The sequence below is a fragment of the Cibotium barometz genome, chromosome 56 (genome assembly GCF_041138505.1).
Source record: "Cibotium barometz isolate CiBa-2024 chromosome 56, ASM4113850v1, whole genome shotgun sequence".
Lineage (NCBI taxonomy): Eukaryota > Viridiplantae > Streptophyta > Polypodiopsida > Cyatheales > Cibotiaceae > Cibotium > Cibotium barometz.
Window position 1 is genome coordinate 14,335,191 of NC_141101.1, and position 144,179 is coordinate 14,479,369.

At 43.8% G+C, this 144,179-nt stretch overlaps 1 protein-coding gene across 1 annotated transcript; it reads left to right on the forward strand.

Annotated features, from left to right (window-relative positions):
- Positions 1-48,172: 48,172 nt before the first annotated feature.
- On the forward strand, positions 48,173-115,078 carry LOC147606934 (uncharacterized). The gene is made up of 9 exons (XM_086790958.1): positions 48,173-50,481; positions 50,580-50,702; positions 86,728-86,776; positions 86,865-87,079; positions 87,169-87,237; positions 92,982-93,088; positions 94,222-94,315; positions 94,417-94,486; positions 113,525-115,078. Exons 1-9 carry the CDS (start codon positions 49,390-49,392, stop codon positions 114,547-114,549), a joined length of 2,844 nt encoding a protein of 947 aa, XP_086647084.1. The 5' UTR covers positions 48,173-49,389; the 3' UTR covers positions 114,550-115,078.
- Positions 115,079-144,179: the final 29,101 nt, after the last annotated feature.

Below are 144,179 nucleotides of genomic sequence, written 5' to 3' on the forward strand. Positions count from 1 at the left end.
TCTTTTATTATTCTGAAAAGGGGATTGATTACACGGGAAGAAACTGGACATCTAGAGGGGCTGGGGAGGAATCTTACATAATGGGTCAAGTGGGATAGAGAGCACCATCAACCCATGAGTCTACATGTTTCTTTCTCTGAGCCCTAAGTAAAGAAGTGGATGCATTATCTAATGGTTGTCTGACGTAAGAATGGTTGTCTTACGTAAGACAACCATTATCTAATGGTTGTCTTACGTAAGAATGTTTCATTAATGCATATTCCTCTTCTACACGAATATGAAGATCTATCTTACGTTTTCTTGTGTTAGTAATATCTTCTAAAGGAGACATAGTTTAGACTAAGGTCAGTAAGGAAAGAAGGATTAGAGTAAGATCAAAGGATGATTAAAGGAATATGAGGTAGTTATGGTGGTTGAAAATGAGCTTCAAAAAGTACTTTTGGGGGTTACATATGATTGAGAGACCCTTTTTTAATTAAAAATGTTAAATTTTGAAAATAAAAAAAACCTAATTTAGAGTCCCGTATACCCATGTTTTTTAAATTTGAGGAAGAGAGAGGTGTGGGACCACATATATATGCATGAGATATGATGGAAAAGATATGGGGCTTGAAAGAGGTAGTTATTGACTGAAAATGATCTTGAAAAGGTACTTTTGGAGGTTACTATTAAGGCTTTCTTATGTAATTCTTAGACCTTAGTCAAAGGGCTTGGGGGTTAGTTACGTGTGGATGTACCCTTTGGGATCTGAACCGTAGTTATTCCCTGATAGTTGCATCTAGGGAATGTGTTGATTCTGATCACGCTAATGAATGAAGGAGAAGTTCTTCTATGTCTTTGCTCAGTGTCTATTATGTCTTTCTTGACGTTTGTGCAATCATTATGATGTCGTGATAAATCAGAGTCTGTGCTCTGATGTGCTCTGAATGGTGTTGAGAGAGTATTGTTTATTAATGCCTTGTACAGAACCTTTTAGAGGGCCATGTACACACTCGCGATCCTGCGAGTTCGAATGCCCTGAGTTCTAGGAGGATATGACATATTCAGAGGACTGCTAGCCTTAGATGTTTGAAGATAATTTGGGGAATTCAAGACGATATTATGCAAGGTTAAGGGCCAGAGATGCTGATGCTGCTTTAACAGGCAGGAATGATGATGAAGAAGGTGATGATTATGATTCAGATTATGAAGTTCCTCCAGGAACAAGTGGACCATTGGAAACTGTTTTGGAAGAAGATGTAGAGGAGGAAACATTGGATCAAGAAGCAGAGGATATTGATGATGAGGAAGAAGTACATGATCAGTTTGTGGATGCTATTCAAGGAGAAGGGATTCCGACAAGTTTGGTACAATCTGAATCGGATTCGAGCATTCCAATTTTAAATAGTGATTCAAATGTTAATGCTGAAGCAGGGAGTGTTGGGGATGCTCAAAATCCACCAGTATTCTCAAGCACTTTCAGGAAATTTCTTGGAGGAACCTTGTTGAATAGAGTTATTAGGGGAAGTAGTAGGAGAAGGTTGCAGTTTCAACCATTACCAGTCTTAGCAAGGAGGCCAGTTAGAGGGGCAGTAATGAATCCTCAAAATCCACTAGCACATAACCCAAAGGTGAGATCAGCAAAGTTCAGGGGAAAACCCAAGGAGGACCCTGACTGCCATGTAGCAAGGTGGGAGGCTAGTGGCTATGACACACTTTATGGGGGAGAGGTGAAGAAAAGGTAGTTTGCTGCTGCCCTAGAAGGCTCAGCAATGGATTGGTTTAGCCAGTATGGTTTGGGACATTTTGGAAACTTTGATACTTTGAGAGATAGTTTTCTTGCCAGGTTCAGAAGGGAGAAAATAGCCAATGACATCATAAATAAAATTAAAGATCTTCAACAAAAAGAAATGCTAGTAGAGGACTATGCTTAGAAGTTTAGGGTTCTCTCTAGAAGATTGGAAGGAGCAGATAGGCTTTCCAATGAAATGTTAGCTTCCTATTTCCTGAATGGATTAAGGAAGACAATCAGATCAGCAGTGGCTAATGTAGACATTGTTGCAGGTTTTGATGCTTTGGTGCAAGCAACAGTAAGAGTAGAAAAGAGGTTGGGTGTTACCAAGAAGAAGAAAAAGAAAAAGAGGTCTGATTCAGACCTGGAATCTGACTGTGATGGAGACACAGAGCTCTGATGATAATTCAGAATATAATAGTGACTCAGATTTAGATGATGAATCAACTAGCCAGAAAAGGAAAAAGAAGAAGAAATCTTCTAAGTCCAAAGATAAGGGCAAAAAGAAGAAGAAAGGATTGGATGATGAACAACTGTTAAAGAGGCTTAAAGCATTGAAGTATGCCTCAGTATTAACAAATGACAGACCAGTGTGTCAGATATGTTCAAAGGAAGGACATTTAGCAACCAATTGCTGGTATAACCCAAATTTCAGAGGAAGAGTTCCCCTCGGTGTACAAAGGTCAAAGCAGCAGCAAAACGAGACTTCATCTAATCAAGTCTTCCCTGCTCAAGCTAGAGGACCAAATAGACAGCTCAGATCACAGCCTAGACAAACATGGCAATCAGATTTTAGAGGAGAATTGAAGTGCACTTATTGTGACAAAGAGGGCCATAGACAGGGCCCAACTTGTGAGTTATGGTGCAAGCATAGGACAAAGAGGGGTATCCCAATTGTAAGGTACCCTATAGCAGATTAAAATCCCTATAGCAGATCAAAATCAGAGAGGAAAGATGCAACAAAACCAACAAATAACACAGTTAAATGCAGTGACAGTGATAGAGGACCAGTTTCAAAGTAACTCTAATATGGTTGAGAATGTTGCTTATGATTGTTCTGGATGTGTAGTCCATGCAAATGGTAAGGATGGGAAACAACAGGTTCCTGCCTTGGCAGTGACAAGAGCTGCAAAGTTGAATAAAGGTCCAATTCAATGGGTGGATCAGGAGAAAGTTAGAAGCAAGGTTCAGAGGAAGTTGGACAAGAAGAAGCCAGCTTTGGAAGAACTATTGTTAGAACAAATAGAAGAGGTTTGTGAAGAACAAGGACAGGACAAAGGAGAAGAGGAAATTTCTATGGTTGACTCACTCTATGAAGCTCTGTTACATTCAGAAATTCAGATTTCTCTTGACCAATTGCTGACATTAGTACCAGGGTTCAGAGATTTGCTATTTCAAAGAATTCTTCAGAGAAAAGGTGTTGATTCACCTCAAAGTAATTTTTCAATGAGTAATATTGTTCAGGTGGAAGATGTTGATTTCAAAGTTCCTGCCATATCAGTCAAATTTCAGGGCCAGTCCATACATGGAGTTCTTTTGGATGGTGGATCAGGAGTTAATATACTTTCTGAGTCAGTTTATATTCAATTTGGGAGCCAAAAGTTGCATCCAGCACCATTTCAGGTTAAAATGGTTGATCAGAGGAGATTACAACCTTTAGGTTTGCTAAAAAACCAGGAGATCTTCATTGCATGATTGAAGTTTATGGTCAACTTTGTAGTACTCAGGATGCAATCAAGGAACTTGGCCTACCCAATGCTCCTTGGAAGACCCTGGTTCAGGCACGCTAAGTTAAAGCAAGATTGGGGAGCTAATATGGTGACCTTGAAACAGGGGAACCAGAAACAGACTTTACCCATGACATCTACTATAATTATGCCAAAGGAGCAAAGAGCTTTGTGGGCACAAGGCATACACCTGGTAGATGAAGTAGAAGATGATGAAGAAGAGGAATATTTGAAGGCCAATCCAGCAGTTGTCCCAGTGTTTGATATAAATGTGATGACTATTTTGGGAGATTATAAGGATTGTTTTGTTGTAGCTGCAGAAGGGGAGAGAGCCCAGCAATTACAGGATATTCAAACAGGGACTGAGATGACTAAGGAACAGTTCAGAGTTCTATAGGAATCAGAGCTATCTCACAAGTCAGAGGAGATGCAGAATGATCTATCAACTGATCAGGCTATTGCAATAGCAGAGCAAAGATATGAAAACAATATGAAGAAATCAGCTAGAGTTATGGAGGATGATCTGAATGAATGGAATTTGGGAACAGAGAATGATCCTAAAGTTGTCAAAGTCAGTGTTCATGTGGAAGGAGAATTCAAAGATAATCTTTTGAAATTATTAATGGAATACAAGGATATTTTTGCATGGGAATATTCAGATATGAAGGGGATTGATCCTACATTTTATTCCCATAGGATTAATTTGAAGTAAGATGCTAAGCCTATTATCCAACAGAGGTACAGAATGAATCCTAATTATGCAAAGCAAGTTAAAGATGAAATTGACAAGCTGCTCAAGGTGGGATTCATTAAGCCTGTACACGAAGCAACATGGCTATCTCCAATTGTAGTAGTCCCCAAGAAAAATGGAAGAATCAGAGTTTGTGTGGATTATAGAAAGCTCAATGCAGCCACCATCACAGATCCTTTTCCATTACCTTTTGCAGATACTCTGCTAGATTCAGTTGTTGCAGGGCATCAAATGTATAGTTTTTTGGATGGGTTCTCAGGATATAATCAAATCAGGATGCACCATGATGATGAACACAAATCAGCCTTCATTACAGAGTGGGGAGCATTTGTGTTCACAGTAATGAGCTTTGGATTAAAAAATGGACCACCAGCTTTCTCAGAGGTGGGAAGTAGAGTGTTTGAGCCCTATTTGTCTTCTTTTATGAGGGTATTTATGGATGATTTCTGTGTGTTTGGATCCAAAGAGATGCATTTGGAGCACTTGAGGAAAGGTTTTGAGAGATGCAGGAAGTATGGTATGTCATTGAATCCATACAAATGTGCAATTGCAGTTAAAAGAGGAGTCTTGTTGGGCCACGTAATTTCAGAGGAAGGTATACAGGTGGATCCAAGAAAAATTCAGAGCATCATAAAGTCCAAGAGCCCAGTGAATCTGAAGGAAACATCTAGGTTTGTGGGTCAAATCAAGTGGCACAGTAGACATTTAAGATATTTGTCAGATGTATGTGCACCCTTGTCACATTTAACCAAGAAAGGAGTAGAATTCAGGTGGTCAGAGGCCCAGGAAAAGGCATTTCAGACTTTAAAGAAGATGATGGTGGTAGCTCCAATTTTGCAGCCTCTTGATTGGTCTTTACTATTCCATGTATTTGTTGATGCTTCAGACATTGCAGTAGGAGCTGTTCTTATGCAGGCAAAAATCAAGAATTGGTTCAGACCTGTCTACTATGCAAGTAGAATGCTAACTTCAGCTGAGAGGAATTACTCGTTACAGAGAGAGAAGCTTTGGGCATGGTGTTCTCTTTACAGAAATTTTGACATTATATCTTGGCCAACAAAGTCTTCTTCCATGTTGACCATCAAGCTCTGTTATTTCTTGTGAAGAAACCACAGTTGACAGGAAGGTTAGCAAGATGGATGTTGTTGTTGCAAGAATTTGACTTTATGATAGTACATACTCCAGGGAATCAGCATGTTGTGTGGCTGATTATTTAAGCAGACTTGAAAGTAAAGAAGATACTTCAGGAGTTAATGATTATTTCCCTAACTTTGATCTGTTTGCTGCTCAAAGTTGGAGCTCTGACTCCTTTTATGATCAAATGTTGCTGTTTCTCATCGATTGCTACCAGAAGAGATGAGTGTGGATCAGAAAAGGCAGTTTGTGCTGAAAAGCGAGCCATTTTTAGTCATTGCTGGAGCATTGTATAGAAAGGGGATAGATCAGATAATAAGAAGATTTGTTCTTGATTTTGAACAAGCAGTAGTGGTACAAGAGGCACATGCAGGGTTGTCTGGAGGTCACTTCTCAGGGGAAATAACAAGAAAGAAGATTTTACAATCAGGTCTGTGGTGGCCAACAGTTTTGAAGGATGCTCACACATATGCCAAGGAATGTTTGGTTTGTCAGCAACAACAAGTGGGCCAACCCAATTCTAAAGATAGGTGTCAGACCACCCTGTGCTACCTCTAGATCCATTTTAGAAATGGGGATTAGATTTTGTGGGTCCTATTAAGCCAAAGAGCAAGACAGGTAAGAGTTATGTTCTGGTGGCTACAGATTACTGTACTAAATGGGTGGAAGCAGTGGCTCTCAGAGACAATAAAGCAGCTAGTGTGGCCAAATTCTTGTATAGTAACATCATGACAAGGTTTGGATGTCCCATTGAGCTTGTCAGTCATCAGGGAACACACTTCTTGAATGATGTTATCAGAGAGCTGACTCAAACCCATATGATTTTGCATAAGAAGTCCACTCCCTATCATCCTCATGCAAATGGATAGGCTGAGGGTTCAAACAAAATCCTGCTTAAAATCATTAAGAAGATTGTTCAGGACAACAAGTCTGATTGGGATATGAAATTGGACTCAGCTTTATGGTCATTTCGAACAGCTTTTAAAGTAACCACTGGAATGACTCCTTTTAGGCTTGTTTATGGGTTAGAAGCAGTAGTACCCATGGAGTTTGTGGTGCCTAGCTTGAGAGTTGCTGCAGAAAGCAGACTCCCACTCAGAGAATCTCTGATCTATAGACAGCACAATCTGAATCAGTTGGAGGAAGACAGAGCAAGGAGTGCTTATGTTTCAGAGATTATTCAAAAAAGGAGACAAGCTTGGGTAAATAGGAATGTCAAGTTCAAAGTCTTCAAAGTGGGAGATTGAGTCATGCTTTACAATTCCAAGTTACCAGGGAAGTTGAGGCTCAGGTACATTGGGCCCTACAGAATTGAAAAAGACTTGGGGCAAGGAACCTTCATGCTTTCAGATGCCTTTGGAACATTGGTACCAAAGGGGGTGAATGGGTTTAGACTTAAGCCATTTGTGGGCACTCCCCTGTAGTTCAGAGTACATGTTCAGATTAGGGCGGAGTAAAAGATCAGAGAACAGAGGAAATTCAGAGCTTGTGTGTGGATCAGAGTCCACTTGGATTTTTTAATTTGAACGGTGGGGAATATATTTCGCACGAGTCGGCTGTCAATTGGCTTGATTTAACTTTTTATCCGGAGAAGTTCTATTATATCTTTGCTCAGTGTCTATTATGTCTTTCTTGATGTTTGTGCAATCATTATGCTGTCGTGATAAATCAGAGTCTGTGCTCTGATGTGCTCTGAATGGTGTTGAGAGAGTATTGTTTATTAATGCCTTGTACAGAACCTTTTAGAGGGCCATGTACATAGTTACATACAATTGAGGGACCCTTTTTTTATTAAAAAGGGTTTAAATTTGAAAGTTTCAAAAAAAACCCTAATTTTAGGGTCCCTTATACCCGTGTTTTTCAAATTTAGGGAAGAGAGGTGTGGGGACCATATAAAAAAGGGAACTGGTCCAAGGAATCTCACACATGAAAATTTCAAAAATGAGAATGAACTCTAGAAATAGTGGTAGCTTTAACTTTTTCAAAAAGTGAGTGGACCCTAGAGTAAAAATAGGAGAGGATCTAGGAGTAACTAGTCAAAAAAGGGACCTAAAAAAGTAGGATATTCATTAGCTTGTCCCCTACTATGAAGCTAAGTTTAGCATTCTAAACCCAAAAAAAATAGCAACTTAAGCTAATCCTTATAGGGCCCTTTTTGTAGTCCATATTTTCCCTAATGCTTTATCCTATTGCACCACTCCACCTAGGGCCTTGTTTAGAGAATCCATAGATAAAAGCAATCTTCAAAGTTTTGAAATTTGCTAATGGCAAGCATCAACGGGATGAACCATCTACTAGCCTTGCCCACTAAGCATAAATTCAATACACGTACCCTAGTAGGGCAATCCAGATTTCTAAATGCTTCACAATGTTGCTCAAAACATTTGTATGAATTAAACATGATTAGTGGATCCATCCTATTTTCCCATGAGCCTAGAAAATTCAATGGTAATGATTCTAGATGACTCCTTTGGGTCATGTGCAGGTCTTTCTTTGGTCACAGCACCATGAAATCCTTGTGTAAACCCCCTTCCTAGATTATTCATTATTACTTCAGTTTGGGCATCTAGGGATGACAAGGTTGGTGGGATACCAACTCTAAGCATTTACAATAAACTAGGACTAGTTGTCATATTTGGTATAGGACTAGTCACTCACCATGTGTGGGGAATTGATGTCACCATGGGTTTAAAACCTAGTGGCACAATTGGAGGCATAATATTGGTCCAATGCATGGCATATGTGATTGGGGACTATTCTTGAAACATGAGCTACAAGGGTGGTAAGTTTCAATTGGATTCAATTCTGATATTGGCTCGCCCTCATAGGTTAGCCTTTATATGGCCAATGTTCTCCTTTTGTGTGTGTGTTTTTTTTACGGTTTCCTGGTAGCCCAAAACAACCTTCGTATCCCTCGTCTAACCCCGTAGGCCTCAAGCAAGGGTTCATTTTCATGGGTTTCCTATTAGGCATTAGGGCATGTGAACACCCCCTACAAAATATTTTTTTTGAAAAGTGTGCACGCCAATAGTTTCCTAGTTTGTAGAGGTGGTCTCAAAACCTATTTTCCATCAATATTGAATCATGAGTGTTTTTTTGAAAAAAGTCAAAATGACTTTTTTAATGTGTTACAAACAAAATTTAGAAACAAGTTCTATGAGAGAGTTCTAGTATTTTTGGAATACTACAACTTTTCTCCGCTGATGGTGTCACATATCTTACATCTGGTAGCTCAAACAATAGTCTGAAAGGAGTCCACAAGCTTGTTTTTGTTCGTTTTAGCGCAATTGGTCAAAGGCCACAACGATGGAAATCGGCTTGCTCCACTCAAGGAAAGATTTAAAAAGCCCAAAAAGATCTTTGAGATGAGTAATAAAACACGATAACTAGCCTCACGATTTGGCCCACAAATAAGGCTACTTTTTATGCTCTCTCTTTTTTTCCTACCCTTGGTATAAGAATCACGGTAGTGAAAAAATCTGGCTTTTTGCCTTTTTTTTATTTTAAAGCTCAATTTCACTTCCGAGGGACTTAGATGATTAGTCTAGATCATGTAGACACCTCAACAACAACCTCAAAAATATTTTTTTAGATGTGAAACTCGAAATAATCATGAACATGAAAAACTCTAGTTTCTCACGCTATTTTTTCAATTTTTGGGTTCAAAGTTACTTTCAATAAAGTAAAACAATTGGTCCAAAATAGGTTATCATCTTACCAACCTCAAAATTTGATTTTTTTTATGTGAAAAGCTCAAGATAGTCATGCATGATTATCTCGGAGATAATCACAGATGAAAAACTCTGGTTTTGTAGGTCAAAAATCAAAATTTAGGTTCAAAATAACTTCGAGAGGACTTTAACAATTAGTCTCTATCATTTGATCACCTTCCTAACGTCAGATTTTTTAAAAAAAAAATTTGATGTGAAAAACTCGAGATACACACGTGTGAATATCTAGGAGATAGTTGTGTGGTAGTGAAAACATCTAGTTTTTCACACCCCAAAAAAAATTTTTTTGAGGACAAGAATTTCTAGTCTTGGCAGGCAATCCCTCCAATCACTAAGTAATTTTCACAACTTTTTTTCTTCGTGAATTTCTGTAGTTTTCTTTCATGCCAGTATCAGCATGAATACCATAAAAAAAATAGAGTTTTTCACATTTGAGTATCTGGTTTTTCACACCATCGTCAGCGTGAATATCTCTCTTTTATTAAAAAAGTTTTTATAATGGTTTTTGAAATCCGATTTGTGTAAAGAGGGCCCTGGTTTTGAATTTCAAATTAGGGGATGTAAGAGGTTTCCCCCAAAAAGGTAAGTGAGAGGCAAAAGTCAACACTTTATGACACCCAATTATATATAAGTGACTCCCAAAAGTGGATTCTAGCTAATCACAAGGCATCTTCACATTGTATGCACATTAGCTTATTAAATGAGTTGTGGAAAAAAGTGATTATGAAATAATCTTAGATTCATCCTTTCACTAAAAAAATTTCTTTTTTTTAATTAAGCGATTTAATTAACGACTAATAACTAACTAATTCACATAATTAAGCACATCATTAGATTGAACAATGAATTGCTAAGACATGTGCATTACACATAATGGGTGAAATTAATAAATAATTAAGGATTAAATAAGTTCCTAAATATGGGCCCTTCTCTTATGTAAAAGAGACATAGAATCCTTAATTTTGTGAATTTTTTGTGTTATTTTAATGCAATACTTCATTGGGAAGCCCTTCCACCATAAAAAGAGTGCAAGAACTAACCAAGGTCATGGGGCTTTGCCCAACCGTACTCGGGAGCATAAAATAGCTCAACGGAGAAGCTAATCTTCCATAACCTAGCTCACAGTTGCATGGGCAAGGTGTGTCACTCACCTCATGAATACTTATGCTAGGATTCTCATAGGAGACGATGTTACCGCGTAGCCACACTCCAACGTCTCCGTCACACTCCTCCAAAGGAAGCTCGGCCCTCCTCTCTCTCACACACACATACACTCATACATACACAATGAGCATATAATAGCTCTAATTGAATTAGGCAAGACACACAAGAGAGCAAGAGCATAAAGATGAAGAGCACTCTATTAGTTGCATAAGAGAATGAATGGTGAGAATATAAATTGACCCTTATCCGTGCCCCCCGACCTTCACACCTTGGATGGCCATACTTAAAATATAGGTCCATAGCTTTCCAAGGCCTCTTAGGCTTATGCAAACACTTAATCTAAGCATGCAATCTCCATAAGTAAACACGTGGTGTGCCTTTCATATATAAGTGGCGATCGCACACGTAAAATATACAATACTAGCATTTTTAATGTCAACGGCCAAATGAAGTGATGGTTGGCCAATGGATGGCATCGACACTAGAGAGGTGAGAGGGTTAACATGTCCAATGAGGGTTAACATGCCCCCCTTCCTGATGTAGATTTCGTCCTCGGAACATGTTGGTGAAGATGAGTCGATTGTTGATAGGAAGGTGATGATTGTTGAAGGCCAAGTGTTGTACCTACCTGAAAAACAAATTAACCAATGAAGAGTTCTTTGCAACAACAAGATGAAACATGGTTATGCATGCATGTTTTTTTTTTATGACTAGGTAAACTTTAAGATATGCTACGAAGAGGATGGACCAACCCACATCTTCTCATCCACAAGACCGTGCAGCAGGGACTCAAGAGCATACTAGCATGAGCTTCACCTTCTTAGATCCTAGAGCTTCCCCCACCCAAGAAAATACTAGTACACTGCCTTATGCAATGGCTAGCACCACACCGCCAACTATGGCACCTATGAGACCAACGCAGAATTAACTTTGAGCCACATGCCCACGGTTACCACAGTGGCCAACACCACTTCACACATGGAGCCCCCCGCGCGCTTGGCATATCTAGTACTACCATTCCTAGAGGGGTCACATCTCATTCTAGTGTACCCATGAAACATCCCTTTCCTAGAGTGAATGTGCTACCAACTCTTGCTATACGAGACTAGCTTCACCTACTGCCCACATGAATAAAGCACCTATTGGGGAACTAGTAGGACACATATCTTATGTAGCACATCTACCCCTGCCAGGGTTTAGACCAATGCATCCTCATGCAATGCCATGTGTTGCAGCTCCACCTACTCCTATCATTGCTCCACCATCTCTACCCACCACAGACCCAGTTGCTTTTGCACAGGTCCTAGAAAGAGCGATAGAGGAAAGCATAGCTCTTGTGAGAGATGGTAGTCGACATAGCCATGGAAAGGCTGCCCAGATAGCCAAGCTAACTCATAAATTCACTAGAGATGATGATCCTAGGAGACATTTGGAAGTATTTTATCAAATGTGTGAGACCTTAGGAGAATGAAATTAGGTTTCCAAGACCAATGCCTTTAGTTTAACATTAGACGATAAGGTTAGGGATTAGTATAGAACTCTCAGGGTCAAGGAACTCTTGAACTTCACCGCTCTTAGGAGATTGTTCTTGAAGCAATTTGTGTATGAGGGAGTATTATAGGGTGTAGCTTCACAGCTACACAAAGCCGAGAGAGAAGAAGAGGAGTCGGTTAGAGATTTCATTAGTCGTCTCAAGCATTTGAACTCTAAATGATATTCAAATAATCAATTGGTTGAATAGGTTCATCCATGGGCTTAACTATAAAGCGATCTATAATGGCTTAGTCATTAAAGGGATCACTACATGGGATGAAGTCACAACAAATGCCATCCAACTACAAGATAATCTAATGGTCAAATGAGCTAAAGCATCGAATTCTAAATCTATTGCTTCTGGAGTGAGGAGACATAGCACTTCTATAGTTAAGCCCCTTGCTAAAGGCAACACTTTAGCAAAGATAAATTTCACATATTTTAAGAAAGCACTCAAGAAGGAATGAAGGCCAATAGAGCCCCCAAAAATGTACATGTGTACCTAAGGAGAGAGCTTAAATGGTGCTCAATTTGCCAACAAGGAAATTCGACTAGTGAGTGTTTTGTCCTAAGGGCATGTCATAATGGAAATGGTACTTTTTGTGGACGTTATGGTCATGAGGCTTCATAGTGTGTTATGTGCACATTATATGTGCATATACTAGGAGGCTAACCCACATTAGGCTTGTGAGCATGGAAACAAGCTCTAGTGGAGCATGGGCTAGGGCTAACCTCAAGGGTTGAGATTAGGGTCAGGCATCAAGGGTCACACATGGGAAATGGAGAGTTAAGAGTCACTTGAGGGCCCTCCTATATAACAGGGGTACGGGGAACACTCATCAAGGGAGATTATGAGGTTATGTTAGGTTCTCTTGTGTAGAGGATTGTGTCTACTCTCATGCCATTTCACACTACAGCTACATGCTGCTAGATTGGAGTCATACCTCTTGGTGGTATGGGACATCAAGGTTAAGGTATGAGGTACTTCATAGTAATTCATGTGTGCATCCCTTGGTGGACTCGGGGGTGGTTGGGTGGATGAGTTTATGTCTGGTTTATGCATGTTTATGCATGACAATTATCTAGAGAAATCTTAGGGTTTTAACAATGGTATCAGAGCAATCTCTAGTTAATTGTTGTTATTTTTTCTTTCTTATTCTAATTTTTAGCATATTTTAAAGTAAATTTTAATATTTACTAAATAAAATGTTATTTTATTAGTTTGTTTTGGTGATTACACACGTGGATTATCGATATGGCAATTGGAATGCATGTTTCTTCTATTCAATGGATGAACCGACAGTGTGGGGGAATTCCGTGAGTTCAACGCTATTTTTCTCAAAAAAAAACATTGGTTTAAAATAAGCATTTATGGAAATTTTACCAAAATACCACACACTTTATCGCGTATATTTGTGGTAGAGTGAATTCCCTAAATTTTTAAAATTTTAGGAATTTTTTCTAATTATTTGGAAATTTTGAGAGCATTTTTATAAAAAAAAATACATATTTTTATGCATTTTGGCGGGTTTTCTTGCGAAGATGCAATTAGTTTTTCTGCCAAATTTATGCTGAAATACATTATGGGGCAACCAATTGATGCATTCTGTGCGCGTGGGATTATTTTCTCCTCTCTCAAAACTAAAAATTTCTTTTATTTTTCTCTCCCGTGTGTGTGAACACCTCTTAAAAGGCATAATTTAATTAATGTTAATTATAATTAAATTTTAATTATGATTAAAAAGTTATTTAAAGCTTAATCCTCCTCTATGTTAACAGAGAAGGAGGGGGTGGAGTGAGAGAGAAATATGGAAAGGAGAAGAAGGGGAGGAGAGAGGAGAGGGCTCCTCTCTCTCACGTTTTTCGCAACAGCGCGGGGGGGCCGGGGGGGTCGCCGGGCAAAAAAGAAGCCCCCCCATAAATCGTTTTTTCTAAAGTTTTTAATTAAAGAATACAAAAGCTTTTATATATATATATATATATATATATATATATATATATATATATATATATATATATATATATATATATATATATATATTAAAGAGAGTTCTTTTTTATTCAAAGCTTTTCAAAAAAAGCTTGCCGAAAATTGTTTAAAAATAAAGGATTTGAAAAAAACATCTTCTCTGAAAATTTATTAATTTTTTTTCTCTTGGAGCCTTTTGGCTTTTTGATTTTTGGGAAACCTATTAACTTTCTGAATTCCGGGGATCTTTTGACCTTTTGGATTCCGAAAATTTATGACCTTTCACATTTCGATTTTTTTTGTCTTTTCATTTTCCCAAAACTGTTGGCTTTCCGTATTTCGCGAAGACCATTGGGATTCCGAAATTTTTGGACCATTCGTATTCTAATGCGTTCGGGGTAAATTTTTGGACCATTCGTATTCTAATGCGTTCGGGGTAAATTAAAAATTTTGAAAAATTCTTGAAAATTAGTGAAAAATTAGACGAAGGTTATTTTAAATTTTTGAAAAATGTGGGCGGTATTTTGGCAAATCTAATTGCTAAAATATTTCTAGAAAAATATAGGTTGAAATGCCATAAGATAGGTTTGATGGAATTCAAAATTAGCGTATTTTGAGGTCCTAGAAAATTAGGAAAAAAATAAAAAATCATGATAATTCTTTTTTCTCAAGAATTTAATATTTTCGAGAGTTATTTAGTGTTGAAGTACATTTTCACATGCTGACATTAGATACATGCGGGTTATTCACATATTATTAATGCGATTGTATCTCGTATTAGTAGTTATTTCTGTTTGGATTAATTCTAAATAATGTTTTAATGATTTTTTACCATTATTCAGCCATTCTTATTGGACATGTTCCTTACTTTCTTCAATGATGGCTAGAATCTGCGTTCCAAGAGTGTCTCGCTCCTTTGACACTTGTCCATGATAATTTATTTTACACTTGTGTAAGTGTGATCTATGCTTAATTTCCTAAGCCTAAGAAAATTTCTATCATGGGTTTGTTGATCTAGTTATTTTGGTGGATTTTATTGGATGGTTTCCAAGTTTTATATGGACTCATCAGGTTCGGCCTAGATCACTTGTGTCTAGGGTTTTTTAATGAGTGCTACACACTTGTGTTTCACTTTATTACTTTGGAATTTTGATTGAACAACACCATGTTCATATACTCCGGATTGATAAGTTGGCCACAAATTTTAATGCTTCTTTTGGCATGATTAATGACCATTAGATGGCATGCATTGATTTTTATGATCAACTACGATTTTCATGGTTTGCCTTCGTTTTTGCAAGTAATTTTGGAGTATGTTCCTTGTACTCTTGTACATATTCCAACTTAGATACCTAGTTGCTTATGTATCTAGGTGAATTGTTATTTTTCAATCCCAACTTTATTATGTTTATTGGGTAGTTATCATTAGAAAGGCACCAATAATTCAAATTGTTTTCTAATGAAATACTCAGAAAGAGTTATTCCTTGATGTGGTCTCAAGTATATAGAGACAAGTTTTTAGTATATGAAAGTATGGGACAAGGCCATCTCATTCCTTTTATGTAGGATTTTATTCATATTTCCTAGACGGTAGGGAGTTCTAAATTGGTAAGGAATGTATGGGTGGTATCATGGTGGTATGGGACGCTAGCGATTCCTTGCATATATTATCTTATCGGACAATTTGGGCTCAAGATTGTTGCCTTGCTAACATTACTTGGCATGTTGACCCCAACATTCAAAGACAATCTCATTTTCTGAATTCACTTGAAGTTGTAGTGTAGGCATTCTCTAGATAAACTTCTTTTATCTATAGCCTGCATGTTTTGATGAGTGTAATCTCGTCGGCATTTTCACTTGTTAAAATCTCTTTCTTTAGAGTTCAACGAGTTTATCTTGTTATGTTTGGATTAAGAAATTTTGGATTCTTTCTTTGTTAGCATTTCTTTCTCTAGTTCCGTCCTTTAGGTGATTTATACAGTCAAAATGATGGTTTACAGATGTACATATGTGACTCATCGAGACATTGATGACTCCCTATGTTAATATGGGTAACTCGGGACGCCGATAATTCTCTCTGCAGATGTGGGTACCTCGGGCCACCGATGGATCCTTAGTTCCTACAGTTATAATGCCATGTCTTCCTACTTTATTCTAAATGGTTTACAACAACGAGGAAACTACTTTGAGTATGAGTTTCTCTAATCATCCGCAGTCTGATGGAAAAACAAAGCATGTGAATCAGATTGTAGAGGATATGCTTTGTGCATATAACTCTGGAAAACCATCAAATTGGGAAAAGTATCTTCCAATGATGGAATTTGCCTCTAACAGTTCTAAACATACAGCTACAGGTTTTAGTCCGTTCATGTTTATGTATGGGTATCAACCTAGGGCACCTATTGATGTCAGTCTTAAGGATATTGAGCTTGATGCATCGAGGGATTTCTTGCGTGATATGTAGGAAATACTGACCAAAGCTCGGGATTCTATCAAGAGTGCGCAAGGGGGATAGGGTACGGTTTTATGCTAATAGAGGACACTCACCTTGGTCTTTTGAACCAGGAGCATTGGTTTATTTGAAATTTCCTAAAGATTCTCAGACTTTGTCAACAGGAAAGTGCTTGACATTATCTCCTAGATATTGTGGTCCATTTCGAGTTATACGTCGGAATGGCATGGTTGTGTATGAACTAAAACTGCCTCCACATGTTAGAGTTCATCCAATCTTTCATGTTAGTAGATTGAAAGAGAAACTTGGAGGTGAGGATAACATAGTTACTCCTCAAGAACTCATTGAAGTCAAAGATTTATCCTATGTTCCACATGAACTTGAAAAGGTACTTGAATTCAGGGAAAAGAAACTTCATAGTCGACTAATCCCTGAGGTTAAAATTATGTGGAAAGATAGGAAAATAGAGAATTCAACTTGGGAGTCGGTTGAGAATGTTCAACGTAAATTTCCTTCTTTTAATTGCAAGAGTGAAATGTTTTGAGAGAGGGGAATTATGTTATGTGCATATACTAGGAGGCTAACCCTAATTAGGCTTGTGAGCATGGGAACAAGATCTAGTGGAGCATGGGCTAGGGCTAACCTTAAGGGTGTAGGTTAGGGTCAGGCATCCAAGGGTGACACATGGGAAATGGAGAGTCAAGAGTCACTTGAGGGCCCTCCTATATAATAGGGGCATGGGACACACTCAAGGAAGATTATGAGGTTATGTTAGGTTCTCTTGTGTAGAGGATTGTATCTACTCTCGTGCCATTTCACAGTGTAGCTACATGCTGCTAGATTGGAGTCATATCTCTTAGTGGTATGGGACATCAAGGTTAAGGTATGAGGTACTTCATTGTAATTCATGTGTGCATCCCTTGGGCTTGGGGGTGGTTGGGTGGATGAGTTTATGCCTCGTTTATGCATGTTTATGCATGGCAATTATCTAGAAAGATCTTAGGGTTTTAACAGTGGTATCATAGCAATCTCTAGTTAATTGTTGTTATTTTAATGCTTCTTTTATATTTCCTAGACGACATACTAGGGAGTTCTAAATTGGTAAGGAATGTATGGGTGGTATTATGGTGGTATGGGATGCTAGTGATTCCTCTCATATATTATCTTATCAAACAATTTGGGCTCAAGATTGTTGCCTTGCTAAAATTACTTGGCATGTTGACCCAACATTCAAAGATAATCTCATTTTCTAAATTCACTTGAAGTTGTAGTGTAGATATTCTCTAGATAAACTTCTTTTATCTATAGCATGCATGTTTTGATGAGTGTAATCTCGTCGGCATTTTCATTTGTTTAAATCTCTTTCTTTAGAGTTCAACGAGTTTATCTTGTTGTGTGCGGATTAAGGAATTTTAGATTCTTTCTTTGTAGGCATTTCTTTCTCTAGTTCCATCCTTTAGGTGATTTATATAGTCCACCTGATGGTTTATGGATGTACATATGTGACTTGTTGAGACATTGATGACTCCTTATGTTAATATGGGTAACTCGGGATGCTGATAATTCCCTATGCAAATGTGGGTACATCAGGCCGCCAATGGATCCCTGGTTCCTGTTGTTGTATAATGCCATGTCCTCCTACTTTATTCCGAATGGTTTACAACGAGGAAACTACTTTGAGTATGAGTTTCTCTAATCATCCGTAGTCTGATGGAAAAATAGAGCATGTGAATCAGATTATTGTAGAGGATATGCTTCGTGGATATGTCTCTGATTATGGCTCACCCAAAACCTAATGAACCACAACTATCATGAGGATATTTCCAATGGTGGCTGAGCTCGTAACCCTTGAGGTCTCCAAGCTGTACAACTCCTTGAGAAGCAATTCCACCCTGCCTCCCGCAACCATTGTCACACCACCGCATTGCACTACGTGTACTCGCCCCTCCTCTCACCTCACTTCACTCACACACACTCACTAGCATGGATTAGAGAGAGATTAGCAAGAGCAAGACTCTATTGCACAATGGGAGAGTCCTTTGTATTATGAGAGATATTCACTTATATACATGGCCATAAGTGTTCACACCAACTTAAATTGTGGGCCGGTCAGGCACTTTAGGCTCATAAGAGTCCTGATGCTATTACAATGACTACTCTCATAATATATCCATGAAGGACATCACGTGGGACTTCATCCTAACTTACTACCACATGCTCTTGAAGTGGAAATCGCCATAAGTATTCTATCGGACCATTACAGGAGCCCATCCAAGTTGTAGATTTGGACACCATTGCTTTATATCTTGAATGTAGGACCTTTTGGTGTATCTACCTTGACTCCTTATGATATAAGATAATGGTAGTAGCTTTTGTTAACCCTAGGAATGGGTTAACATTCCCCCCTTCCTGATGTTGATCGTGTCTTTGTCATCGCTTTGAAGACCTTTGTGTGGGGAGAATCAACAAACTGTGTTGATTTCTTTTGATGTTGAGTGACATTCAAAGGTCTTTGTTCCTCCAAAAGGAATAAGAAAAGCTAGTTAGTAAATGAAAAGGTTAGTGATAAGCTAGAATTCCTAACGGACGGGTGGGGGTGGTGGGGGTTTTTTGCGAGTGATTTCATTTTTTTATATTTGTGAGCATGTTTTATGTGGGTCATATTTTTTGCTCACTTTGTTTTTGGCAATCATAAGCAAAGTTACATGTGATTTGTGTTAGTTGGGAAACTAAGAAATGTGAATGATGGGAGAGAAAAGAAAGAAGGATCCGGAGGAACGTACACAAAATCATCAAAACGAGAATGTGATTCTCAGTTCCTCATCTGATTCATTGAAGAAACATTCATCATGGCCTTTAATGATGTCCCTTTTTGTGGCAAGTGTCTTATCAAATTTTGTTGAGTAGGACCTGTTCATACATGCTTCTTCCCATGTGTTTTTATGCTTTCATGTATATTTAAGTGCTCTATGAACCAAATATACATGAAGTACAAGAGTTGAGTCAAATAGACTCTTATTAAGCTACTACTTGTTGAAGTAGCCACTTTTGGTGAGGCTGGAAATAATTATGTCGACTTGCAAGGTTCATATAGTAATCTTTATGAAGGATTAGAGTTTAATGTGTTGTGGAAGACTTAGCTTCATTTAGAGAGGTTTGCAATTTGAAGGAAGAATCCAGGCAATGGGTTGTACCATTGATCAAGCTTACGCCCACCATGGCTCCCCCATCCAAAGATGTACCTAGAAAGTTGTCAATGATAAGGCTTTGGTGTGCAAATGTCTTCTAATGCATGAGTATGAATATGTACTCGTGGAGCATCTGTTGCATTAACTTAGCCAAAGGAATAGTAAGCTATGAGCTTTAAAAATGTATTGGCTATTGAAGATTATTGGGAGTTTCTCGTGATATTCTACCCTATTTAGGTAGGCCATATGTGTGAATTCCTTGTGTTTTTCTCTATCTTTTTTTCCTTTTTCTCTTTTTTTTTTGGTTACCACCTTGCGAGAAACATGTTCTTGTGGCTATTCTCCTTTTTTAGAGAATAGGTTCTTATATCTACCGCGTAGCTTCTGCACTCATGCTTTTCATGGGTGAAAAGAGCATTGTGAGTTTTTCCTTGATGCGCTCATAAGTCTCCGTTAAATAGATGTGGGTATTGATTCTTGAATTTGTGGCTCAAATGTTATCGAGGCGGTAGGTATAGCTAATGGTTGGTTTCCATTGGGGTTGACTAAACACACAACTCTTGTGTAGGTGCTGAATGCACAAGAGAGGTTGAGTGGTTTGCTTTGTGTTGCTTGGGCCTCCATTCTTGTTGAACTTTAGGTGAAGCTATTGGGGTTGAAGGTGTTGGTGAAGCTTTCTTCACTTTTTTTTATTGGCAACCATATGATGGGATTTCCATCATAATATCCTTGTTTTGTTGAAGCAAGTTCACAAGCACCTATTGTTTTGATAAACATTAGGAGTTAATGGTTGATGCCCTTGAGACTTTTTTGTTTGGCCAAGCTTGGCTAACTTCTTGATGCACTTGGGAATCCAAGCTTTGATATTACCTTGGTAGTACCCTTGTGCTTGCAGTAACCTTTCTGGTACCTAGACTTGTTGAGTTGCCGGATTTCTTCAAAGAAATCGCTTAGTCTTTTGTGAACGACATTGTGGAGTACTTTTATTCTTCCTTGGTCTTTGAGTTTTGCATTGAGAAAGAGGCTTTGATTTTATCGAGGTACCCAAATTGGATTGGTGCCTTCATAGTTGCCTTGTGCTACAAGTAGCTGCTTTTCCACCCACATTTGATACCATTAAGATATCGTGATCTTGGTTGTCATGATGGGGTATTTTTTTTTGATGCAGTGGAAGGGTTGGGGCCCTCCTTCACATTGACTGGTGCTGAGGTTACGGGTTTGAGACTCATGGGTATTGTTGAGACGATGAGGCTTGAGTCTCTTCTGGATTGACTATTGATGATGAGGCTTTTGAGCATGCAGCCATCTCCTTTGGTGAGATTGGTCGATGAAGAGGCATTGGCTCTAGAGCTTTTCCCTTGAGTTCTTTTTTAAAGATAAATGGTTGTGCTTGGGGAACTTTTTCATCAGGAAGAGTTGTTGATTGCAAGATTTTGGCATTGAACTTCATTGGTAAGGATGGAGTTGAAGGGTTAGATGCTTTGTCTAAGTTTGTCTCATTGACACAGATGGTAGGTCATGGTAGGTCATGTATAGAGGGGATTCCGAGGAAGAGGCTTGTAGCTTTTTGCATTCAGCATCATAGAAATCCATTAGGGTTGGAAACTCTTCTGTGTAGTATGGTATTGTCAGCTTTGTGTCATTGACCATCATAATGGCCCTATCGCTAGCAAAGCACAGTTGCGCTTGGGTAGCAGCAATAGTCCATTTATGCCCCAAGATCAAATCTACTTCTAACACATACTCAACCACAAAAAAGTTAAAAGTAAGGGGGTTATTTTCAATATACATTGTATGTTCAAAGTACCCCAAACTTGGCATGTTCAAGTCTTGTGTGAATGGAATTATATCAGGATGAGAGTATTGGTTGACCTAACAAATCCCATAACTCGAGGGTCATAAGATTGTGCTCTCGTTGTGGAGAAAGCTATGCTTGGATTGTGGTGATTTTATTGGAAAGTTCTAATCCAACCATAATTCTTGGGATATTCTGAGTAAGATATGTTGGAACTTCTAGCTCCTCTAAGGTCTCTTCCTCTTGTAATAGCAATTACACAATGCCTGCAAGAGTGTTCAAGGTGACTGTTTGCATGGACTCATCAATTGAATACAATGAGTCCATGTACCCAAGTTTCACCAAATATGACATCATACTCAAGGGAATCTAGGGTAACATGGAATTGAAGTTCCACATTTTTATTAATTATTTGAATAGCATAGTTAAAGAAACCTGGAACTTTGATGTTTTGTCCTTTGGCACCTATTGCAAGACCATTGTCTTTAGGGATGATTTTAGGCTATCCCAATGACATCCAAATGTCTATAGTCATGGTGTTATAACTAGCTTGAGGGCTAATCAATACACGTTTATGCTTTACATCATTGCTCGTAAGAAAATCTAACCATACCATGATAGAATCTTCAAGTGAACTAAGGATGTTTTAGTTTTTGTTTCAGCTTCAAATCCCGCATTGGTTTCATATTCCCATTTACTTTCATCCTCTTTTGGGCTCTCAGCTTTTTCAATAGTATCCAATGTGTATAATGGCACACTTGGTCCCTTGACAACTTTAATTGAGGTTTGTTTGGAAACTTGTGAATCCTTACAATCCTAATATATGTAGCTCTTAATGTCTTGGTATAACTCATGTTTAGCCTTTGAAGGTGCAAGTGCTGACACTATGTAGGCTTCACCACCATCAGAGAATAGAACTCCTCCAAATGAGGATTTAAGAGATTACTTAAATTTCTTAAGGGATTCATCGAATTCCTCATGTGCTTTTTCAACCGCATAATTCGTGCAATGTGCCTCTAATGACTCTTCTCTATAGAGAGTATGTCTTCCTCTGGAAAGGGGAAGCAATACTCCTCTGGTTTTTATATTTTGGTTGCTCTTTTAGGTTTGACATTATGAGGTTCAATCACAACCAGTGATCTTGTATGACACTCAACAATGCTCAGCATGCTCTCCTGAGCTTGCTTTTTACATTGTGCATATGTCATGAGATCACGATTTTCAGTTTGGGGTGGTTGGGTGGGTTCTAGTTTCTTGATTGGTCTGTGAGGTGCACTAAGTGACGAATCAGAATTTATTTCATCCTCACTTAGTGATGTACTAGAACTTGTTTTTGACTTTCCTTAGATCCTCAGGTTTTCTTTATGTTTTCCCAATGCAACGAGAACAAACTTTCTTTTTTGCTTTTTTGTACTCTGTCTTACTCGTGGGTTTTATGGTTTGAGTGGTAGCCTTTGAGGTGGATGCTTCTGCATCATGTGTAGCTTTTAGCTCTTTTGGGGTTAGATCCTCCACAGGCTCCTTTCCCTTGTCCTTTATTTCAACCTTGGTGTCGACAATTTGTTGGCCCTTGTTTTTCTTAGGTTTAGAGGGTTTTGCTTCTGTTTTTGGCTTATGTTTTAAAACATGCTCCTCTACCCATTTTGAAGTGTTTTCTTTGGCATTCTTTTTTACTGTTTCTTGTGCCTTGTCTTGTAAGCAAGGAAGCACATTAAGGGTTGTTAGATTACCGTAACACCACTACGTACATTACCACAGGAGGGGACGGCAGCCTCTGGCTCACCACCCAACCATAGAGGAAGAATGAGGATTGCCCCTCATCCCCGAGGCTATATAGTGTGTGGCATGCCGTCCACACTAGCCTGGCCGCCCATGACTCCGCATGGGCATCCTTTCCCACTGAACCCCGGATGGCCACGTCCTCGGGGCTCCGGCCGAGGCGTTGACACTAAAGCCCTGTCTGGCCATCTAGTCTACCGTCAGTCTCACAGGCGTTACAGCCTACGTGACATTACCTCCCCCTTAAGAAGAGTTTTCGTCCTTGAAAACAAACTAGGGAAACCTCTTGGAAATTGCACTACGGTGTTCCCAAGTAGCTGCCTCCTCATCCCTGTCTGTCCATTTAACAAGTACCTCCTTGTACACTTTATGTCGGGTTTGTCTACCACGATACTCTAGAATCTTTTCAGGTTCATGTGGTATCTTTGGTGGCTCTATCAAGTCCACCAAAATCTCTGGAGAAACTGCGTTCTCAAACCCATGAACTGATTTCTTTAGTTTACTGACATGGAAGATAGGATGGACTTGAGAACTCTCTGGTAACTCAAGTTTATATGCTACATCCCCAATCTTCTTAAGGATTTCAAAAGAACCACAATATCTCAGAGAAAGTTTATCACACTTTCCTGTTTTCATGGTTTCTGACTGCGCAGGAACCTTAAGGAATACAAAGTCACCTTCTGCAAAGGTTACCTTTCTACGTCCTTTATCCGCATAAGTTTTAGCGCGATCCTGAGCGCTACGAATGCTCTCACATGCTGCTCTGAGTATATCATTCATATCTTCAAGGAAATCCTTGACAGATTGAATCTTCTCCCTTTCTAGGCCTACAACCATTGGAGATCTCGACTGGAATCCATACATTGACATGAATGGTGTAAATCCAGTCTCGCTGAGTGTTTGGAGCTGTTATACGCAAACTCCAATAAGGGCAAGTATTCTTCCCAATTAGACTGCTTCTTACTAACATAAGAACGCAACATATCCTCTAGAATTTGGTTAACTCTTTCAGTTTGACCATCAGACTCCGGATGATCTGCCGTACTCAAAGTAGTATCCAACTTTTTGAAGACTTCCCTCCAAAAATGACTGTTGAACTTTCTATCTCTATCCGACACTATCTGCGGGCGGGCAGGCCATATAGCTTGTAGAGATGTTCAATAAAGAGTTTTGCCAACTCTGGCATTTTAACAGTTTTCTTCCTAGTGATAAACTTTGCCATTTTAGTTAACCTATCCACTACCACCCACACCAAGTCATTCACGCGACTTGTCTTGGGTAAACTGGTAATGAAATCCATGGAAATGCTTTCCCCTGAGTAATCTCCAGCAGGTGGAGTAGTCCTCCAACCTTAAGACGTTCGTGTTTACTGACCTGGCACTTATTGCATTTCAGCACATAAGTCTAGACATCCTTAAACAAACTAGGCTAATAAAACTGTCTTTTTACTAGTGCATTGGTCTTCTAAATCCCAGGATGACCCGCACTTAGACTATCATGACTTTCTTTAAGAATGTGGGCCCGAAAGTCACCAATAGTTGGCACACATACTCTACCCTTGTAGAGTAATTACCCGTCGCTCGCGTCAATGGAGTAATTAGCATATTTCTCCCCCCAGACTAACTCTCGCTTCCCTTCCTGTTGCACCTTCAGCCAATCTCTCTGGACTAGCAATCCGTGCCAACGAGGAAGGTGGTCATGTCTGTGAAGAAGTGCGTGCTCATATAGTGTGCCAGACCTCTGTAAAAGATGGATCGTGCTCACATAAACCACGTAGTGACTCCAAGAAATCATTCTTGAAGACTGTGAAACTAAGTTCATTAATCTGTGGCATGCGACTAAGTGCATCTGCCACCATGTTATACTTACCTTTCTGGTAACGTATTTGAAGGTCAAACTCCTGTAGAATCTCCGCCCATCGAGCTTTTCTACCCTTCAGTTCATTTTGACTTGAAAGCCATTTCATACTTTCATGGTCCGTCCGGACCTCAAAAGAAGCACCATATAAATAGTGTCTCCACTTTTTCAATGCATGAACTATCTAGTAACTCTCGCTCGTAAGCTGAGTAGTTACGCTACGCACGATCTAACTTTTTACTCTCAAATGCAATTGGGCGTCCCCTTTGCATAAGTACGGCCCCAATGGCCTCATTACTAGCATCTGTTTCTAAGACAAACGGCTCATTTGGATCAACAATAGTCAAAATAGGTGCAGCTACTACTATAATGACCTTGAGCTTATCAAAGCTCTTCTATTGGGCTTCCCCCCAACTAATGTTTTTAGTTTTTGACCGTAATTGGTTAGTCAAACGGGACTGCGATCTTCGCGTAGTCCTTCACATACTGTCTGTAGAACCCCGACATGCCAAGAAAAATCTGCAGTTCCTCAAGATTCTTCGGCGCTGGCCATTTAAGAATAGCCTCTACTTTTTCTGGCTCCATCCGCGTACCATCGGCGGATATAATATGGCTAAGGTAGTGAATTTCTATTTCAAAAAATTCACATTTGCTCTTCTTTGCAAATAGTTTGTGCTCTCACAACAACAACTCGAACACTAGACGCAGATGCTCTATGTGTTCTTTTTGTGTCTTACTGTACACAAGAATATCATCTAGGAAAACTACTACAAATTTTCCCAGGTATGGATGTAAAGTACTGTCCGTCAGCGTCATAAACATTGCTGGAGCATTGGTTAGCCCAAAAGGCATAACCAAAAACTCAAAATGCCCAAAACAGGTCCTAAATGCTGTCTTCGCAACATCTTCTGCTTTAATTCTAACCTGATGATACCCTGATCTCACGTCTACTTTTGTAAAGTATCTCGATCCATAGAGTTGATCAAACAACTCATCCATGCGTGGCATCGGATACTTATTCTTAATTGTTATCTGATTAAGAGCCTTATAGTCTATGCACATCCGCATAGATCTATCTTTCTTCTTTACCTGAAGAATAGGCGATGCCCCCACGAACTTGAACTAGGCCGAATAAAGCCTTTGTTAAAATATTCCATCAATTGTTTTTCCACCTCATGTGCCTCAGAGTGGCTTAATCTATAAGCAGGTTTGCTATAGGTTTTGATCCTGGCGCATAACGTCGATGCCATGGTCTACTTCTCTAGATGGTGGTAAGCCATCTGGCAAATCATCAGGAAAAACATCCTGAAATTCCTCTAATAAATTCATTAAAGTATCTACGTACTTTTTCTTTAATGTCTCTTTCGCCTTGGATTTTTTCTTGTTTGAATCGCATGCATGCCAAACAGGGTTTTCAAACAGTGGGTCTCGTCCAAGGCTATTTTGTTTTCCTTGTTTGTCTACGCAAACATCATTTACAGTTTCATCTACGAAAACAGAATTTAAAAGAGGGTAACAAGCATATACCTCTGCTATCTGGTCTCTGCGGACTGCTGTGCACAGCTCCATGGAGGAAATAAGTGGTGGCGGGGACAGTACAGTCGCCCTGCAGGGTAATGACTCTACCTCCATGCTCAAAACGTAGCATATTATGTAGGTAATTCCGAGCTAGACTAGGGCCCAAGCCATACAGTCACTCCCTGCCTAGATAAACGTCTACTCTGGCTAAGTGCATGACCTAAAAGTCAAGCGAAGCCTCGTAGTCTTGCATAGATAATGGGACCCCCAATACTACGGTATTCCATATCGTTTTGTCATACCTGTTGGCTAGGCCAACAGTATACTCATGATCGCTCCGGGTCTCAGTCAACCCCAACTTCTTAACTAACGAGTAGTTCAAGAAGTTGTGGCTAGCTCCATCATCAATAAAAACTGTGACTCTACGGCCACCTATGGTGCCATACATGCACCATGTCATGCAGACCTACAGTAGGCTGCCACATCGCTGGGGTCACTGAACAAGCATGATGCTCATCTCGCAATGACACACTATCACCTCTCTGAACTCTGCGGAACTGAGAGGGAGTCTCTGCACTGTATGCAACTGCCTAGAGGATTTACCATCTCTTTTGGGCTCGTTGCCACTTGTGCTGGCTTTAGGCTTTGGACACAGCCTTCGTGTGCCCTACCTCGTTGTAATTAAAGCAGCGATTTTCCTTTCGCGCTTTAATATACTGCTCTTTCTTTTGGACTTTGCTATCTCTTTTCTTCTTGGATGGTCGCGATTTTTTAGACCAATGACCACCCTGTCCTTCCTGGTCCATCCTATCCCCTTGCTTATCACTGCGGAACCCTTTTCTTTTAAGGCCTGACCTCCTCTTCTCACTACCCTCGGCCCTACTCGAACCACCAAGGCACGTAAGATACAGTTGAAGAATGAACTTCATACTGTGGAGAAAAAGAGCATGTCTGTGAATGACTATGCGTTGAAGATAAAGGGTATTGTGGAATCCCTTGCATCTATTGGTGTGTCAGTAGATGATGATGATAAGGTGGAGGTCTGTCTACGTGGTCTCGGGCCACAATACAAGGCGTTCAAGACGTCTATTCAAACTCGGGAAAACATTCCCAACTTTACAGATTTGGTGTCTATGCTAATTATCGAAGAGAAGAGTTTGGGTGAAGACCAACAGTCTTCACAAAGCAAAAACGGTTCAGAGCAACAAGCCTTCTACACGAGTTCAGGAAGAGGACGAGGTAGAGGAGGCCGTGGACGCGGTCAAGGAGGTGGCCGAACAGGTAATCAGAATTATGGCCAACAGCAACAACAACAACAACAGTCCCAGAATCAACAACAACAACAACACGCAGGTGGAAGAGGCAAATTCAGAGGCAGGGGGAGTCAAAGAGGCCGTGGAAATTGGCAATGGCAATATAATGATGCACGTGAATGCTATTATTGTGGTAAGCCTGGACATGTGCAGACAGAATGCTATAAGAAGCAGGCTGACATGCAAAATGGGAAAGTGCAGCAAAACAACTATGCATCCTCAAGCAGAAATAATGAGGATAATGAAAGGTTGTTTGTTATGCAGCATGTCGTGAATGCCATGTCTGAAAATGTTCATGCAGCACAAAAAGATAATGTATGGTATGTGGATTCAGGCGCTTCAAACCACATGACGAGTCATGGGAAGTGGTTCAAGGAGATGAAAAACCCGGAAAGACCAGGTTTTGTGGAAACAGGGGATGACACTGCTCATCCAATTGCCCATGTTGGAGATGTGCCATTGTCTATGCAGGATGGCAAAGTGAAGTACCTTGCAGATGTACTTCACGTTCCGAACATAACAAAGAATCTGGTTTCAGTTGGCCAGATGATTGAGCAGGGTTTGCAGGTTCAGTTTAACCCAGATGGATGTTATGTTGAAGATTTTAAAGACAAGTGCAGGTTGGTTGCAAAAGGCAACAGAGTGGGCAGAATGTTTACATTGAATGTAGACATGCCTGAAATGAGTGCTGCGATGTTTGCAAATGGTTCAGAAATTGTTGCAGACACAGACATTTGGCATAAAAGGATTGGACATGTAAATGTGCAGAGATTGAAGTCTATGCAGACAAAAGGAATTGTGACAGGGCTGCCAAAATTTAAAGTGGAAGGTATGCAAAAAATATGTGAAGCATGCCAATTTGGGAAGCAAACAAAGCATGTGTTTCCACGTAACAGATATGTGAGCAGAAATGCACTAGATATTGTGCATTCAGATGTATGGGGTCCTACGAAGACCATATCTATAGGAGGCTGCAGGTATTATGTGACTTTCATTAATGACCACACGAGGAAAGTGTGGGTATATTTCATAAAGGAGAAGAGTGAGGTGTTCACTCACTTTCAGAATTTCAGAGTTTTGGTTTAAAAGCAAACACGGAAATATGTAAAGTGCCTAAGGTCAGATGGAGGGGGAGAGTACTTCTCCAATGAGTTCTCTGAATTCTTGAAGAAGAATGGTATTCGGAGATGGTTTAGATGCAGATACACTCCGCAGCAAAATGGAGTTGCTGAGCGGAAAAACAGGCACATTGCTGAGATTGCGCGAGCATTGATGGAAGAGAAAAATATGCCGCATAGCTATTGGGCTGAGGCTGTTTCTACAGCAGTATACATCATGAACAGGACTCCAACTGCAGCCATACATAATGTAACTCCAGAGCAGAGGTTTACTGGCAGAAAACTAGATTTGTCTCATCTGAAAGTCTTTGGATGCATATGTGCATGTGCCAGATGAGCTGAGAACTAAGCTGGATCCAAAAGCTGAAAAATGTGTGTTTATTGGATATTCCCTTGAGCAAAAGGGATACAGATGTTATAACCCTGCTACACGTGAGTTGAGGGTAAGCAGGGATGTTGTCTTTGATGAGATGAGCAGCTGGTATACTGCTGAAAAAGAAGCTATTGGGACTGATGTGAGTGGAAGTGTGGTTGCACAGAATGCAGGTCAGCAATCACAGTCTTTGAGTGGACTAGGAGAGTCCTCATCTAGTGGGTCTATTGATAGACCATGGAGTGGCACGCTGCGTCATAATACCAGTCCTGCAAATGTGATTAGTACATCATGTAAAGGAAAAGAGAAAGTGGTTGAGCCCCTTGGTATGCCTGACATTTCTGCAGGGCATTCTCATGTTGATGGAGAGTCTACTAGTGGCTCAGATATGAGCCTTGATGAGGAGCTTGGGATCCCAACTATGAGAACACCTGGTGTAAAGAAGGCTATGGAAGCCATGAATGAAAAGCTACGAAGATCAGGGAGAGTGAAGAACCCTGTGCAGAGATTTACATATGATGGTTATGTGGCACATCACTATGCATATATGGCAAAGGTTGTGCAGGTTGTAGAGCCCACATGCATTGATGAGGCTGTTGGAAATGTGTGTTGGGAGAAAGCTATGGATGAGGAGATGGATGCACTATATGGAAATGAAACCTGGGATTTAGTGCAATTGCGTGAAGGCAAGAAAGCCATTGGATGCAAGTGGGTGTACAAAGTTAAACATAACAGTGATGGAAGCATAAACAGGTACAAGGCTAGATTGGTAGCCAAAGGATATGCACAGATATATGGGATTGATTATGAGGAAACTTTCAGCCCAGTTGCCAAGATGGCAACGGTGAGAGTTGTGATAGCAGTGGCTGCGTCAAAGCAATGGTCTTTACATCAGATGGATGTAAAGAATGCATTCTTACATGGGGATTTGCAAGAAGAGGTGTATATGTTGCAGCCACCTGGTTATGAGGATGTGGGTCACCCCGAGCATGTTTGCAGGTTGAAGAAAGCCTTGTATGGCTTAAAGCAAGCACCAAGAGCATGGTCTAACAAGATTTCTGAATATCTTGTCACTATTGGCTTTCATGTAGCCAATGCAGATTTCTCGCTGTATGTGAGACATGGTGATAGAGGAGTTGTGCTTGTTGTCATCTATATAGATGACTTGATCATTACGGGGGACCATGATGCAGAGATCTTTGATGTAAAGATCTTGCTTAGACAGAAGTTCGAGATGAAGGATCTGGGGGAGCTCAGATATTTCTTGGGCATTGAGGTGATTAGGTCACCACATGGTATTGGATTACTGCAGAGACAGTATGGCTTGGACATATTGTCCAAGTATGGTATCACAGGCTATAAACCTATTTCTGTGCCATTGGATCAGAATGGCAAGTTGAGTGCAGATTCAGGGGAGATCTTGGAGGATCCTACTATGTATAGGCGCATAGTAGGAAGTTTGATCTACATGACGATCACCAGACCAGATTTGAGCTATGCTGTTGGGTTGGTGAGTCAGTTTATGCAGGTTCCACAGAAACCGCATTTGGATGCAGTGAGACGCATACTGAGGTATGTGGTCTACTTTGCATTGTGGACTATTCTATGAGACTAGGACAGAGATATGTGTACATGGGTACACAGATGCTGATTGAGCTAGTAGTATCTCAGATAGAAAATCTACCAGTGGATTCATGTTTTCTTTGGGGAGTGCTGCTGTGACTTGGAGCAGCAAGAAGCAACCTACGGTTGCTCTATCCAGTACAGAGGCCGAGTACAGAGGAGCTGCTATGGCAGCATGTGAGGTAGCTTGGTTGAGAAAGCTACTTACAGATTTGGATCTATTAGTGGATAGACAAGTTGTCCTTTTCTGTGACAACATTAGCAGTATACAGTTGGCCAGGAACCCAGTCTTTCATGCTCGTACAAAGCACATAGAGGTCCACTACCACTTCGTCAGAGAGAAGGTCTTGGCAGAAGATCTTGACCTTGTTTATGTGAGCACAGAGGATCAGGTAGCTAACATCTTCACCAAAGCATTGGGTACAGAGAAGCTCCGCAGATTCAGGGCTTCGCTTGGTGTACATGAGATGGAGTTGAGCTCGAGGGGGAGTGTTGAGATATCGAGCTCATCTAGTGAGGCAGTGGACACTGACTGGGGGATAGGCCCCACACCTACACCACTGGCATGGTTGGTGAGATCTTGGGTGATATGCGGCCAGTGGGATGACAGGCTGTGTGACAGCCATTCTAGAGACTGGCATAGTTATAGCGCCAGCTCATTTAGTCGGGTTCACACTATAGAGAACCCGTGTATGTATTTGGTTGAGTACCTTTCATATGGTGTGTACTTTTATTCTTGTATATGGTGTGTTGAGTGTTGAGTGAAGAAGAAGAAGATTTTCAACCTCTCACCTTGTGTGTTCTCTATTAGGGTTTTGTGAGTGTGTGTGTGTGCTTGCAAGAGCTCAAGCTCTCTTCCCCCCTGCATCTTTTCAGCTTGGGCCCTAGTCTAGCTCGGAATTACTTACATAATACGCTATGTTTTGAGCACGGAGGTAGAGTCATTACCCTGCAGGGCGACCGTACTGTCCCTGCCACACCACTTATTTCCTCCATGGAGCTGTGTACAGCGGTTCGCAGAGACCAAATAGCAGAGGTATATGCTTGTTACCCTCTTTTGAATTCTGTTTCCGTAGATGAAACTGTAAATGATGTTTGTGTAGACAAACAAGAAAAACAAAATAGCCTTGGACGAGACCCACTGTTTGAAAACCCTGTTTGGCATGCATGTAATTCAAACAAGAAAAAATCCAAGGTGAATGAGACATTAAAGAAAAAGTACGTATATACTTTAATGAATTTATTAGAGGAATTTCAGGATGTTTTTCCTGATGATTTACCAGATGGTTTACCATCATCTAGAGAAGTAAACCATGGCATCGAAGTTATGCAAGGATCAAAACCTATAAGCAAACCTGCTTATAGATTAAGCCACTCCGAGGCACAGGAGGTGGAAAAACAATTGACGGAATATTTGAACAAAGGCTTTATTCGGCCTAGTTCAAGTCTGAGGGCATCGCCTATTCTTCTGGTAAAGAAGAAAGACGGATCTATGCAGATGTGCATAGACTATAGGCCTCTTAATCAGATAACGATTAAGAACAAGTATCCAATGCCACGCATGGATGAGTTGTTTGATCAACTCTATGGACCAAGATACTTTACAAAAATAGACCTGAGATGAGGATATCATCAGGTTAGAATTAAACAAGAAGATGTTGCGAAGACAGCATTTAGGACCCGTTTCAGGCATTTTGAGTTTTTGGTTATGCCATTTGGACTAACCAATGCTCCAGCGACGTTTATGACACTGACAGTATTTTACGTCCATATCTGGGAAAATTCATAGTAGTTTTTCTAGATGATATTCTTGTGTTGTACAGTAAGACACAGAAAGAACACATAGAGCATTTGCGTCTAGTGTTCGAGTTGTTGTTTGCGAGAGCACAAACTATTTGCAAAGAAGAGAAAATGTGAATTTTTTGAAACAGAAATTCACTACCTTGGCCATATTATATCCGCCGATGGTACGCGGATAGAGCCAAAAAAAGTAGAGGCTATTCTTAAATGGCCAGCACCGAAGAATCTCGAGGAATTGCAGATTTTTCTTGGCATGTCAGGGTTCTACCGACAGTATGTGACTACGCGAAGATCGCAGTCCCGTTGACTGACCAGTTACGGTCAAAAACTAAAAACATTAGTTGGGGGGAAGCCCAACAGAAGAGCTTTGATAAGTTCAAGGTGACCGTAGCAGCTGCACCTGTTCTGACTATTGTCGATCCAAATGAGCCATTTGTTTTGGAAACAGATGCTAGTAATGAGGCCATTGGGGCCGTACTTATGCAAAGGGGACGCCCAATTGCATTTGAGAGTAAAAAGTTAAATCGTGCGCAGCGTAACTACTTGGCTTACGAGCGAGAGTTACTAGCGATAGTTCATGCACTGAAAAAGTGGAGACACTATTTATATGGTGCTACTTTTGAGGTCCGGACGAACCATGAAATTCTGAAATGTCTTTCAAGTCAAAATGAACTAAAGGGAAGAAAAGCTCGGTGGGCGGAGATTCTACAGGAGTTTGACCTTCAGATACGTTACCAGAAAGGTAAGTATAACGTGGTGGCAGATGCACTTAGTCGCATGCCACAGATTAATAAACTTAGTCTCACAGTCTTCAAGAATGATTTCTTGGAGTCACTACGTGGTTTATGTGAGCATGATCCATCTTTTACAGAGGTCTGGCGCGCTGTACGCGTACGCACTTCTTCACAGACGTGACCACCTCCCTCGTTGGCACGTATTGCTAGTCCGGAGAGACTGGCCAAAGGTGCAACGAGAAGGGAAGCGAGAGTGGAGAGACTAGCCGTGTCTTCTGGGTATAGTTTGGAGCCGAAGAGCTCTGACGTAGGCCCTTCATCACCTTTGACTGGCACGGCTTCAAAGGGGAGTGATAAACTTCGTCGGGGGGAGGAATATGCTAATTACTCCATTGACGACGGGTACTTACTCTACAAGGGTAGAGTATGTGTACCAAATATTGGTGACTTTCAGGCCCACATTCTTAAAGAAAGTCATGATAGTCCAAATGCGGGTCATCCTGGGATTCAGAAGACCTATGCACTAGTAAAAAGACAGTTTTATTAGCCTAGTTTGTTTAAGGATGTCCATATTTATGTGCTGAAATGCAATAAGTGCCAGGTCAATAAACATGAACGTCTTAAGGTGGAGGACTACTCCATCCGCTGGAGATTCCTCAAGGGAAATGGGAAAGCAGTTCCATGGATTTCATTATCGGTTTACCCAGTCGAGGGAATGACTCGGTGTGGGTGGTAGTGGACAGGTTAACTAAAATGGCAAAGTTTATCCACGAAGAAAACTGTTAAAACGCCAAAGTTGGCAAAACTCTTTATTGAACATCTCTACAAGCTATATGGCCTGCCCGCAGATATAGTGTCGGATAGAGATAGAAAGTTCAACAGTCATTTTTGGAGGGAAGTCTTCAAAAAGTTGGATACTACTCTGAGTATGAGTACGGCAGATCATCCGGAGTCTGCTGGTCAAATTGAAAGAGTTAACCAAATTCTAGAGGATATGTTGCGTTCTTATGTTAGTAAGAAGCAATCTAATTGGGAAGAGTACTTGCCCTTATTGGAGTTTGCCTATAACAGCTCCAAACACTCAGCGCGACGACTAGATTTACACCATTCATGTTAATGTATGGATTCCAGCCGAGATCTCCGATGGCTGTAGGCCTAGAAAAGGAGAAGATTCAATCTGTCAAGGATTTCCTTGCAGATATGAATGATATGCTCATAGTCGCACGTGAGAGCATTCGTAGCGCTCAGGATCGCGTTAAAACTTATGCAGATAAAGGACGTAGAAAGGTGACCTTTGTAGAAGGTGACTTTGTATTCCTCAAGGTTCCTGCGCAGTCAAAAACCATGAAAACGGGAAAGTGTGATAAACTTTCTCCGAGATATTGTGGTGCTTTTAAAATCCTTAAGAAGATTGGGGACGTAGCATATAAACTTGAGTTACCGGAGAGTTCTCAAGTCCGTCCTGTCTTCCCAGTCAGTAAACTGAAGAAATCAGTTCACGGGTTAGAGAACGCAGTTTCTCCAGAGATTTTGGTGGACTTGATAGAGCCACCAAAGATACCACATGAACCTGAAAAGATTCTACAGTATCGTGACAGACAAACCCGACATAAAGTGTACCAGGAGGTACTTGTTAAATGGACAGATAGAGATGAGGAGGTAGCTACCTGGGAACGCCATAGTGCAATTTCCAAAAGGTTTCCCCAGTTTGTTTTCGAGGACGAAAACTCTTCTTAAGGGGGGGTAATGTCACGTAGGCTGTAACGCCTGTGTGACCGACGGCAGCAGACCGGATGGCCATGTCCGGGGTTCAGTGGAAGAGGACACCCATGCAGAGTCATGGGCGGCCGGGCTAGTGTGGACGGCAGGCCACACACTATATAGCCTGTGGGGGTGAGGGGCAATCCTCATTCTTCCTCTATGGTGGCTGGGTGGTGAGCCAGAGGCCGTCCCCTCCTGTGGTAATGCCCGTAGTGGCGTTACAAGTATCTAACATTAATTCATTCCATTGAGCACATCATTGGATAGTGCATGAAATTGCTAAGCTATGTGCATCAACTAATGTGTATATTAATCCATAATTAGAGATTAATTAAACTCTTAATTCTAATCTCTTCTCTTTATGTAAAATTAAACAAAAGAGAGGAAAATTCCTCCAATTAATTAAGAAATTGATGTAATGATGTGTTTTGATGCATTTAGATGCTCTCAAAACACTCAAAAACACTAATTTTCACCTCCTACATGATCAATTTTGACCCCCAAAAACACATTTTCTAGTTTTTTTGCCTCTTGAACTGGATTAATCACCCCTTAATGACAAAAGTCAGTCAATTAACATAAACTTGAGTTCACTATAGCATGCCTCAAGCTCAAGTACCAATAGTGGTCAGGGGTTTGAAATAGAGACTCAAAGCGACACCAACTCCTCAGTCTCACTACAAGAAAAACAAAGCCCATAACATCCAAAGAAACTGTAAGGAGTAGCTCTGAATTTGATACGGATTCCCAATCTGAAGAAAGGGATAAAATTCGTCAAGATGCTAAGGAGCATCTTTGAAGATGGTGGAGACGTAAATGCTATTGAGTAAAAAGGTTGCAAGAAAGAATAACTACCTCCCAATGGCTCCAGTACATGGGTGCAGTTGACTTACATCAAAAGTTTATAGATGATTGGGGAGAGGAGTTACAAAAGGTCAAGTATTGTAGACCACCCCCAATTAATATAGCTAAGGTGGATGTCTCTGATGATCCAAAACCAAGTCTCTCTAGAAGGAAACAAAATTGTGAACTTACATAGAAGGAACGAGAGGCTAAGGCTACAGCTAAAGAAGTTGACGAAGAAAAGGAAAATAAGCCTGATTTGCACCCAACACCTAAGCATTACAAGTCATACACCATAGGGAAATGCAAGTTATGGTTTGATAATGCCAAGCATAACCCCACAAGTGAGAGTGGAGGAATCTATGACAAGCCTGTAGAGGTTATGGAAGTAGACTTAGTTGAACCAGGAGAAGATCCTAAGCCTGTCTACATAGCCAAGGACTTAAACAAGGCTGAGAAGGCTGAACTTGTCGCTCTCCTCAAGGAATATAGGGATTGCTTTACGTGGACATTCCATGATATGAAGGGAGTTCCCATAGAGGTTATATAACACACCATTCCCATGGTACCCAAAGCTAAACCAGTCCAACAGTGACCCTATCCAATAAATCCTAAATATGCAAGCATTGTTAAGAAAGAGATCAATAACCTCATTAAGTGTGGATTCATCTACAAGATTGAACACTCAGAATGGGTCTCACCCATTGTGGTTGTGCCCAAGAAGACTGGAAATCTTAGAGTGTGTTAATCTCAAGAAAGTGAATGCTGCCATGCACAAGGATAACTGCCCCTGGCCATATTCAAAACATGTGCTTGAATGAGTTGTGGGCAAGGAAGCTTATAGCTTTTTAGATGGATACTCATACTATAAGCAAATTTTGATTGCACCTGAGGACCAAGCCAAAAGAGCCTTTATCTTACTGCGCATGGTGTATATACTTATACAAAGTTATGCCATTCGGTCTAACCAACGCACCAGCCACGTTCTAAAGACTTATGAATTCTACTTTTAAGGACTTCTCAAGAAAGTTTCTCAAAGCTTTCTTGAATGATTTGTGAATTCATTCATCTTGGAAAGAGCACTTAGCGTGTCAAAAAAGAGTTTTTGAAAGGATTTATCACATATCCTTCAACCCTTATAAATGCCAATTTTGGGTGAAACACAGAGTTATTCTTGGACATATAGAGTCCAAAAATGGGATTTCCACTAATGAGAGAATAATCAAGGTCTACCCCCACCAACAAACTACAAGGGAGTCCAGAGATTCATGGGCCGTGTTGGCTACTACCGTCAGTTTATTCTTTCCTATGTAGAAATAGCTCGTTCTTTTGTACAAGCTATTAATTGTATTTATATGGAATAAGGAGTGTCAACAAGGTTATGATGTGCTAAAGCAAGCCTTGGCCACAATGCTCCAATCTTGTGAACACCTAACTAGGATCTCATCTTTCATATACACAGTTAATGATTTTCCAGAAGGAAAGGAAACGAGAAAAGATTTAGCAAGAAAGCTTCTAAAAGAGAGTGCACCTTACCAACTTATTGCCAAAACTCTTTATAAACGAGGTAAGGATGACATATTAAGATGCTGTCCCAAGGAGGATGAATGCTTATACATCACTGAACAAGCACACCAAGGGGTAGTTAGTGGACACTTCACAGGCAACATTATAGCAAGATAAATACTCCAATCATGGTGTTGGTGGCCCACGCTCTTCAAAGATTGTGCACTATTTATCAAGGGCTGTGATAAGGGCTAACATTGGGAAAAGCCACAGAAGAAGGACATGATGCCATTGCATTTTGTTAGAGAGTCAACCAACCTTTTGAAAAATGGGACTTAGATTTCATTGGCCCTATTAGTCCTCCTGCTCGTGGCACACAAGCACGCTTCATCATTGTTGCCATAGATTATGTAACCAAATGAGCTAAAGCAAGAGCTTCACGAAAAGTGGATGCCATGGCTTGCTAAGTTTCTCTATGAGAACATCATTACCCACCTTGGATGTCCATTTGATCTAGTGAGTGATCAAGGTAAGCATTTCATCAACAATGTAATCGAAAATCCCACTAACATATTCATGATCGCTCACTGTAAGTCAACACCATATTACCCACATGCAAATGTTTAAGCAAAGAGCACCAACAAGGTTCTTTTTTGATATTGACAAAGACTAGTGAGGCTCAACACATTGCCTAGCTGTCTAAGCTCACAGTAGCTTTATGGGCCTATCGTCCCCGGCAGATCATACAAAGTTGCAATTGGTTGTATGCCATTTAATATGGTGTATGGCCTTGAGGCAGTAATGCCTTGGGAGTTCATAATCCCTAGATTAAGGGTAGTTGTAAGTGAAAAGCTTGATGGCAATGAATTGGTTGATTGGTTATTTGTTTTAAAACAACTTACAGAGGAAAGACAAATTGCAATGCAAAACATGCTGACATAGAAAAGGACCGAAGAAAGAATAGATTTGACCAAAATCTCAAGGACAAGGAGATCGAGGTAGGAGATCTTTGTACTTATGTATAAGGTCCGCCGTGAAAAGAAAAGGCCTAAATATATTGGAAAGGGACCATTTAGGGTTTGTGAAGTTACTCCATAAGGTACTATACGTGTTGAGACTCTTGACAAAGTTGAAACTATTGGTTTCTTTAATGGTAGTAAGTTTAAAAAATACTATGGACCTCTTACCAAAGAATCCTTATGTGATTCTCACAAGAAAGCCACCAAGGAAAGGGCCACTCAAAAGAAGACCCAAGCCCAAGAGGAGGCAAGGAAAATACGAGCCAAACTTTAATAACATTGAGAAGAAAACCTTAGACCTACTACACAAGCTACATGGAGGATGACATCTCGGCACTCAAAAAACCCATTGAGTTGCCTAGCCCCTACTATGGTAAAGTGTTCTATAATGCTATGCTTGACACAGGTGCTAGTCACAATCTACTCTGCTTTGCTACATGGAATCAGTTGGGCAACCTCAACCTGAAAAGTCATACATGAGAATAGAGGGTATAAGTGCCAAAAATACCAACAGTACTTGGTTTGCTTAGAACTATTGGTTTGTTAGCTTTTTGGTCATGCCCGCAAGAACTTTAAAAGAACATGCCGTTCTTGGATGGACCTAGATGATAGCGGCTCAATGTAGAATTGACTGGGCCACAAGGAGTGTCACAATGGCAAAAAAATCTAATGCCATGGTTTTACACTCCACGGATATGGCCTCCATATCAAATGCGTTAGACCAGCAATAACCATTTGAATTATGTAATAACAAAGCATCAACATTGACACAATCCCATGTTGTTCCCTCCCCATTGACATCCACTTCACACCACAAGGTTCTTTATCTTCAAGCTCCACATCCACGTCCGCATCCACCTCCATATACTACCGAACTAACTACCACTAGGGCACAAAGCATAGAAAGCCATTTGAATTCTGCAATAACAAAGCATCAACATTGACACAATCCCATGTTGTTCCCTCCCCATTGACATCCACTTCACACCACAAGGTTCTTTATCTTCAAGCTCCACATCCACATCCGCATCCACCTCCATACTACCGAACTAACTACCACTAGGGCACAAGCATAGAAAGCCACTACCTACGCTTAAGTGGGTCCCTAAAACCTCTCCACTAGTTCTCAACCTACTACTAGTAAAAAAAACCTTAGAGGCCCCATCTCGCGCAACAAAAATCAATCCAAACCATAAGTTACCTCTTGATGGATTCTAACTCTTCTTCTTAAAGCTCGAGGCTACTAGGGTAACACATGGATTTAGGTGCCAAAGAGGATGCACATGTATATAACCTCAACAGTAATAATAGACACATCAATTGGCCAATCAACAGTCTCTGCCAACCCTAATGCTAGAGGAGTGCCAGAGTAGACAAGGGAAAACTAATTGATATACCTCCATTGCCAACATCCCACAAGATTTGGATTCTAAAAGCTGTTCAAAAGATGGCATGCCCCTTAAGAAAAGGAGACCCTGATAAAGCCTCCAATTTCCATGAGGCCTTTACAAGTTCTTCAATGCCTACTCAGCCTCCCTTTTCAAAAGTACTTCAAGAGAACCTAGTACTTGAGCAAAGGCCTGCTACTCAACAAGTTCTTGCATCAATGTCAACACTTCTCCAAGAACCCATAAGCTCCATCCGGTATTATGAGAGCCCTTTACCACCATTAAAATTGAAAATTGACATGTCATAGCAAGTAACAAAGGGTGCTTCTAGCTAACAAACACTATTGGAGCACAACTGGAAGGGATGGTTACAAAAAACCTACAATACCTTCCGTGAGGTCAAGGTATGATAAAAAGCAGGAAGGGGGGACAAAGTTTTTCTCCCTAACAAAGTTTTTCTCCCCGACAAAGTTCATGTCCATATCAAGAGGGAGCCTATTGGAAAAAGCTACCACATGCCAATATAGCTTGCACCAATGCGTATAACAATATAGTACCTATATACATACTAAATATCCGACTAACAATTAACTTTTTTTTTTATAAAGATAATGAGAAAGAGCACATGTCAAGACAAAAGAATGAAGTACGAATCTGCAATAATGACTCTACAAGCCATCGGCATGGACTTTTTGTGGACCAACATGAGTGACCCTATCCTGGACTCGGATTGCTAGGAATGGTACTATTAAGGGCAGCTAAGTATTCCTCCTTTCCAAACCCACATGCTATTTTTATGCGCCATTAGGGGAGAGTGTTGTGGAGCCACCTTTGTGGACTTGTTCTACCTACAGTTCCATCCCCTTGCACCATGATTTACCTATGTGCATCGCATGTGGTACGCAACGTCCTACTTATGTTGGCACTATAGAACTTATTTTAGGCGCTATGGGATAGGACTATCACAGTCCATGGTAGGAGAGACATCACAACAATGACATGATCACATGAGTGTACATTACCCAATGGGAGGACCCTATCAAGATAGAATTGCACAAAAACAACTTGTAGAGAAGGGGAGGAAGGCAAGAACTTATGGACTTACACCATCATTTACTATAGTAATGTTTTTGACTCCTTGTCCCTTCTAGAGCATGGTGGGTGATTTCTTAGATAGTTTAGCTCACGGTAGCTACTTAGCTCATTTATCTATAGTACCCATGCCATATCATAGTAAGGATGTACTCAGAACATTGCCTAGTATACAGAGGGCACATATATATATATATATATATGAAGCAAACCCAAGTGAGGAGGAAAATCAACCTAGTGACATTGAATCAGAGCATGCTTATGAACTATTGCTATCTGATGATGATGAGCTTACTAGATGAGTTTGATTTACAGGTTATTGAGGTGCAGTCGTGTGTAGACCAGATCCAGATTTACAACTTGCAGTAGTGGATGTGCAACCTCAATATGGACTAGATTTTTCCACTTGTTTGAGGTGTATCCTAACTCACTCTCAACTTTGAAGCTGTTCTTGCACATCATTACATGCATTCATAGAACTCAAAGACCTTATGACTAGGTAAGATTTTCTTTCTTAGATTTAGTAATGTTCCTACTTGTCCATGACTGACCTTAAATTATGCCGATGGAGTATGTGAAATACACCAACTCAGATTTTAGTGACCTTTAGCTCAGTTGTAGATGAAAAAATAAACTCAAAAAAAGAAGAAAAAACCAATAATTAAAAAAACACAAAAAGGACCAAGAAGATAACTATCGCTATATAGGATCTTGGTAGGACTCTGGGTTACTAGTGATGGTACCTTAAACCGATGACTTGATTCTCATGGGGTAAGACCTTGTGTCATGAAAAACTAATAAGAGAGAGACTAACCATCGCCGTCTTAGGAGATTCCTAGCGGTCCTTAGATACTCTTGGCGCGGAGGTCTCTTGACCATTGCCTTGGTCTCCACGGGTTGGTGCCTTATCCCTTATAATATAATTACTACACCCAAAAAACCCTTTTGACTTTAGCACTATTCACTAAAGTCTGTGTAACTTGAGGCTGAACCATAATCGTAGGCATATGACTAAGACTAGTTTAGGTATAGATATACTTATTACTAACCTCTAAGTTAAATTGGCCTTACCTTTCCTCTTCGTAGCATAACTTGAAGTTTACCAGTCATTAAAAAGAAAAAGAAAAAATATAAATGCATAACCATCATCTTGTTATTGCAAAAAACTCTTTATTGGTTGATTTGTTTTTCATGCAGGTATCACACTTGGCCTTCAACTATCATCACTTTCTACAACAGTCGACTCGTCTTCACCAACATATTTCGGGGACGAAATTTGCATAAAAAATGGGGGCATGTTAACCCTCATTGGACACCTCTCCAGCATTGATGCCATCCATTGGCGACCGTCACTTTATTTGGCCATTGACATTAAAAATGCTAATATTGTATATTTTATGTGTGTGATCATCGCTTGTCTATGAAAGGCATGCCACGGGATTAATTATGAAGATTGCATACTTAGATTAAGTGTTTGCACAAGCCTAGGTAGCCTTGGAAAGTTATGGACCTATACTTTACGTATGACCGGCCAAGGTGTGAAGACTAGGAGGCCAAGACAAGGGTCAATTTGTATTCTCACCATTCACTCTTATGCAGCTAGTAGAGTGCTCTTCTTCTCTACTCTCTTACTCTCTCGTGTGTCTGTGCTCTTCTTCTCTACTCTCTTACTCTCTCGTGTGTCTTGCCATGTAATAGCTCTAATTCAATTAGAGCTATTATATGGTAATTGTGTATGTGTGAGTATATGTGTGAGAGAGAGAGATTGAGTGAGAGGAGGGTTGAGCTTCCTTTGGAGTGTGGCGATAATGTTGGAGTGGAGCGACAGTGTTGGCGTGTGTCTGCGTGGCAACATCATCTCCTACAAGAATCTCAGCACACAAGTATTCACAAGGTAAGTGACACACCTTGCCCATGAAATTATGAGCTAGGTTATGGAAGATTAGCTTCTAGCTTGAGCTGTTTTACGCTCCCAATGCGGTTGGGCAAATCCTCATGAACTTGATTAATTCCTGCACTCTTTCTATGGTGCAAGGGCTTCCCACATATAGAAATTGAAAAGCGTGTAAAATTTGAAAAACATGTAGAAATTATAGATTACAACAACAATGCCATAAAATGGACAGATTTTCAGTAATTCATTTCTACCATTCTTGAAAAAACATAAAACAAAGATATAACAGAAATTAATCATATGCACACATGCATTCAAAATGCATTGTGGCTATGTGGTGGGGCTATTCCCCAGTAGTGGCACCATTTATGGGAATCCCTTACACCCTAGAAAGAGTGCAGGAACTAACCAAGGTCGTGGGACTTTGCCCAACCGCACTTGGGAGCATAAAACAACTTAATCAAGAAGCTAACCTTCCATAACCTAGCTCACATTTACATGGGCAAGGTGTGTCACTCACCTCGTGGATACTTGTACTTGGATTCTTGTAGGAGACGATGTTGCCACGCAGGCACACTCCAAAGCTCCACTCCAATGCCGTCGTCGCACTCCAAAGGAAGCTCGACCCTCCTCTCACTCAATCTCTCTCTCTCTCACACATACGCTCACACATACACAATGAGAATATAGTAGCTCTAATTGAATTAGACAAGGCACACAAGAGAGCAAGAGAGTAGAGAAGAAGAGCACTCTATTAGTTGCATAAGAGAATGAATGGTGAGAATACAAATTGACCCTTATCTTGCCCCCTAACCTTCACACCTTGGCTGGCCATACTTAAAATGTAGGTCCATGCATACAAACACTTAATCTAAGCATGCAATATCCATAATTAATCTCGTGGCACGTATTTCATAGATAAGCACTGATTGCACACATAAAGCATTTTTAATGTCAATAGCCAAATGAAGTGATGGTTGCCAATGGATGGCATCGACGCTAGAGAGAGGTCCACAATGAGAGTTAACATGTATCAACATGCACTCCTAATCTCTTTTTCTAAGCTCACATTAGTGTAAAAACCTCTAAGTTTTTGGGTTTTCCTATTCTCTCTGTAGGAGACTTGAATTTGATGATTTTCTTCATATTTCAAGAAAGCCCTTTGTCTCATTTTCACATGATGCCTATTATTGTAAATGAATGTAGGGAGTAACTTCAGGCATTGCAAACCTAATTGTATACTAATAAGATGCATACAAAAGATGGTGTGGAGGGTTCTAATTTTCAGGTGGACCAAGTGTCCTTCTCCTGGTAACTCCTGAGTCTTGTGTTTTTCTCATAGATGACGCGTTTTTTGCATAAATTCTATAGTGGGCTGAATAATCAAATCTAATTTGGACCTAAGTTTTGTTGAGCACTTTGCCTAAGTAAGCCGCCCTAATGCACTAAAGATGAGCTGCATTTTTACTAATTTGGCCCCTGGATGTGCTATGTTTTCTACTCTATAAGTTGTAGGTGCTTGCATTTTTCTACTCTGTAAGTTGTAGATGCTTGCATTTTTCTATAAGGCATAGTTGGAAATGTAGATGGACCTCTTCTTCCTTGCATTAATGGCTAAATGCTATAGAAATAATGAGAGATGGCTATGGGCTATGTGGACAACATGTGTCTCGTGGGAGAGGTACACATGGACAACATGTGTCTCATGGAGAGGTACACATGGCAACACATAACTTCAAAACAAAATGCACCATTGACTTAAGAAAAATGCATAGTTTTATATGGGACAAAAACGTAGCATAGCATGGTGATGATGGTGGAATCTCGATAAAAAACACATATGAAGCATATACGAGGTGGCTATGCTACCATGTTAGCATTCATGGTGCCATGATGGAGAACGTGCAAAGAGAGGGATGAAGGATCAATCCATGACTATGGTGGATGGAGGATAGCCATGGTGTGTGTGTGTGGAGAGAGAGAGAGAGAGAGAGAGAGAGAGAGAGAGAGAGAGAGAGAGAGAGATGTGATAGAAGCCTTATCTTTGGACCTAGGCTAAGCCTATTCACACCCAACTAACTCCAAAATATCAAGTAGATGCATCATCCTTACGTTTTTCCTTTTTACTTAAGTTCTGTGTGCCTACATGTTGCCTTCTCTCATCTTCTTTTCAACCTTGTTTGTAGGACCTTGTTCTCAGAGTACAATTGTTGAATTATCGGACTCTTCTCCATGGTGGCATCGGCGTTTTTCTACTCTCTGCACTAAGTTAAGGCGGCCTATTAAGGCAAGTGGCGTCTTTCTCTATCTAACTCAATCTATTGTCTGCACCAACTTAAAGCTGAGTGGTGTCTTTCTCTATTTGATTTGGGCTACTGTCTACACCAAGTTAAGGCATGTTGAGGCAAGTGCATCTAATTTCTTCTACGTCTTGGTAAGTAACCACACCTTTGTTAGGACATCATGAAAATTGAAACTTTTTTTTTTTTGTAGTTGTGGAGGGTGGCATAATTAACTTGGTGGTTTGTGGTTCTATAGCGAGGGTGGGGGAAAGCCTGTCTGCTCAGCCTAAGCTGCTTACTAACACCTTTAATACATCAGTGGAGTTACCAAGGTTTGTCAGATTGCTAGACCACTCCCCTTTCTCCTAGTTTAGGTTACTTGATGGTTTTGTCATCAGCCTCTTAGCTATTTTAAATAGTTGTGTAGGTGTTGTGCAATTTTAATATTTTCCCTTGTTGTCAGACTTTTGTAGGATCATATCTAAGTTTCTATATATAATTATGCCCCATGCCACTGGAGTTCCCTTCTTGACAGCTTAACAACCCCATGCAGTGAGACTTGGCTAGCAAGCTAGACCATTTCTACATAGATGCGAAACTATTTTTGCTTCATGTCATCCAAACATGTGCCTATTTTTGTATTCTTTCCCCTACAAAATGTCTTCAACATCTCCTTTTTTAATACTAAATGTGCATCTATGATTCCTTCAAGAGAAACGTGGAATGCTTCTCCCACCAACTTCTTGTTCAATGACACTCTTCCACCATTTGGTAGAGCTACCAACACAATTGTAGCTCTACAAGGATGTTGGACTGTAGGTTTTGCCATGGTAGCTTGGCATACTCCTTTAGGTTGGTCCTCTCTAGTCATTCCCTATGGACACATGACCTACAGAGATAATGTGCTATGACAACTCACAATCCACCCCTTTGTCTCACCATGTTAGTAGACACGACACATATAAACGCAAGTGAGGAGTGAGAAATAAGATGAATGCAAGAATGCTATAGAATAGAATGCCAAACATTAAGAGGGATACTGATCCAAGTAGATATGTGCGAGTAGATTGGCCGTTGGCTCCACTAATCTTGGCGCATGTAGGCCAATATCTTGATTTTGAAGCAAATAAAGAGGAAACGTGATTACAAAAATTAGAAATATTGATAATAATCTACTCACATGGTAGAAACAAGGGCACAAATCCCCACATGTAATTCAAAATTCTCCCTTCCCTAAAATAAACAATTTGAAAATAATAGAAGACACATGAACTTAAGCATGGCATGTGGTGATTCAAGAAACTCATGCAAGTTATGCATACTCATGTAATATGCACCCACTCTAACTTTACCAACCTTGTCAATTTTTCTGATGTTTATATTTAGTGATGTGGCACATAGTATCACCATCGAAATCTTATCTTCTAATTTTTTTATAGAATGATAGCCTTACTCCATTGTGGCAACAAGATGAAATGTTCCTATGCCTAGTTTGTCGACGATCTTGTGTATGGTCCAATCCATCATGGAGAACAAAACACTTCCGTCCAATAGTCAGAGAGCTTGGGAAGTTTTGCACCTCTTGTGGTTATCTTAGTTATCAAGGCTACCAAGTCTTCTATTCTAACCATTTTTGCATGTCTTCAGACCACCCTTCCCGCTCTTGTGCTTCAACTTATCCTTAGTATCTACCAACAACGACTGGCTTCAACTTATTATTTAAACCACAAATAAACTAGTTTGCCATCACATCCTTTGAAGACCTATCACATCCTCTTGTAGAGCTTGAAAGATCATGTTTTGGGCTAAGAACTGGGCGAGTGTTTAGCAACTTCTTCATCCCCTTGATTGTTTAGTGATTACACCTCTTCTTGTCAGTTTTAGTGGGAGTCTACCAGTCTGTTTAGAGTGATGGATGTTCGAAAGTGCTATGCTACCATTGATCATGATGATTTAGGATTTCACACACAAGACTTTAGTACTATTATCATCGATTGTCACCCCATCTTATCTTTTCTCGCTAGAGAGTGATGATGATAGCGAGCAAGATCACCAAAAGTGTTGTTGCTAATTAACACAACAAGAAAATGTCAGACTCTATCAAAGCCTTTCTGTGCAATATTGGACTCAACTAGGTAACACACAAAGATCACCAAAAGTGCTGTTGGCTAATCAAGACAGCAGGATATTGTTCAACTCTGTCAAAGCCTTTCTGTGCAATATTGGACTCAACTAGGTAACACACAAAGATCACCAAAAGCGGGAAACGCGATAGACACGCTAAAGTTTCCAAGTCGGTCAGCAAAGTCCACACTTGGAAGGCACATGTAATTCCAAGCACACTTTTTTTTTTTGGGTGACCTACAATTTGCAAGTATCGAATTTATACTTGTCTCACGTGTATCGCATGAAAGAGCATTGCCAAAATAAGGGGAAGTCTTGACCCATGCTCGTTATCTAGCAAAAATATACACATCAATCTGATTTATTACAAAAGATCCATAATCTAGTGAATTTCAAAGCCAATCAAAATTGCAACTGGATTTTCAAAATCTCAGCTGTGAAAAATACAATATAGGACAATTTTTTTTATAAATAATGTTTATGGAGTGTATACACAATCCTCACAATTAAAATAAATAAATAATTCCCCCTTGGGCCTCTACCCTAAGTGGTGAACAAAATAGGGCTTGATATCGTCATGGGGAGGACTTGTGTCCAAGAAATTGGAATCCGAAGCGGGGGTGACCGGCTATGACCCGTTTCCCGAAACCGGGAGTGCCCAAACCGGCGGTTAAGCGAAAACCGCCCTTGAGCCTCCAAAACCGGCGGCCCGGCAGGGTCCCGGCGGCACCGGTCGCTGCCGGCCGGCAGCAAACGGCCTGGTGTCGCCGCCGTCCTTATCTGTAACGGGCCCACCCTGAGATGACCGCTCACTGCACAGAATCGATCTCAGCCGTTGAATTCAGCCCCATTGCTTACGTGGCATAAAACCGACGCCCTCGATTATCTGACGTCGACACGTGTTCCACGACCTGCAGTCAACGGGATTTCGGGAGTCGCAACGGGCGTGGCCGGTGTTGGTTCGGGCTTGTCCGCTAGCGTGCTGACCGGTTGAACCGGTCATCACCATCATCATCGTCTTCGTGTAAGGTCTGCATCGTTCTTTTGGTTGGATACTAATGCTGCAGGTTCCGCCATAGCCAGTGACAGTAGAAAAAGCTGTGTTTGCCTGTTTCTGAAACCCTAATTCTGATCTAAGCTGCAGGTCCCCGCCACATCCATCCAAAACAAACAGAAAAACCTTCGTCTGTCTCTGAAACACTAGTTCACCTCCGATCAAGCTCCATTTTTGCACTCTAGCTCACCCTTTTCCTCTAGAACCGGGAGTTTGCTGTCCATTGCAACCCTAGATTTTGTACCCTTTTTCTCTGCTGCAGAGACGCGTATGTTGTTACAGAGATGGACTAGCTTGGGGATGGAGGCACAGAGAAAGGGAGCAGGTTTTGCATACTTTTGAGTGCCTTATGTGTACAAAATGGTGTGTGACCAACGGAAAGGACTAGCAGAATCCGGTTGCGAAAGGGGATTTTCAACACAGAGCTAACCCGAGTGTCATAGCTCGAAAATGTCAATCTAATGCGTTTTTATTAAGTTAATCCATGATTAGGTAGACCGTTAAGCAAGTCTAAGGTCTAATCGCATCTTACAGTCCTCGTTAAAAGCATATTTGCTTTTGCTGAATGGTAATTTGGTCACGTGAAGCTTTCCCAAGCTGCCTATACGTCTATAACCTGTTTCTGTACACCTATACGTCTGTAACCTGTTTCTGTACATGATCTGCATAGCTCTGTGTTCAGAAAAATGCCAGCCATTGTGGATTCCAGGGCATCCAGCTTCTTGATGTCTAGGCTTGTTGATGTAGGCGGTTTGTAGCATGGCATCTATGCCCTTGCTGGATGTTGGGGAGATATCAGTCCATGTGTGAAGATGGTTTAATGTCCCGGAGCTTCAGTGAAATATTCCAACAGGACAAGTGCAGGCCTCAAGGCTAAGGGCTGGCGCTGGAGCAGTACTTGGACTCGAGCCACCGGACAGGGACGTCGTCCGTGGCGTCCCTCTCGGTGGCAGGGGCTCAAGGGCAGAATGTCTCACCTGCATCCCTTCTGCGTTCGAGCAGCCTGCAAGGTGCACAAGGCAATGGATCACCCTCTGGACTTGGATTCCCTTCCCTTACCTCGCCGCGCTCATCTTCTTACAACGCAGGTCTGAACATGCTTGGCAACTTGAACAGTGGAGGAAATGCGGCATTTTCCAATTTGAGCCAAGGACATACTGTTGGTGCCAGTGGTGGAAACTCTGCCCTCCATGGGCCGGGCTCCCATACCCCTGTTTCAAATTCAGGGCTCTCTGGATCCCCTACAGTGCAGCGCAGCTTGAGCGTGGGTGCAGAATCTCTTGCCTTTGCAGGAACTGGTTCGATGGGGTTGCCTGCATCACCACTTTCCTTTTCCTCCAGTAATCTGAGTTTGACTGGCACAACAGGTCCGGTTGTAAATTCTCTCAACCGCCATGGGTCTGCAACTAGGCTGGACCAACAGGAGCTTCAACAGCAGCAGCAGACAGCTGTATCCAATCCTCAATACTCACAGGACTCGCAACAACTGGTCCAACATCAGCAGCAGCTTGATCAACAACAGCCGGCAACACTGCAACAACAGCAAGGTCAGCAGATTGTTGGACTGCCTCATCTACGCAGTCAGCAAGTTTTTGGAATAGGAACACAGCAACAAATGCAGGGTTTATCTGCTGTAAAGCTGGAACAGCAGCAAGTGCAACCCATGCAGGCTCTAGCTTCTGTTAAGATGGAAACACAGATGGATTCACCATTGAGGCAGCAGCCGCCGCAGCAGCAGCAGCAGCCTGTGCAGGGTCTGGCATCTGTAAAATCTGAGCAGATTGATGCATCCCTGCGTCAGCAGTTGCAGCAGCAGCAGACCCTAGCATTGCAAGGAATTGGACCAATGAAGTTGGATTTGCGACAGCACGAGCAACTGTTGCATCAGCAGCTTTCCATTCCAAAGATGGAAGTGAAGCCAGAAGTTGACTTGCCAAGTCCAATCGTCCAGCAATCAATGCTCACGTCGCATTTGCAGAGGCAAGAAGCTCTGCAGCTTCATAGACAGCAGTCCCAGCAATTCCAAGTTCAGATGAATCTAAGGCTGTTGCATCAGCAGAGATCCCAGCTTCAGCAGCAGCAACTGCAGCAGCAGATTGCAAGACCTCCCAAGCAACCTGTTTTTGAGACAGGGATTTGTGCCCGCAGGTTAATGCAATACATGTTCAACCAACGGCAGCGGCCCCAGGCATGGCTCATACAGCTTTGAGAAGCTAGAATGTAAGGGTTTGCTCTGAATGGTTCTGGAAGTTGACAGTGTACTTGGGGTTTATTGCTTTTCTGCAGGATAATAACATACATTTCTGGAGGAAATTTGTTGGTGAGTTTTTTGCACCTCAAGCTAAAAAACGATGGTGCGTGTCACAGTATGGAAACAGTGGACGACAACCGACTGGTGTCTTCCCACAGGTTCTTGCAGCATTTTAAATATAACAGCTGTGTAATGAATCATGCTGCAAAGGTCATGCAAGCCATCTTCTATGTCAAGAACATGTGTATGACTTTATCTGCTTTTGTTTGAAGAATTGTTGTTGTTGTTGTGGTGTGTGTGAGAGAGAGAGAGAGAGAGAGAGAGAGAGAGAGAGAGAGAGAGAGAGAGAGAGATTATATTAATGTCTACGAAAGACCAATGGGGCTATGAGTCCAAAAATGATACATATGATCCAGGAGTAAACTGGATGCCAAGAATGCATGAAAATGAAAAACATCGTTTGCCCAAAGAAACGGGGTCGGTGCTTTACGCTAGCCTTGTATATTCAAAGAAATGGGCTGAGATCATCCTATATCACCCTCCTCATGAGTGGAATAAAGAGCTTGTGGCAACGTTTTATGTTGACCGCTTGTTGTGGTGTAAATCTATGGCACTGCAGAATGTCCCAGATCTGGAGTTGGTGACTGGATAGTCCGGCTCTCAAGGGGCGAGGGCGTCTAGCTCCCTAGAGGGACTACACTTTCTCTTTTATGACTCCACCCATACGCCGTACCAAGAGATGATGATGTTGGACATGGTGCTGGTGGGCTACTCTATGTGCTCCTGTTGGGGTTGGGGGTGGGTCAGGGCAGCCATCTGGTGAGGGCTTATAAGAGAGCTGGAGTTGGTGACTGGATAGTCCGGCTCTCAAGGGGCGAGGGCGTCTAGCTCCCTAGAGGGACTACACTTTCTCTTTTATGACTCCACCCATACGCCGTACCAACAGATGATGATGTTGGACATGGTGCTGGTGGGCTACTCTATGTGCTCCTGTTGGGGTTGGGGGTGGGTCAGGGCAGCCATCTGGTGAGGGCTTATAAGAAATCTGTAATGGAGGTCTGAGTACTTTAAGTCTTAAATGCCTTGTTTTCCTTTTGGTTTCACCTAAAGGTTGTCCTTATTATTGGAGATGATGAAGCTCTAGGAGGTACAGGCCTAGACATCTTTGATCCTGAAGTGTATCACCCATGAGAGGGAACCAAACCCGTCCCTGAAGAGGCAATGGAGTCTCCCCTGTATCTCATAGTAAATCGGGCATCTAAGCGGGTCGTGGTCTTTTTTATCTCCCCAGTCGTGCATAGTCTAAATATCCTTTCCTCCCAGGGGCTTCCTTACTTAATCTAGAGGTGGTGGGAAGACACCAATTGCAATCCTCAAGCATGGAATGTATGTCTGTAGAGATACCCAAGTTTCTTGGTAGACCCATCCTCCATAACCCTCAAAAACTGTTGTGTCCAACTGGAGCTTTGTGGGGAGCTCTGGGGTATCAGCCATGTCCAACTTGTGGATTCAAGTCAAATCTAGTCTGATAATGCGATTGTATCTCTTGTTGAGAGAGATTCAAGAAAGTGGAGTCGAGACTATACTCAAAGGGGAGGAGAGTGATCCATCGGGAGGCCATGCATATCAAACCATGTAGTAATCGGTGAGTACCAAGACCTGCTATGCCCATCTTGTGCTAGCTACTGGGAGGACTTCAGTGTTAACCTCGGTCTGTCAAAAGCGAACAAGTGAGATACGTTGGTGATAGTCTGAAATAGTGCATCAAGAGCCAATGCTGTCGCCCCAAACTTGGACAATACTATCTCATGTGGTGTGGAGAACGCTTGCTCTCGATCATGCGAAAAAACATCTTCACCTGCACTTTCTCTATCCTCCTCCAGTCTGCCTCTCCCAGATGAGGTCCCCCCTAAAAAGCAGCATACATTGTAGTTGGCCACACCATAGAAAGCCAGCTCTTAATACTTGGTTCTTGGAAGTGAGTCTTAAGCATTGTCTCTCCAAAGGAACTAAGGTGCATATGCCCTTTCCAGGCTGGCCTAGGCAGCCAGCTGCACAATAAAGATAGGTCCAGAGGAAGTACCCCCCATATATATAAATATATACATATATGGAGGAACCAGATATCCCATTTCTTTTGGCTGTGTCGACATGGACGACTTCCTGTTAACCAGTGGAGAGCTATCTTTGGTGCTGACCCATCTTGCCCTAGATGCTCGATAGCTTCTAAGACTACAACATTCTATTTGGGGCTGCAAAGTTTCTCAGGGGATCTAGAGCTCTATAGCTCAGCTAATAGGCAGATTGAGGAGAGGCACTATCTCACATTACCTAGGACTCTATTGCTTGGCTTACTCAGTCTGGTTCCACAGTTTTTCTTTGAGGGCAGGGACCATGACACTGCCATTGTGATTGACAGACGACTGGCCCATAAGTGCACATTGCAAGATATTCCTTGGTCACACTACACACCACCCTTGGGGAGGCTTGACACCACTTGGGAGATCATCTCGCCAGCATCACAGCCTGGCAGAATCTGAAAACCACATGCATAGAGGCTTCAGATTTATGATACCCAGTGCATCTGCACTATTTGGGCCCTGGGGAGATATCATCCATACTCTTATGGCCACTTCGACTCGTATACAAGGGCCATCCAGCTCAGCACAAGCCAAGCGTACTATCTTCATGAGGGAGTGGGATCACCGGATCATCTTCTCAGGGACTCTTCCATTGCACTTTCTTGGCATCACCGTGCCCCTGGTTGGTTGTGGGTATCTTACACTCTATGATGAGGATCTCCAGCTTTCAGCTGTGATTTTGTATTTGTTCTTCCTTACTTAATAGAAATCTCTTTTTTGGAAACAAGAAAAAAAAGAAACCGGAGCTTTAGCTTGATACAATCCTGTCATGGAAATACTAAGCCAAGAATTGAAAGAAAAAAACAACTGCTGCCAATGCTTGTGGTATAAGTGCATGGCACCGTGAGAGGGAGCATCTCAACCATCAGCTGGTGGTGATACCATCCTTGGCCAGTACAGATCTGATGGCTGAAAGGATGCCTGGCCTCCGTGATAGGACTCTGCCATGGCATTAGAGAACATCGTGGATTTGCATCTAGCAGAGGGAGGATCGTGATGCTCAGGGCCGGCATAGTATAAATCGAGACCTCACTAGTAACCCCCCCCCCACGGGTTCATGGGACTGAGGTGGTGAGTGGTGGTCTCTGAGGTATGGGGGTGTATGACAAAGAAGTCTGATGATAGTCTGAGATGAGTCCTGCGGAGTTTGCCTCTCCGAGTGCTTCCTCATACCATAGTCACGAGAAACGGTAAAAGAAACGTTCGAGGAATGGAAACGGGGAAACGAGTTTTGTGTGAGAATGAGATGATTTATGCAAGGGATCTAAGGGTTGCTTATATATGCTCCCTAGATGCTGGTTGGTTTTGCAAGCATGCTGTTGGCCTGTTAGAGAGAGAGAGAGAGAGAGAGAGAGAGAGAGAAGACAAGTACACAGGATAGGGTCCCAAATACCCTCTGAAGGGTCCTCACCACGTATGGTGTATTTGTGTCACGTGCACCTTGCATTGGGGTACAAAGTGACACACTAGCATCATCGTCAGTGCAACATTTGTACAGAAGTAGTACCTTTTAGGAACATTTATCGTACGTTGTGACCCCATTGTGAGTTCTCAGCCCAGCACGAGCTATGTAGGTCAGTCTCCGAGCTATAGACGTCAGTCAGGAGTCGGTCCCTTAACCCACGTGCATGTAGCAGTCAGCCATTGTTGGAGGAGAATGACTCAAACACAAGAGCCTTAGCCAAGGAAGTGCAGAGGAGATAGAGAAGAGTGAGAATGAGAGAGAGAGAGAACTCACACAATGCTCAAGAATATCTTGAATGTCTTATTGAGGCTCAAGGGAGACCTCGTATTTATAGTGATACAAGGGTATGGGCGGGCGCCCAACTTATGGGGCGCCCGGCGGACCAAATACAAAGAATGCCGTTACAAGGCCCAAATGGGGGCCAAATGTACAAGTAAATATATGGCCGCGAAGCTCTTGAAAAGAGCTACGCGATGATCAAGGTCCGGAGGCGAAACTGGGACTTTATACCCAACAACCTCCCACTTAAAGGGCCAGTGAAGCTCCTCTAAGCTATGTAACTCCCACCCGCTGTAGACACATATCAAGCTGTGCTTTTGGCAAACTTTTGGTGAGAGCATCTGCAGGGTTCTCATGAGTGCCAATCTTGACCAAACTGACCAAACCATCATCTAGCACCTGTCTGATGAAGTGGTACCGTACATCAATGTGTTTGGTACGAGCATGAAACATGGCATTCTTAGCCAGGTATATGGCACTCTGGCTATCACAACCAAGGACCGGAGCCCTCTCTGGCAATCCAAACTCTGTGACAAGGCGTGCTAACCAAATGGCCTCCTTAGAAGCCTCTGTGACGGAGATGTACTCGGCCTCAGTAGTAGAAAGTGCTACTATCCTCTGGAGTCTAGAGCACCAAGAAACAGCACCACCTGCAAGAGTATAGATGTACCCACTAGTAGACTTGCGGGTATCAGAATCACCTGCCATGTCTGAATCACAATAACCCTGCACCTCAAGTGGACCTGTACCATACATAAGGCATTTCTTCTGTGTCCCCTTCAAGTACCTCAAAATAGACTTTATAGCATCCCAATGTGCTTTGCCAGGGTTGGACATAAAACGACTGACTACTCCCACTGAATGAGCAATGTCTGGCCGTGTAGCAACCATAGCATACATAAGAGATCCACAAGCAGAAGCATAAGGGATCCCGCGCATAGTACTGGCTGCATCATCATCTTTTGGGCAATCATCCTTGGATAGTTTAACATAGGGCTGCAATGGAGCACCCAAAGGCTTAGAATCAGCCATGTTAAATCTATCAAGGACTTTTTGGATATACTTCTCCTGTGAGAGGAAAAGCAACTTCTGTGCTCTGTCCCGTCTAATCCGAAGACCCAAAATATGTTCAGCTGAACCCAAGTCCTTCATAGCAAAAGCTGACTTCAGCTGGTCCTTAAGAGCTTCCAAAATGCTCTTATTCTTCCCTGCAAGAAGCATGTCATCAACATACAGCACAAGTATCACTGGGCTGCCATCTGCATCAGTTTTAGTATACAAGCAATGATCTGCATGGCTACGATTAAACTTTTGGTTAAGCATGAAAGCATCAAACTTTTTGTACCACTGCCTCGGGGCTTGTTTCAGCCCATAGAGACTACGCTTCAGCTTACAAACCAGATGTTCTTTGCCAGGAATGACAAAGCCTTCAGGCTGCTTCATATACAGCTCTTCATCTAAATCACCATGTAAGAAAGCTGTCTTTACATCCATCTGATACAGTTCTAAATCCAAAACAGCAGTGAGAGCAAACAAAACACGAAGGGTGGTCATTTTGACCACAGGAGAGAAGACCTCCTGAAAATCAATACCTTCCTTCTGAGCATAGCCCTTAGCAACAAGGCGGGCTTTATACTTAGGCTGGCCGTCAACTGTCTTGACTTTGTACACCCACTTGTTAGGAATAGCCTTCCTTCCTTTGGGCAACTCAACCAAGTCCCAAGTGTCATTTGCATGTAGAGACTTAATCTCCTCCTGCATAGCATGCTCCCACTTGTTTCGGAGTTCACAAGACTTAGCCTCTTTGAAAGTAAGAGGCTCACCCTCATCTGTAAGCAAAACATGTTGCAAAGAGGGATCAAAACGCTGAGGTTCCCTCCGAAAGCGAGTAGACCTCCGTACCCAATGATCATTGGCTGGTTGGGGGTCAATATCGGGAGGAATCATAATTTCAGCATCAAAAGGCTGCGGGTTTTCACGAATAGCCTGATTTTCAGCATATAGGGGTTGCTGCCCTACACCTCCAGGAGCATGAAGCGGCTGTCCAACCTCTTCTGGCTCAAATATCACGGACTCATTATCTTCAGCCCTTTGTGAAGCATCCTGGGGCTCATTTTCAGCATCAATGGGTGGCTGCCCTTGCTGAAATTTGACCTTTTTCTGATCACCATGAGAGGCACAAACATTACGGAGCAGCTTTGCCTCATAAAATACAACATCCCGGCTGCGAACCACTTTGTTGGTTGATGGCAACCACACACGGTAGCCCATCTCACCTTCATCACCGTAGCCAACGAAGGTGCCCTTCTCGGACTTAGCATCAAGCTTGTTCCGGTCTTCCTTGCGGATATGCACATATGCATCACAACCAAAGATGCGTAAGTGGGCATATGAGGACGGTTTGCCAGACCAAACCTCCTCAGGGATTCCACCTTTCAAAGCTGTGTGTGGAGATCGATTGCAAACATGAACTGCAGTTTTCAAGGCTTCTCCCCAAAAATCCTGAGAGAGATTAGCTGTGGACAGCATGCATCGAATTCTTTCACACAGTGTACGATTATACCTTTCAGCCACACCATTTGAAGAGGGACTATAGGGGGGTGTAAGTTCCCTCTTAATGCCATTATCATCACAAAATTTCTGAAATTTAGTACTAACAAACTCACCCCCATTGTCAGTGCGTAAGCATTTAATCTTCACTCCTGTTTGAGTATGAACAAATGCATAAAACTTTTGAAATGCAGCAAAAGCATCATCCTTAGATTTCAACAAAGTGATCCATACTTTTCGTGAGTGATCATCCACAAAAGACACAAAGTACTTTGAACCACCTTTAGATTTAATGGGCATGCTGCATATGTCAGAGTGGACCAAGTCCAACTTTTCAGCCTTGCGAGAGGCACGAGAGGAGTAAGAACTCCTATTCTGTTTCCCATACAAGCAATCATTACAAAAATCAAGCTTGCTTCCTTTTGCATCAAACTTGTTCAAAGAGGACAAAATGGAGAGACCCTTATGGCTCATGTGGCCAAGTCTCTTATGCCAAAGCTCCATGTGGGAGCGTACCTCTGCAAAAGCAATAAACTTACCAGACAAAGCCTGACCATGAAGGCTATATAATGTTCCTTTCTTGCATCCTTTTGTAATCAGCCTTGTGCCTTTGGTCAATTTCCATGTGCCATTTCCAAATATGGCCGTGTATCCCAAGGCATCAAGCTGGCCCACAGATAGGAGACTGGTTTTCAAACCAGGCACATACCTCACATTTGGCAGCACAAACTCACTACCATCCTGCAAAGTCAAATTCACGGTGCCCATACCTTCAATATTGCAAGCATGATCATTCCCCAAGAACACCTTTCCTCGGGAGCCTGCAGTGAAAGTTGCAAAACACTCCTTGATAGGAGTTACATGAAAAGAGGCACCTGTGTCAATAATCCAAGTCTGTGAAAGCACATCAGATTCATACATCAAGGCATGAATAACATCTGGTTCTGTGACATGCAAGTTATGAACATCAAGTGCAGAAAAAACACATAGCACATCATCTGAGTCAGACAGTTCCTCTATGACAACACCAGAGGCCACATTGGCCTTGCTCTTGTCCTTTTCGAACTCTTCTGCTTTGCTGGAATTACTCTCTTTTTCCTTCTTTTTGTCATTTGAATGATTGGATTTCTTCTTCCGGTCTTGCTCCATCTTGTAAAATTTGCAATCTGGCTTCTTGTGGCCTTTACGACCACACTGGTAGCATGTAACATCAGACTGCTGGCCCTTGCTCTTGCTTCTACCCTTTGAATTGGTAGTAGTATTTCCCCGCTTGGTCGTCCTCCCTCGTGAGACATTTGCAGAACCGCTAGTCTCTGAGGTCTTCCTCCGGATATCTTCATTGAGAATAGCACCCCTGACTCCATCAAAAGTTAGGTTGGGATTTGTCCCAAGTGACACCACAAGTGTTTCCCAAGAGTCAGGCAAAGTAGTGAGCAAAAAGATAGCTTTCAACTTATCATCAAAAGCAGGCAATCCAGAATCCTGCATCTGATTAAGCACCCCTGTGAAAGTAGTAATATGCTCTACTGCATTCTTAGAATCATCAAGTTGCATATTCATGAGTTTCCTGATGAGATGTACCTGGTTCACTGGCGTGGTGATCTCATAGGTGCTTCTCAGCTTCTCCCAGACGGCATAGGCTGTTGTCAGCCCTTTGAGGTCTACAAGAACCTCATCAGCAACAGCCATCTGGAGATAGGCAACGGCCTTTCTGTTCAGGATTCCCCATTCATCATCTGTCATAGCAGCGGGTTTGAACTGCTCAAGTGCAGTATCACATTCCCGCAGATAGAGGATATTCTGAATCCTCACCTTCCAAAGATCAAACCCAGTGCCTGCAAACTTCTTAATCTCTAGTAGACCCTTAAGATCACTTGTAGACGCCATGACTTATCAAACTGACACTTCAGAAAGTAAGTAATAGCAAGATGTTATGTACCAGATATGGGTTGACTGTAGGATGCTCGTAGATTGATGAAACAACTTCAAGTGAAGGTGACGGCGGAAGAGAATCACCGGATGTCGATGTAAACTCGCCGAGGGGCAGAAAGTTGCTGTCTTTGGTGTTGCTCGAAGATCCTGTCTGCTGGAGGCAGAGACGGCTGCTGCTAGTGGCCGTGGGACTGCTGGCTGCAGCCCGGACTGTTTGCTGGTGGCCTTGGGGCTGCTGGCTGCAGCGTTGGTTGCTGCTGGTGGTCGTGGGGCTGCCGGCTGCAGCCCTAGCTGCTGCTGGTAGTCGTGGGGCTGCTGGCTGCAGCCCTAGCTGCTGCTGATGGCAGCCGTACAGCAGGCAGAGAACAAGACCACAGAAACGCTGCTGTTTACAGCAGCGCAGCACCAAAAACGCAGCACAGAAACGCAGCAATGGAGAGCAAAAAAAAAACGCAGCACAAGGGGCAGCAAGGGATAGAAGAAACGCAGCACAAGGGGGCAGCAGAGGGAGAGAAAAAAAAAAACGCAGCACTCTAGAAAGAAAAACGCACCATCTTGATGATAAAAAAGGGAGGTGTTTGACGCGAAAAACGCAGACGATCCCGTAGTCAAGTGGTGGAAGACACCTCTAACTCCATAGCTTCTGCATACAGCTTCCCTCCATAGCTCTGATACCAGTTGTTGGAGGAGAATGACTCAAACACAAGAGCCTTAGCCAAGGAAGTGCAGAGGAGATAGAGAAGAGTGAGAATGAGAGAGAGAGAGAACTCACACAATGCTCAAGAATATCTTGAATGTCTTATTGAGGCTCAAGGGAGACCTCGTATTTATAGTGATACAAGGGTATGGGCGGGCGCCCAACTTATGGGGCGCCCGGCGGACCAAATACAAAGAATGCCGTTACAAGGCCCAAATGGGGGCCAAATGTACAAGTAAATATATGGCCGCGAAGCTCTTGAAAAGAGCTACGCGATGATCAAGGTCCGGAGGCGAAACTGGGACTTTATACCCAACAGCCATAGCTTAGGTTTACATCAAAAGCATTAGCAAGTAAATTGCATGCCTATGGGCTAGCCAAAAGGCCAGCTATGGCTACAATACCTTGTAGCAACCTGTTTAAGGGCTGTTTATAGCAGTGTTTAGGCCCTAGGGCCAGCCGACAGCAGTAGGGAGCAGCCTTACTCCAATCGGCCTGCATAAAAGCATCTACAGCAGAAGTCGGGGTTGAGTTAGGCAGTCGGCTAGCATAAAATGTTGGCAAAAACATTTTGTTACATAAAGTGAAGCACTAGCATTTATTGCTACAATTGGCATTTATTGTGCTAATTCTTGCTATCCTTAGCGGTGCATTTGCCCTATCAACTACTTATTTGCTGTACTAATTCTTTCTATTTGCTACTTCCCTTAGTGCTAGGCTTCATTATGGCTGAGTCTGCCCTGCATCTCCGGAGGTTTGACAGAAACTCTGTATGAAGGGCTGTGTGAATATATGCTCTTATGTGTGTGTGTGTGTGTGTGGAGTGCATGTTTGAGAGCATATCTTGATACAGAGTTCTACACCCACATTTGGGCAGTGATGACATTAGTGGGGATGTCGTAGTATCTAGTCCATACTATGCATAATGGAGTTGATAGTTATATAGTCTTGTGGGTTGACTACCATGAGTATATAACATGCATGTTCCTAAAAGGTGAATTTGGGCCTGCTCCCGGATTCATCTAGGTATATAACTCAGCCGTATCAGCGGACATGGAGATTTCACATTGTGAAGTGTTCGTCTGAGTTGTGGCCAGTTGATATTGTGCTAATTCTTTCTATCTTTAGCGGTGCATTTGTCCTATCAACTGCTTATTTGCTGTACTAATTCTTTCTGTTTGCTACTTCCCTTAGTGCTAGGCTTCATTATGGCTGAGTTTGCCCTGCATCTCTAGAGGTTTGAGAGAAATTCAATACGAAGGGCTTTGTGTGAATATATGCTCTTTCTTATGTGTGTGCGTGCGTGTGTGGAGTGCGTGTGTGAGAGCATATCTTGATACAGAGTTCTACACCCACTATTGGGCACTGATAACGTTAGTGGGGATGTCGTAGTATCTAGTCTATACTATGCATAATGGAGTTGATAGTTATATAGTCTTCTGGGTTGACTACCATGAGTATATAACATGCACGTTCCTAAAAGGTGAATTTGGGCATGTTCTTGGATTCATCTAGGTATATATATTTTATTGTCCATCTAGAACAGGCCGATAGCCTTTAGCCCACCAACCAGTAGCATATCACCATATATGAGCAATCGCTTGTATTCAGCCATATTCATCTTAATCAAGTCTATCAAGCATAATTTCAGGCATCGAGTCAGCATACAGCACAACGAACAATTTTTCCTTTCTCTCCAAGCAATCATTGAAGGTTCTCTTTAGCATTTAGCCAGTATATGTGCACTCCTACAGCTATCCAGGACTTGCATAAGTGGCCCATAATAGTCTTCTATAGTATCCTTGGATTGGTGGATTCTCAGCCGACGTACGGTCTTTCTCGTCCTTGCGTTGGACAGTCTTAGATCTTGTCTAAAGCATTGTACAACAGTTTTCCAAAGAAGTAATATAAGCAAATACTCTTGCTTGCAGGGGGCGCTTCAGTGGATATTTGGGACCCAATATTGTATCTACTACTCTCTCTCTCTCTCTTTTTTTTTTTTTTTTTTTTTTTTTTTTCCGTGAAATGGTGTTTTATATTATATGTAAAAATGTACATCAGCCACATGGCTCACACAGAACCTATGGCCCCCAAAAAAAACCCCCACAAAAGATCCTCTAAAGGATCATGACCATGCAAATCTGTACACTAATAAGAAAGCCTCCTAGCCAAATAAGCATCCCAGATAAAAGCATCAAAGATTAGCCAGCCGAGCCGCCGTAGACCATAACGAAATAACATCTGCATCCAGTAGCTAAGCTGAGAGAAGAGAAGAAAACTACCAAAGCAGCAAACCACAGATACGTAGAATGTGTCCATGTATTCCAGACAAGGAATCAAAGATGAACCCATTCCGTGTAGTCCAAATATGCCAAAGTCCTGTCCATCTAAGGAAACGGAATATCACAAGGTGACTGTCCGAAGTAATGACTTGAGGACAAATCCCAAATATCCACTGATGAGCCGAGACAGTAGACCTCTCTATTGCCTCCCAAACGCGAGAGACAAAAGATCAAATCTGACGGGCCACTGGACAATTCATGAATAGATGCATAACTGTTTCAGTGCATGTCGTGCAGAAGAAGCAAGAGGCCAATGTAATTTTACGACGGTTGAGCTAATCCCGTGTAGGTAAGCCTCCCACCAACATCCTCCAAATGAAAACCTTACCTTGGTAAGGGAGTTTAGACTGCCAACCACGCATAAGAGTTTTCTGCCACCATGATTTAGACTTGTGCAATCCCCACACCTTATTGGCCTTGGCTGAAACCCAATCTTTCTCTGATACGAGCTTATGATAGACCTGGTTAGCTGAAAGTGATATCAAGTCACCAGATTTACATAGTGCCCAATCAAGCCAAGGCTGATCTGCAGATGGCCGAGGCAATGGAGTAAAAGGCTCAACTGCATGCATGATGTCAACTCATAGTGGCTGAAATGTTCAAGGAACCCTTAAGTGCTGCCGAATACGACGAAACAAATATGGCCTGTCACGACCAGGTATCACAGCATCTCAGATTCTAACCAAGCCTAACCTGACCATGCGGTTGAGTCGTATGCGTGAAGCATCTCTGTCTGGCCAAACAATGACACGCGACTCCACAAATGTTTCGAACTGCAAAGAGTTCAAAAGTAGTCTTTCATGACCAGGATCCCACCGAGCCAATAGTAGAACTTCATGCCAAGAAAGGAGAATATGCGATAAAATGTGAGATGAGCGAATACGGACAGGATGAGCCGCATTCACAATGTCCCACCATGAAGCCTGCACACGTGTCCGTCCATGTGACAATCCCTCCAACTCAATCAAGTCACGAGCCATGTATACCCAAGGCTGCTCCTGCAAACACATATCCTGAAAAAGCGCCCACCTATGCGCCACCATATGCAAGCGGACATCCAGTAAAGCAGCCCCACCCATTCTTTTGGGCGTCGTAATGTGATTCCAAGCTATCCATGTTTGACCCATAATATTTCCTTGCCTCTTCCACAACGTAAACCGAATGGGAGCAACCAAACGGAGAAGAGATTTGTGCGTCCAAGGTAGCAAAGTCAAAAAATAGGAAATCATGCTAAGCATAATAACTTGAGCTACCTTAACGTTAACACCAAAATCTGTCCCCTATGGGACCTAAGGATCCAAATCCCTAGTGGGATTGAATCATTTCATTGATGAGCACTTGGGCCTATTTATAGGTCCCTTGGACAATGTAGGAGCTGGCCGACTGCTGGTCGGCCAGTTCAGAATTCTTTTAATGCTCCTTTTAGCAAATCCGACTGGATCTACTCCTGGCTCATGATGCGCATGCTGCTGCCCGACTGGACTCCAGTCCACACACACTAGCGCCTGCAGCCGACTGATGTTTTACCATCTTCTGATGCGTTTCAGCCGCCTGGTTCTGTGAGCATCCTTTTGGTTCTTCTTGCTCCAAGTCCTGCTCCAGTTTACACTGTCATCAATGTTCTGTGCTCTATCATCCTGGTTCTACTCTCCTCTTCTGGATCTAGCCCTGAGAATGTTCATGGCATCTATGATGCAAATGACATCCCCCTCTGCTAAACTTGATGACGGGAATCCAAGCTGCTCTTGGATGACTGTCATCATCCCAATCCTGTCCCGAAGTCCCTCTGTCATCATCCATTCCTGGCAACCCTTTTTCTGTGAAAATCCGGTGTGTTCTCCAAACCACTCTGTCTCTTATGAAGATCTATGCATCTGGTTCCTCTAGTCCGCCATCCATTCCTGCCCTGACTTTGAACACCGTCTTGGTCTTCATTCCTGGAACTGAGTCTGGCACTCTCACATCACCCTTGGAGGATCAACCTCCCTTGGGACCGTTACGTGAGAACCTATCTGGCTAACGGAACTGCCATCCCCATCTGGCACTGTGGAACACCACCAACAAACCGCCTGGGAGTTCTTCCCGATCTGTGTTCCTGCCTTGGGCTTCGAATCCGTGTACTTTCCTGTACCTTGGACCTGTACACCATCATCTGGGACTGAATCAGTGATTAGCTTGGCTGAGCCTGATGCTCTGATACCAATGTAACATGCGGAAGCTCTGGGGAGTCTTCTTTCAGCCCTAAACACTCTTGGAAACCTTTTGATGCAAAAACGCACCATCTGATGCAAAAACGCAGGTAGAGAGAGAGTAGAGAGAGAGAGCGAAGTGCTGGAAATTCAGTATAATCTATGGTACAAAAAGGGTACATGTCTGCAGCCATGGGCTGCCTTCATAAAAAGGTGGTTAACACCAAAATCTGTCCCCTATGGGACCTCTAAGGATCCAAACCCCTAGTGGGATTGAATCATTTCATTGATGAGCACTTGGGCCTATTTATAGGTCCCTTGGACAATGTAGGAGCTGGCCGACTGCTGGTCGGCCAGTTCAGAATTCTTTTAATGCTCCTTTTAGCAAATCCGACTGGATCTACTCCTGGCTCATGATGCGCATGCTGCTGCCCGACTGGACTCCAGTCCACACACTCTAGCGCCTGCAGCCGACTGATGTTTTACCATCTTCGGATGCGTTTCAGCCACCTGGTTCTGTGAGCATCCTTTTGGTTCTTCTTGCTCCAAGTCCTGCTCCAGTTTACACTGTCATCAGTGTTCTGTGCTCTATCATCCTGGTTCTACTCTCCTCTTCTGGATCTAGCCCTGAGAATGTCCATGGCATCTATGATGCACATGACATTAACCCTCACGTGCATAGGCCACCCTTGAGCTTTCCAATACACAAATTTATCCGAGATCCGAGCATAAATCCAAGCAAGAAGCGCTTGGGGGTCCACATCCACACCCACCGGATACCCAAGATGATGAACAATGTCTCCTGTATGCACCACACGGCCTTGCCACCCTAATGCCTCAAGATCAAATTCCGTGCATACAATGAGGGCTGATTTTGTTGAATTTATTTTCAGCCCAGAAGCCAATGCAAAATTATTCCAAGCTTCCATTGCTCGATCTATATTGGCTTTTTCAGCCCTGAGAAACATAAAAGTGTCATCCGCAAGGGCTTGAGCAACCAATTGCTTGCCATGAGGGAGATGCAAAGCAACCACTTCAACATGCGATGCCATAGCATCTAGGCGAGATAACATAGGATGAGTGGCAATGGCAAAGAAAAGAGGGCTAAGAGGATAGCCCTGTCGAAGAGAACGGGTGAGAGAAATACCATCCGAAAGTCCTCCATTGAGCATAATCCGCGTGATAGAGCCAGAGCCAAGTAAATGCACCAAATTAGCCATTTTGGGACCAAAGCCCATGGTTGTCATTAACTGAAAGGAAAGACCAGCTGACATGATCAAAAGCTTTTTCAAGATCCAGCTGCACCATCACAATCTCTTGCTTCTTTGCCTTGGCATAATCCACTCCAATTTGAACATTAAGAATATTATGCAAAATATTCTTGCCATGCACAAATCCATATTGATATGGATGAATAAGAGTAGGAAGCACCTTCTGCAAGCGATTGGCAAAAATCTTTGTAAAGATTTTATACATAATACCCATAAGTGAGATCGGGCGCCATTGAGCCAAAGAAGTAGGCGAAGGGACTTTGGGCAACAAACGAAGTATGCCCAACTTCCAATCGGCAGGCATATATCCCTCATCCCAAACCCTTTGACAAATAAGCGTCAAAGGCTCTGTAAGCTGATCAGCATATTTTCAGAAAAACTCATTTGTCAAACCATCCCAACCAGGGCTCTTTCCCATGGGAAGTTTGGAGTGAACAGCTTTCACTTCCCCTTGAGTAACAGGAGCATCAAGTTGAACCGCCACATCAGGGTCAACTTGATATCGTACTTCAGCAAACAATAACTCCCTTGCAGCCAGGACAGCCGGCGAGACATCCTCTCGAGGGGCAAGCAAATCTTCATAAAACCTGATGCAATGCTGAATAACCCGAGAAGGTTGAGTAACAAGGTTGCCTTGGGCATCCATCAGCCTAACAATATTCTCACGCATATGTTTTTGATGCAACTTATCATAGAAGCGATGAGATTGACAGTTAGCATCCCGCAAAGCATCAAGACGTGCAAGTAGTTTAAAACGAACATATTGTGCTTCTTGCACCCTAGATAGCTCCTTTTTCAGCCATTCTATGGCATCCACAACTTCAGCATCCATAGAGTCAGTAAACATGAACGCCTGCAAGCCCTTTAAAAGCGACTCAAGAAGAGCCACATGCTGTTTTTGTATAGAGGCATTAGCAAGACAATAATGCCGCGCTAATTTCCGAGTGTTGGTAAGGAACACTGGCCAAGCATGATAATCAGCCATGGACACTCTTGTGGAGAAATGTCGTATCAACTGACGCATGTAAACATCAAAAACTTCATGCTCCAAAAAAGTGTGATTTAAGCGCAAAGGCAAGTGTCCCAACAAGCCTTTATATGCATCCACAGGATGATAGACCATTTCAAACACAAGCGGCCAATGATCCGACAAAACCTGTTGGCTGATCAACCATCATAGTAAGAATCTCTGGCAAAAAGAGATCTTGATGTAAAATATACATCCTATCCAATCTAGCATAAGTGCCCCGAAACTGCTGTGAGGCATAAGTGTAACCCCTTTCATCTGGATGCAACCAAGACCACATGTCTTGTTTTAGCGACCTTGCTGCAAAAGCTTCCCACGCCATTCTCTCCGGGCCATCCATTACAGAATGAGGCGACGTGGCTTGCTCCCTGGAGACACACATATTAAAGTCTCCCATCACAAAGCCAGGATGAGAGATTGAAAGAGCACACAAGTCATTCCACAGCAAACGGCGTGCACGAGCATTATTTGGAGCATACACCCCTAACAACCATAAAGGCGTATCATCCCAAACAATCTGTATCACTAGAAATCTTCCATGAACATCTTGAATCACAAGAGAAGGTTGAAACTGCGAACGAACAGCAAACATAACACCTGACTGCGAAGCAGGATGTCCGCTGTAGAAAACATGAAACCCCTTATATACATAGGCCTTGCCAGCCAACTTATGCTGCTTATGTTCAACTGCACACAAAACATCCCAACCATGACAAAAAGTTATACGCCAAAGTCTGAACTGCTTTTGGCGCGAAGAAATACCCTTTACATTCCATTGTACAATTTTCATAAGCCTTCCCAGAAAAGGAATCAACAAGGCCGTGTACTAGGCCCAGGACAATCTGCCAAATCATGAACCTTTTGAAGCATTGCATTTTTAGACATGGTATTTGTGATCTCAGACTGCCCTTGGAGTTCCCGAGCACGTGCCGAAGGGTAATGACCATCCCATGGCGAGATGACCTCACCCTTCGAACCAAACACAAGAGGCAATTGTTGTTGTGCTTCTTTTGTTGGGCGACTTCTAATAGGATAGCGTTCTACTCTATCCACCCCAAGAGCCCCTGTACCCTGATAAAGTTGGCCTCTCGGCCTCTCAATCTTGGTCTGTTGGTGGGCACCTGAACCCAAAGGGCGACGAGCATATGTATGTAAGGGCCCCTGATGATTACGCAAAGGCCCTCGCCAAATAGCATCTGAGAAATCCCCCCGCGGGGCAACAAATCGTGTCTTTTTACCACGTACTTCCACCCATGGCTGCTCAACCTCATTCTGAACATCCTCATGTACATCCATGTGCTGGGCATCATGTAAAGGAGCATCATGCTCATTTTCCACGGGCAACTGCCCATCAACAATATCCTTGGTAGCAACAACTTGTTCTTTCTTAGGACAATCGGAGACAAAGTGGCCCATCTCACCACATTTGAAACAGTGGCCAGCAAATGTATCCCACCTCAATTCATACATTAAAGGTTGTAGCCCAGCCATATTGACACGCAAATGTGTCGGCCTAGGTCTCCCAGTATCCCACAACATGCATAGACGATTTCGGTTTCTAGATGTCATTCGAGGCACCACCAAGACATCGCCGATACCTCGCATGAGACCTGGTAAAACACGCCAAAACATTGGTGGGAATTGTTTCACTTAAACCCAAACTGGGCAATCCTGGCGCAACATATCTTGGTACTCTGCCATAGGCTTCCACGGAACCACATGAACCAACTGCCCATCCAAAAAGAGTGGCGCCTACTCCAAGACTGCCCTACGAGCTTCCGAAGTGCGAAAAAGTATTTCATAAAAGCCTCTCGGACCATCATAAATCTCCTCAAGTGCCTCAGGCGACACCAAGCGGCCCAACCATGCTCTAAGACGAGGCAACAACGGAATACGCCCAGTAAAGAAGAAGATAGCAGCACGATCATGAAAATCTGTTAGTTGTTGTAGCAACAAAGGAGTCTCCATGCATACATCAGCCACACCACCATTATCTACTGCAGCCATTTGCACGCTATTTGCCTTCACATATTCTTGCAGAAGCTCACCAGTGATCTGCAACAAACGTGCAAACTCCGGAGAAGGTACCTGAAAACTTTCCTCTGCATTCTCTCCAACATTCACCGGAGTGTAGCTTGCATCAACATCAAGCGTTTGACGTTTTTGTTGCTCCAAGGCGTCTGAAGCATAACCCACATCCTTCTCAATCATCTCCTCAATAAGATCCATGTTAAGGCTATTGGCAGCCATGCCACCAACAGCAGCAGCCGGGCCATCCAAATCCATGTACAAAAGCAAAGAAAACCCGTTCTCTGAAACCCTAATTCAGCACTTGAAAACCCTAATTCAGCAGCTCTGGTTCAAGTTCTACACAGTCTGCAAAGTCTACATCTGACCTCAACTCTTCTGCATTTTTAGGACGAAGCCTCAAAGCTACCCGAACTCTTCCAGATACATGTTAGGGAAGGTTCTTCTCGCCGCCTTCAGGCAGGCTACCAGGTGGTGGCGGCGGTGATGGTAGCGCTGCTATTGCTGGCGACGGCGGCAAGGGAGGAGAGGGTATCGCCTCTACTGGTGGCGAAGGAACTCTCTCTCTCTCTCTCTCTCTCTCTCTCTCACACACACACACACACACACACACACACACTTAGAAGGGGATGAATAGAGAAGAGAATCGAAAGGCAAAAGATGACGAGTGATGCTGCAGATTACACACGCAGTCGCACAACAGGTCGCACAGCTCTCTCCGACGTTTTCTCTCTCTCGTTCTCTCTCTCTCTCTCTGAATACTCAGCTCTCTCTCTCTCTCTCTCTCTCTCTCTCTCTCTCTTCTCTATCTTTTGTATGTGTTTTGCATCAAACATTACAGTACTTTTTCATTTTGTTGGGATGACAGAGGATTTGTCTCATAGGCCGAGTTCGGTCTTTTGGAAGACGTTAATAAAATCTTTCTTTCTTTCTTTCTCTCTCTCTCTCTCTCTCCCTCTCTCTCTCAGTGAACGGATGCTAAAGTTCTCACCAAAGTGAAGGTTTAAAGAAGGCTTGTTGTGCGTTGCCACGATCAACCTCTGTGTATATAACAATTTGCTTTATTAGAACGATGAGAATAAAACCCAATCTTGGAGACCTTCCTTGGCTAGAAACTACAGCCTGAAGATGCCATGTTCTTGACCTTCAAGTTCACACGTGTTAGCCTTCCCTTTGGCTGTCGTGGCTCTTGGAGTGTTTCAGCAACTTGTGAATAATCAGATGATTATGCTGAAAACTGGCAACAATGTGCAGCAAGTGTAGTATCTTAGGTTATTGACCCCTTGCGAGCCCTTGTCCGGGATGAGTCAACCAGGAGTCCACTAGAGAGACATGGTCAGATGTACAAGTCCCATACATGGTCATGATCACGTGAGTAGTGTCTTGCACATGGAGCGGTGCCAGTCTCCACTGTGAGTCACCTTCTGGAATGATGTAGAGGTGTCCCATGCATGGTTAGGTTTTCAGCCACATGCAAGAACACCAAAACAAGCATATAGTTGCACGAAGTGCATGGGCAAATGCTTGCTTTTCTGCCCGGCTCGGGGGCTTGTTGTGAGGCAGCCGATGGGCCCCCTTATGGACCCATAAAGGTCCTCTTAAGTTCTGTCGGCCAGCCTATAGGGGTTAATGCCATGGTCGGCCAGCTCATAGGGGCTTAGGTCTAGGCCCCAATGGGCAGATTCTCAGTCAGCCAACTCTTGAGGTAGTCTTTCCACACTTGGAAAGGCCAAGAGAGAAGCGCATTCATGGGCATCCCATATGCACAGCCTATCAAGGTCAGACAGCACTCCTATATATATATATATATATATATTGGGTAAACTTGTTCTAAAAACAGGCCGACATACCTAGAAGAGGCCGACTAGCTTATATGGGGGCTTGTCAATAATGCCGGATAATCTTTGAAGAAGTTCTTGTTAAGCCAAGTTGCTTGACGCGTCCCTCGATTCCGAAACTTCGTGAGCAATTGACGCTCTTTGCGGCCAGAGCCGTGCTTGAAGCTGTGTAAGAGGATTTGTTTTGGAACCATGACCTCGGCTTAATTGACGATATTAGGTTCCTGTTCATCTTGGACATCTTTGGGAGGAGGTTTGGCATAGTGCTTCAACCAAGCAACGTGAAACACATCATGCATGGTCCAATTGTGAGGTAACTTTAGCTTCATGGACACCTCGTTGATCTTCTTCAGAATGGGAAAAGGTCTGAAACTCCGAAATGATAACTTTGGGCATCGCTTGCCCACCTGTTTCGATCTTTGTTTCATAATCCTGAGATAAATCCAATCTCCTCCTAAGAATTTCACATCCCTTATGTTCTTGTTGGCTTGTCTTTCTATTAGTTAACAAAAATGAGCCTTGAAGGGCTACATGCAACCTCGAAGGGCTAGATACAAACTCGCCTCCATGTACGGGGCGAGGATCAAAGAACAAAAGGGGACAGAAAGATGCACTTCTCCTCCGGCTGGCCGCTATATGAGGAGAAGGCTATCTCATATAGGGGGTGGGGGAGGGAATAACCACACATGTGGTTTGTAGTGCCAAGTGGGCTCACTACCACTATTTGTGAGAAAAGGGCTAGGTCGCTAGAGCCTCAAGAAGGCTTCATGCCACTTTTGCATACGGTCAGAGCCACCTTGCCACTTCCCCCACTGGTTGTGGAGGGCATGAATGATGTCGAGCAAAATGCTCCTGATAGACTCCGTAGGCGGAGTGTGGGTGCCTTCAATGACTTCGTTGCATCGAGCTCTCCAAATGTGCCAGGCACGAACCTGGAGTCCAATGATCAATAGATGGGGCTGGGATTGGTACTGACGAAATACGAAGGTGAGAGACCTAAAAGGCTAGCCCCCCACCTTCCTCCTCATAAGCCATGACTATTTTAGCCTTCGTGGCCTAAGTGACAATGCCCATGAAATGATATAGGTAGAGATTCTGTGCTTACATGGCATCACCATACCTGGAGGAAGAGCCTGTTAGTGAGGCGTATGCTGATGACTCCTCCTTCTTCCCCAAAAACACCTCAATAGATCTTCAGAATATCATGGATGCCTGGCATCTATATGGATTGGTTGCTGGCCTTTTTGTCAATTTTCATAAATCCAAGCTCTTGACCTTGAACTACTGTGACTGTCATAGTGTTCTATAGCCAGGACAGATTTTCCCACCCACACAAATTGTAAGACACTTGGGATATCGTATTGGTTGGCATGTTTCCCTGAAAGGCAATGGGTGCTCCAGAAACTTAGACAGAAACTTGACTATTGGAAGCTATCTACGTGGTCCTTGCACCATTGTTAAAATGTGGAGAATCCGTAACCAAACTTGCAGTGCCTTCGGGCAATCCCAAAGACAATGTCGTTGAGGGCCGCACCTTGGACAAGCGGTTGGTCTACCACCAATAGCCAACCACGTGCCAATCACCAAACTCTTGTGTACTAGCAGCCACAAAAAGAGGTTGATCTTTTGAGGCCGAAAACTGTCCCAGAGCCTCTTCCAAAAATCTGAGAGAAAATGCGGTGAGAGGCCCTGAGATTGCCAGTGTCCTGGCCCCTAGGGTGTCCTCGACCTTGAGCATTTGGATCGTGCGGCCTAGCCGTACAGAGTATGCGAAGAACGGCGTACCCAGAGTCTCTTCCCTGTCTGCAGGATCATGCCAAGTCCACTCCCGAGTTCCATTGGCCAGATCTCCCAAATCCATAAACTCTACCTTGGCCAGAGGGGGGTCAATGTGCCACTCGTGCATGAAATCCGATCACCCTCACCCTCTGCAAGGTGCATCCACTGAAATCATCCAAAGGGAGCTCTGATCTCTCTAATCTTTCATGGGATCCAATCGAAAAGTGAGCAAGGTGCAGCTCTCATCCACGCCATGAACTGCCAAGAGAATATCATGTCTGGTAAACACACCCATCCACTGCAGGTAGGTATAGGGGTTAGCCACTCTTGAGGAGTAGCAGAGTCGATGTCGAAGCTTAGTCTGTCTCTGTCCTGGATCCCAGCCATGCCTCTCTATTGAGCCTCAGGGGGAAGTTGTCTGAATGCAAGCCAATCTCCAAGGGATCTGGCAGGTCCTATACTCAACACTTTCCAGGAAACATGAGGTTGGGCCCCCAGCATGTGCTCGCTAGGTAAACGGATTAGGGGGGTTCCAAATCAAGGGCTGTCGAAGACGCTCCTGCCAGGCTATCGGAACCGACTGTTGGAGGGCCGCGGCCTAAGGTGATCCCAAGCTCGTAGTAGGTTGGCGGAAAATGTGTCCTCAAAAGCTAGGCTAACGCCATGGGCCCGCATCTCTATGAAGACCCATTTGGTGCTCATTGGCCAAGGGCCCCCTAGGTTCAGAGTACGGGCTGAAATCCTAGCCAAAAGGAAGTCCTTCCAGGCCTCACCATGTGGGAGAAAGTCCTCTAACAATCAACTTGCCCAGCCTCCACTGTTGAATCTCCAATCTGTCACCACCCTCCTTTGGAATCAAGTGAATTAGACCCTCTGAGAGCCTCTAGGCTCTCTAGCATGGCGCGTGTGATCATAATCTCATTGGCTGCTCGAAGGCCACTTCCCATGAGATCCTAGTGGTGAAGAAAAAAGGAAATTGGAAGTCCATCGCCTGCGGGCTTTTGCCCCCTAGGAAGAGCCGTCAAGGCCTCCTCTAGCTCCTATGTTGTGAAGGAAGTCAATACGAAGGTCCGGAGAGCGGGGGGAACCACCTCTCTCATGCGCCGCCAAACCCTCTCTCGTGCATCCACCATCTGTGAGGATAATGGGGCCCCCGTGAGGAGGGATCTGAAAAAATCCGTGGCAATAGCTCGCGGGGGGGGGGGGGGTGTGGAGAAATGATAGCTCCATCCTAGCCTCGCAGCCTGCAAACACCATCTCTCCCCGTGCGGGGATCGGCAATCTGAAAGAAATCCCCAGTGACTCTATTTCCAGCCTAGGTCCAGAAGGAAGCTTTGGCATGGTATCTATACTCCACCCTCTGCTCTTGTATGGACTTGAGCTTTGAACGGGCGGAAGCCAGCTAACTCTCAGTCCATGGGCTATCTGGGGAACTCTCCTGAACTTGCTGGAGAGAAGGAAGACCTCGCCAAATGCTCCTCTCCTGCTCACGGAATTCCGCTAATCTGCCTTGTGTTGCCTCCTGCAATAGGTGTTGATCTCGCCAAGGCCCACATTCGAGATGCGTGGCAAAACTTGATAGAAAATCTAGTCCCTCCCATAGGATCAACTCCTCCCAAGCAGAGTACTCTGAGCCTGAGACTGTAGCCGTGCCTCCTCCGAGTCCATCCTTTGTTGACTGTCATGTTAAAGTTCCAACCCATTTACCAAAAGTTGGCCCGAGGAAGGGACCGATGAACTGTACTCCAGAAGATGGCTCTGCCTGCAGCGACATTCAGGGCATAAACATTGAGTTAGCCCACATAGTCCTCTCCAATCCTAATGGTAACCCATTGAGTCCGCTGAGTGTCTATGACACCTAAGCCGACCACTGTCGGCAATAGCTTCTCAGCACTGACAGAAATACAAACTCCCCATTCTGTCCCAGGGAGGCCAAAAGAGGGAGACCAGAAAGTGTGACTCCTGCCTGGTAAAATCTTCTCGTAGCGATGGGTACGCCCCTCGAAAAGATGGTGCTCCTAGAGGAAAATAATGTCAATGGGTCCCCCGACTACTGCTCTATGGAGCTCTCCTCTAAGGACGGCTCACCTCTGAAAGCACAGAGGCCCCCCCAAACCTTGAATGTTCCATGAGGCAATCTGCATATCAATCTCTGTGGGAGGCATAGCTATCGGGACTGCTCTCCACTCAAAGAGTCTTGGGCGTGGGTTTCGACGGGGAGTAATCACAGTCAGTCTTGGGACGAAACGCACCAGGTGGGCGCGGATCCTATCCTCCATGTGTCGCTACTTTGTCCGAGCTCGAGAGTAAGCATACTCTGAACTCCATCAGTCGCAATTTAGTTACATATAGGAGGGGGGGAAGGGGTACTGCAATTGCGATATGAAGGAACACAAACAGTAATACCTCCAAGCTGGAGGACACTGTTAGAAGTCATCTCCTGTCTATTTGTATACACCAGGGCCTCTGTTGTGGGTGTGCCCGCCCGTATATCATTTTTCCACACTCCCTGTATTTTTTCCCTATTTTTCCCATTTTTTTCCTAGTGGCTGGAGGGCTGCCAGTTGATGCCAGGAGCACTCTGAAGTTGGCCGACTGGATCTGTATCAGTCGTGGGCTGTAGGAGTGCTGGCCGACTTGTTCTGTCCAGGCGTGGGGCATCTGATGCTGGCCGACTGCTATATTCAGCAGTCGTGGGATTTTGCTCAGTCGTGGGCCCTTTCTAGTGCTGGCCGACTGCCCTCATGGGCTTGTATATATTGCCCCCCATCCTCCTCCACTTTCTCATTCAGTATTTGCGGGATCTTGTGTATAGAGAAGAGTTTACACACATCTCTCTGTGTTTCTTGTGCTGATTATTTTCTGCAGTCTACTTGCTCTTGTCTACCCAAGTTTGGATATCATTTCCGCTGCATATTCTGACATGGTATCAGAGCCCTAGGCTCTAGGAGATCTTGGGCGTTTTTCTGAGCAAGAGGGGGAGCAACAGGTTGCTGATCGGTGGACTGTTTCGGGCTGAACGGGAAGTGAAGGTGCAAGAGGAAGGCGGGCAAAGGGGCTGGACAGCCACTTGCATATTTTCTGATTTTCAGATTTTTCCCACCCACCCACCCTTTCAGGTTACTCTCCGAGATGGCGGATTTACTCGAGATGGCTGAGAAGCACGTGAAGATTCCGACTCTCCCCACGTTCCCAGTGGATCGGCAGTTGGACGGGTCCAATTATGGCATCTGGAAGGTCATGATGGAGTCATATGATCTTGCTGATTTTATTATCAAAGGGGTGCCAAGGCCGGAAGCTGAGGAAGGGGAGTTATTATCGACGAGGAAGGACCGAGAGGCACAGGCACAAATGTGGGACCGTGTCAACGCCAGGGTCCGGTCGTTTATATTCCTCAATTGCACACCACAGGTGATCAACCATGTGAAGCACATGACGCTGGCGAGAGGCATATGGGAGCACTTGGCTTCTTTGTACAACAGGGTGTCACCCATGAAGCGGATATCCTTGGAAGTGCAGATGCGGGTTATGAACCCTGCAAAGTCTTCGACGATGTGGGAACACATTAACAAGCTGCAGGCCCTTCAGCAGGAAGTCCTTCAAGCTGGGAAAGAGATATCGTCTGAAGATATGGCCATCACGTTACTTTCCCACTTGCCTAGTCAGTATTCCGCTTTCTATTCCTCGTTGATCACGAGTGGTGGCAGGCTCAGCACCATTACTTGGGAGGAGCTTGTGCCAATGGTCCTAGACCAGGAGGAACGTCACGAACCCTCCTCACGGCGGAGGTTCGGAGGCCTTAACTGGCCAACGGTCGAAAGGCCGTAATACCAACAAGGGCAAAGGGAAGGCTTCTCCAGATAAGTCTTCCGAGAAGAAACCTGATCCAGAATGAGAGAAGCTGAAGGCCGAAAGATCGTGTAATGATTGTGGCGAGAAAGGCCACTACTGGAGGAAGTGCCCCAAGCGGACAGGGAAGAGTGCTGATTCCTCAGCCTTAGCTGCGAAGACTCCGGCATTTGTGCACTTGGAGATGGTGGACTCCGATGATTCATCGTCTTCGAGCGAGGAGGCAGTTGGCTTCACCGCAAAAGATACTCGGGAATGGATTCTCGACAGTGGTGCTTCCAGGCACATGACTCCATCCCGTGATTTCTTCCTGGATCTGAAACGGCAGTCAGGTCGTATCTTTATTGGCGATAACTCCACTATTCCGATTCATAGTGAGGGCCGGATGGAGATCATTCCCGACGGCAAGGGGGGCAAGCATGCTTCCCGTGTTCTTTATGTCCCTGCTCTGGGCTTTCATCTTTTGTCAGTGCATGAGGTATGCAAGACTGGCTTTCGGGTGGAATTTGAGGAGCATTCAGTTGCTCTAAGGGACCGTGAGACAGGTAAAGTTGTTTGGGAAGGCGGTGTGGAGAACGGCATCTACAAGCTCTCTGCACTCTCCTCACTGACAGGCTCTCAGGTCGGAGATTTGTGGCACTTTCGTTTTGGCCACTTAAATGTGGATGCTTTGCGGCGCGCCTTCCGGGACCAGATGGTGGTTGGCTTGCCAGATGTTGGTAGTAGGCAAGGACACTGCAGTTCTTGCATACGTGGTAAGTAGCACAGGGAATCCTTTCCGAAGCAGGCTTCCAGGCGGGCTTCGAAACCTTTGGAGTTGATTCACACTGACTTGTGTGGACCACAGCAGATACCATCCTTGGGAGGATCTCTCTACTTCATGCTGCTTGTTGATGATTGTACTAGATTCACGTGTGTCTACTTTCTTTCACAGAAGGACCAGGCTTTTGCTCGGTTCAAGGATTGGCACGTGATGGTGGAGAAAGAGTCTGGATTTCAGGTCAAGACTCTCAGGGCTGACAAAGGAGGGGAATTCTCCTCGACTGTATTCTTTCGGTTTTGTGCAGATCATGGCATCAAGAGGGAATTGGCCAATACCGGATCGCCTTCGGAGAATGGAGTTGTTGAACGTAAGAACAGGACTGTGGTGGAGATGGCGAGGACTATGCTGGAGCATCGTGATCTTCCTCGTCCACTTTGGGGTGAGGCTGTGGCAACAGCTGTCCATACCATTAACGTAGATGATATAGAGGGAGGGGAATGTGGCTCGCTGATAGGTGTGAAGAAGCTGGTGATCTGTTGGCTGGGATCTTTGGAGAGAGAGAGAGAGAGAGAGAGAGAGAGAATAGACAAGTACACAAGATAGGGTCTCAAACACCCTCTGAAGGGCCCCCACCACGTACGGTGTATTTGCTTTATTAGAATGATGAGAATAAAACCCAATCTTGGAGACCTTCCTTGGTTGGAAACTACAGCTTGAAGATGCCCTGTTCAAGGTCACCTTGTGTTAGCCTTCCCTTTGGCTGTCCTAGTCCTTGGAGTGCTTCGGCAACTTGTGAATAATTAGAGGATTATGTTGAAAACTGGCAACACCTTATAATAAGCTAGTTGGCCTCTTCTAGGTGTGTCAGCCTGTTTTTAGGACTAGTTTACCCAATATATATATATATATATATATATATATATATATATATATATATATATACATACATGAGTGCTGTCCGATCTAGTGTATTTCATCCACAATCAGATGGTGAGATAGAAATTTATAATTAGTTGGCCTTTGATGTTCCCAAATCCTGTTGCCATGACACGCAGTTGAAATGGCAACATTATCTTCCTTTGTTGCAGGCTATCCTAAACGACACTCTGTCACATGCATCCGGCACTTGGATGCCATGTGGACATATCTGTACAACAGGTGTAGTATCTTAAGAGTGGTTATTGGCCCCTTGTGAACCCTTGTCCGGGACGAGTCAGCCAGAAGTCCACTAGAGAGTCATGGAATAACTGCTCGAACTTCTCCAAGGTACTGTTGATACCACTATTACCCCCAACAACAGAAGCATTGGCATCATGAAGAAGTGCTTGTCTTCTCTCCCTTAGCACACATAGCTGGTTGGTTCTGATACCAATGTAACATGCTAATTATGCGGAAGTGTGATTAATGATGATTAACGCTAATCACATGTGCAATGATGAGTAGAGAGAAGAAGAGAGAGACTCTTTACCTAACCTACTCCTAATGTATATTTACTAAATGAATGAGTAATTACAATGATTGCAGGTCACAAATTTGACTCTTAAATGCTATGCATAAACTAAATGCTTATTGTCCTCCTCCATGTGTTAGTGTAAAACGCTAATGTGAAGGTGTACTTGGCTGATTCAAATGTTGGTCTTGGCTGTGAAGCCTTCGTCTTTGAATGCTCACAAATGATCCATGACTTGCCTTTTTATAGGGATATTGATAGCAAGTCGTATTCAGGTCGGTTTTGCCTTTTTGACCTACATAATAATGTCCAAAATGTCATATTTAGCCTCCAAACTATACCCAAAAGGTGTCCCAACTATTGGTCCATGTCGGCACCCTCGGGCACTATTTAAGCTCCCAAAACTGCAATTGCCCATATATGGCCTCTAACTTTGCCCTTTAGCTGGCTGCAAGAAATAATCATGTCTACGTGGCACGTCAAAAGGTGTGCACGTGACATCTCCTTCTGCTAAACTTGGAGTATTGGGGCAAACCATGCGACCTCCATTGGAACATCCACTAGAACTTTGGCACATGGATGCTCTTTTGACATGGGAGACTCTTTTGTTCCCTTGGAATCTGTTGAGGCACTATTCTCATCCTCCTCTATTGTGGATTCAAAGAGACATACTTGAATGGTAGGCGTTACTGCCTCTTGTGGCCATTTGAGATGAAATCCAGTACTTGCGTTGACTCTTGATTTGACACTTCCACCATCGACAGTGGCATCCTCTTAGGAGCGTCCACTAGTCTACACTCCCTACTTTGAGGAAAGTGTCTCCTGATCCACTTCTGGTCTTGGAAGTTCTGTGGTATCCTTGGAAACTCCCTCTTGCTAAGCTTTAACCTCCGGTGAATCCTTCGTACCTTTGCCTATAGTCTTTGTGATTAAAGTCCGTCTCTGTAAAAGGGCTTCCAAGTGGGCTTGACTTTCTTTAAATTCTTAACACCATCGAGCTTGTCGTTCTTCGTGTTCTCGATGCCTTCGAGCTTCAATTTCTTCTGTAAATCTAGCAATAATTTCTTCCCATCTTTGAAGATAGCGAGCTTCCCGTTCTTCTTTTCTTTGTCAGGACGTCTTATCGATCTCTCGCATTGCCCGCAAATACTTCTTGGAGGGTGGCTCCTCAGCGATGAAGAAAATGCAGATTTTTCCCACTAGACCTAGACTTGGCACAACAAAATACATAACTCTAAGGTTGATTGTAACATGCACCAGAAGTATCCGTAATTTGAGGATCCTGTCACACAAATGCTCACATCGTCTTCTGTATCTTGAGTTTCGCGAGTTTAGCAATCCACTTTACGACTTCAAACTTTAAGAGATTTGAGAGAGAGAGAGAGATGGAAACTGTACACCGTATGGGGTCCCGAATTACCCATTGAAGGGCCCCCTATCCCGTTACCGGAATAGCATTTGCTTTATTTCTTTGAAGAGACTGACGGTGGACTGACAATAAGCCAAACGCAAGATCTAGGAAGACCAAGAGTTTGGCTGAACTGTACACGGCTGTCGAAGCACCAATGATGACCAATCTCGAGCCTATGCACTCTTCTCAATGGATGTAGGAAGGCTTCAAATCTAAGGCTGAGAGAAGGAGCTGATTGGGACTGTTCTAGACTATGTATGAATGCTGAAAATGAGTATGAATGCTGAGTTTTACCTTCACCAAGTGGCTATAGCAAAACGATGCATATGAGGTTGCTGAAAATTGTATGTATGCTGAAAACGCAAAGGGGACTGAATGCTGAATGCTGTAGATGCTGCGTTTTACTGCATAGAGGCTGAATTGCTCAAGCGTTGATGCTCCTATATGCTGATGAGGAAAACGCTGAGGTATGAGGTGCTGAATTCTGCAATCGCTTTATGCTCCTTGTGCTGAAGGCTTCAAGCGATGAGGTCTTCAATGCTGATTATGATCTGAATGAATAAATGGATGATATGCTAAGCTATTTATATGGACATGGGGTGCTGGTCGGCTGGCTACAGGACTGGCCGACTGCACTTGTCCAAGAAAATATATAAATGATGTAAAAAATTCCCAATAAATGTTGAAAAATATGGGAATAATACTGGATAAATACTGATGACTTCTAGATGATATCTGAAGGCTTCTGCAATGGTCTAGATGGCCTACATGCATATGGAATGAATGCTATGCATAAATGCACACATGTCCTGATGCAAACTCTAAGGCTTCTACTGACTCTACATGCATGAATGCATCTCTTCAAGTGGGTTAAGGGACTTGGATTGACTGATTGACTGTCTAAGGCTGAGAATGAGCTACGGAGCTCATGCTTGACTTATCCTGGACTGAGAATTACAATGGGGTCACGGCGTACGATAAATATCATCCTAAAAAGGTACTAGTAATGTACAATGTTGCACTGATGATGATGAGCCATCTTGTCACCATGCACTACAGCGCAGAGTGCATGTGACATTGATGCAAATTGAAAATAGAGCTGAAAATGTTGAGCTATGGTCTCCTGTTGAGAATGGGCATGCGTGATGCTCCACCTTTGGAATTGATGTGAGAGCCAATGTTATGCTCCTTTGAGCACACAACTCCCACATAATGCTTTCCTTTGTTCTGCCTACTGCAAGCCACCTTGTAAATGCTACCTTGGCTGCATTCTTCTATGGATCTGTGCACCTTTCTTGGGACAACTTATTGCTTAGATGGCTGAGCTTAGTGCTTAGATACCAATGTAGCATGCAACCAGCATGATCGTGTGACACACGATAAGAGCTTCTTTATACCTTTATAGAACGACGGCTGGCTGAGGATTGCCAAATGCAAGGACGATGTAGACCAAACATGAACCATCAAGCGAACTGAAGACAATTGTGAAGCTAACTTTGGAAGCCTTTATGAACATCCAGATCTGCTAAGGGAGATGCAAGAATGAAGGCTGAATGCTGAAGAACACCTCGGGATGCCTTGGATTGAAGCACAATGAAGCGCTTGGCTGTAGATATGTATGTACAAGCCAAAAGACTTAGGCATACATAACTCTGCTCTTGTTTGACATTGTGTGAAAATGAGATGATTTATGCAAGGGACTGAAGGATTGCTTATATATGCTCCCTAGATGCTGGTTGGTTTTGTAAGCATGCTGTTGGCCTGTTGAATATGCTCACGACTGAGTGAAAATTGTATATATGTATGCGCTTCACACGTGCGGGCTGGGAGGCTGTTTTGCTGCTGGCCGACAGGCCCCTTTTAGGCTTCTATGGCTGGCTGACAGGGTTGTTTGGCCAACTTGCTCGGCATGGGATTTTTTCCCTTTTTAGGGTGGCTAACTGGGCTCCTGTGCCCCTAAGCCCTTGGGCTAGTGTGAGGATTTGTACATATCACTTGCAGAGATCTGTCCGCCCGCTCTTCCTGTAAGCGGTGGTGGTGGAACGATGAAGTTCTGGATGTGGTGTATGAAAACAGGAGACTCCATCAAGTAGGCCATTGTGGTTTAGCTGCCTCCATGTGGAAAGCAAGTCAAGCCTCCAAAAGCGGGCCAATGGGACATCCTGTTATAAAGTAGTAGGTCATGCGCATCCCCAAACTCGAGGAGGTATCTGTCATATCTATTGATGTGTCCGGCGTCCTCTGAGCACCTTTGCATCCCCAACTCCATTGGGTATCTCTAGCAACATCATTGGGTCTACGTGGGAGATCATGCCCACATGAACCTACTTGATGGCTGTTCAGGCATTGAGAGAGAAAGAAAGAAAGTTCTATTAATGTCTACAAAAGACTATGAGACCAAATGTGTCACAATGTGTCCATGAAGTGAAGTAACAAAATCATGGAAAAAACTTGAGAAAAAACCCAATCATAGATGAGAGAAAAGCAACAGCCCTATAAGTTCCATGGTACAATGCTACAATGATACAACGTGAGGGGATCAACATGGGTCCTTGACATCTATGACTATAGCATAGTTGCATGCAATGGGAATGGCAACGGAAACGGATGATGTCTCCACAATTAGGAAACGGAAACGGCTGGGTGTGCAAGTGAGGAGAGGGAGCTATCCATCGATGTGTGGTAGGGGTCCATAAAGGATATCCAGCATCAGCGAGGGGGTGAGGAGGGCCTCTAGATCTACAAGACCTAGGAGAAGTTAGGATGATGGCCCCTACAGACGCTTGGTGGAGGGCAAGGATCTCATCAATCTGGGGCTGGTGAGCCTAGGGTGCTTGAGGTCCAGGAGGGTGAGGCCATTTGGCTCTCCGAAGTGCAGTGGCAGTGGGCACGAGGTAGGGCAACTCTAGTCAAGGGGTGAGATGGTGGGCCCCTTGTCGCTACTGTGGTGGCCTCATCTATGTGAGTGTCCTCCTGTGGGCGAAAAAAATTGGTGATGGTAGACTGAGATGGGTTCCGGGGTTGAGGATATCTGAATGGTACCTCTTTGAGAGAGAGAGAGAGAGAGAGAGAGAGAGAGAGAGAGAGATTGTTTTTGTCTTATGAGAGCTAATACAACCTATGAGATCCAAAACAACAAGTGTAAAAATAGTAATTGAAAGTCATGTCTAGGTAGGTGTGGATGTGGCAGGTCCATTGTGTGCTTCATGGTGATAGGAATTCCTCTCTAATGAAGGCTGCAATAACAATAGTCTTTGCCCCTACCGCAAAAGGACAGTGTGGATGTGATCATCCTGCCAATATTTTTGCCAATAACTTTGTTTAGAGGAGAAACATGCATGTAACATGCTGAAGTTTACAGATAGGATTATACTATGATAAGGAATATTCACCACCTTGGTTCTTGACGATTGCACAATGTAGTGGAGATGAGAGAGAGAGAGAGAGAGAGAGAGAGAGAGAGAGAGAGAGAGCAAAGACAAGTACAACCGATTGGGTCCCAAATACCCTATGAAGGCCCCCCACCAAGGACTGGTGTATTTGCTTTATTGAATGATGTAAAAGACTGACTTCTTGGAGACCTTGCTTGGCTCGAAATCTGCAGCCTGAAGATGACCAAATTTGACCTTCAAGTTCACCTTTGCTTTAGGCTTCCTTGGCTGTCCTGGCCGTTGGAGTACTTCAGCACTTTGTGAATAATAAGATGCTTTGACGCTTGCCAAGCCTATGCTTTTATAGGGTCCAAATATGCTGGTCGGTTTGCTGAAATAGCTGTCGGCCAGATCATTAATGCATCATAACCTGATTTAACCACCATCAATGGCTATTGATGGGCCCAAACATTGGCTCATGGGCTGCCCAAAGGTAGCCCAAGTGTAGGGCCCACATAGACATAGTCTATGGCCTTGCTCTTCCTGCTTCTACATGCAACTATATGCAACCTCAATGTCCTTGCATCTGGCTGGAAGCCTATCAATGTTTGGAACACCACATCATCATTCTAGAGGGTGACTCATAATAGTACGGACTAACAGTGCTCCATGTGGAGGACATGCACACTTGACCATGACTATGTATAGGACCTGTACACGTGACACTGGATGCTTAGAGTGGATCCCTGGCTGACTCGTCCCGGACTAGGGCCCACAAGGGGCCAGTTACCACTCTAGATCCGGCACCTGCTGTACAGTTATGTCCACGTGGCATCCAAGTGTGGGATGCACTCGACATCCCCTTTTGCTTAACTTGACGGAAGCTCCATGGCCTCCAAGTTGTCAGTCAATAATGCAGGCTAATCTTCAAAAAACTTCTTGTCAAGCCACACCGCTTCATGTGTCCCTCAGACTTGAAACTTCGCGAGGAACTGTTTTTCTCTTCGGCCAGAGCCATGCTTGAAGCGATCCAAGAGGACATGTTCTAGAACCATAACTTCGGCTTCGTCCATTGTGTCTGGTTTGTGTTCATCGTAGACAATGGAGAGGGGAGGTCCGTTTGAAGGCTTCAACTAACTGACATGGAACACATCATGCATGGTCCAACTGGGAGGTAGCCTTAGCTTCATAGAAACCTTATTGATCTTCTTTAGAATGGAAAAAGGTCCAAAGCTCCGAAACGATAACTTTGGGCATTGCTTGCCCTCCTGTTTCAACCTTTGCTTCATAATCCTAAGATATACCCAATCTCCTTTCCAAGAAGATCACATCCCTTCTGTCCTTGTTGGCTTGTCGAGTATGGGCATCTTGCACTTTAGCCAACCTATCCTTACAGACTCCAAAATCTCCTAGTAAGACTCTGTCAACCTGTTAGCTTTAGGCATCAAGGACAACGTCTTGGTGAAAAAAGACTGGAACGGTCTTCCAAATGCTACCTCATATGGAGTCTTGTCAATAACTGGTCAAAAAAGATTGAAATGGTCTTCCAAATGGTGCCTCGTGTGGAGTCTTGCCAATAGCTGAAGAAAAAGAGCCATTTAAAACAGCTTGAACAAAAGGTAAAAACTTCTCCTACTTACCTTGCCGATCGTGGGGGCTTAACACTTGAGCACGTCAAATGCCAATATATTGTAAATCTTCGTCTGTTGGGTGAAATGCACTGGAATAATTGGCAATGGTTGTAACAACCCTACTTTCTTCCTCGCGGGGAGCTTTCACGTTTTGACAAATCAAACTGTGCTGCACATGCATGTGAACACGTCTGGCCTCGTTCTTGGCCAATAAAACTATCGCTATGACTTCTCCAAAGTCAAGTTTATGCTCCTATGACCACCAGTAATGGCATTGTGGGCATCATGGATAAGAGTTGCTTGAAATTGTTTCAAGACATAGAGGCGACCTTTGTAGAAAAGACAACCATTGTGTATCAAGAAGTGGCATGGTCCTGAGGCGTCCAATGCTTGTTACCACTAAGAACCAAATTCCATGGAATCCGCATACTTGTGCTTCATCTTGTCTAGTTCTATACCAGTGAGATCCATCCATGTGGATTGGATGAGGGACACAGTTCCTTTCTCGCTCAAGGCATCGGCCACTAGATTGGCCTTGCTTGGAAGGAACTCAATCATTTCACCAAATTTTTGAAAAATTTGGCTCCAATGGTGTTGTCGGTCACTCCAATTCACGCTTGGCATCGTCTAAAGCCAACGCAAAGCTTGGTGATTTGTGCGAACTTCAAAGTTGCACCCATAGAGGAAGTGCTTTTGGCTTGTACCACCATCAGGAGCTTCCGATTATAGATCGAGTACTTTTCGTTAGGAATTAACTCATGGGACATGTAAGCGTGTGGATGCCCATTCTATTGCAAGACTGGTCCAATAGCGATGTTACTTGCATTGGTGATCACTTGGAATGGGTCATTCCATGAGGCTAGTGCTATGCAAGGAGCCTTAGATAATGCAACCTTAAGGTCCTTGAAAGCCTGAAATCCACGAGGGGTCATGTGAATATGTTGCATGTGAGTCTTGAAACCTTTGAGCAAATCAGTGAGAGTTGCTGAGACATCATAAAACTTGTCGATGTGGGTGGAATATGTTTGGTAAATGCCCACAAATGACCGAATATCATATGCGGTTTGTGGAATCTCCCAGTTTAGGATTTCCGCCGCCTTTGTGGGATTGCCTTCAACACTGATTGTGTATCCAAGGTAATGAACCTCGTATAGATAAAACTCGGATTTTTTCTCATTGACATACAACTCATTGCTTCCAAAAATTTAATCACTTTCTCTACATCAAAGTCGTGTTGCTCTTCTGTAGCTGAAAATATCAGTATGTCATCCAAGAAGATGAAGACACACTTGCCAATCAAGTCCCTGAACACACGCATGATCATGCGGTTAAATGTAGCTGGGGCGTTTGTTAAACTAATGGGCATGGCCACGAACTCGTAGTGGGCCCGTTCAGGTCGGAAGTTCAGTTTGGATGCGGTTTTGGGGATGACCCCTTTCACAACAATTTGTACTTGATGGTACCCATTTTTTAGGTCAATGTTCGAAAACACCTTAGCTCCATTCAGCCTAGGGGGTCGGTGTGGGAGATTTGCTCAAGCTAACACAACCTTTTCTACATCTGACTTCCTACCAACAACAAAATAAGCCTCAAACTAATGAATCCATGAGTACAAAGTTGTCCCCCTTTCATGAAGGTGAGTCCAGGAAGTTACCGGTACTGTCCTTGCGTCGAGAGCTGCAAGGAAGTGCTTGTGCTCCACATGTCATCTTTGTTCCTCCAGTGTGGCAGTGCAAGATTTACAAACACACTCCACAATATTTACAATCTGAGCCTGACTGTAGTTATTGCCCCATGCGCCTACCTGTCCATACACCATGCACAGCTCTATGACCTCCGGCCCTAAGCCCTTGATAGAAGAACATCCCTGGACTCAACCTTGTACACGGTCCCTCCATCTGTAGTAGCCAGACTATAGTTAACAGCCCAAGATTTCGGTTCGTTATTTTAGTTGTATGATTTACATGAGATACTCGGCGGTGGTAAATTACAGCCCAAGATGTCCATATATCACGTTAGTTGTATAATCTGCATGAGATACTTGGTGATAAGTATGTCTGCTCTGGTGTATCTTTCACAAGATTCTGCATGATACAATCTCTCTTCATAGGGGCCCGAGGCCTGGGGCCAGCTATCAAACCACTTATGGATGTGTGTGTGTTTACTGCAGGATGTCTGGCACTGCGAAATTTGTGGTTCAAGGCCTGGAAGAGGTTTTGGTAAGTTTCATAAACGAATACCCTAAATTTGATTTTATTTTTGCAGTTTCTTATTTTTCCAACTCTTAGCTCTTTTCTTTGTTTGCAGAGACTACTGTGGAAGTGCTCCCACGGCTTTGCAAGATAAAATATGATAGTGGAATTTTAGACGAGCTTCTGTTTGTTGATATACCGAATGAGTATCGCCTCAGTTCGGGTGTTATGGTGCTGGAGTATGGCAAGGCTATCCAGGAGAGCATCTTTGATCAGCTGCGGGTTGTTCGAGAAGGCCAACTCCGAATTATTTTCTCCCCAGAACGCAAGGTTGGTGTGTGTATGCTGTTTTATCTACATGCAACTCAACCTTTGGATGGCTATGAAGGACGTGAGGGAACTCTTACACTGAACTGCAGATTCTCTTGTGGGAATTCTGTGCACGCTGTCACGAGGAGCTTCTACCACGCAGGCTATTGGTTCCACAGGTGCATTTTTCTTGCCAATTCTTTTTGGCCACGTTTTAAGGTGCCGCTGCTAGGGTATCTGTAGGGGCAAGAATGCAATCCAATCATGCTTCAAACACACATATTCCACATTAGAGTATTGAACATCCCTTTTATAGCAAGAAAAACGACACTTGGAGCTACGTTGATGCATAGGTATTGGGCAGCATTGGTGTTGATAGACCCAGCAGGGTTTGGAGTTGAAGTAGCACATGTAAGGTGATTGGCTTGTTAAATGGTTGCTGTGGGTGCAAACTGATATCGCAAATGTTTCAGTTTTTGGTTGAAATAAAATTAAATAAAATCTCCTGAACAAGCAATATGTGTAGTGGATGATTAATAGATCATAATTGCACAGGTAAAATTCACAACAGATGTGTATATAGAGACCGTTATGCAAAAAGCAATCCCTACAGTTTTGAAGTGAAGTAGCTCACAACGTAGGTGATGGCTTGCTAAGTGGTTGGTGCAGAAGGGAAGTCTTGAAATAAAATCGCTTGTATCGCACAGATGTGGTGCGGAGGACATTTCAGGGGATGTGGGATTGTAATTGAAAACGTATAGTTTTGTTTACTTGCTTGTGTCTACAGCCGATGCCTCCTTGCATCCTTTCACACCGTGAGCTGCTTGCAAACATCTCCCTAGCCCCCCCCTCCCCCTTTTTTTTTTCTTTTTTCTCCTTTTTGACTACTGTTCTTCTCTAGAGAGATGGTAATTACATTGCCTGAAAACTTGATGGTTTTGCTAGCTATCTTGGCTTCAAGAGGAGAGGGAAAAATGCAACCTTGAGAAATTGAATTTAGCCTTTCACCTGATCCTTTGGAGGAACAGGGAGTCCACCCCACACAAACATGCACCTCCTTCCCTCCCCTCCAACACCCCCACACAAGCCCTGCCTCCCCCCCCCCCCCCCCCCCAACCCCCGTGCCACACACACACACACACACACACACACACGAGAGGTTGACATATAGAGTCTATTTGAGGTTGCAGATGCTGGCCCTGCACAGTGATCATATCATAGGTGGTACTTCATATTCATGATATGGGCCAGTTGGCTACTTTTTGTACTCAGATGGCTATCTTATCTTTTTGCATGATCACTAGTTGTTTCCATTTTCTTTTCCATTATCTAGTTACCTCATGGAACTATTGTTGGTCTCGTGGAACCTTCGGGTCTTTTGTAGATGTTTAATACAACCATCAAAATGAGGGACAAGGCATGGCTGCAGCACCTCAAATGCACGAGGAAATAAAATAACTAAAAATACAGGTGAAGGAGATAAAAACCTTCGCCAAGGTTGCACAGCGCACCAAGGCGGAGGCGGAAGAAAATGCTAAGTGGATTGATGTGGTAAAAAAGCACAAGGGAATGCCTGACAATAACGTGGAGGTGATGAATGCAACCCTCGAAGAAGAGGCTAAACGGCGAGCCAGAGCCCTACATGTACGGGTTAGAGGGTAGGGGGAGAAAGGTACTCCTCAAGAAGATGCTAAGACACTGAGTACAAAGATAGGAGCCACATGGATTCCTATAGCAGAGGCCTGGAGAGTGGGAAAGGATGCCACCAGAGCACGAGCATTGATATTGAAATTTGCAGATATGGATAAGAAGAAGGCCTTTCTCGCTAAGAGGGCCGCGCTTAAGGGAGAGAGAATTTATCTAGATGAGGATCTTACGCTGGCCCAGGTAGCACACCGGAAGGAAAACATACCTCGAGTGTTCGAAGCACGTAAGGAGGGGAAGTGGGCTGTATATAGAGATGGGCAAGTATTCATTCGGGAGCGCCGGTCATCCTGACGGGGCACTGCCTATGGGACCTTGAAGTTATTGGTGTGGAATTGCAATGGAGCCCTACGGGTAGATGCAGGGTACTTGGAGGACACTTTCAAAGGCCAGGATATTGCCATGTATACAGAGACACACCAATGTGCAGGGAGTAAATTACCGGAGGTTCTTGGGTATAGATGGGAATCAGTATGTCAACCCCAACCACGCATAGCAAGGGGGATTAGAGGAAGTGTGGGGGTAGCAGTACTGTTAAGGGAGGACTTACGGGAGGCAGTACATGTGATGCATAGAGGTGCAGACACACGCTACATGTGGATCAAAGTGAGCACAAATTACATTGTAGTATGCTACTTCCCACCGGCACATTCCAGATACGCTACGCCGGGAGAATGACCATATATGCCGCTGTACGAGGACATCATAGATTTGCGAGCTTGGGAGATGTACTACTAATGGGGGACTTTAATGCATGTACAGGCCGGGAACAATCAGCTCTCTATGCTACGGATGAGCCCATGTACCGCGAGCTAGCAACGGATGAGATAGGGATGTAGAGATCTGCCCAGGACACAGGAGAGGTGACAGAATATGGGAGACACTTCCTAGCTTTGGGGAGTGCTCACCTATCACAGCACTTGAGGCATGGCAGGATAGCAAGAGGGCGTGGAAGATGTTCCATGAGCGACAGCCACCCACACCTATCACAGCACCTGAGGCATGGCATGAATATGCAAGAACTTTATATGAAGTACCAGGGCAGCCCCCCATCCCTCATTCGTTAGCGACTCGCCCGGATCATAGTACTTTTTGTCACCATTCGGATGGTTTTGGATGCTATTGACAGACTACGTAATGGAAGAGCCCAAGACCAGGATGGTCTGGTGTCAGAACATTTTTCACATGCCAAAGATGTATTGGCACCACTGCTAGTACACATGTTTAACAGGGTCATTTGCGAAGGTTTCCCAGACAGTTGGTTGGCACATACTATTGTACCTCTATTTAAGAGTGGTGACCCCATGATACCAGGGAACTACCGGACCATCATGATTGGCCATTGCTTGGCCAAGATATTCGGATCTATTTTGGGTCAAGAGCTGAGTAGTTGGGTGAGACACATGGATTCAGAGCACCTGGGCAGGCAGGTTTCAGACGAGGTTTCACGACTTTGGATCACATATTTACCCTCAGGGCTCTCATTGAGGAGGGACGAGCACTGGGGAAGAGGATATATTGCTACTTTGTGGACTTCCGCAAAGCCTTTGACACGGTGCCACATGCTAGACTCATGAGGAGATTGCATGACATTGGTGTTCGTGAGGAGATGCAATGGGGCATTTATGCATTATATGAGGCGGTGATAGGCAGAGCACGGACTCCCGGAGGCATGTCGGATACAGTGACTAGCACCATTGGGGTGAAGCAGGGATGCCCACTGTCACCCACCCTTTTTGGACTTTACATTGATGAGATATTCGACTACATTGACAGGATGGGGGGGCAGGGGCCAGTTTGGCAGGGGTTTGGATACCCATACTGCTATATGCCGATGACATTGTACTTATTGCAGACTCCCCTGAGGGTTTGCAACAGTATTTGGATGCTTTGGAGTCGTTTTGTGTAGATAGGGACCTCACAGCCAGTGAACCTTGGGAAGGCTAAGATTATGGTCTTCAATACCGCACAGGCCTGGGTGACTAGATCCGACCATCAGTTCACTTTCAGAGGTGACTCAGTGGAGTACACCAGATCATGTGTACCTAGGAGTCACATTCAGCAGACCACAGTTCTCTATGAGGCAGGCAGCAGAGGCTAGATTGGCATGTGGATATGCAGCCCTAGGGACACTAGAGAGACAATGTGCCTACATTCAGTTTCAGGAGCCGCGCACCAAACTCTAGTTGTTTGACACATTGGTCACGCCTACACTCTTATATGGCTCACCCATATGGGGACCCGCCTCTACCACACGAAGAGGGAGCCGCTTGTCAACCAGGTCAGACCAGAGAGAGATTTCTATGATGGATGGTAGGTACTAGAGAAACCACTGGTGACTATGATCGCACGCATGATTACCATCAGTACCTCATGAGATTGTCAGAGCAGAGATAGGAGCCGCACCAGTGGTTACCGAAGCCCTGTTCCAGTCAGTGATATTTTTGCAGAGGATATGGGAGCTCCTTAGACAGAGATACCCACACCTAGCACTTATCTCTTCCAGGCAGTTAGCAACAGATGACGATACACGATGTTGGTACACCTAGATATGTACCTGGCTGAGATTACATGGCATGACGATTGATGCACTCCCTCCATTTGATTAGAGCGTGGACTGCCCCTTCTTGGACCTTAGTCGCTCTGAGCAGAATAGGGTGATCAGGATGGACATCGTGAGGCTAGATGCAGAAAGGACATGGTCCACCCCCCCCCCCCCCCCCCCTACCACTAGGCACGAAGATGGCCCCTTATCGGGACCATTTTCTACATCTCTCCCAAGGTGGCTTTGTGACACGGTCTACATACATGGACACCCATCTCTCACATGGCATTCGCAGTGCCATTGGACAGCTCCGCACTTCATCACATCAGTTGAGGGTAGAGATTGGCAGATACGAGGGGATGAAGCCAGAAGACCACATTTGTCAGCTTTGTCACCAGGAAGTGGAGTCAGAGGAGCACGACATATGCCGATGTACTATGTACTATGAGATACAAGGGAGATACTGGTGTCTCTTCCGAGAGGGTTTTGGACCATTATGACATGTGATGGAGTTTGAGGATTAGAGGTGTTTGGGGCTTTTCTTATTGGAGCTCAGACGCCATCGAAAGGCTCTCCTACGAACCAGGATCCACCCCGCCAGCGAGCTATGACAGATTTTTTCAGGGCCAGGACCCACCCCAGCAGATACGGCGAGGACTTCCACTACCCCCTCGACGAGCTAGACGTCCCATAGACGTCCTTCAGGAGGAGTCACCCTTGACAGAGCCATAGCACTTTGTTGAGCGAGACGCCCACACTTACCAGGACCTCGTCCACGGCCGCTTCATCACCGGTGGATTAGAGCCATCATCACCCGCCACCAGAGACAACTGCCCCGCCACTTTAGTTTCTCCATCTTACAGCACCCCATGAGAGAGATACTGAGATGAGCAGATTACACCAGTCTTATGCTAATTGTAGATATTATACACTTTTGTTGTACCTCTGTAGGAGTATTTTCCTTTCATAGCTGTTTAGGACTGTTTTAGGACTTTTTTAGTCCTTTTTGTCTTACTTTTGATGAGACACCAGCTGCTGTGTACTATGTTTTGGTCTCATAGGCCACTTTGGCCTTCCGCAGACGTTAATATATCTTTCTTTCTTTCTTTCTTTCTTTCTTGGCCTTTTACATCCTATGTTGCCCCCTAACCTCCTCTCTCTTGACAAGAAGTACAAAACTTGGCAGCCCTTGATGTTGTTAGCAACCTTGGCTTCAAGGGGAGAGAGTCACACAACCTTGAAACTATGATTTGTGAAAGCAAAGTGAGCATTTACCATTGTGTTCACAAGGAGAATGGCCTTTCATCTCCTCTCTCGCAACCTTTCACATCCTACCTTGGCTCTTGACTTCTTATCCCTTAAATTTTCACCTCTTGTTAACCATTCACTTCTCCCTGTTTCTCACCTTTTTCACCAGGGTTCCTTTGGCCTTTCACCACCTCTCCTTCGGCCTGTCCAATCCTATCTTGTCCCTTGACCTTCTCTCCTTCGGCCTCTTCTTAATCATGCATATTCCTCCTTAACCCTTGGCTCTTCATTTCCCATCCCTGTAAAACCTTGGTCCTTTTCTACATGTCATCAAAAGAAAACACTTGTAGGTTCTTTGTTTGATATTTATGTGTGTTGGCATTAGAACTTGTAGTGGCAGCATTTGAAGTAGCTCTGTTGTTGCAGGTTACACAGTTAGCTGCTATTGCGCAGAAGTACCAGAACTCAATTGGTCAAAATCAAAATGGAGCATCCAGTCTTTCTATGCAGGATCTTCAAACAAGCTGTCACTTGTAAGTTTAGAATCAAACCTTAGAGATATACATAGCTAGAAGTTACCTGATATCATACAGACTTGCAAAAGACCTGCAACTGTGCGGTATAATTTGTGTGGATCAACTACTTTAGAAATCATTGGATATGACAGTTTTTGCAGCTATTATAGTGCTTTTAACTTGCTTTGCATCAGCAGAAATTAACTAAGCTAACAAAAGGGTAGCCATAAGATACCCGGTCAAGGGGCAGTATAGGATCACACACTAGCATAGTATATAGATGCTCTACTAGTGGTAAAAATGATGATCAGCCCTAAGCTACCTGGTCAAGGGACAGTATAAGCTCACACATAAGTAGAGGCGCCACTAGTGATAGAGGTGACGATCAGTTTTGGTCAAGACAGGCTGCCTCCATTGACAAAGTGCTAGTAAGCGTGTGGGCTCGTTTAGTATAGGCTCACACACTAGCATAGTATCTAGATGCTCCACTAGTGATAAAAATGATGATCAGCCCTAAGGTATCTGGTCAAGGGACGGTATAAGCTGACACATAAGTATAGCGTGTAGTGATAGAGGTGATGATCAGTTTTGGTCAAGACAGGCTAGGCTGCCTCTATTGACGAAGTGCTAGTAAGCATGTGGGCTCCTTTTATAGTGCAGGTTGAGAAGTAGGTTGGCATACAGGCAAGTAGGTGAGGCAACTTGAAGCCGAAAGGGAAATACTTAAAAGATTAGCTGAAAATCAACTTACTCTGCAGTTAAACCAAGGTCAGGTATATCCCCAATTATCCTACATCTCTGCGTACTTTATTGGCAACCTGGTGCTGTCACACCCTCATCCTTGCCACTTCCTTTCTCAGTCACACTTGCATAGCGTCTTTCCTCTCTAAGTCAGGGCTCATATGCAAGCCTTAGTTTTCTAAGTAGCCCAAGTAACGTCAATGCATCACACATAGAAAAAGGATAATGGACCCATCGGTTGGCTTCATAGGAACAGCAATTGATGATATTTCTAGTTATGGATGGAACTGAACAATCTTGTAATCCATCTCACAAAAACTAACATTGTATGTGAGTAAACAGAGAGGTTAGGCTGGGTTTATGCTTTGCTAACAGAAAGGAGTTTTTTTTTGGGCGTTTGTTTGGTTCAGGTTTGTGGGAGCAGCCAGACAGCTTACACGGACCTTGGAGGCACCGACAGTGAATGATCTTGGCTATACAAAGAGATATGTTCGCTGTCTTCAGGTAATCTCTAGGCTTCCAATGGCCTTTTGTATAGACTGCACAGAAACTAATTGTTTTTTTTTTCAAATGTGATCCCTGAGTGAGGCCCTTTGCATGAATAGATCTCAGAGGTTGTAAACAGTATGAAGGACTTGATTGATTTCAGCAGGGAAAACAGAATTGGGCCAATAGGTAAGTTTTCCTTTCTTCAAATGTGTTCTTGCTTCAGTTATGTGAACTTGAATGCTTCCCTGCAGTGTGCTTTGCTATGGGTTGTCTGAGTGTTTTCAAGTAGTGTCTTTCTCCGGGAAAAAGATCCTTCTATTAGTTAACAAAAAACCACCCTCGAAGGGCTAAATACAACCATGAAGGGCTAGATATAAACTTGCCTCCATGTATGAGACGGGGATGAAAGAATCAAAAGGTGGAGAAAGATGCACTTCACCAGCTAGCCGCTCTATGAGGGGAAGGCTATCTCATACAAGGGGAGGGGGAGGGAATATTCAATAACCACATTGGTGGTCTGTAATGCCAAAAGTGGATTACCACCTCTATCTCTGAGAAAAGGGCCAAGCTGCCAGAGCCTCAAGGAGGCTTCCCGCCGTTTCTGCATGCGGTCAGAGCCACCCTGCAGCTTCCCCATTGACCGCAAAGGGTATGAACGATGTTGAGCCAAATGCTCCTGATGGATTCTGCAGGCGGAGTGTGGGTGCCTCCGATGGCTTCGTTGCATCAGATGTGCGAGGTTGCAATGCTGCCACAAATCTCCCATCTCTGGCACGAACCTTGAGTCCAATGATCAGTAGATGGGGCTGGGACTCGTACTGCCGAAATGTGAAGGTGAGAGACTTGAAGGGCTAGCCCCCCACCTTCCTCCTCATAAGCCATGACAATCTCAGCCTTTGTGGCCCAAGCGACAATGCCCCATGAAATGATACGGCTCGAGGTCCTGTCCATCGTGATAATGCGGAGAATGTGCTACCAAACCTACTGATGCTTCAGGCAATCCCAAAGACAATGTCGCTGAGACTCTTGAGGGTGGCCGCACCTTGAACAAACTGCTGGCTGACCTCCAATGGCCAACCACGTGCCAGCCGCCAAATTCCTGTGTGCCAACAGTCGAAGAAAGAGGGTGATCTTTCAAGGCCAAAAACTGTCCCAGAGCCTTTTCCAAGAATCTGAGAGAAACTGCCAGTGTACTGCTGCTGCCGGGGTGTCCTCAACCTCGGGCATTTGGATCCTGCGGCCTAGTTGTGCGGTGTATGCGAAGAACGGGCTACCGAGAGTCTCCTCCCGGTCAGCAGGATCACGCTAAGTCCACTCCCCTAGGTCCCACTCCACTGTAGTCATCCATAGGAGGCTCTGATCTCTGTAATCAGCCATGGGGTCCAATCGAAAAAGTGAGCAAAGCACAACTCTCGGCCGCGCCATGAACTACCAAGAGAATATCATGTCTAGTAAACATGCCCAGCCACTGTAGGGGGGGGGGTCGGGTGAGAGATAGGGTTCCACCACTCCTGAGGAATAGTCATGTATACTGGGGAGCGTTGAGCATAGGACCTGCCATATCCCTTGGAGATTGGCTTGCATTCAGATAGCTTCCTCCCCGAGTCTCAGGAGAGAGGCCTTGCTAGGATCCAGCATAGAGACAGACTCAGCTTCGACATCAACCCTAGGTAGTGCCCCCGACATGTGGCCATCGGGTAAATGGATCAGAGGGGTTCCAGATCAAGGGCTGTTGAAGATGCTCCTGCGAGGCTACCAGAACTGACTGCTGGAGGGCCAGCCTGTGGTGATCCCAAGCTCGGAGTAGGCTGGCGGAAAATCTGTCCTCAAAAGCTGGGCTAAAGCTGTGGGTCCGCATCTCTGCGAAGATCCATCTGGTGCTCTGTGGCCATGGCCCCCCTAGGCTCGGTGTATGGGCTGAAATCCTAGCTAGGAGGAAGTCCTTCCAAGGCTCACCACCTGGGAGAAGTCCTCTAACAATCTCACCACCTGGGAGAAGTCCTCTGGTAGGGCACGGCTCTAAATGGTGGGGCCAATGATGCTTGGCCTCCTCTGTGTCGCGGCTGAATAATCACTCTCTAGGCCACCTTGGCCAAGCCTCAGAGAACTTCACTACAAAAGCTTCTTGTGAATGCTCAGGAGGAGGGCTAGCTGTTGCTCTGGGGAGATATCGATGCCCACCTGGCATCCAAAATAGCGGACTAGAGTGCCCCTCAGGATCCACTAGAAAGCCTCATCTAGACGCTAAGTCGGGGTGGGTGGAGAGCCTACCCAAAAACCACACGACTTGTGCCAATTGATCTGCACTTGTGATGCGCGATAGAAGATCTCTATCGCCTCTTTGAATCTTTGGAGATTCCGCACATCTCCAGATAAGTATGCTGCTGTGTCATTTGCAAACTTTGAGTCCAGCAGCTCCTCTTGAGTACGGATGGGGAGACGCAATCCCTGGAGCCCCGTCTCCTGGGTTGAGAGAAAACTGCTCATGGCCTTGGCGACAAATAGGAAGAGGTATGGTGCCAGTGGACAGCCCTGCCAGACCAAGCGAGAAAGGGGAAATTTGTCACCCCGTTCTCCCTAAATGAGAACCTGATTGTGAGAGGCCGAGTAGAGGCCTGAAACACCACGGATCCATTCCACTAGGAACCCCATCCGGTGCATTGTGCCCTTAAGAAAGCCCCAGTCAACTCTATCGTATGCTTTCTCAAAATCCAAAAGGAGTACATTGAGGTCCTACTGTTGCATCCATGCTGAAGCTGTCGCCCCCCCAAAAAGTGAAGCTGTTGTCGAGAATGCTTCGATCTTGAACAAAAACCAGTCTAAGTGTCATGGATCAAGTTGGGGAGGAAACACTGAAGTCTTCGGCTGATGGCATTGGCCAAAATCTTGTAGGGGGGTGCCAAGGAGGGTGATGGGTCTCCACTGCTGAATCTCCAATCTGTCACTACCCTCCTTATTAGGAATCAAGTGAATCAGACTCTCTCAGAGCCTCTCTGGCATGGCACTTGTAATTGTAATATGCTTGAAGGCCACCTTCCATGAGATCCCAGTGGCGAAGAAAAAAGGAAACTGGAAGCCCGTCTGCCCTTGGGCGTTTGTTGCCCCTAGGAAGAGCCGTCAAGGCCTCCGCCATCTCCTTTGCTGTGAAGGGAGTCAATGGGAAGGTCTGGAGAGCGGGGGGAACCACCTCTCTCGTGCACCGCTAGGGCCTCTCTCGCATGTCCACCACTTGTGTGGATAATGAGGCACCCATGAGGAGGGTTCTGAAAAAGTCCGTGGCAATGGATCTCACATGGGGGAGGTTAGAAACAATAGCTCCATCCTGGCCTCGCAGCCTGCGATACCATCTCTCTGCCTGTGAGGGCCTGCAATCTCAAAGAAATCGCTTGGGTCTAGAAGGAAGCTCGGGCATGGTATCTGTACTCCACCCTCCTCTCCTCTATGGATCTGATCTTTGTACAGACGACAACCAGTTGACTCTCAATCCACGGGCTATGGAGGGAACTCTCCTGAAGAAGCTGGAGGGAAGCAAGACCCCGTGGAATGCTCCTCTCCTGCTCCTGGAATCTTGTCAATCTGCTCTGTGCTATCTCCGGCGTGGGTCGAGAAGGAAGCTTTGGCAGGGTATCTGTACTCCACCCTTCTCTTGTCTATGGATCTGATCTCTGTACGGGCAGCAGCCAGTTGACTCTCAATCCACGGGCTATTAGGGAAACTCTCCTAAAGACGCTCGAGGAAAGCAAGACCCTGCCGAATGCTCCTCTCTTGCTCTTGAAATCCTGCCAATCTGCTCTGTTCTGCCTCCTGCAAAAGCTGTTGATCTCACCAAGGCCCGCATCCAAGGTGCATGCGGCGGAACCTGAGATAAAATCCAGTCCCTCCCATATCTGCTCTATCTTGCTTTAGATCTCAGAGTCCTGTATGAGGCTGCTCCGAATCCTAGTGCTCATGTGCCTATTCCTCCCTCCAGGGGTCCTCCAAGTACAAGATAACCGGAGCATGATTAGAGAAAGTAGTGCTCGCCAAGATACCAATCATGCCCCCACGACTGCAAGCCCACTCATCCACATAGAATCTATCAAATTGAGAAAGATTGGGGCCGATGCTCCTCTTGTCAAATTGCAAGAAGCACAGACTCGCGGGGCTGCACCCAAACTCTGGCAAGTGCCAAGGGTCCTGTCTCTTAAGCGCCAGGATCAATTCCTCCCAAGCAGAGTACTCTGAGCCTGAGACTGTAGCTGTGCCTCCTCTAAGTTTGTCCTCTGCTGACTCAATCATGTTAAAGTCTCCATCCATACACCAACAGTCAGCCTGAGGGCATAAACATTGAGGAAGCCCACACAGTTCTCTCCAATCTGAATGGTAACCCACTAAGCTCGCCCAATGACTGAGTCAACCATTGCCGGCAAGAGTTGCTCACTGACAGAAATACAAACTCCCCCTTGCATCCCAGAGGGGCCAAAAGAGGAAGACCAAAAAGTGTGAATCTTGCCTAGTAAAATCTTTCCGCATCGACGGGTACACCCCTTGGAAAATGGTGCTTTGGGGAGGAAAAGAATGTCGATGGGTCCCCCGATTGCTGCTCTGTGGAGCTCTCCTCTAAGGATGCCTCGCCTCTTAAAGCGTTGAGGCTCCCCCAAACCCTGAATGTTCCATGGGGCAATCCGCATATCAATCTCTGTGGGAGGCAGAACTATCGAAACTGCCCTCCACTCGAAGAGTCTTGGGCGTGGGTTTCGACGAGGAGTCGTCCTACGACAAAGGCGCACCAGGTGGGCACAGATCTTGCTCTCCATGTGTCGCCACTCAGTTCAAGCTCAAAGGCCTTTGTGTGAATATATGCTCTTATGTGTCTGTGGAGTGCGTGTGTGAGAGCATATCTTGATACAGAGTTCTACACCCATTATTGGGCATTGATGACGTTAGTGGGGATGTCGTAGTATCTAGTCCATACTATGCATAATGGAGTTGATAGTTATATCGTCTTGTGGGTTGACTACCATGAGTATATAACATGCACGTTCCTAAAAGGTGAATTTGGGCATGTTCCTGTATTCATCTAGGTATATATACTCTGGACTCCATCGGTCGGTATTTAGGTATCTGTAAGAGGGGGAAGGGGTACTGCAACTGAGATATGAAGGAACACAAAGAGCAGCACCTCGAGGCTGGAGGATACCACCTCCCTGTCCTGATCTCTATGGCCTGAGCCTCTCTGTTCCATCCGAGCTAGGGGCCAGAGATGGATGAGCATGTCGGCGATGTGTAGATCATGAAGATGGTGCGAGAGCTCCACTGCCTGCCCTTGGGTGGTGGCAGCCACCGACTCCGAGTCCCACTCCGTCCCCGGGACTGCACTCAAGGGAAAGGAGAAGATCATTGCACACTCTCTGGCATGGAAGGCCTAGAATGATGGAAAACCACACAAATCCGAATGGGAGCCTCTATCTGCTTGAAAATATTAGTTCCTTCAATAGGGAGACATCATAAGAAACTGTAATCCACTAGCATCCCTAGGATCTTGCGGGGGTCACCTGGCGACTCTGGTGGGAGAGCAGGCACTAGGGAGGTGGCAATGGTCATCTCTACCGGCTCCGAGAAGTGATGAATCAATCGGTGGACGGACTTTGTTTCCTCCTTTGGTCAGGCAATTCCTAATGAAGTGAGCCTCTGTTCCATATCAAGTGCGGCTGGAGGGCTGCGGGAATGCTCAGGAGAGGCGGAGGGAGGGGGGAGTGCAGGCTTAGAAGAAGAGGACGGGAGGGGGGGGGGGGGGGGGGGGCGATGGGGAACCTGGGAAGAGGGAGATGGCAGCGGTTGGGAGTGATCCACCAGAGAGAGAGGGTGTGGGGAGGGGCCAAAGGGAGACGGGGGGAGGAACTGGAGAGGCCACGGGGGAGAGGAGAAGGGAGGCGTGGGAGGGAAAGAGATCAGCTTGGATAAGTCGGTTAATGTCCTGGAGGGTGAGAGGTAATAGTGGTGCATCCAAACTATAGTGGAACGAGGGCATGTAATCCATATGAGAGAAAGAAAGAAAGAAAGAAAGAAAGAAGTAATAACGTCTAAAAAGGCTAAAATGACCTATGAGACCAAAAGGTTACATCATGTCCATGAAATACATCATCATGGGTACTAAATGTAAAAATCAAAGAAAGTAACAAGAGCTGAATGTCAGATCTGATCCCAAAACAAAAAGTGTCCAGCTCTCATATCATCCTAAAATATCCTACATAGGACGCTGCAACATGGCACCCAATGTAGTAAACCTTGGCCGGCGGGAGGAAGTCCTATGGTGGTGGGAGATGATGGCTCTGATCCTCCTATAGTGACGCGGGCGTGGGTGGGGACCATGGGATCGGGGGCGCCGGGCTCTTGCATAACTCAGTGGCTCTGTCTAGTGTCACTCGTCTCGGCTGAGCTCCTGCATCAACCTTAAGGTTGAGTGTAGTGGGTGAATGTGCCCTCATTGCTCTGGTTTGGAAGAAGTAGGTGGGAGCTCTCTGTACTGGTCCTCTAACAGGTATCGTTCGTTTGGGCCACAAAAGGGACTTCCTGTGTTTGCAAACCCAAGGAGGAAAAGCCCCAAGCATCTCTGGTCTGGGAAATCCATGATCCTGGAAAGTGGTCCAAATCCATCTCGGAAGAGGCAGTGGAACCTCCACCTAATCTCATAGTATACTGGGCAGCTGCATACATAGTGGGCCTCTGTCTCAGCCTCTGCATGACGAAGCTGACATATCCTATGCCCCCGGCCCATATCTGGCTATCTCCACTCTCAACGGTGGGATGAGGTGCAGATCTGTTCAATCGCACATCGCACCCCAAATGACAGATGTGTGTCCATGTAGTGTGGGCATGTGATGAGGCCGTCCTCTGTCGGGCAAAGAAAATGGTCCCTGTAAAAGGCTATCTTCATCCTAAGGTGGTGCTATGCCCTCTGAGTATCTAGTCTCACAATGTCCTTCTTGATGACCCTGTTCAGCTCTAGGCGGCTGAGAGAAAAGGAGGGCGCCTCTATGCTGTACCGGAACGGAGGGAGTGCCTCCATCTACATGACATGCATACCAAACCAAGTGCTCACTTGGGCATACCAACACTGTGTGTCTTCGTCTACTGCCAATTGTCTCGAGGACTCTAGGGCGAGCTTGGGGTATTTGTCTGGTGGGAGCTCCCATAGTCTGTGCCAGTACATCACTCTGGAAAATGGCCTTTGTCATAATCGGTGCAACCCCTATCTCCGCCGGCACAATCTCGTGTGGCACTGATGGCTTACTTCTAATCATGTGTGAGATCATCATTACTAGAGACCTCTCCATCAGCTTCCACCCATTATATACATCCTCCATGTCTATCTCAGCTGGCTCCTCCCTTCGTCTCCTCTTGTGGTATAAGCTAGGACCCTAGATGGGAGCTCCATATAGTAGTGCGGGTGTGACTAATGTGTCAAATAGCCAGAGCTTTGTCCTTGGCTCTTGAAACTTTATTTGTGAGCACTGCCTCTCAAATGAGCCCAAAGTTGCATGGCCACACATCAATCTGGTTTCGGCTGCCTTCCACATAGAGATACGCGGTCCTATAAAAGTGATCCCAAGGTATACATAAGAGGTCACATGCTCCACTGGCTTCCCACTATATGTAAACTATTGTGCAGATCTGCCTATCTATTGCAGGGACGTGTTAAAGATCATAGCCTTGTCTTCCCAAGGTTTACGGTGAGATCCCGATCCTCGCAAAAGGCCTGTAATGCATCCAAGTGTCTCTGCAGCCCCTCTGAAGAGTCAGAAATGAGGACAATGTCATCTGCATACAATAGAATGGGTATCAAAACTCCTGCCAAAAGTGCTCGTGGATCTCCTTGTTTGTCTATGTAGTCAGACACCTCATCAATGTGAGATAAAGGACAGCCTTGTTTCACCCCAATAGTGCTATGTATGTCCTCTGATTCCCCCCCTAGGGCCCTCACTCTGCCAATGACATGCTCATAGAGTGAGGTTGGGAAACCAACCCGAGACCCATGGGGCTTTGGGGGTATGCTAGACCGTGCCGAATATCATGCATTTATATGGGGATGAATGTGCGTGAGTGCTTTCTATGTGTGCCTAGATATGAGTCCATGCTTCGCCTCTCCTTGCACTTCATCCCCATATAGATGCATGATTTTCGGCGTGGTCTTCTAGCATACCCCCAAAGCCCCATGGGGTCTCGGGTTGGTTTCCGACCTCACAGGATCCCCTAAAGCAACTTTGTCGGTACTCCCATGTCCTGCAGTCTCCTCATCAGCCTAGCCCGTGGGACTGTGCCCTGCGGAAATCCACAAAGCAGCATTATATCCGGTGCCCATGTGCTCTCCCCTCCTCAATGATACCCAGTGTGGAGTGTCCTCTCCACCAAAACCTGCGTGCCCTGGTCCTTTGAGTCTCTGCTCCTTCGTCCATTTGCTGAGCTCACGTTGCAGGATCGATCCATAAATCTTGGCCAATGTATGACCAATCATAAGAGTCCTATAGTTACCGGGATCCATGGGGTCACCTGCTTTCAGAATGGGCACAATGATATTAGAAGACCAACTGGCAGGGAAACCCTCACATAGGGCCCTAATAAACATATGAACCAAAACTGGAGCCAATACATCCCTTACATGTGAGAAGTGCTCGGCAATCAGCCCATCATGATTGTGCGCTTTCCCATTCTGCATCCTGTTAATAGCATCTCTCAAGTGCAAGGTTGTTAGAGGCGTCAGAGGCGTTTGGTACGAGGCGGGTATGGTACGCGCCTCAAAAGACTTGTATTTTTTAGAGACGTTAGAGGCCTGTTAGAGGCGTCTGTTTTATATATATATATATATATATATATATATAGTGAAAGTTGAGAGAGAGAGAGAGAGAGAGAGAGAGAGAGAGAGAGTAGTATATATATATATATATATATATATATATATATATATAGTGAAAGTTGAGAGAGAGAGAGAGAGAGAGAGACAGAGAAAGAGACGAGAGTGTGTATGTACGAGCCTTGAGGGAGAGAGAGGGTGTGTATGCGAGAGGGAGAGAGAGTGTGTGTGAAAGAAAGAAAGCTGTATTAAACGTCTGCAAAAGGCCAAAATGACCTATGAGACCAAAATAGTCTATCCTCATCATCTGGATACATCATCAAGATTCAAGGGTACAAAGTAAAATGAAATGAACTGAAATGAAATGGTAGAGTATAGAGAGAGCTCCAAAAGTGGGTATAAAAAGAGGACTTTTTTTCGCTCGCTGAAGCCCTCTTCCCCCCCCCCCCCCCCCCCCCGCTCGAGCCCGCCTTCGCCTTCGCCATCGCCATCGCCTTCGTTCCTTGCCTTCGCCCGCGCCCTCGCCCTCGCCCCCCGCCTGCCTGCCTTCGCCTGCGCCCTCGCTCTCTCCCTTCGCCCTCTCCTTCGTCCCCGCCTGCTCGCGCCCCCCCTCTGGGTCCTGCCCTTGCCTGCCTGCCCCCTCTTCCTTTCGCGTCCCCCCGCCCCCCTTTTGCGCCCGCCTGCCGGCCTACCTCCGCCCCCCTTTTGCGTCCTTCTCCCCCCTTTTCGCCCCCCCCCCCCCCCTTTTCGCGCCCTTCCCGCCCCCTATCGCGCCCTTCCCGTTGCCCGCTCCCGCTCCCTCCTCGCTTCCCCTCGCCTCCCCCCCCTCCTTCTCTCTCCTCTGTCATCCGCCCCTCCCCCCCTCGCTTTCGGTCTTCCCCTCCCCGCTCCGCGCTTCCCCCCGTTTTCGTGCAGCTTGCTTCTTGCCAGACCCTCCGTCTCCGCTTCGCCCTCGACTCAGCTTCAGACTCTGATGGAGGCCCCTCCTGCCTCACCTCAGAGGGACTCCTCCGTAGCCCCCTTGCCCACCCTTGAGGATACCCCCATCAGGCTTTCTCTTTCGCCAGAAGAGGAAGCGAGCCTCGTTGCAGAGGTGGAACGCCTCCAGGTACATTCCACCATCTGCCGTATAGTTGGCACCCGCCCTAGCAGAGGGGAGATCCGGGATCTTCTCCAAGCCCGCCTTCTTGCAGATGTGGGCAAGATCCTGGACGTTCAGTTACTGGGCCGCGGACACTACCAGATTGAGTTCGAGACAGCCCAGAGCGTGGCCCAGGTCCTAGCCATGAGTCCCCTTGACATCAGGGGCGCTCGGGCCTTCTTCAGACATTGGCAGCATGGTTTCGACCCAGCAGCGGTCGAGCAGGGAGAGCGCCTATTCCATGTCACTGTTTGCTTTCCTGGACTTCGCCGCGAGTACCTTTCGCTCCTTTCCAGGATAGGATTATTGGTGGGCTCGGTGCTTGAGACTGGCCCCACTGTCCACAGCAGCTTCAGTGGTGGCTAGAGCAGCTGGCCTTCCTTCGGTCAGAGTTTTGGTTCATGACATCTTCTCCCTTCCTTCGGTCAGAGTTTTGGTTTCTGACATCTCCTCCCTTCCGAAGGTCGTTCAGTTACCTAGGATAGGGGGGGGGGTGGATCGATCAGAGAGTGGAGTTTTCGGGGCTCCCGAACCAATGTTTTATATGCAGGCAGGTCGGCCACCTGGCCAAGGCCTGCCCTTGCAGGAGACCCCGACCTTCACCGCAGCAGCAGACCTCCGATGGCCCGTCCACAGATGCAGCTCGGCAGGTAGCCTCCAGGACACGTGCTCAGCCCACAGAGACCTCTGATTGGCAGCTTGGACAGGGGCGCCGTAGAAGGAGACAGCCACAGCAGCATGCCGAGAGACCGACGCAGCAGCAGACACAGCCTCAGCATCATTGGATTCTAGTGAGGAACAGCTTTGCTCCCCTCCAGGAGGAGACCCCAGCGCAGACTGAGGATCAGGGGATGCCAGCGCCCCCCCCTTCACCTTCACCTTCACCTTCACCTTCACCTTCACCTCCACCTCCACCTCCAACCCCCCCCTCCCCCGTCCCCCCCTCCCGCCTCGCTTCCACCCTCGCCTCCTCCTGTTCCCGCTCCCGCATTTTCAGCGTCGCCTTCCCTACTCCCTTCTCCCTCCCCTCCTCCCCCTCCGCTCGTCTCAGCTGCCTGGGAGGCACTGGTAGTGCCCTGGCGCTCACCTACAATCCGGCGGGCACTGAGCACCGACCTTGCTCGTGTACCGCAGAGGAGACCTACCATGCCGATTCGTGCTTCACGGATATCCTCTATCCGCAGTCGGCTGAGTAGTCTCGACACTAGACAGCGCTCGGAGGCTTTCGACTACTCCTTTACACGCCTATTTGGAGCGGAGGGCCCCCATGAGCCAGCACCTATCAGAGTTCATGTGGTGATACTTCCGGCCCGAGGGGAGGAGGCACTTGATTCAGCGGTGGCCTTCTCCTTCCCTCTTTGCGGCACTCGTGACCGGGAGTGGACTCTAGATCTTGCTCTTAGTATTTTGCAGACACGGGCAGTTGAGTTTTCTCACCATGTGAGCGACTTGGAGATTACAGACATGGTAGGCTGACTCTGGGAGTTGGCACATTTCTTTGATACCGGGAGTGCGGATGCCTCCGGGAATCGACACTTGGTGGTTCGCATAGTGGTAGACCTAGCGCGAGACCCTGGCTATGTATGCATGCATGAGGATTCTTTCTCCGAGCAGGGGACAATCGCTATGGGACACAGCCACTGGCGCCTGGTCCGAGACTCTTGTGGCACACCGGGTGGGCAGATTCGTAGTCGCTCGGATGGGGATTACTCTCCATCCAAGCCGCTTGCGAAGGCCCGCCGTATGGCTGAGACAGCCTCCACCTCAGCAGGTCATCCATGAGGATCATCTCATGGAATGTACAGGGCCTTGGCGGTGCACACTATGTACGTTATCGTGGTTGCTTGAGGCAGGAGCTTTAGAGATGCCTGGTTGGGGGCAGTATTGATATTCTGATGATGCAGGAGCACCATTTGAGTGAGAGCAGGATTCGGAGATATGGTTCTGTGATGCCTGGTAGATGGGACACTTTTTGGTCTGCAGGTTTTGGCCCCTTGGGTGGGTAGGGAGGAGTATGTATGGTCATTGCGGATGCATGGCGGCAGGCCATTGTGGATCGCGGGGTCACTGTGCTTGATAGAGCGCAGTATGTTATTCTGAGGATGCACGATGAGCACATTGGTGTGCTCAATGTCTATGCGCCCAATCATGCTAGTGCCAGAGCAGAGTTTTCGACCTTGTTACAGATGCATTGCCCGAGGCCGCACATTGGTGTGTTGGGGGAGACTTCAACATGCTTGAGGACCCGGCCGATAGGGTGGGAGGCAGTCATGTTACAGTGCACGGCACGGAGCTTGCAGCTTGGGAGCGATTTTGTATGACACTGTGGATCACTGATGCATGGCAGCATGAGGCTTTCTCTCGTTCTCAGGACAATCTTAGTTTTTCTCGATCGGATCACCGGTAGGGAGGGACTTATCTATCATGGATTGATCGCTTCTATGTGGGCGACAGGTTCGGGGAGCATGGTGGCTCCATTGGCATTCTCGCTGGCACCTCTTTCTCAGACCATGCGCCAGTTATTTTGACTCTTGAGGAGAGGACACGGGAGACCAGCTTGCAGTTGAGGATCCCAGAGAGGATACTTATAGACCCCAGTCTTTTTGAGGACATTGAGAGGATATGGCAGGATAGCCAGAGCTCTGACCTGGATGCAGCAGACCAGTGTGCCCAGGGGCTCATCGAGCTCAGCTCTTTTTTGCACGCTACAGCCTTGACATGGCTGGGAGAGACACGAGAGCGGGAGCGTCGCTTGAGACGTAGCATTGCTTCGCTCTAGTGCCTTCAGGAGCAGCAGCCTACATGTGAGTGGGTGGCGTCCCAGTTGAGCGAGGCACGCCACCGGGAGGTTAGAAAGGCAGAGGAGCAGACACACGAGTTTTACTATCATTGCCAGGCCTCTCAGTGGACTCAGCTTGGTGATAGAGTGACTGGGGGGTTTTTTGAGATCACAGGACCCTGCCATGCTCGAGCAGGAGAACGCCAGCTCAGGAGGCAGGACGGATCGTTAGCCACTGAGCTCGAGGAGATTAGAGCTATTGCCACTGAGTTCTACAGAGACCTGCTTTCAGCGGAGCGAGCCACGAAGACACGTGATGCTTGCAGAGACAGACTGTGTGGGCCCATGTGCAGAGGAGGGTCACAGATCGTATGCGCACAGCTTTGGGTGAGCCCCTTTCAGAGGATGAGCTTGGTAAGGCTTTGAGGGCCCTCGCGTGTCATAGTTGCCCTGGGGAGGATGGATTGACGCCTGCCTTTTTTATGCGCTATTGGGACCTTTTGGGGCCAGGCCTCCATAGGGGTTTTCAGCATGTGTTGGACAATGGGGTGATGCCACAGAGTTTTTCAGAGGGCTTGATCTTTCTTATCCCCAAGGGGGAGGGAGTGTCAGATGATATTCAGCAGTGGAGGCCTATTACGATCCTCAATACTGTCTACAAGGTCCTAGCCGCCAAGGCCTTGAGTTTGAGGATCCAGCCCTTCCTTGGGGATTTGATTCATGCTACCCAAACAGGATTTGTCAAGGAGCGCAGTATCCTTGACAACTGCAGGCGATGGCCCGAGCTAGATTTCTCGGCGAGGACTTGGTCGTTATGCTTCTCGATTTTGAGAAGGCATACGATAGAGTCGACTGGGTTTTTCTGGAGGGCACTATGCTTCGCCTGGGTTTTGAGCCAGACTGGATTCGAGGGGTGGCGGCTCTATATTCCACAGCTCGTAGCCAGGTGTTGATGGCAGGAGGACGGGGGCCGAGTTTTGAGCTGACCAGATCAGTCCGTCAGGAATGCTCTCTCACTCCGTTCCTTTTTCTTTTCTTTGCAGAGGCTATGAGCATGTATCTGACAGCAGAGAAGGTTGGTTTGAGAGGACTCCAGCTTCCAGTCCGGGGTGAGGACTTGCTTGATTTTGAGTTTGCTGATGACACGGGATTGTTTTTGCATGGCCACGAGGCCAATCTAAAGAGGGCAGAGCAATCTCTACAGGTTTTTGGTGTGGCTTCGGGAGCATTGATCAATTGGCGCAAGAGAGTGGCTTTTTGGATCAGTAGCGTCCCCGCTCTGGCATGGAGCCCAGACCCGGGTTTTAGATGGATTCCTCCTGGCACAACAGTGCGGTATTTGGGATGCGAGATTGGACTTGATTTGTGACTTTGTCACCTGAGCAGCAGATCGCCCCGCTTCTTCTGAGCATTCGGAAGAAGCTTTTATATTGGAGTACAGCTCGGCTTTCCTTGGCTGGGAGGGTGGTGGTGACAAATCAGGTGCTTTTAGCGACTATGTGGTATATCACGTCTTGTTGGATTTTCTCAAGCTCTTACATCAGCCAGGTATAGAGGCTGATCAGGAACTTTCTTTGGTCTGGGCGGGATGGTCAGCCGGCCCGGGCTAAGGTTGCTTGGGCAGTTATTACTCTTCCGCTGGCCCAAGGGGGCTTGGGCATTATAGATCCAGCTGATCAGAGTAGAGCCTTGTTGGGGAAGCTTATTGTTCGGGGGCTACTTCCAGGCGTTGAGCCTTGGAAGGAGCTTCTTTTTCAGCTGCTGCAGGCTAGAGCTCCCCCAGCAGGGGGCACTTGGGCACCAGAGACACGGTGGATCTTCACAGAGATGAGGAGAACAGGCCTCAGTAGAGGATGGGAGGACAGATTTGCCTTGAGTATCCTGCGAGCTTTGGAGTTGCTGAGACCGGGGCTTTCTCAGAGACCTCCCACTTGTGAGGAGGAGCAGGCCAGATAGCCGCTCATCTAGAGCCCCGCGGTACGCACAGAGTAGGGTCATATGTTGGGTTCTCGGCCTCGTCTAGCCTGGGGACCATTGGCAGCAGGCCCAACACGCAGTTTTGGAGATTGGTAGGCCTTTTGCAGTCTCCCGGAGGAGATCTAGGTGGAGAGGCTTGGTCATTTCAGAGGGGGGCTGATTATGAGGGATGACATTCAGGAGGCTCTCACTGAGGAGTGGTTCACGCCTTTTGAGCCAGCGGCCCCACGGTGGATGGGAGCCTTTACACAGTTGGAGATCCTGATTGCTGTCAGAGCTTGCACTGAGGATGGTAGACGCCTCTAGTATGAGATATAGGATGAGGGCAGACTTCAGAGAGTGGAGGCGGAGTCGCCTTTGGTTGCATAGTGCATCTTTCAGAGGATACGGGTAGTGGCCGCTGCTTCTCGGAAGTGGCATATTGATACAGACCCTGCAGATGTGGACTCTGATTGGTGCATATGGGCATATGCTGCGCGTCTCTTGGCCCGGCTCCAGTGGGACCCTGGCGAGTACGAGTGGCATGATCCTTATGCGTCTCCCGAGGCCACAAAGATCACCTTTTCTAGTACACTGCTCGGTTGGGGAGGCATATTTTGACTGCGAGGAGGACGGTCTCTCGAGCTGCATCGGAGCATTGGCGGCTACAGGGACTCTCACAGGAGTTCTTGGAGGATTTTTGGACCAGGCTCTAGGCTAGCAGACAGGCACGCAGGATCTCGGCTTTCCAGTGTGGCTGGTTGCCCAAAGGGGCTCTGCAGTTGGCACCTGGCTTGTTTACAGTGGCCTTCCGCCGGCCTGTGTCCGATGCGGCCACCCATTGGAGACACAGCGACATTGCCTATGGGACTGTGTCCGATGCGGCCACCCATTGGAGACACAGCGACATTGCCTATGGGACTGTCCACAGGCGCAACAGATTTGGCTGAGGATTCTGCACATTTTGGCCCCCCTCACTCCAGAGGGAATGTATACGTGGGGAGCCGCTGCTTGGTCGACTTCGTCAGGGCTAGCTCTGGGATACGAGATGGAGCAGGCCAGCCAGGCCATCAAATTCATTGGGGGCCAGCCTCGCCTTGTTCCTTTACCGGATTTCTCGACAGCCGGCTGGACACAGGAGAGGGATTTACGATGGGAGCTCTTCAGCAACCTCACTATATGGTTCACCTGGAGAGCCCGTTGTTTCAGGGCCTTTGAGGGAAGATTGAAGCCACCAGCAGAGACTGTTCGGGCTATCTGGCAGGAGTTGATTCACACCCTGCGAGGCCAGTATGATCGCATCCGGGGCGACTCGGATCGAGCGATCTTGCGACGCCAGGCCTTCCACACCACTTGGCGCAGCGGCCTTTTCTATACTCTACATGCGGGTACCCCCCGCTGGCACTACAGGCCACCTGTTTGGATTTCCCCCCCTCCTATTGTATGATATAACCTCTTAGTTATTTGTACTTTTCTGCACCTAGGGAGAGTCTCCCTAGCTGCCTTGATTGGATCTCTGCTCTGCCTTCTTATGAGCAAGAGAGGGTTTGTAGCCCATTGGGCTTTTTTCTGTTTATAACTAATGAAAGGATCTTTTCATGGAAAAAAAAAGTGGGTATAAAAAACATCATCATCCTACTGTGTCTGAAGTTTGAACTTTGAACTTTGGGTCTTGAGAAAGGCTTAAGGGAGGGAGGGAGGGAGAGGAGGGAGAGTGAGTGTGTGTGAGAGGGGCTGCCTTGGGCCCTTAAAGCCCCCGTCTAAAGACTTACACCAGCCTTTTTTTTTTTTGGGTGGACGCCTCGATCAGGCAGCTGTACGCCTCGAATGCCTCGAACTGTAAGAGGCGCGCCTCATAACAACTATGCTCAAGTGGAAGGAGGAGGAGTGGGTGGGGCGAGGCTTAGGAGGGTGGGGGAGAGGTGGTTGTCCGGGGACGTGGTAAAGGGAGGTGGTGTATGCACATTGCATGCCATATGTCGGGTGACATGATCGGGGTCGGTGGGCGACCATCCTGGAAGAGCCTCCAAGCCTCCTTGCAGTCCTGTCCCAAAAATAATTGTACAACTCTTGCTCGAGGTGAGCTAGGTAGGCTCGCTTCCTCCTCCGTACAAGACAGCGGAAGATCTGTCGTGCCTGCTGGTGAGTGGTGGAGACCTGCTGCTGTAGGCGGGCATGGGTCTCGCAGCACTCCTCATCATACCAACTGTTCTGTGGAACAGTCCCTCTAGGTGGTCCGGGGTGGCTCTGGTGTGAGGGAAAGCGGCTGCAGTGGATAAGTGAAGGGTGGCTGCAAGCTGTGTGGTAAGCTCATCAATTGGGATGTGTGGGTCGAGGTCGGAGAGGGTGCCGAAAATGTGGTCAGAGGAGAGGTATCCCTGGTGAAGTGGTATCTCGGGTGGCGGTGGTGTGGTAAGGCTGGTGGCTGGATGGTGTATTGGCATGTGAGAAAGCTAAGTACGCATGATCAGCTGCAACATCAATGGGGCGGGGCGAAATGGTAAAATCCGAGATGAGGGGTATCAAGGAGAGAGAGCTCACCAAGTAGTCCAGTGTACTAGCTCCATGTCCGAAGGGGTAGCAAGTGAAGGTGCTGGAGCCAGGCCACTGGGCTAGGCCATTATAAATGGCTAATCCATGAGCTCCTCCAAGGGCCAGGAGTTACTCCCCATAGTCTGTATGGACTGTCATGTCCTGTTGATGTCCGCTCGAGATCTGTGCTCATAGTATCGATCTCCTGGTACATGGGATCTTCTGTCTCAAAGAAAGGTACCTGTGCACTAGCAGTCCGGGCGGTAGTCTCCAGCAAGGAGGATATCCCCTAGATTGGAGAACTTCAAAATGTCCTCATAGAGTGGCAGATATGGAGTCTCCTACGAGTGGCATATCTGGATGTGGATGGTGCAAAGTAGCACACTGCAAGGTAGATATGTCAGGTCCTCTCTGTCCGGATCCTCACCCACATGAACTGTGCATCCTCATTCCGTCTGACCACTTGTATCACATGCTGCAGTCCCTCTCTGTATAATTTGGCCACTCCTCCTGAGTCTCTAGGGCCACCTACTGTGCGTGGCTGTGGGCGGTGGACAGACTCCCATCTATATCCCCACACCTCAAGTAAACGGCTCCCCTGGCACTGGTGTGTCTCTGTATAAAGGACCGTGTCACGCCTTCTCTGTATAATATGGCCACTCCTCCTGAGCCTCTAGTGCCACGTCCTGTACGTGGCTGTGGGCGGTGGACGGACTCCCATATATATCCCCGCACCTCAGGTAAACGGCTCCCCTGGCACTGTTGTGTCTCTGTATAAAGGACCATGTCATACCCTCTAAATGTTGCTTCGAACAGACCCGCATCTGTTCGTAGAGTGCCATTGCAGTTTGAGACTGCAATCTCTAGTGTGGTCTCATAGGTCGCGCACCATCATGGAGAGCGCCGCTCGGTGATAATCACCTTCCCTTCTCTGTACACTGCTCACTTTCCTGCCTTCTGCGCTTCCAGTATGCGAGGCATGCACTCCCTCCTGTGTGCCACCTGGGCTGGTGTAAGGTCATCCTCAAGGAGAGATTAACGTCTTCAAAATCCGTAGAGAGTCTATGAGACTAGAAAGGTATTACAATGTATCCATGATGAATCTGAACCATGGGAAAAGAAAAAACTGTATGAAACTAGCTACATAAGCTAAAGTATCCATGTGATGCAACATGGTGACAATGTGTTGTCAAATAGTGATACCATCCTCCTCCAGAATAGAAGGCAAACATAGCTTCTCCCCTCTGTGATGGGAGCTTGCCATTCCGTTGAAGGAGATCCTAGATCTGCAGCTGCTGGGTATAGGGATTAAGCCTCCAAGATTTGGGGCATCTTGCTTTCAGAAGGGATCGTGCACGCTCACTAGTGACACCCGCTGCTGATTGCTTTGTGCCTACAGGCCGATTATTTCGTCTTGAGAACAAGAGGGCATGGTGAAGAAAAGAAGCAAAATATGAATTTAGGGATTGACTTTAAGCGGAGAAGAAACAAAGAAAAGTGAATTTAGGGATTGACTTGATGGGGAGAAGAAAAGAAAATTGTTGCACAAGGTGTTAGTGGGTTGATGAATAGCAACGTTACACGTAGTCGAAGTAGTAATTAATGATTTGATTTGTGTAAATCATTTATTTGCTGGTGCTCTTTGGTCTCTAATGCAAGAATGGGCTGCCTCGAATTTTTTGGTCAGGTGTAGGACCCAGTGCTCTCTATGGAAGAAGAGCAACCAAAGTCCTTAAGGTCAACAATAACAAATTATGTCTAAAATGTAATTAGGTTTATACCTCATGTAACATGTGCCGTATGTAAATAGTTGAAGGTGTTATCTGACTAGTATCATGCTACCTTACGGAAGAAGCTTGTGAAGTGTTTTATTCATTTGATTGATTCTGATTGAACTCACGTTTTGTAAAACCTGTTTATTTCCTTCATGTTTTCTAGTGGTAGTAAAGACTTTTTCTTTCATCTTATGTTGCTTGACATTTGCAGATAGTCTGCTAAGATTCCCTCGCCGAACTACAAGCTTGGGAGGCCTTTCTGGTCAGGCATTGCGGCAGCTAGAGCAGGTAGGGTCTCAGGCTCCTCCTTCAGAGCAAAATATGGGTCAAGCAGGCCCCACCATTACAAGTGCCAACAACAGCAGCTTAACTGGGTCAATACACAGTGTGGCACAGAATACGAACTCTATAGGCTCCTTTCCAACCCTTCTCCATCAGAACTCACTAACCTCTTTACAGCATACACTTCAAAATAACGGTCCTAATAGCTCAATGGCTGCGGATGTTAATACTTCTTCCAGTGGCCTGGCTTCAAACTCTTTAATGTCTTTGCAGCGTTCTTCCTTCGGTTCTTTGCAAAACTGCCATCCATCAATGACAGTTGGTGGCCAACCATCACCTGCCAGCACATTTTCTCATTTGGCTCAGCAAAACTCTCTAAGCTCTGCCATGAACTTGCTACACCAGTCCTCGGGCCAACCTTCACAAGGTAACCCGCATGAGAGCTCAAATGTAGCACATCAACTGCAAGAAATGATGATGCCATCTCAGTTGAAAAGTGGAGCTGCACACCAACAACAAGTACTTGCAGGGGGGTCAAATATCAAAATGAACGTGGGCTTGAATGGAGGTATGGTTTCGGGGGTAGGAAACTTGATAATTAATGCAAATGGCTTGGCAAGTTCTGGTAATGTAAATGAAGCTTTAGTAGGTGGTGAATGTGCAAGGATTGGTGGTGCTGTAAGTGATAGTGATAGTGGGAATCTAGGAGGGGTAAGCAGCAGCTTTAGCGATGGTTTGATGAATCAGAACTTTTTGTCTGGTAACGGAAATGTGATGAGTTTGGGTGCAAGTCTGTCTGTGAATAACACAGAGAGTTTGGGTGCGATTGCCGAGGAGCAAAGCCTAGCTATTCAAGATCCAAGTTTTCTTAATGATTTTGGGAGTAATGATATATTGAGTAGCCTTGGCAACAGCCTTCCCTTCAGTTGGCAGTCTCCTGAACTCTCTCAGTAGTTCTACTCATGCAAAAGCCTTGAAACAGAGAAGTACCTTGTGATGAGATGCCTTTGAAACCTCATGTAACAGGCACATGAAAATCCATGGAAATGAAGAGAAATCTCACTGCTGTGTCAAGCAGGGTCATGAGACTGAGGTTGTTTGCAGCTCATACCATCCATATAGGTTTGTTGTAAGAAGTATATTCTACTAACCTCTGATTGGGAGGAGTCCCTGTGTTGAGAAAGGGAGACCACTCGGGGAGTGCAGCATTGTGTAACTATGTAATGGGTCCCCGAGTTTAGGGAAGTTTTGTTGCTGTTAAGAGCTTAGGGCTCTTCTTTGAGTGAAAAATGTAAGGGTATTCAGAGAGACATCGAGAGGTTCGATTGAACCAATTTTAGATGTCAACAACAATGTGCAAGTGAAGACATTGTATTATCTTTCCCCATTTATACAGTGCCTAAATCGAACCGTATCTATATATATTCCCAAAGTCATGGGGGAAAAAAACAGCAGATTTAGAAAGAAAATTTATTATATTTAATAGTGAAGAGCATGTGTGCATGTGTGCGTGCATGCCCGTGTGTGTATCAACTTATTGTGGGATTTCACATGCATATGATATAGTAGTTTTCTGCCCTGATGATTAGTGAGTTAATCAGTTTATTTCACACCAGTTATATATGCTATACATCTTTTTGTACTCACTTTTTTGTTCTTGCGCCTAGCGCGCATTGCACCGATCTTATGGTCTAGCCGCGCCTTGAGTCATTGTCCTCCACTTTCATTGTTGAAAGTACTCTACTAAATGGGAGAATGACAAGTTTTCTTAAGATTATAGTTTTAAGGAGAGACTTGTCACACCTCCCTTCCATACCTTGTGTATATCCTTCTTTCTTTTTTGTTCCCCATGAAGGCACACATGCACTTAATAATCATAGTTGTAGTCAATATGATGAACTTAAACAACAATCGATACAATTTAACATGATCATGTGCAAGGAGTTTGTGGTATGGTCTTTTTTAATTTAATAGTTGAAGCATCTACCTTGATCTTAACAAATACTCTCAGAATTTTGAAAAGTGCGCTTTCGATATTATACTTGGCTTTACTTATTTATGAACAAAGGTATCAATTTCTTATTGTAGTGTTATATTGTTTCGTTACTCAGCTTTGTTTATATGTAGCAAAATTGAGAATGAGTCTTTGACATGTTATAATTATTAGAAAATAAAAAATAATATGTGAGAAAAAAGACATACATAGAATCAATATCGAAGTACGTGCATTATCTTGATAGCAATTGATAAGAGCTAGGATTATCGCAACCATCATCGGCATATCATGTGTTAGATCTCTTAAAGTGGTAAGAGTCTTTCTAAATCTATACCTAGTGTTTAACCACTTCGTACGTTAACATGGTTTCACCTTTTCGATCTACTGTAAGGCGCTTTCCCATCTTACCTACTCGAACGGACACTTATCTTTTGTAAGACGATGTTGGAATATATAAAGAGCGACCAATGTCAAACAAGGAAAGTCTAAGGACTTTATGTACATACTTACATACTTAAGACTAGTAATAGAGGCTTGACCATCTTTAAGTTGGGTTGACCTAGTGTGAAAACTAATCACTTGTAAAGAAGTCATTTTTTGATAATAAGCAATACACAGTCATTCCCTTGCAATAGAATACTTGTGAGCTCTTCTCTTTCCTCTTCTAGCTTGCATGCATGCTATTGAATTTTGCTTACTTGATAGATGCATATGCTAGATAGGATTGTTTGTAAGTTTTTTACTTACGTTAGCTTTTTCTTTCCTCAACTTTTGTGAGAGAGAACAAACACAAGGGACCATCTCTATTTGCCTTCATCTAGGAAAAGAAAGATCTCCCTTTACTCCATCGGTGGCAAGGAGCATGTATGTGTGACAATGGAATGAGGACATGACGGACGAGCTTGCACATCCATATTGGGAAGTCGCATTTGTAGCTCTAAGGATATATGCTTCAAAAAGGTTAAAGTCAAATCTTGACTTGAACATATTTAGCTTAACTATCGGGGACTAGTCTAGGGCTTAGCTTCATTTATTCATTCATTTGAAGCTATTATGATTCTCTCGAGGACGAGGACGAGGAAGAGGCAGAGTAGGAGGAAGGACCTTCACTTGCCACAACTGTGGAAAGCTAGGACACATGGCAAGAGACTGCTGCAGCAAACCCAGTGGAGAAGGAATGACATCGGCAAACTTCATGGAGGCTTCTAAGGAAGTGGAGTCGGATCATCTTTTCTGAGAGAGAGAGAGAGAAACTCCACAACCCAATGTAACCTGCCCCAATAAAGTAACACCACCTCTGAGCCACCGATGATGTAGGCCATGTGGTAGATGTATGTATGAGTACTTCAGTCAAGGCCACGGGCACTTGTAGTAGCCTTGGACATAGAGAGAGAGAGAGAGTGTCAAGGACTATGAGTTTAGGGACTTGAGGCACTGGTCGCGGGACTATCAAGTAAGAGGGAAACTTGGTATAGGGTCCAATATTCACTTGAGGGGAGGTGTTGAAATATACAAGTGAATAGGGTGTGTGCGGGAACAAGCCTTTGGCTAGAGGCTGTAAAAGAGAATATGTAAATGTGAGAGAATCTGTGAAAAGGTGAGAAGCATCTACTGGGAGAGAATAAAGGATAGCATGAGGAGATTTAGGAGGTGTGGAGATATTTTGGGAGAGGTGGAGAGAATCAAGCAAAAGAGGTGGAGTGAATCAAGGAGAAATCAGTGGGATTGGATGCTTGGATGTAAACTCTATAAATTGAGGCATTGGCCTAATGAGAATTTGCTGGTTTTTGATTATCCATGCTTACATTAAGTTATCAGTTATATCTCACTAATCACGTCTTAATTATCATCTAATCACGTCTTAATTATCATCTAATCTCTTTATTAATGATGTTGATTCTAGCATTTGATCCACCATAGCTCATCACATTGCTGTAAATTTAACATTAAGATGCTTCTATAATGAGCTCATATGAAAAGTGGTACTCCTATTTGCACTCTGCGTGCTTGCTATTGTGAATTTTGAGAAACACTTATCCCCCTAATGGTATAATAACCATAGTTACAGACAATAACAAAGCATGCAGAGTGCAAACAAGAGTCTCACCTTTCACATAAGCTCATTTTTCGGAAGCGTCTTCACCATGGAACTAATTCTTCTCCATTCAAACAAGAAACATGGAACTAAGTTCTAATTCTTCTCCATTCAAACAAGGAACATTGAACACAAGGAAGAGTAAAGGGCCAATGTTTGGGACTATCTCAAATCGAAGGAATCCACAAAGGTATTTACATAACATGTCCTCAGCTCAACAAGCGAGCATTGTCAAAGCCAAGCCATTATGGGACAAATACCATTGGTTAACCACACATCCCATGGAGAAGACATCCCATATCCTAAAATAGAGAGTTTTGTGCAACCACTCCCCTACCTTCCAGTACCACGTGAATATAAAGAAAACATGCTTAGGATGGCATTTGAAATGGGCAAGGGATTTGCTACACAAACATAATACCTAGGGGCTCAAAGTTGAGCAAAACAAAGCCAATCCACATCTCAAGGATGATGACCAAATTTGATGAAATTTTAGATCCCATTTAGAACCTGGAGAAGTTCAATCAAATTTGCGAGGCCATGGGATGGATTAATGATCCCACCAAGATCTGTTCATTTTGAACTTTGCCTTGAAGGTAAAGTAGGCCAGTTGTTTAGGTCTCTAAACCCACTGAAAAGGCCAATTACTTGAGACACATATTCATTATGGGATTCTTACCCAATAGAGCTAGATGGAGCCCGATCGCACATATCTATAATCTCAAGCAAGGGGAGGGTGAAACAATACAAGACTACATTGTTAGAACGAAGTATCTCTATATGAGATGCAATGACTTATCACTCATTGATCAATTCATGATCAGTCTCAAAGCAAGAGGCTTCATGATCATTTCTATAGGTCTAGACAGTACATCTTCGAAGAGCATTGTTGGGAGGCAATATACCTAATCGACAACATAAGGACATAGAAGTCATCCACCCAAACCAAGAGATAGGGGAAGTATCATCCAAAGCCTTAACTAAGGCTTCTATGAGAGTGATGCACACCCATATTTTATGTGCAAGTTACACAAAGCTCTGTATGGCTTGAAGCAGGCACCTAGAGCATGGTCAAATAAGATCAGGGAGTATCTTGTTACCATTGGATTTCAGATTTCCAATGCAAATTTTTCACTTTATGTGAAAAAGACAGACAGAGAGATCATGCTATTAGTCATCTTTGTGGATAACTTGATTATCGTTATGGTGATGGTGATGTTGACATACATAATGTCAGGAGGCTTTTGAAGCAAAGGTTTGAGATGAAGGATTTGGGTGAGTTGCAGTATTTCTTGGGCATATAGGTGGTGAGATTTCCTTATGGCATTTTGTTATTACAGAGGCAGTATGGGTTGGATATGTTGTCAAAGTATGGTATGATAGGCTGTAAGCCTATTTCACTACCATTGGAGCAAAACACAAAGCTTTCCATAGATACATGTGAGCTTTTGGAGGACCCCACTACGTACAAGTGCATAGTGGGTAGCTTAATCTACATGACCATTACTAGGCCGGACTTCAACTATGATGTTAGAATTGTGAATCAGTATATGTAGGCTCCTAGGCAGCCACACTTGGATGTGGCTAGACGGATTCTCAGCTACATAAATCCACAATTGATTATAGACTTTTCTATGAGGCTAGTACAGAGATACCACAACATGGGTACACAAATGCTGATTGGGTTGGTAGTGTCACAGGTAGTGGTTTTATGTTTTCGATTGGGAGTGTTGTGAGTTGGAGCAGTAAGAAACAACAACAATTGCTTTGTCGAATATAGAGACAGAGTACAAGGGTACTACTATGGCAACTTGTGAGGTAGCTTGGTTTCAGAAACTACTTGGTAATATAGGTGAGAGCCCGTGGATAGGGTAATTGTCATTTATTATGATAACACGAGTAGCATACAATTGGCCAATAACCCAGTAAACCATGCTAGAACAAAGCACATTGAGATGCATTATCACTTTGTGAGGGAGAAGATTCTAGTAGGATCAAGTGGCTAACATCTTCACAAAGGCATTCGGAACATAGAAGCTCCACAGGTTTAGACGCTTCCTTGGAGTGCAGTGTGGAGTTTTGCTCAAGGGGGAGTGTTGAGATATTGAGCTCAACTAGTGCTACAAACATTGATGACCCTCCTGGGTGATAGCTTCTGCACTTATGCCACTGGCATGGTTGGTGAGCTTAATGTTGATATGCCGTTAGTGGATGATGGTGTGACAGCTACTTCGGAGTCCTAGAGTTATGGCATAGTTATAGAAGCAGCTCATATAGTCGAGTTCACACTATGGACCAAGCATTGTATGTTATTGTAGGAGAGTACTTTACCTTCTAGTATATGTACTCTTATCTTTCAGTTATATGGTTGTAGAGAAGAGAAGAATGTAGAAGAAAATTTAACCATCTATCTCTCTCTCGTGTCTTGCTCTCTTGTATGTGTGTGTTTGCTTGAACAACAAGGAACTCAAGCTCTCCCTCTCTCCCCCGCATTCTCTTTATTAGTTGAATTTTTTTCTTAATAATAGACTAAGATTGGCTCTCTGAGTACCCGTCGTGTGTACCATGTAGTAGCTTGGTTTAGGATTTTCTACGTACTCGACATCCTCTTGAGGCTCAGAAACATGGAATCAAATATTCACTTACTCCTTCCTCCATCTCTATCATATTATCATCCATGTTGATTGCCATTTGACAACAACAGTCCTCAAAGGTTATTGGGTCCTTAAGCACCAAATAATCATGCAAGTTCTTATTGCATAGACCTAATCAAAACTTTGGTAATAATTGTTCACCAATTTTCCCATGAGAACCAAAGGTTACTGGGTCCTTGAGAGCCAAATAATCATGCAAGTTCTTATTACATAGACCTAATCGAAACTTTGGTAACAATTGTTCACCACTCAATCTTTCCCATGGTTTGCAACGTGAGTTAAGGTGCTTGATGCATGATGACATGTAATCTCTAATCGATTCACCCTCGTTTTGTTTCAAATTACTCAATATCGCTGCACTTCCACCACTTTGTGCAATCCCTAGTACAAAAAGAGGCTTTAAAACATAGAAGTTACCTTTTTCTTTGGGTCAAGACCATGATACTATTGTCCAACTCTTCCATCTAAGGTTAGACTAAAGGCACGAACCTTGGTAGGGTTGTTGAGATGGGTCTTACAAATTTTCTCAAAACATTTCCAAATGTTGGATGGGATCACCATCACTTGTGAATTTGGTAATTAGTTTGGCAATGTAAACTGAAATCACTTGATTAGTTCTCAAATTTCTTGTTGCTGACAAGTTTGATAGGTACCCCCTTCCTATGTCTCTTGCCATTCCCAAAAGATCATTAGGTGTTGTATCTATATGGAGAGCATTATCCGCTTCATTATTACGAGGCATGCATGGTTTTTGGGAATTGGTCTTGCATGTTCAACATAGGGATTTATATGATGTGATTCATGTATCCCTTGTCCCCTTCCTCGTCTTCCTAGGACATGTCTTACAATTGTTTGTGGTCCCCTTACACAATGAGTTTCTTGAGGTACATCGATTATTAGAGGAATATCTTGGATTGGTCTTTCCTTGCTCGTCGAGTCTCCTCTTCTAGTTGTGCATGCTGTCAAGCTACTTCTACTAGGAAATCTAGAGATTCTAACAAATTTTCCACATCCACCATGGAATATATGGCTCTTGTTTGACTAATTTCTTCCGCTCTCATGGAGGATTCACCAACCTCAAAATGTTGTTGATCTCCACTATAGTGTGTAAATCTAGTGCCAAGTTATCTTCCATGTCTTGAGGACCTTAATTGTTGGGAGAAGAAGTAGGTTCATGCATGTGACAAAGTGCGTCTATGCCCCTACTTGAGGGTTTAGTTTCCTCTCATCTCTTGTAGTGTTAGAGCAACATAGTATTTTGCTAGAGACGAGGGCAATGGAACCTCAATGTCATATCTAACCATTCTTGCTCCATGCTCAATGTCTAGACGTGTGTGCCATTCACCCTGGCTTAGAGGTCTTCATCAAACTTATAATTTGAATCAAGCTCTTTGGCCACTCTACCTGTAGGGGGCTTGGCAAGAACTGATGAAGGTTCTCTTATCATGATTATTTCAGGTTTGTGGGCAAACCACACACGAGTCTAGATTGGGGTGTGTGATTTATAGGGAGCCCCTCTTCTACATTCATTGTTGTGTGTGAATGTGAGAGTCCAATTCTGCTTGATGGATTCTAAATCGCTACTTGTGTTCCCTCATCACTCACAAGAGGCTAGATTATGTCTAAATAATACCACTGCAAAGCAATTAAAGAGAAAAAACCAGTCCGCTTAAGGAAAAATGTAAAAATTAAGTAATTTTGTAAAGAGTTTAAGCACTCTAAATGCATAGCTGTGGACTAAATTACATCCTACATAAGCTTAAGGAAAAATGCAAAAATTAAGTAATTTTGTAAAGAGTTTAAGCACTCTAAATGCATATGGGTTATGCATAAACCTAGAGCAAACATAAACCTAGAAACCTTTTCTTAAGAGAGCTACAAATGTAAAACTTAAGCAAAATCAAAGCAAATTGATGCAAATAACCTCTCAACTTGAATCTGAACTGCTTCATAATAAAACATAACAAAAACATAATCTACAAGCAAATATTAAGAGGAAACAAGAAAAAATACCTTTCTTTTTATACATAAAAACATAATCTACAAGCAAATATTAAGAGGAAACAAGAAAAAATACCTTTCTTTTTATACATAAAAAAGAGAGCAAAAAACCATGAAAATTACACAAATCTCACACCATTCTCCATCATATCCAACTCTCAATCATGGCAAACCATAATTAGAGAGTGGGAAATGGGTATTTGCATAGAAAATAGAGAAATTTAAGAAGAATCCAAGGGATTGATCCTCGTGCACTCACTCACCTCTTTCGCTATGTCATGGGGATTATTCGTTCATGGCCGAGCTTGAGCAATGCTTTGAGAGCTTCACCTCCTCACACACTCTCTATCTCACTCACACTCCCTACTTTTGCAAATCACCATGCAAGAAGGCATTATTTACATCCATTTGATGTAAAGACCAACCCTTTTCTATAGCCATAGAAATGACAACTCTCACGATTGCCATTCTTGCAACCGGGCTGAATGCCTCCTCATAGTCAATGCCATAGGTCTATGCATAGCCCTTGGCAACCAATCTTGCCTTATACCTGCTCATTGAACCATCTGCATTATGTTTGACCTTATACACCCACTTACATCCAATTGCCTTCTTTTTCTTAGGCAAAGGCACTAACTCCCATATTGCATTTGCATCCAATGCTGCCATCTCTTCATTCATGGCATCTTCCCATTTTTATTCCCAGGTTCCTACTTCAAAATAAGTGGGCTTCAACTCCTATATTACTTTAACCTTGTAATCATAATGATGGACTGTATATCCATCATATCTCATCTTGTCAACAGGGTACCTAATCCTCGTAGACCTGTGTACACCTGGATCACTACTAGGTGTCCTCAAAACAATGCTAGTTATCTTTATACCAGGAGTAACCATAGATGAAATGTCAAGCTCCTCATCAAGGCTTTGCTTAAAGCCACTAGAGTCAACTTCCACATATGAGTGACATGCTAATAGATTAAGCACAAAAGGCTGATATACCTTTTCCTTCCCTTTGCATGTGATACATGTGTACCTACATCTGTCCTCAACCTACCTAACCATGAACCAACATTGGATCCACCACCACTAGATGACTCTTCAGGTCCACTAAAAGCACCTATGATTGCTGCTCCACATGTGGTGCAGCATCAATACTTCTTACATTTGCATCTTTTGTTGCCTACACTTCCTAGTGCATACCAGCTACTCATCTCATCAAAGAAAACATCTCTACTTACTCGCATCTCACGAGTAGTAGGGTTATAACATCTATAACCTTTTTTATCCAAAGCATAACCATTTCTCTACCTTTGGATCCAACTTTGTTCTCACTTCCTCAAGAACATGCACATATGAAATACAACCAAACACTTTCAAGTGAGACACATCCGGTTTAATGCTTGTAAACTTCTTTTCAAGCATCATACCATAAACAGTTGTAGTGGGGGTCCTATTCATGATGTACATAGCAATTGGTACTACTTCTGCCCAAAAATAATGTGGCATATTCTTTTCCGACATCAAGGCACGTGCCACTTCTGTAATGCACCTATTTTTTCTTTCTGCAACATCATTCTATTGTGGACTGTACCTACATGTAAACTATCTTTTGATTCCCTGATTTCTCAAGAAATCACTAAACTCATTCGAGAAATACTCTCCTCCACCCATCTAATCTCAAGCATTTTATTTGTATACCTTTTCCTTCTCAACCAAGACTTTAAATCTCTGAAAGTGAGCAAACACCTCACTTTTCTCCTTCATTAAATAATCCCACACGTTCTTAGTGTGACCATTAATGAATGTAACATAATACCTACAGTTTTTGCAGTCTTGGTTGGTCTCTATATATATGAATGTATAACATCTAATGGCCTTGCACCACTGACATGCTTTTCATGTGGGAAAGCTTGTTTATCCTACTTACCAAGCTCGTATGCTTCACATACTTTATGTATACCATCAACCTTAAACTTTGGCAAACCTGCAATAATACTTTGGGCCTACATAGACTTTAGTTGCCGCTATATTCACATGACCAATATGCATGTGCCATATGTCAGTATATCTGTAATGACATCTGTTCCATGTGCAAACATTGCTACCTTTACCTTAAGCATTTTCACATCCAAAGTAAATATCCTACCATTTCTATTAAACCTTTGCAACTAAGTTATTTCTGAAGTCTTCCACAAAATATCCTTAAGGATTGAACCTCACTTCGAGACCTTGCTCAACCATCTGTCTAATAGAAACCAGGTTCTTTGTAATATTTAGAACATTAAGTACATCTACCAAGTACTTCATTTTTCCATCCTGCATAGACAATGGCACTTTACCAACATCCGTAATGGTATGTGCAGTATCCTACATAACCTGGATTTTCCATTTTTTACATGTGTCTCTAAACCACTCACCACCATCATGTGGTTAGAGGTGCTAGAATCCACATACCATATATCTTTAGATACTGACACATATCCTATTGTTGAACTAAGCATGTGCTGCACATCACAAATAGCTTCTCACTTCTATCATCACCATTATTGTCTACTAGATGATGCATAGCTGCCTTGCTCTAGAACTTTCCACTTTTAATGTAATTCGGCTTTTTAAAGTAGTCCTTTGCCATGTGCCTTGGTTTGCCATGATAATAGCACTCTATGCTATTCCCACTCTACTTTCTTTGCCAACCACCTCCACCCCTCTAACTTCCCCTACTTCTAGACTAACCTCTTTCACCTGTGTATGATTACTGCAAATCATTGGTTGCTGCTGCTCTACGACAAATCATTGGACTATTATTGTCCATGATTCTGGTTTCCATGTTGGCCACCACCTTGGCCTCGATAATGACATCTACCTCTGCCTCTACTACCTGAATTGGAGTAGAAGACCTATTCCAATGTATTCTTGCTTTATGTAGAAATGTCCTCACCCAGATACTTTTCTTCTATGATCAGCATAGATGCTAAGTCCTAAAAGTTGGGAACATTCTCTCTGACTGTAATGAAGGTCTTGAATGGCGTGTACTCTTTGCCAAGCCCATTCAGACAAATGCTCACTAAATCATCATCTTCCACCCATCGATATACATTAATAGAACTAAAGGATTCAACAATGCCCTTGATCTTTGAAGCATATTCATGATGGACATACTTTTCTTCTCCACACTATGCAGCTCTTTTACTTGCCTTTGTATTGGTCTAGAACATCTGCACTAGATTCTACCATGCAACTGCTGGAGTGTTGGCATCCTCCCTATCATTGTGTCTATGACACTGATTGAAACCCAATACATGAATTTCCTTGCACCTTGGTTTCAATCCTTGAATGACTTTACATCTGATTGACATTCTCTTCAAGCAACTCTTAAGGCTCCTTATTTTCTCCTTTGACATAGTCCTCTCAGCAATAGCGCCAAAGATGTTCACCAAATTAAACATGCTACCTTGCACAAAGACAGAGAGAAGAAGAAGAGAAAGAAGACCATGCAAGGGTCGATTTGGGGTTTGGCACTTAGCCAACCCTAATGAGGGTTAATTCCCCTATGTGAGGTCGCTAAGGGGCTCACTCCACCATCACTTCTGTCACTCAAGTGGAGCTTCCACACAAGGTAGGTAATGAGCAAAGAGAAAGGGAGCTATTGAGAGATCAATGTCTAGCCTATGCCTTCATGTGCGCAAGAGTGATATCAAGGAGAAGACAAGAAGACAGAGAAGAAGAAGCAAGACAAGAAGCCATCACCTACATGCACACACGAACAACCAAGTAAGCAAGCATAAACATAAAGAGAATGCGGGGAGAGGAAGAGCTTGAGTTCCTTTCGCAAGCAAACACACACACACACACACACACACACGAGAGAGAGAGAGAGAGAGCAAGACACAAGAGAGAGATGGATGGCTAAATTTTCTTCTATCTTTTTCTCTTCTCTATATCCATATAACTAAAAGATAAGAGTACATACATACATAAAGGGAGAGTACTCTTCTATTATTTTCTCTTCTCTATATCCATATAACTAAAAGATAAGAGTACATACATAAAGGGAAAGTACTCTCCTACAATAACATACAAATGATCGGTCCTCCATAGTTTGAAACCAACTATATGAGCTGGCACTATAACTATGCCATAACTCTAGTACTCAAAAGTGGCTGTCACCAGCCTGTCATCCACTGGCGTCATATCAACCATAATCTCACCAACCGTGCCAGTGGCATAAGTGCGGAAGCTATGGCAACCAGGCGGGTCATCAATGTCCACCGTAGCACTAGTTAAGCTCGACTTCTCATCAACACTCCCCCTCAAGCTTAACTCACCAACCGTGCCAGTGGCATAAGTACAGAAGCTATGGCAACCAGGCGGGTCATCAATGTCCACTGTAGCACTAGTAGTTAAGCTCGACTTCTCATCAACACTCCCCCTCGAGCTTAACTCCACACACTACACTCCAAGTAAGCTCCTAAACCTATGGAGCTTCTCTGTTCCCAATGCCTTTGTGAAGATGTCAGCCACTTAATTCTCTGTGGTGCTGACATATACCAGATCTACATCACCTGCGCTATAGAACCTTCTCCCCCCTCACAAAGTGATAGTTCACCTCAATGTGCTTCATTCTAGCATGGTATACACCATCCACATATGAGTGACCTCCTAACAGATCAGGCACAAAGGTTGATCTACCTTTTCCTTCCCTTTGCATGATACATATGTACCTACATTTGTCCTCAACCTGCTTGACCATGGACTAACATTGGATCCACTGCTAGAGGACTCCCCAGGTCCACTAAGCAATTGTGATTGCTTCTCTACATGTGGTGCAACTCAGCAATTCTTACATTTGCATCTTCTGTTGTCTTCACTACTGGTGCATACCAGCTACTCATCGGGTCAAAGACATCTCTGCTTACTCGTCTGCATTTCTTTGCCTTTGGATCCAACTTTTGTTTTACTTCATCAGAAACATGCACATATTCAATACATCCAAACACTTTCAAGTGAGACACATCTGGTCTTATGCCTGTAAACTTTTTTTCATGCATCATACCATGAACATCTGTAGTGGGTGTCCTGTTCATAATGTACACAGTAAAAACTGCTACTGCTTCTGCCCAAAAATAATATGGCATATTCTTTTCAACCATTAAGGCACGTGCCACTTCTACAGTGTGCCTATTTTTTCTTTTTGCAACACCATTCTATTTGTTGTGCGGAGTGTACTTACATGTAAACTATCTCTTGATTCCCTGCTTTCTCAAGAAATTGATGAACTCATCCCTCATTGAGAAATATTTTCCCCCACCATCTAATCTTAGGAATTTTATTTGCATGCCTTTTTCCTTCTCAACCAAGGCTTTAAATCTCTGAGTGAGCAAACACTTTTCTCCTCATGAAGAAAACCCACACTTTTCTAGTGTTGTCATCAATGAATGTAACATAATACTTGCAAAAAACCCACACTTTTCTAGTGTTGTTATCAATGAATGTAACATAATACTTGCAACCTGCAATTGTTATAGTTTTTGCAATGGCCAAACAACTACCTATGCAATGCTATCATTCTGCAGGACCTCATCGAATAGCTGAGCGTCTAGTCAAAAAAGGGATGGCTAGTACTCTTGTGAGTACCTCCACCTTAACTCCCTTATATGCAGCATAGGGTGTGGAGGAATAAACCATGTTTACAAGGATTGTCCATTGAGAACAAGAACAATGGGAGGAAGGAACATGAGGCTAATCCTAGCACCATCATTAACTTGCTAAGTGTAAGAGATGGCTTCATCCATACAATGCCTCTCATCACTGTAGTTACCAGAATGTAGAGTAGAAGAAGGGCTGCAGCTCACGCTGCTACCATTGTTAAGGCATCTACCTCGCAAAAGTTAGGGACAACTAGGACATTCAAGGATTCTATCTTGTAAGGAAGTCCCAAAACAAGCACACACAACAAGGTGCTCGTGAAAGAAAAAGGCCAAGAAGATAGGCAAAGGGGATAGCCGAGTGGTCATAAAGAGGGTCCGATGATGGAACAACCGCCAATGCGTTGACTCCTCATCTGATAAGGAGAAGATGTTACCTTCAATCCCTTTTTTCAGAGGACAAATAGACCCCACCAATAAGTTGCCTTGGAAGTTAGCTAAATATCCAAACCCCATTGGAGAGAAAGAAAGGCTGAAGGTTGCTCACAGGAGCTGCTCATAGATTGTCAAGCTCAATTAGAGGAGGAACTTCAAACAATGCACCTAGAAGAATGTCCTCCTATCCCTGACATAAGACCAATTGAGGAAACCTAAGCACCCTCTAAAAGGCCTCCTTGAATGGGAGAACCAACAACTATGGATACTCCTCACTAGGGAACCTAGTATGCGAAGTATCTCAAAAATATAAGAGAGTCACCCAAAAAGAATAGACACGGAAGTCCAGGTTTCGATACCCTACACCCACAAAAGACTAAATGCCAGTAAGGGTGATCCAACTCACAAAACTACATCCATTCCTAGAGACATTGCAGGTCTCTCCTCCTTCCTTTCTTCTCAAATCCAAATCCCCATTGGCACCTTACTCCTAGGCAGCCCAAGTCTATGGAAAGATTTGAAGGATTGGAGGGAAGGATGCCTAGGAGCAGGAATGCAAGAGCCTGCAGAACCAAGAAGCTCTGATGAGACTGATGAGGAGGACGGATTCATAGAACCACAAGGAATCATCGGCATCCTCACTGTCTAAGTCAATAAACTAGGACAATACATTGAAGGAGATGAACTCAACCAGCACTACCCCTAACCTTCAATGGCCTTCAAGTCATCACGCTATCCTGGATGGAGGAGGGGGAGTGAGCATTGTTAGTAAACAATTCTGGGAGAACTGGGGAGCACCTGCCATGGATGACACAGCCTTACTTGTGAAACTTATTGATGGAGCGACCGCAAGGCCCATAGGACTTCTATGGGATTTGAAGATAAAGATCCTCAGAACCAACTTCGTCCGACACACCTTCGTGGTGATGAAATTTGCTAACAGCCCGTTTCCTACTATGATTGCATCCTAGGACGCTCCTTTATGAGAAAACCAAAATCATCCATGACTAGGACACGGATCATATTTATATCCGAAAAGAAGATCAAATGATAAAGGTCAACCTGCGCACTTGGAAAGTCTATCCTATGAGTGGCCAACCTTTCATAGAGGATTTGGTAAAACTACTTGATCCACTGCAATCCATTTGTTGCCAAACATGCCATAAGACAATCGATGAGGAGCAGGATAGCAAAGAATTTGCACCCCTTCTAGAGATAGAAGACTTTGAGAATTGGATACCTATCCTTGCTACCTTGGACATACTTCCAAGATGCACGAGTACTAGATTTGCTACAGCTGACAAGCAAGAAATTCCATCCCTCTACATGTTAAGTGCCGCTTGCATGCCCGATGTCACAAGCCATGAGCCTGGGAGTGTCAGTGAGGAGAAGAATCATTATGGGGAAACTATTTGTACAAAAAGCATACATCTTCCCAATTAAGTCTGAAGAACATTTGCTAAAATATGTTAAGGAGGCTGCAACATGCATGCTTACTTCTACCAAGTATGGCCAAAGGAGCTTGCTGACGTCCCCATTCCGGTCAATACAATCACCTCAAAACTGAAGGAACACGCTGATTTCCAACTTGAATCTCTAAATTTTTACCTCTTCACGCGTAAAGCACGAAACAAAAAGTTAGTGCTCGTGGGAAAAGAAGCCAAAAAACTGATGGGGAAGAAGAAAGCCCGAGGAGACTAAACAAGTCCCCAAACACTTCAAGGCCTTCAAGGTCACTGATTGTTTTGTACAATGTGACACAACCCAAAGAACCCACGATGGGGAGCTAGGAACATCTTATAATGGTCTAGCCAAAGTTAGAGAAATTAACCAAGCAAGCCCAGGAGATGATCCAGACCCATCTACATAGGGAAAGACCTCTCTGTAGAAGAAGAAAAGGACTTGGTCGCTCTTTTCACAGAATTCTAGGATTGCCTTGCATGGAAGTATACAAACATGAAGGGTGTGCCTCCTGAAGTGGTCAAACATATCGTCCCTATGGTAGAGGGAGCGAGACCAATGAAGCAAAGGGGTTACCCTATGAACCCCAAATATTCCAAGATGGTCCAGGAGGGAATCGAACGACTTTATAGATGCCGAATTCATCTACGAGAGATAGAGCACATAGAATGGGTTTCATCCACAGTGATAGTGCCCAAAAAGAATGGTAAAGTGTGAGTGTACGTGGACCTCAAAAAGGTCAATTCTGCCACAATATGGGATCACTATCCATTGCCTTTCACACAACATGTGCTTGAAAGAGTTGCTTGGAAAGGAAGCCTACAACTTCCTTGACGGGTTTTCCATGTACAATCAAGTGTTGATCGATCCAAAGGATCAACATAAAATAGCTTTTGCTACAAAATGGGGCACACATGCGTACTGAGTCATGCCATTTGAGCTAACCAATGCCTTGGGCACCTTCCAGTGCCTAATGTGCATGGGCTATAAGGAATAGCTTTGGAAATTCCTTTAAGTCTTCATGGATGACCTTTGTGTCAACTCTACGTGGAAAGCGCATTTATGGTGTTTTACAGAAAGTTCTAGAGAGATGCCGACTCTACCGAATCTCTCTCAATCCCCTCAAGTGCCAATTTTGGGTCCAACATGGAGTAATATTAGGACATATTGTCTCAAAACATGGAATCTCCACCACGAATGACAGCAAAGTGTGACTCATTCTTGAGCTGTCACCGTCTACCAATTTCAAAGGAGTCCAGCAATTCATGGGACATATCGGGTATTATCGATGTTTCATATTCATGTACGCCAACATTGCTTGTCTCTTGTATGGACTCCTGATAATCTTTGAATAGATAGAGGAGTGCCACAAATACCCTGAAGAAAACCTTGGCAAGTGCTCCCATCTTGAGGTCTCCAGATTGGGAAATCATGTTTCATGTTCACATTGATGCCCTGCCTTTGCGATTCGGTGTGTACTAGATCAACACAGCAAACACAATAGGGAATTCCCTATTAGCTTTGCCAGTCGCCAACTAAACGAAGTAGAATGGAACTATACCACCATAGAAAGGGAAGGGTTATTAGCCATGGTCTACACGACGGTGAAAACAATTTCCATTACCTTTTGGCAACCAAGTTCAGTTTCTTTGTGGACCATCAAGCTCTCCTTTACCTTGTAAATAAACCTTCTACCATTGGCAAAATCACCAGATGGCTGCTAATTCTACTAGAAATTGACTTTACTATCACTGTGTAGAAAGGCTCACACCATGTCTTTGGCTGTCCATATGTCACGCATCCCCAATGGTGAGCCACTGGTGGGTGTGTCGATGATGACTTGCTAGATGTCCCCTTGTTTTAGCTATGCTTAATTCCTAAATGGGGAGAGAAAATTACACACTTCCTTGCCAATGGCCTACCCACCGAATCACTTCACAATAAAGACTGAGCGAGATGCCTCATTAAAAAGTTTATCCCCTATCAATTAATTGCAAGGCAACTTTAGAGAAAAGATAAAATCATGAGATGCTATGTTCGAGAGAATGAATATGTCTTTCTTCTAGGGCAGGCCCACTCTCAAAGTGAGATGGACACTTCAAAGATATCACTGCTTGAAAAAAACTACAAAGCGTGGCAATTCCGTAAACTAAGGACATAATACCCTTGAACCCATTTGTGTCCTTATAACCATTTGAGAAGTGGGGCATTGATTTTGTAGGACCCAGTAGTCTAGCGGCTCGACACACTCAGGCATGATACATCATAATGGCCACGGGCTATTGCACAAAATGGGTTGAAGCTAGAGCCACCCGCAAAGCTAATGCAAGATCCACAACAAAATTCCTTTATGACTATGTAATCATTTGTTTTGGATGCCCTCTTGAGCTAGTAGGTGACGATGGCACACACTTCATCAATGAAGTTATACAATTCTCGCTATAATAATTATTGGTTAATCATAGGAAATCATCCCCCTACTACTGCCAAGCCAATGGCCAAGTGAAAAGCGCGAATAAAACCCTATGTGCTATCTTGACCAAGATAGTAGAGGCCAACCAAAATGATTAGGAATAAAAGTTGCCAGCAACACTCTATGGAATTCTTAGTACCCAGCTTAATGGTAGCAGTACGAGAAAAACTCACAGGCAATCTCCTGAGTGCCAACTCTTAGAACTTGAAAGGCTTGATGAAACACGCCTCATAGATGTGTATGGCATGATCGTAGAAAAGCTAAGGCATAAAAGTGGTTTGATCACCAACTTAAAGACAAAGAGATGGGTGAGGGAGATATGGTTCTCCTCTATAGCACAAAGAATTATAAAAAGATCTCAAATATAAAGGATATGGGACCTTTCCTAGTCATTCAAATAACCCTGCAAGGTGAAATGCACATAAAAACCCTCGACACCATGAGATGGCAGGTTATTTCAACGGTGAAAAACTAAACCCTCCTAATACGACCCGCTCACTCACAATACAGTAAGTGCCATTCACCTTAAAATACAAAAACAATCAACACGAGGAAATGAAAGAATTGGCACAGAGCGAAGCCAAAGAACGGCAAGAAAAACATAGGGGAATATACATCGTAGGGGAAAACTTAGGGGCAAACACATCGTAGTAAACATGGCCCAAGTAGTGGACCTTGAAGAAGAGGACTGGGAAGTGAAACCCGCGTGGTTGTGGTTTGGAATGACCACCCGAAAGAATTTCACACAAAAATTAGTGCTTGTTGATATAGGAGTTAATCATAATTTGATGTCTTATGACACTTGGCACTACCTCAGGAGGCCAACATTAATGAACACCCCAGCCAAAGTCACTACTATTGCTTCACATTTGGTCCAATGTTAAGGTATGATTACAATTCTGTTGCACATTGGCAACAATAACCCCTTGGAAAGAAAGTTTTATGTTATGCTTGCTCTACAAGAACAATGCAAGAAGATATCCTTCTAGGGCATGGATGGATGGGACACACAACTGATTATTAACAGATTTATTAGGATGTAAGCACGATAACCCTGCAACAACTGGCCTCAGGGCAAGTTACAGTCCTGATGATAGATGAAGAGTATAAGATTCCTCCCCAGCCTCTCAAGATGTCCAGTATCTTCCCCTGTAATCAAATCCCTCAAGATGTCCAGTATCTTGAGGGATGATAGATGAAGAGTATAAGATTCCTCCCCAGATGAAGAGTATAAGATTCCTCCCCAGCCTCTCAAGATGTCCAGTATCTTCCCCTGTAATCAAATCCCTCAAGATGTCCAGTATCTTCTCCTGTAATCAAATCCCTCTTCAGATATATAAAAGATCTTGTTTTTACCTATTTTGGCTTAGAGAGAGAAAATATTCTAGAGAGAGGTTATTTAGATTTTAGATATTTTTGGACGAAAATATTCTTATTAAAATAAATTCCCCCGAAATAGAAGTTCCAGAATATTTTCAGAAGGTGCATTAGAAATCAATTATAATCTGTTCAAAAGGTCTTAATTAAGGTTTTGAGGGGCCAATCAGATTTATCCAAATGTGTGGAGAAGATAAATAGAAGAAATAAAGAAAATCCCTCCAAAAATGAGTAAATACTCACATAAGATGAAGAGTGGACTAAGGACCAAAGGAAATACTAAAAAAATGAATGTTTGACACCTCTCAGAGTGAGGATTCCCCCTCATGAAGGAGGTGCCTATTTCACATGTGTGGTGGAGTTTTAAATTCCCAAAAATTGAGATATTTCATCTCTCCTCTCTCCTAATTCAAGTCTAGTTCCAAAAAGTAAGCTAAACTGACCCAAAAATGGTCAAAAATTGACCAAACTGATCTGAAAAATTCTAGAATCAGTTTGCTTGGTTAGAAGCTCATTTTTCCTATAAATAGAAGCCTCCCCCCTTGTTTATGCTCTGTTACTCTACTCCTCCCCTAGAGCTAAAAACTGTGAATTTATTAATAATTCATTAGTTTTTGACCATTCCCTCTTCTAAAGAACTGGTGGCCACTCTTGTTGCAAACAAGAGTAGATCCCTCAAACCATCAAGCCAAAGGAAAGCTCCCAAAAATTCATGTAAGTTAGAAATCCTACTTTTTCTTTATTCTTTTAATGGTTTTCTAATTTTTGTTATCTTTAAAATGATAAATTGATGCTATGCCTTGTTGGAAAGGCTTTCCCCCTCTCTTCATTCTTAAATTCAGCCTTTCTTTATCCTAGTTAAGTAATCAAATTGTTAGAATTAAACTTTTCATATTGTTTCTCTTTTAAAAGTGGAATTTGATTAGTTTAGTATGCTTTAAACTATTTGGGGATAATTTTTAAGTAATTTAAGGTTAGGAAAAATTGAAAAATGGTCACCCATACAAAGGAGGTTATGGTAAAATTTTCTTAAATTTTGTGAAATAAGTTTTATCTTTTATTATTCAAAAAGAGTAATCCCCATCATTTGTGTATTCTAAAAGTGTTATTTTCATTCTAGGCATAGAAAAATGCATAGTAGAAATATTTTTATTATAAAAGTGTTATTTCCATTAAAATTAAATTCTATGCATAGAAAGATGCATATTGATTATTATTTTCATTATAAAAGAGCGATTCTCATTAGATTTAAATTCTATGCATAGAAATATGCATATTGATTAAATTTTTTATTATAAAAGAGTGATTTTCATTAGATTTAAATTCTATGCATAGAAAGATGCATATTGATTATTTTTATTATTATAAAGAGTGATTTTCATTAGATTTAAATTCTATGCATAGAAAGATGCATATTGATTATTTTTTTATTATAAAAGAGTGATTTTCATTATATTTAAATTCTATGCATAGAAAGATGCATATTGATTTTTATGCATAAATAGATGCATAAAAGATTTTTTTAAAATTATAAAAGTGTTACTTTCATCAATATTGACTTTTATGCATAAAATGATGCATAAAAGAATTTTTTTAATTATAAAAGTGTTACTTTCATGAATATTGATTTTTATACATAAATAGATGCATAAAAGAATTTTTTTAATTATAAAAGTGTTACTTTCATCAATATTGAGTTTTATGCATAAAATGATGCATAAAAGAATTTTTTTAATTACTTTTATCAATATTGATTTTTGTGCATAAAAGAAATTTTTTAATTACAAAAGTGTTGCTTTCACCAATATTATTTTTTATGCATAAAAGATTTTTTTTATTATAAAAGTGTTGCTTTCATCAAAATTGATTTTTTAATGCATAAATAGATGCATAAAAGGATTTTTCTTTTATATAAAAGTGTTATTTCCATAGAAGTTGGATTTTATGCATAAATGGATGCATACAGAATTTTTATATCAAAATAAGAGTTCTCTTTAATCCTATGTTTAAATCCCATGAATATTGGAAAATGAATAAGTAAATACTCAGTGAAGGAAAATTATACCATTTCATATTCTCTAGGATGATAATGAGAAAATTGAGAACATCTATCAAAGTCAAAATTTTAGATAAATGATTAATTTATTCCTGATAGGAATTCGTGACTAGTTTTGAATTCAGCTAAGCAAAATACTCAATGAATGAAATTCAGTAAAGTAGTAATTGGATTATTACCCTTTGAGAAAGATAGTTCAGGGAGAACCTTTCTAGACTCAAACTTTGAATCAGACTATGACTAAGACGTAACTCCTTCCTCAGTTTCAAGAGAAGACGATGTGACCAGTTCAGTAATCTACACTCAAATCACCCACCGAATCTGAAACTAAGTTGAGACCTTTGATTTTGATTTGAGGATCAAGAATTCAAAATTCTGCTTGGGAATCTAGACCTGTGATCTAGAAGTCTTGGGATACAGAATTAAGATATACTCATTGTATTCAAAAGAAAATCAAAACTGAAAACTTGCATAGAAACCCTGTTTTCTTAAAGGATTGTCTTACGCCAGAATGCTAGAGGGAGCATTTGGTATATGTGTTTTCTAAGGAAAGTTCGGTTGAAAGAGCTGGCAGGGAGTGTTCAAAGGACAACTCACGCAGCAAAAACCTGCCCAGTTCTTGACCAGCCTAGGTATGGTGAAAAATGGTGTACTTTTGGTACGATGGGCGAGGGCCAATGAAGCGGTCCTTGAGTGAAGTGCTAGGACACCTAAGGAGGATCCTGGAGGGTTCTGACCAGGCGATGCTTTGCACGGGCTCGCGGTTGCTTAGGACACCCATGCGTATGTCGTGGAAGATATATATATGTATGATGATGAGAAAATTATTGTAATTTGTTACTAGATCTCGTTGCTGACCTCCTGGTCTCAACGAAGAGTCCAGAGTGATACCATTTTGTGAGAAACAAGGATTGAATGGAAATTTTGAGCTATGACATCTGTAACCAATAATTGTTTGTCAATGGATTGTTTTATAAATTAAAGTTTAAAGAGGAGTGTGTGCGTATCTGTATTCTAAAAGCAAAAGTTAAGAAAGGCATTCAATTATGGGTGGGTGAGTACTTGTCTGGTTCTACCAATGCTAGTGGTTGGGCGGTGGCTATAACCCATGGGCTGAATGGCTGGAATCACTAGAGTTTTAATAATAAAATTGATCAATAGAAATACGCTTAGAACTCGAATAGTTAAATAATAACCTGAAGACTTCTCAAATGAATAGATCAATGATTGTGCCTAATTCAATTAAGAAAAAAGCATTGATTCCTTCAAGTTAAGTCTGTAATAGTTTCCCTTCTATCTGGTTTATTTAGATGAAGGTTAGTTTAGTATCTTGACCTCGTTGTTGTTAGAAACATTCGTTAAGAAATTCAAAATGGTGGAATCATCCTCGTTTTTTAGGCATGGGAAATTTTCCCGGTTTTGATTTTTGGAAAGACCACCAGCTTAGTATCATGCCCAGACATTCGAGGCGGGGCGAGGCCCCGAGAGAGTGGGAAACCCTGCCCCGCGCAAGAGGGTGCTACTTTTGCTATGCTACTAGCATTCGAGAATCCGGCTCGTGGGGAGGGGGCAGTGGGATCTCAGAGTTGGTATCAGAGCGCTCTTGTAAATTTACGTAACAGCATCAGAAATTGCTTAAAATTTTAAAGTAAATCTGGAAAATAATATTTTTTCTTGTTAAAATTATGTTGAATGAACTTCAAAAATTAAAAACTCATAAATTGAATTGAAAATTTATAGATGGATACCCCGAATCTATCTAGCATTCCCGAACTCTCCCAGAGTCAGGATATGATAGCCTTTGCATTCGAGCACCTCATCAACTCTACTACAACCCGAGGAAGCAGAATGAGACTCGCATGTCATTTTGAGAGTCTTTACTTTCCTGATCCTCTGCGACGTCGGTATATGTGGTTCTGTGGAGGACGATGTGTGGACAAAAACAGAGACCGATAATGTGTATATACTGTGCAGAATACTAAGAGCTTTAGGAACATGTAATCTGTTTGGGTCAATTTTGAGTTTTGGTTGAGATTAAATCTAATGTACAGAAGAGAGAAAGTGAAAATAAAAAAATAAAAAGGTTCTGGCACAATTTCCAAGGTTTTTGAAGAGGGATTAAGGTAGACTGTGTGATGGATGTTGATAATGTGACTGGACACCTGTGTGTCAATAAGAGTTTGATTTGGAATAGGTGGCAGGCATGTAGCCCAATGCCAAGTGTCAGCACAAGAAGGCTCAAGAAGCCTCCAGGAGAACCCACCTGTTTTTGGTGCCTGCGGGAGTTCATAAAAAAGTTTTTTTTTGAAGCGTGGCAACTTTTTTCTTGAGATTGGAGGTGCTGTGAAGCTGTGGATGCAGAGGAGATCGACTGTGGAGTTGCTACGGATGCCCGGAGAGAAGATGGCAAGCGGAGGCTGCTGAATTTGCTGAGAGGAGGCTGGAAGGAGCAAGAATGAGAGCCAGAGTAGCTTGCAGGTGAGCCATATGTGTAGTTTTTGAGCTGGGAGAGCTGGACTAGCACCAGGTAGGCCGTAGACAACAAGTACTTGGCAAGTAGAGCAATTCCATCACGGGAAGTTGCTGTAATTTGCCACCCTTGGGTGTCAGGAGAGGTGAGAAGTGAGATTTCTAAAACAGAGCTAGGAAGAGCAAATCATCAGGGCGACCTGAAAAAAAGGGTCCCTGGTCAGTAGTTAGCAGGCGCGAGAACACGGGAAAGAGGTAAGTGTGCTTTTTCTTTGTGCTGTATCTGCTGCCAAGAGAAACGTAGAGGAGAAGCGGCCTGTTTAACTGTGTTTTAGAGCTTGAGGAGTAGGCTAAGCTGATTTTGAAGCAGTCAGGAGCCAATCAAGTGGCCAAAAGATCTTGTGTGAAGCACGGGAGAAGCCTTACAGGGGGAGGACTTGCTCGGTGGCGTACAGGCCAGAAGATTGCATACATGGCTGCATGTTTGATCGTTGTTAATGTACAAGAAGCTGGGGCATGGACAGAAGTGTTGCTGCCATTTTCTGGCTCCAAGATGGTTTCCTGCGTAGCATATCTTTCAGAAATGCAGATAAGCACATTGGGCCAGTAACTGAACAAGTCTCCATGTTTTTGCACAGCCATGCATTCAAAAGCTGGGCATACAGGGTTGGCAGGTGGACTTTGGCATGTACGGGCAAGGCAAGGGTTTGTAGAGTGGATGGTGCACCTTCTGCCGCCGCCAAGTGCAAGCGCTGTGGCTGTGGGATAGTTGGAAACAAGGAGCCTTGGAGGTCTGCTGGAATGTTTTGCTGAGAGCTGGTTGAAGCACTTCTTCACATCATCAAGGCTAGCCATGTTATATGTTGTGTGGTGGCTGTAGACAGAGATATGCTCTCATGAGATATTAGATACAGAGATCTTTTGATTGGAAGCATGGGAGTCTCCTGCAACGATCAGGAGTAGACTGTGTGTGATGGAAGAAGGAGGGCTTGGCATTAAGGTCTCTCCTTATGATGTTGAGCTCATGTGGGTGTGTTGACGGGCTGTTTGGCCAATATAGTGGGCCTGCTGTGGTCAAGTTTTGTCTGACTGTGGAATGCAAGGGTTGGCTGCCATAAGGCCTTGTTAGGACTGTATTACTACCTTTGTGCGTTGTGGACATTGGTGCATTCTATGGCCATGATGATGATTATGATGATGATGGTAATATATGCACCTGTTCTTGGTTGATCAATCAAACACCAACATTTGAATTCTCCACTTCATAGTGGAGTGTTTAACACAAGTAAAGGCTCCTTTCAAAGGAAAAATTTGGTTAAGAGGAGATTCCCACAAAGAGATGCCTAAGAATATCCATGTATAAGAATAGGAAATGATCATGTAGTTTGCTGTGATTTTGTGGAGGTGTTCCCAAGGTGTTGCAGGCCAGGCGCTACAGGAAAAGAGGTGTTTTCTGAATTTCTAAGTTGGCTGCAGCAAAACAGCAGTAGAAGGGGTAAAACAAGAGGAGTTTTGTGAAGCTTGAAGTCAGTTATATGCAAGTTTTGTGGATTGCTTTGGAGCTGAATTGTAAATTGAATGTAATCTCCTGTGTGAGAGCATACTAGACGGGTTATCTGGGAAGTTTTGTGTAAAGAGTCAAAGCTGGAACTGAACTCTTGTATGCATGCTTGTAATAGTTGGTGTCCTGAACTTATAGTTTTGTAAACTTGAAGAAAGCTTTGAGGATAGTCCACCTCAGATATGTATCTTGTCCTGGAGTTTGGTTTGGATATCGAAGAACTGTACTTTGAAGATGCTTCTATGTTTGAGGTTGTTTATTCTGAGAGTGATGCAGGGTATTGGTCAGTCATAGTTCATATCGCTGAGGGGGAGTGGGCTGATTTTGAATGGGTGTTAGATGAAGATGGTTCTGAGGATGTAATGGATGTTCAACTCTGTAAAGACGAAGACTTGTATTGAAATAAAGTCTTGTACATACTCTTGGGTCTAGTGTTCTGGGTGTGTTTGTATCAGTGTGTGGAAGTGTGACACCCTATGAAGGCATATATAGCTATACCGCTTCCGTGTCATCACTTTTTGGTGCCTCCACAGAGGAATAAATTTCCTTCGGTTTGTGAGAGAAGACAAGGGTTTGTGTGAAGAAAGATTGAAGAGATGGCTCAGGACTTTCCAGAATATTGGGGATTACCGCATGAAAGTGCGGTAAATTTCTGGGAAAAATGGAATTTACAGCTTTGATGAAAGATAGGGCAACCCCAGAGATCCTCTCTCAGGACTTTCCAGAATATTGGGGATTACCGTTTGATGTGCTATATGTGCCTTCGATCACTAAAAGCTTGGCCTCAGTTGGTCAAATGGTGGAACAGGGATTACAGGTTCGTTTCAACGAGCATGGATGCTTCGTTGAAGATTTCAAACATGGATGTAGAGTGATTGCTAAAGGCAAGAAAGAAGGCAGATTGTTTAAGCTGGATGCTGGAATTCCTAAGCTAAAATCAGCCATGTTCTCAAAGAGCAGGAATGTGGTACATGACATTGATATGTGGCACAAGAGGATTGGCCATGTCAATATACAGAGATTAAAGAACATGCAAATAAGAGGCATTGTCAATGGATTGCCTAGGTTCAAATATGATGGACATATGCATGTTTGTGAAGCTTGTCAGTTTGGGAAGCAGGCAGTGTTGAGAGTCTTGATATCCCAAGCTCATCTACATCTTCATCGACAGTACATCATGAGCTTGAGAGGGGCTGTTGAGATTCAAGCTCGATGTCAGTGTGAGCCAGCTATGCTATGTGCTGGCAGATTAGGTAGGAACATGTGTGAGACATAAATGACCGCGTGTCCAGCTGGTCATAGTGTGTGGACATTAGCTAGGGTTAGTAGAGTGTGGACACAACTCATTGTGTGTTGTGTGGATTATGGATTAGTGCATTATGCTTTGTGTGAGAGTGGACATGGCTTCCCTCTATGGTTAGGGTTTGCAATATACATTAGGGTTTGCTCCTGTGTGTGTGTCTCCTCCCCCTCTACTGTTCTTTCAACATAAAGTGGCCACAAATAATACATCATTTTAATTTACCTATAGGCTTAAATCAGTAATGCCCATGGATTATTTGGTCCCTATCTTACACATAATTTCCAGACATAACTTGCAAAACGGATCCTTTAACAAACATTGTGAAAAGAATGATAGATATAAAAAAAATTAGATAAAAAATGACTCCATGCCATTTATGGCATGATGGTTGAGAAATTACAAAGAAAACAATGGTTTGATAACAACCTCAAGGAAAAAAATATCAACGTAGGGGATCTAGTACTTTTATATAGTGTGAAAAATAGGAAATGAAAACGAAAGTACAAAGTATTTTACCATTGATGAAGTAGGGATGGAAGGCCATATAAATGGTAGCAAGGTCAAACACTAGTATGGTCCTCTAACACAAAATACTCTTAATGAACTCCATAGACAACAAGTAGAAAAGAAAGCAAAAGAGGCCAAGAAATGCAATGCAAGGCCGTAACCCTTAACATGACAAAAGAACTAAAAAAAACCTCGACGTGCTATATAAACTCAAATTTCAATACACATGGTTGTTCTTGAAACCTGAGATTGAAAGAATAGTCAATCCAACTCACATTGAGTTGGAATTCCCACAAAAATATCATATAGCCACATGGCCATCACTAGTGGTGGGATACTGGTGCAAGCCATATCTTGATGTCATGTGGGAACCTTACACCTTCCTTGGAAATCCTAACCTTCAACCAAAAAATGCACAAATAAGTAGTATCACCAAGAAAACCAAGATAACCATGGGAAGGCATGATACTAAAATTGTTGTCAAGACTAAATCAATTATATGTAGCTTTTATGTAACTCCATCAAGAACACACTGAAAGAGTCACTCCTCCTTGGAAGGGGATGGATTGCGCAAAACAACCGCCACATTGATTGTTAAGCAAACAAAGGAAAAAATAACATTTCCTCTACTAGAGACTGTAGTTTCTACTACACGAAATGCATCAACAACAAAAAGAGAAAAAACTTCCTTTTCGACTGCTAATTCTTGTCAATCCCCAACTGACAATTCTAAGTCTCACCAAAAGAAAAGGAAAGGAAAAACTTAAAACCAAAAAGCAACCACTCTTAAATGGGTACCTAAAGAAAAAAATTTGAAGGGTTTTCTCAACAAAAAGATCCACCGACGGTCCAAAACCTCAATGAATAGGCCAAAGAGCTAACTCAAAGCACAAGGATACTAGCAAGGGAAAGATCAAATTTGGGTTTGCCAAAGCACTTGCTAGTCCAGATTTTCCCTAGAAGTAAACCAAATAACAACTTCCCCAAATGGGTGTGGCGAGTAAAAGCTAAGGGAGGAATTTCAAGAACCAAATAGAAACATAAGGAATTAACACAAGAATATCTTTCAAAGTTTGAAATAGAGCTTGTTTCCATCAATGATTTTGTTTATGGAATTACTATCAAAGAGCTTCCTATCTCTTACAACCCATCTTGGGAAACTCCCTTGGTACTGCTCATTGACAAGTGAGGTACAAACACAAATGGTAGCATCAGAAGTGCAAAAGAAATTTTCACTCCTAAAATCCAACAAAACAAAGGACACCCTTACATGCAAATTTGAACAAGAGAAAATTGACACACCAATATCAATCAATCAACAAAGACACTACCAAAAACATCAATGCAAAAGGATGGAAACCTGCTTACATTTCATGTTTCCTCTCGGTTCACCCAACGATACCTAGAACTAGGTCACTAGTGTCATGAAACTCTACTCCAATGTACAAAGTATAGATTAGGAAACCAAATGTATAACTATACTTAGGGAAAGATTTTTAATTTACTTTTTTTAAGGAAAGAAAAAAAAGGAAAAAAAAAGAAATTTAAAAAAAAAGAAAAAAGGAAAAAATCGAAGGAAGAAGATTGCAAATGAAAGACAAAATGTCAAAGAAAGAAAAGTAAAGGAGCAATTTTTTTGCAAAGTACATTCTTGATGAGTAGATCTTTTCCATACATCTAAGTTTAATCTACCTCATGCTATTGAACCACATATATCAATATAGCAAGGATTTTGTCCACTCTAACACCACTTCAAATTTGTCTCGTGACCCCGTGGATCTTCATGGAACTCCCAAATCCCACACATGGTGATGGATAGTACAATTAAGAGAGTTTAATTCCATAGCCCTAAATGCTATTCACACCCATCTGTAGCTCCTTATCTTGATCGCTTAGGATTAAAAGAGTTCCATAAACTACCACCTTTGTCACCAGATGTTTCACTCGTGTGTGTTGGAGTAGTACATCCACACATACCAGAAAGTTTCGCACAGAAGTACCATCACTCTTAGGAACAACACCATGGATCAGTAGGTAGCACTAACAAACAACTTGTTTCAAGAAAAATTACATTTTCTAGTAATAACCTCTAAACTTTTAGTCTATAAGAATCTTAAGGAAAAGCTAAAGGATGTTTATGATTATTCTAAGAGAGATAATAGAGGTTTTGAACTATCAGTCATCACATGTAATGACTTAGATCCCCCTACTTGTGCCCTCACACTAGTCACAACCCAAAAGTACCTGGATCAAATGACTCATATTCCCTTAAGCATGCTTTGGAAACTGATCGAAGGAGGAGGAATACAAAACTTCCACATCTTGTGACCTTCTACAGGAATAATGGAAAGATGTTTCCAACAAGGATCAATAGATTATGGACCTTTAAGCCAAATTATAGATTTTAAAGAACTCTCTAGCGACAACACTTCAAGGAAAGGTGGCTCTTCAAACAAAACTCAGAGCACTACCACAAAAAATGTAGACGTTACATGCTCTAAAGGAAAGGCTAGAATAAAAAAACAAGTTACTACATGCAAAAGTGGAG

What these genes read in the sequence shown, in the direction of transcription:
- LOC147606934 (XM_086790958.1), top strand. Translation starts at nt 49,390, where the DNA reads ATGCTTGGCAACTTGAACAGTGGAGGAAATGCGGCATTTTCCAATTTG. An exon ending in AAGGCCTGGAAGAGGTTTTG is followed by an intron (nt 86,777 to 86,864) that starts GTAAGTTTCATA and finishes CTTTGTTTGCAG; the next exon opens with AGACTACTGTGGAAGTGCTC. An exon ending in CTTCAAACAAGCTGTCACTT is followed by an intron (nt 93,089 to 94,221) that starts GTAAGTTTAGAA and finishes TGTTTGGTTCAG; the next exon opens with GTTTGTGGGAGCAGCCAGAC.